The following is a 144,179-nucleotide window of genomic DNA, read 5'->3' as shown; positions in this document are numbered from 1 at the left end:
AACATGTGTTCAGTATCTGCAAGATCTCCCAGCCCAGGCCTCTTGGGTTTCTATGGAAGCTTCATTACAATGATGGGTTAAATCATTGGCCACTGTTGACCAACTGAACCTTCAGCCCCTCTCCCTCCCAGGAGCTTGGTGGTGGGACTAAAAGTCCCACTTTGGTCTTTCCTGTGACCAGGTCCCATCCCAAAGCTGCCTAGGGGCTGCCAGCCATCATTAGCATCCGAAATGACTCATCACTTTGGAGATTATAAGAATTTTAGGAATTGTATGTCAGGACACACAGATAAAAACCAAATATATGTTTTGACGATATCACAATAACCAAACAGTTTTTACTTGAAAATAGGATAGGATTGCCAGATAAAATACAGGACATTGTTTGATACTTGGGACATACTTTACAGGGTGCCATGCAATATTTGGGATACACTAAAAATTATTTGTTGTTTATCTGAAATTCTCATTTAATTTGAATTAGATTTTGGCATCTGTATTTTTATTTTCTAAATGTTGCCAACCTAAAACACAACTGCCTCTGTACTTCAGAGGCAAAACAATGTGCAAACGGGTTCCATACACAACTTCCAACCTGGGCCTCCCTTTTCTTTTCTGTCTTCAAAAACCAATGTCCTTTTACTGTTAAGAATATTGGGGGACAGGGAAGTAACAAGGTTAAGACCAAATGAATTCTTATACCGTTGGATTTACAATAAAATTTAATTGAAAAACTGATTTATTTTTCTTTTGGCTTAAAAGCAAAATGGAAAAAAAAAACAAAAAAAAACCAAAAAAGAAAACCACTGTAAGATCTGTGCACCGTGCACAAAGCCCACACATCAGGATGGCTCACCTCACAAAGACCATGAGACAGAGACCGATGCAATCAAGCAAGAGGAGTTTATTTCCAGCATGCTGGGGTCACTCAGCATTCAAGACAAAAGTGACCCCGAGCCTTTAACACAGAGCTTTTTATACAGTTTTTTAGACAGACTTTCACAGCAGGATGAGTTGTATACTGCTTACTTGTTTTCTGAGGCGCCTTACTTGTTTTCTGTGGGCTTTAGCGGGCTGGTACCCTGATAAGGAACAGTGCACTTCCCAATCGTTTACCTTCCAGGTGGCTTTTAGATAAGGAACTGGTCAGTCAGTTCCTGGAACCAGGTGGTGTTTTACTCCCTTCCTGGAATTTAATGTGTCTGGGCCTGCCTTACTTAAAATGACATTAGTTATGTTTTCTCGTTTTTAGCAAGCATTAAATACAGAAGCAAATTAAGCATGTTAAAGTTATATTTTTTTCTATACCACAAACTCAGGTGTTCTCTTTTGCTTTTCCTACTCACAGGCTAATGTTAACTGCTACTGAGTACCCCTTGAACGTCAACCCAAGTGCACGTGCTGGAGTCTCTGTAGACCATGAACAAACCATGGCTAGCATACACACACATCTTTTCAGTCTTGGGAGTCAAAAATCACCCACTAAGTCCTCACAGCTCTTGAGTTTAGGCTGAACTTGAGACATTTCCTTTGTATTAACACCTGAGATGGCCTGCCTAAAGGATAACCAAGTAACCTCGACATTCTGATCAGTGGCCATGAAAACATAGGCCAAATTCCTTTGTGGCAAAGACATCCTGTGAAAAATACCTTCAGGGGCTAGCCAATGATCCTTCTCTATAGAGCACTGCCTTTTCTTTTTTTTTTTTTTTTTTTTTTTTGGTGGCTGGCTGTATGTTGACTACTGCTTTCTAATAGATATCCTCTATGAGAAGGAAGTGTTCCTCCCCACAAAACTCTTAGGAATTGAACCATAATGGCTGAAGCATGATCTTATTCACTGTTAACTTACTTTCAGAACCTCAAGTGGTGACTAATTTATCAAGTGGCTAGCATATGTATAGAGGTGAAATGTTAAACTTCATGTAGTGTCACATTGCTTTTTCAGAATCCTGGTGGGTAGGTAATACAGATCAGAACCCCCCACCCCAGCCCTGACTCACTGAAACTTAAATCCTCACCGTAAATGTTGAGGGCAGGAAATCCTATTATGGTCATTGAAAGGTGGGGCCTTGAAGAGGTGATTAGATTGTAGGACTATGAAGTAGTGAATGGATTAAAAATGGTGGTCATAGGGCTGGCCAGTGGCTCACTTGGGAGAGTGCGGTGCTGATAACACCAAGGCCATGGGTTCGGATCCCTGTATAGATATGGCCGGTTTGCTCACTTGGGAGAGTGTGGTGCTGACAACACCAAGTCAAGGGTTAAGATCCCCTTACCAGTTATCTTAAAAAAAAAAAAAAAATTGGTGGTCATGGGCATGGTTCTGAGGGCTTTAAAAGGAGAGCATGTGAGTAGTTAATCTTTCTCTCTCTATGATCTGCTATTTTCTGCCATGTGAGGTTCCTGGGTCACTGTCACTACCACCAAGGTCTTCCCCAAATGCGTTCCCTGGACTTTGGACTTCCCAGCCTCTGAAACTTTAAGCAATGAATTTCATTTTCTTATAAATCACCCAGTTCTGTGTATTTTGTTATAAGCAACAGAAATGGACTAATACAGTAGGGTTGTGCAACAATCGCTGTCAAGTACTTCTAATCAAAATGGTCAGCCTTCCGTATCTTGAACTTCCAGAATCTGTTCACAAATAAGTGTGAGAAATGTGCCATCTGGGTTAGTACGGTATACCTGTCTCTAGAAAAACGACCCATGGGGAAATAATATTACCATCCCCATTTCTTGCCTTTTGGGACCACCACAAATCCTGACATTTGAGGTCCTAAGGTTAAATAATTCTGCCACAGAGGATGCACTGAACATGCAAGTTAAATAATCATAAAAGCGGGACCATCTGTCCAAGCAGACAGCATACACCTGGACGGAGACTGAGCACGTTAAGATAAATCATGTCCAGATTGCAAGGTGTGGAATGCATGGTGCTCTATCCAAGTTCCCCTGCAGACTTAAAGGCCTTCAACTGTCAGACCTCTCCAAAAATTGCCCTTGGCTGCAGAGAGCCCCTTGCCTAAGGCTGTGTCCTCTTCCTGAGGCAGCCTGTATCCAATGATTTTTCATTGCAGGGGTATAAAGACTCAGACTCTTTACCTCAAATCATGAAAACTTTGAAGAGCCTTTCCAGTATCAGAGCTTCCAGTGGGGTCCGCTGATGCCTTTGTTGAGATCACAGCACAGTCCACCTTCTCTTTCTGATCATTTTCTGCCCTTTCTCCAAGGGTGTTAATCCCAAGAGAGCTCTAACGAGCTTCCTGCATGCAAATCTCCACCTCAGAGTCTGTTTCCCAGGGAATCAACTTGAAACTGTTGCTACCAGGAATAGTCCAAGAAAGCAGACACTAAGATGGGATTCTGCAGTTGAAGCACTTGCTGTCTGGTTGGCAATGGTGACCTCATAACTGCTGATACGTGGGGCACAGCTTAGCCCTCTTAAAAGGTAGTAATGCACATGGTAAAACTTTTTCCGATAGTGGATTTGGATGGTATATGAGCGGAAGGAAACACACTAGCAGGTGAAATGTATTAGGTATTTGAGAAATATGAGGAAATAGGAATTAGAAGGATGACGGAATTGGATGACTGTGGCAGGGACAATTGATGCTTTGAAAAATGAAAGGCTGACAGTGATTGCACAAATTACAAGCTAGGTATGCAAGTCAGGGGCTTTCTTGGCAGCATATAAAGGGATCCCCAACCCTAATAGTCAGAGGACAGAAAAAGCTGAGGATCAGGCCTGGGATTTAATCATAAGAGAAGCAGATTCTAGAAAGAGTTGAACTCTCAACCTAGGTAAGTCTGCTCTGCCCAGGTCAGGGCTCTGATTAATGAAGAATAGAATCTGGAGATATGAGGAGGGGACATTTGGATTGACACACTTGAAAAATCCCAAATCCCCAGAACTCTCTGAGCCTGAAGAATTGGTTCCCTCCTCCACATTAAGGGCCAGCACCCCACTGGCTTGAAGACAGCACAGTGGTCATATCCATACAAGACAGCAGGAATCCTCGTCAGGGCCTGCCCGCACCTGTCCTCTTGGGCTTTAGGCCCACAGTTATATTCTATAACCCATCTGGGGAAGTGTCTGACCTGTAAAGGGAGAAAAGGAACTATATCCTGAAGAAGCTGCCCAAACCAGCCAAGCCAATGTGCACTGGCAGAAGACAGCAGAGTATGCACAGGGCTGGGTTCTGAGCGTGCTGTAGCAATCCAGGAGTGTGGGGTAAGGTGGGAGTTTGAAGGTCGTACTGTTTTTTTTTTTTTTCTTTTAATCTTCTGTATTCTTGATGCTCTGGCATTTGGAGACTTGATCCTGGAAAGATATCCAGGGCTAGCTAATTCTTAGAGATTGCAAATGGCTCCCCTGTGAGTATACCTTTGACATACAAACCAACTAATCCAGAGCCCACACCCCAAACCATCTCCTTTATTAAAATCTCACACACTGCTGTGGTCTGAATGTTTGTCCCCTCCAAAGCTCATGTGCAAGCTTGATTTCCAGTGTGCCAATGTTGAAAGGTGGGACCTTTAGAAGGTGATTGGATCATGAGGGCCCTGGATTAATGCACTCCTGGATGAATGGGCTATCTTGGTTGTGTACCGATGGCTTTATAAGGACAGCACATGAACACACTCTCCCTCCTCACCAATAAGAGGGCTCTTGCCAGATGCACCCCTCAACCTTGGATGTCCCAGCCTCCAAAACTGTAAGAAATAGATTTCATTTTCTTATAAATGACCAAGTTTCAGGTATTTTGTTATAAACAGTGGAAACTGAGTAATATACATACCTAGCCAATATTTGCCCTGCCCTCAATCACCCCAGACCAAGGTTAGTGGTACTCTGTGGCTTTGGGGGCCAGGTGGGGGTTGACAGAGGAAGAGTCAGGAAGCAGGAGAGAGAGGTTTATGGGTAGGAAATGAAAGGCCAATGGTCTGGAGAGAAAACAGGCCTCCTGTTCTTCTCTAGTCATGATCTTCCAAGTGCACTTGGGACGTATGGAATGGATCCTGGCAATAGAGTTCACCCTGCAGATAGCCAATTGTTATTTAAAAATTCTATGCAGGATAATATCCATATTGGCCAGTTTGTGTAGGACACACCCCAAATCCTTTTATAGCCTGCCCAGAAGAGAGGTGGCACAATGTGGCAGCAAACAGATTGGAAACAGATAGGAAATCGTCTTGCCATAGGCCTGGTGACTGTGCTTCTGCAGAGTTCCTACCCAAGGCTCAGGGCCGGACTGGTCAAGCAAGGCCAGGCCAGGCTGCTGTGACCTGCTTGACCACATCCACTGGCTTGTGACATATGATGTGTCACTGGTATGGTTTGCTAACAAAACTGGGTGGATATCGAAGACCACTGATTTTGAAATACAAAGGATTGGAATCCATGAGATGTAAACAATATTTCAGAGAGAATTATAGCCCTGGAACAGATGAAGTCTCCTAACACAGGGTGAGGATTCTAAGGAAACCCTTCAGTATGCTGGGAGCCACCGTGGGCACCCGACTGGTGACATGGAGACAGCCTGAGAAGCAAACCTCTTGTGTTGTCAGCTCTGAACTCCTAAAACCCCTGGGACCACACCCTTTTACATTCATTGTCAAAGCCAATCATTGTACGAGAGGAGGAAGGAAGGGACGGAAAGAAAATTAGGCTTTTAATAAAGGGACTATGGGAGTTTGAGGGAAGATGAGAGGTAAAAGTTAAGCATAAGAAAAATCAGATAAAAATGGAGTAAAATTTATAAAATACAATAAATAACCCACTAAATCTGAAAGTTAATGAAAAACAAAAGATAAAAATGTCTGAGATTTTTTTTTTTAATGTCTGAGATTTAAAGTAAAAGAGATAAAAGGTGAAACCCTTTTAGTAGCTAAATTAAAAGGTTAAAAATAAGGGGCGATAGATTTTAGATTTAGATTAGAAAGATGTGTCATGGGCAAAAACAAATTGCATTTTTCTTTTTTTGATAGAAAAAAAAGAAAAGCAAACCAGTGCTGTGGATTGATTGAATTGTGTCCCCCAAAGTTCATGTAATTAAAAGCTTAATCCCCACTGTGACTGTTGAGGGTGGGAAATCCTATTACGGTCATTGAAAGGTGAGGCCTTGAAGAGGTGATTAGATCGCAGGACCATGACGTAGTGAATGGGTTAATAATGGTGGTCAAGGGTGTGGTTCTGAGGGTTTTAAAAGAAGAGCACATGAGAGGTGAGTCTCTCTGCTTCCACCATCTTGCAACGTGAGACTCCTGGGTCATTGTCACATCACCAAGGGCTTCACCAGCTGCGTTCCCTGCTGTCTAGACTTCCCAGCCTCTGAAACTAGAAGCAATAGATTTCATTTTCTTACAAATTACCTAGTTCTGTGTATTTTGTTGTAAGCAACAGAAATGGACTAATGCAACCAGCAAAGACAAAGTAGGAGTGAAAAGACTAAACATAAGTCTTAAATCAAATTTAAATTAAAAAGTCAAGGTGTGCAGCACATACGGCGATGGGTAGTTGTCACGACTAGGCCTAAATGCCAATTTCCCCAGAGCCTGTGGCCCCAGCCCGGGAGTAGAACCCTGGGTTCTGGGCTCTGTGAACCACACAAGGCCACGTTCACATTTGGCTTGAACGAAACCTCACATGGACATGACCAAATTCTAAACCAGCTTCCTCTAAAGATGTATCTCATCCACCCCAAATGCACATTTAAAGCTACTGAAGAACCGAAGATGAGACAAGACAAGGCATCGAGATAAGAGGATCAAGTTCTCCTACTGCTTCCTACTCGGTCCAGGAGGGCTGCCCCAAACCTGTGGGGACACACGGATGAAGACGGAACGATGGCACAATCTGTGGAAGCTCAAATATTGGAAATCTTGTCTAATTCTCTCCTGAATGTTTCCTCCATGAAAACCTTCAAATAATTTAAAAAGCAGATTTCTTTTTAAAACAAATTAAATGATTTATTTTGAAATAATTTTAAGTGTATGGAATAGTTGCAAGAACAGTACACAAAGAACTCTTGAATCCCCCGTTATCATTTTCTGAACCATTTGAGAGCAGTCATATTGCCCCATCACCTCTAAGCATTTCAGTGTGTAGTTTTGGATACAACTCTGTAGTGAGCTGAATAGTCACACCCCAAATTAATTTCCACCTGGAGCCTTACAATGTGACCTTATTTTGTAATAGGGTCTTTGCAGATGTAGTTAAGGATCTTGGGTTGAGAGCATTCTGGATTTAGGGTGAGCCCTACATCCAATAGATGGGTATCCTCATAAGAAGAGGAGATAACAAAGAGAGACGGAGAGACATACAGAGAAAACCATGTGAAGACGGAGGCAGAAATATTGGAGTTATGCTATCACAGACAAAGACACCCCAAGGATTGCCAACAACCACCAGAAGCTAGGAAAGAGGCACGGTTTCTCCCTCAGAGTCTCCAGAAGGAACCAACCCTATTGACTGACACCTTGATTTTGGACTTTTAGTCTCCAGAACTGCAAGAGAATATATTTCTGTTGTTTTAAGCCACCCAGTGTGTGGCAATTTGAGGTGGCAGCACTAGATAACTAACATAAACCCTCCAAGAAGGAAATTAACATTGGCACAACTCTACCACCCAAACCATGGACTCTATTCAAATTTTGCCTGCTCAGCCAACCATGTCTCTCTTCCTTTTCTGGTCCAAGAGCCAATCTAGGAATGTGCATTGCATTTAGTTGCTATATATCTTCAATCTCTTTCGATATGGAGCAATTTCTGTCTTTCTTTGTTTTTACCATTCTTTAGTTTTATTTTATTTTATTTTATTTTATTTTATTTTATTTATTTATTTATTTTAAAAGATGACCGGTAAGGGGATCTTAACCCTTGTCTTGGTGTTGTCAGCACCACACTCAGCCAGTGAGCGAACTGGCCATCCCTATATAGGATCCGAACCCGTGGCCTTGGTGTTATCAGCACCACACTCTCCCGAGTGAGCCACAGGCCAGTCCTACCATTCTTTAGTTTTAAAGAGTGCAAAAATTTAATTCTGTAGGATGACCCTAGACCTGGTGTCATCTGATACTTCACTTCAGTTAGACTGCTGCATGCATTCTTGACAGGAACACTATGGGCAGGACGCTGGACTCTGCATACAAAGGCACACCTTGCTGACCTATCCCACTTCTGTTGATATTAACCTTGATGGCTTGGTCATGTTGGTGTCTTTCAAATTTCTCCCCCATCGAGTCACCATTTTGCCCTCAGTAGTTGATAAGCATTTTGGGGGGAGATTTTCTCAGATGATGCCAAAATCCTGTTCCTTGTTAACCTCCACCCATCAGCCTTATCATTCATTGATAATCCCTAGCTGAATAAATCATCATCATGATGATGCCATATGATGATTTTATATTTCCCTCAGTCCTTCTACATTGATAACTTGGCATTTTACTGTAAGAAAGGGCTTTCACTCTCTCTTTCATTTATTTACTTATTTATTCGTTTACTTAGCAATATGGATCCCAGTTTTATTTAATGGCTTGAAATCTGATATTATCATGTTTATTTTGATGTTAAGATTGTCCCAGATTTAGTCAGTGGGATGTTCTTCAAGGTGGCTGTATTAGTCTGTTTCTGTTGCTTATAGTAAAATACCTGGAACTGGGTGATTTGTAAGAAAACAAAACTTCTTGCTTATAATCTCAGAGGCTGGGAAATCCAAAGTCTAGGGAACACATCTGGTGAACGTCTTCCTTGGTGGTGACACAAGATATCACATTTCGAGAAAGGCAGAAGCAGAGAGAGAGAGGGATAGCTCCTCCTGCTCTCTCCTTTTAAAGCCCTTAGAAACATACCCATGACCATCATTAAACCATCAACTTAATTATCTCTTCAAGGCCCCACCTTTCAATTACCATAATAAGATTTCCCACCCCCAACAGTGATAGTGGGGATTAAGTTTGGGGGGGGGCAATCAATCCAAGACAGTGGCCCTTGTGTCCTTTTGACCTGTCCCCATAACTTTTTAAGCATCTCCTTGCTTTCTAGCACAAAAAGATATTCCAGGATCACCTTGTTCCTGTTCTATCCCTGAAATCAACAACTTCCTGGTTCCTTTTCATGAAGAATAGTGTTTAGAAACCATGATCTTTGTGCTCATTGCCATGGGGATGTTATTGCTTCTAGGCCTGCTCAGCTGATAAGGCTAGGATTTGTTTGTATGTATATACATAGACATTCCTCCACACACATATAGTTATATCTGTGTACTTATTTTTATATTTACATATTTAAAAATAATGGGTTCCTACTATGTGTCCAATTACAATTCAATAACTCGAGATCCCTTCTGTAAGACTTGTGCACCGTGCACAAATCCCACATGTCGGGATGGCTCAGCTCACAAAGACCACGAGACAGAGACCGTTGCAATCAATCAAGAGGAGTTTTATTCCAGCATGCTGGGGTCACTCAGTCTTCAAGACAAAAGTGGCCCCGAGCTCTTAATACAAGCACTTTTTATACAGTTTTTTTAGACAGACTTTGGCAATAGGATGAGTTGTATACTGCTTACAGGTTATCAGAGGTGACCTTTGGATTTATTGGTGGGCTTAAGCGGTCTGGCACACTGATAAGGAACAGTGTACCTCCTAATCGTTTATCTTCCTTGTGGCCAGGTGGCCTCTAGATAAGGAACTGGTCAGTTCCTGGGACCGGGTGGTGGTTAATCCCTTCCTGGATTTTAGCGTGCCTGGGCCCGCCTGGCCTCTGCTTATCCCCTTAGAAGCTGCCTTACTTAAAATGGCATTAGTTATGTTTTCTCGTTTTTAGCAAGCATTAATACAGAAGCAAATTGTGCATGTTAAAGTTATATTTTTCTCTACACTTCCATCCCGCCCCTTTCTCTTCTGGTCACTCCTACAGCCTGGCTCCTGTGATCTCCTTGACATTCACTCAGTTGCTCAATTTACTTATTTGCTCCATGTAACCAACCTCCAAGCTCATCACCTTCTCGGTAGGGACACCTCCCACCGCCGCCTCCAAGCTGCTCAGCCCCTAGACACATGGACACCTCTGAGAAGAGAGCAGAAGAAAAGAGAAAGCTCAAAAGCAATTTAAGAGGAAAAAAAATGGAAAAGATAGTATAGAATTGTCTCTGCTCTCTTGGAAGCTGATTGCAGAATGTGAACTTGTTACAGAGGCCACCTGACTCCTGGCTGAGGCTCCCCCAAATTTGGTACCAGCCATACAAGTCTGGCTGCCTACCCCCAGACAAAAATAAACAACCTAAAAGTCAAATGTTGGGAAAATGGAAGTTAGCTTTTGTTCAGGAATACTGGTGACCTGAGGAGAGATGTTAGGCTGACCCATCTCTCCAGTAAACCCGCAGGAGAATGGCCAGACTAAAGCCATCTCCAAGATTCAGTTTTACTGAGGGGTTTTAAAGAGGGGGATGAGGGAATGGAACATGGGAAATGGAAAGCAGGAGGGAGGGGACAGGAGCAGCGAGGGCTTCATGCAAGGAGCCAAGTGCAAGGTCTCGCCAAGACCCCATCTGGTCTCTGTTCCTGTTTTTATGTCAGGGTCCTGCTGGATAGGCGTGTGCCTCGTTTTCAGTCTTCAGCTTCAGGCTGGCTGGAAAACAACTTTCCATTCACGTAAATAATGTCATCTTGTCTCGTAACCAAGGTTCATAATATCAAATAACCACAGGAAAAGACAGAACTCAGAGAAATGCATGCAAAAAAAAAAAAAAAATCCAACAACTGTGTCCTTTTAACATTTACCTACAGCCCATGCAGTTTTAGGTCACAACATGGCTTCAGTCCTGCTCACTCCAACAAACTTTGATTTTATAGCACATACTTTGCCCTTCCTGGAAGGATGAAGCAAAAGGCATTACACAGTATTCAGTCAGGGGAGGAGAGGCTGGGATTTCCCCTGGTTCCTTAGGGTATCCACAATCAAGTAAAGCCAGATAGAAACAAAGTGGACTGGTACAGGAAGAAAAAAAGATAAGGCAAGAGGTGGTGGATACCAGAGATGTCAAGGATCATGGTGGCAGAGATAAGGCACCGGGACTGGCTTTTCTGAAAGTCCTTGAGGTGTGACTCCTTCCCAGGTCCTTCTCCTAACCATTTGACCTTGGGAAAAGTTTTTTTCCACACCTTAAATCTGAGTTCTATGTGGCCAAGTCCCTTCCAGGGCCCACTTTTTCCGTTTTCCCAGCCCTGTCTCCTACCTAACCTTTCCCTGCAGGCTTAGCACCTGATCCATTTTCCCTTTACCGTCAGGATTCCCACTGCCTTCTTGAACCCTTTGAGTCTCTTCTCTCTAGACTTATATGAATGAAACTCTGTTAGGTGCTGCAGGAAGCAAGGTGAAGCAGGAGTCAGACAACTATAGGATTTTAAATCCCAATTTTGGGGGCTGGCCGTTTGCTCAGTTGGTTAGAGAGGGGTGTTCTGACAATTCCCATACAGGCCAGCCACCAAAAACCAGACAACAAAATCTTAATTGTTCTACCTTCTAGCTGTGTGTGCTTGGGCAAATGATTCTTCAAGCATCTATTTCATGACCTTTAAAATGTACGTAATAATATAAACCTCACTGGGAAAAGTAATTCTCTCTTTCTTATGCAAATCGGGATGGCTGGTCTTGGACTACTTGTAAATTCGCACTCTTGCAGAAGCAAAAGTCCAGTGCAGATTTGGCAAAGACTCAGAGAAATGACCTTGTTTGTCTACACTGAAAAACTTTCTTAAGAAAACATTAGATATTAGGAAGGAGGTAGAGTTAATGGCAAGAGAAAACTTCGCCATAATAAACTTCCCATGACTTAGTGACCTGGCAAGAATTGATATGGAAGATAGTTAACCCCTTCTTTGAAAGAAGAGAGAAAGAAATTATGTAATAGAGGAATTACATACCTAAGTCTGTAATTAAGTGGACTCTGGCAGAAAGAATCTGGGATTTAAAGACTTAAATCTAGTCCTAATTCTCAAAACTGCTTCATTTGAATTTCGGGTTTTCCCTATTTGTTAATTCCTGGATTGTTTTGTAAATCACAAGGCAATGAGGGGAAAAGAAATTACTGGAAAAACCTGCACAGGCTAATGGGGGTAGGGTAGAGAGGTGGGTGGGGTTGGGGGCTCTAAGTGTCATCCTCACCTGTGACAACCTGTCTGTACCGTCTCTGTGCAGGACACTGTCCCTTTCCAATGTGATGTGTCACTTGAGGCAAGTACTAGCCCTCCCTCTGAGAAATGACAAAAAGATGGTCTCTCCAACCCATACTGGGAGTTTTCTTTCTTTCTTTTCTCTTCTTTTTTTGGTGGCTGGCCGGTGTGGGGTCATGACCCTTGACCTTGATGTTATAACACCATACCCTAAGCAGCTGAGCTAACTGGCCAGCTTATGGTAGATTTCCTTAAAGAAGTGATTCTAGAAACTTCTTATAAACCAGCCTCTCCTGAGGGGGGGCATGGACCCAGGCCAATCTTAGAGTCCCCAGCATAGCCACCCCCGTGAAGCTTTGTTCTTTTTGGCCCAGTCCAAATAAACAGGACTCTCACCAAAAAGTCCCTTGATGACTTCCTGTTTTTGCATATTTCGTTCCAGAGGTATCAGCACTCAATAAACTGCTTCTGTCATTGAGGCTCGCTGCCTCCAGGTGGCGCCCGCGTGCCACTGTCCCAAACCAAATCTGCTCTGGGAGAGAATCAAGACGTTTCCTCCTGTGCAGTTCATTTGTGGAACTACTGCCAAGATGGATCTTCCTAGTGATGAGGCTGCTTCTCTGCTCAGAGCCAGTCACAGGCTTTCGGTTGTCTGCTAAGTAAAGCCAGACTCTCCGTGGGCTCAGCCTGAGATCAAGCTGAGGTCTGGTCTGGTCTGAGTGAGCAGGATGGTGGGAGAGGCCTGGGGGGCTTTGGGTTGGAAAAGAGGGCGGAGGTTGTTGGAGTTCTGGGGGGAAGAACTGAAACAGCAAAAAGAACGAGGAGGAGAAGCTCTCCACGTCCATGTCTGAGATGGTCCTTCTGCACCAGCGCCGTGGACTTGTGTCTTTGCACAGAGTCGCTGCAGGCAGAAATGCATGGCCTGCTTTCGCTCAAAACCCATGACTCAAGCTTTGGTGACCAGCCAGGTAACAAAATGCAACACAGAGGGAGGGAGAGAGGGAGAGGGGCTTTCTCCTCTGCCCCTATATAAAGCACAGCTTGACTCTGGGCTCGACACACAGCTGTGACAGGGGCACATGGCAGCCCTCAGAGGGCTTCACGGGCACCCAACAGTGGAAAGGCCAGGGCCAAAGAACATAGGAAGACTCAATGCGAATGTTTAAAACAAACCCCAAGGACCCCACAAACTCTTGGAGAGGATTTGACAAAGTCAGATTTCCTCTATTAAGGATGTCGGAGGAAGAGATGATGAAATGGGGTTAGGACAGTTGCTGGGATCCCATCAGCATCTTCCTGCTAGAGAGACAGAGAGGCCATATACTTTGTCATCCTGGGAAGTTTTACTAAAATAACTCAAGACTTTATAAACCAGCCTTTCCTGGTCACTTGCTATTTTGCGATTAGAAAGCAACATTAGTATTATTATTTTCTAACACTGCCTTCAAATTTATATTTGGTCAGATATTCTTTCTCTGCTTCTGGACAGTCTCTTGGGCAGGTCCTATAACTTCTCCAATTACAACAGTCTCAAGCTTTCAGGTACTGGAATAGTCTTGCATTCAAATCTAATGACGGTGCTCCATCCTTTTGCTGATTCAAAGCTGCTTTTACATCCTTATTTGCCATCTGTATCAGTCCATTTCTGTTGTTTATAACATAAATACCTGAAACTGGGTGATTTATAACAGAGAATGTATTGCTTACAGTTTTGGAGGCTGGGAAGTCCAAAGTCCAGCAAATACATCTGGTGAGGGTCTTGGTGGTGGCTTTATAGCAATGCAGGGGTCTCACACGGCAGAAATGGCAGAGCAGAGAGACTAACCTCCTCTTTCACTCTCCTTTTAAAGCCCTCAGGACCACGCGCCTTGACCACAATTATTAATTGATGGTCCTACAATTTAATCCTCTCTTCAAGGCCCCACCTTGCAATGGCCGTAATAGGATTTCCCACCCTCAGCAGTTACAGTGCGGATTAAGCTTCTAAGACACCAACTTTAGGGGACACAATTCAATCAGTCCACAGCAGCATCCATTTCTGAGAGTGACGGTCCAGTCTTTGGGCCAAGATGAACTCTCTCCCTTGCCCCAGCTCCCAAAGCTTCCTTGTCTCCTTGGGAAACTGTGTGGTAAACTAGGAAGACCCAAACCAGGACCCTGGTGATCTGGGGGATCCACCCCTAGCTCTAGATCGTATCTGCTGTGTGATTGTGAGCAGATGATCTTGGCTTCTTTACCTACAGAAGGGAGATAATGCCCTTTAGTCAGCAGGGCTGTGAGATCCAGTGATGCAAAGTATGTGGAAGCGTGATGCAAACTTCACGTGTCCATTCAGATATTAGGATTTTTTTTTCTTGCCATTTTCCCCCACTCTCATCGATTAGCAGAGGAAAAGGAACCATGAAGGAAGTCATGGGGCATGTGGAGACAACGGAGCAAGTATCTGTATTTTTCTGTCTCTGACTTTCCCCAGAATGCATTGGATTCCTCACATCCCCATCAGCCAACGTGGGGAGGTTCACTTTCTGCAGAATGGGAGCGTCTGGAGAACTTTGCCACTGTGTTTGAGGCAGGATAGAGCAAGGACTTGCCCCAGGGAGGTTGCTCAAGCTGACACCAGCTAGCAACACCTTACCCACCCTGCCAATCAGCTCACCCTTTCTTCAGACCTTTGTGGTTTTCTTTTTTTTTTTTTTTTTTTTTTTTTTTTTTTAAAAGATGACCGGTAAGGGGATCTTAACCCTTGACTTGGTGTTGTGAGCACCACGCTCAGACAGTGAGCGAACCGGCCATCCGTATATGGGATCCGAACCCGGGGCCTTGGTGTTATCAGCACCGCACTCTCCCGAGTGAGCCACGGGCCGGCCCGACCTTTGTGGTTTTCTGAGCAGGAAACAAAACCACAAAGTACAAAAACCCTCTTTTTCTTGGATTCTCAGAAAAGAGCTTGGCCAAGCAAAAAGGCATCCAGACCCCTTTCACTTCCCCTTTTTCTTGAATATTCCTCCCCTTAGTTAAGATAGAGAAACACCCCATCCCAGAACAGCATATAAAACCTTCCCTAAGAGTTCATGGGCCTCGCCTCACTCTCAAGGACACACCCGTGCATGTGCTGTGTGTACTTTCGCTTGACAATACACTGTGCGTGTGACTGAGACTCTGCCGTGTGAGCTTGCAGTCATGGTGGGTTCTCAATGGGATTCCTCCCTTTGGAAATCCAGGAACCTGTGCCTCCAATGTCATGTTCAGCCTTAGCACCATGACAGTGCCTGGCCCTGGAGGAGCTCCATGCATATTTGCTGAGTGATGCAATTTGTAATACCATAATACTGAATATATTGATTACAGTGTTTCCAACCCCATCTCCCACTCCCCTGTCTCCATCTGAGATCCACTGTCTTGGGCTTCATTCAAAACATGTTTGTTAAGACTTGATTCTGTACTGGGTTCCAGTGGGGGAAAAGAAGACGGGCAGATACAAAGATGAAAAAGAAAACCCTTGACCTTTAAAAGTCTAAAGCCTAAAAGGAGAGAAAGATGCCGGTGTAAATAAATATAACCCTCTCTTTACCATCTCCAAACGAGAAAGTATCACAAGTGTCTCAGTGCTTAGGAAACAGAAAGCCCCATGTATTTATTGACTAAATTATGTATAAAAATGTATATTAAAAATTTTTTAAACCCTCTTTTTGAAAGCACTGAATGTTGCCTTTTTGTGTTTTCTTTTAAATTATCTGATAAAGCCCTGCTTGCAACATGTTTTTAGTTTCCTGACAGTGGTCATCCCTAACCATGATATCAGATGCAAGCTTCTTATATTCTCAACCTGGATATTAATTTGTACTCAAGATTCCTCAAAGTTTAAACAGCCATCGAACTAAAAAAATGGGAATTATGAACAGCCAATCACACTGGCTTCCCTAAGGGGTCCAGTGAATAGCTTCTTCTCTCTGACTGTAAAGACGGAATGGATAGCACCTTTCAGCTGAAGACAGAACCCGTTTTGTGTGATACATGTAAATGCAGACACTTGTACATGCAAATTCTTTTTTTTTTTAAAGATGACCAGTAAGGGGATCTTAACCCTTGACTTGGTGTTGTCAGCACCACGCTCACCCAAGTGAGCTAACCGGCCATCCCTATGTGGGATCCGAACCCGTGGCCTTGGTATTATCAGCACCGCACTCTCCCGAGTGAGCCAGGGGCCGGCCCGTACATGCAAATTCATGATGGGTAAGAAATTGACTGGAAGGAAACAGGACAAATGAGAGCAACACAGCAGCCCGCAGAATCAGTGGGAAGGATGAACAGCAGCAGAAAGGACTCAGTGGAAGTGCAAAGGAGCTAGCTGTGGGTGTAGAAGAGAAATATCGACAAGCAAGGCAGTTTGGATACTTTGGACAGAGACTGACTCAAGAGATGTCGTGGGGATCAGGGAAGCCGAGAGCAGGTCATCTGGGGTGTCGGGTGATAACTACTGCAGGAATTTTGGATTCAATTGTGGCACCGTACACAGAGGGGGGGCTGGAGATAGCCTGGTTTGGAAGTGTGGGTCTCAGTCCTGACTGCCAAATGACATTGAGAGTTACAGAAACCTTTCAGACCCCAGTGTCCTTCTCTGCCTGATTGATGGTTAGTCCAGGCCAGTGGTTCTCTGCCATAGATATAGATTAGAAACACCCAAGGAGCTTTTTAAAACCCACGGATGCCTGGGCCCCACCCTTCCCAGACATTCTGATTTAATTGGGGCACGGTGGGGCGCAGGCATTTTAATAGCTTTGCTGAGCTGTAATTCACATGCCATAAAATCCACCCTTTGAAAGTGTACAGTTCAATGGGTTTTTGGCTATTCACAGAGTTGTGCAACCATCACCTCTGTATAATTTTAGAATATTTTCACCACCCCCAAGAGAAACCAATGTACCTATTAGCAATCACTCCCTATTTCCTCCCCCACCAAGCCCTAGGCAACCACTTTCCATCTCTAAAGATGTGCCTACTCTGAACATTTCATATAAATAGAATCAGACAGTATGTGGTTCTCTGTGCCTGACTTCTTTCAGTTAGCATAATGGTTTCAAGTTTCATCCATGGCGCAGCATGGGTCAGTACCGTATTCCTTTTTATGGCCAAATAATATTTCATTCTATGGATATACCATATTTGAAGCATGGTTAGTTTAAAAGAATCCCAGGAAGTTCTAATGTGCATCCTGATTAAAAACCATTAGAGGGACATTAAGACCCTGCCGGGCTCCCTAGCACACCTGGGTAGGACAGGATAGAGCCAACCAGACAGAGCCTCTGTCTGGCAAAGCCAGTCTCCAACAACACTGCAGACGTGTCCTGATTTACAGGAGAGAAAAGAGTTTGCAGCTCTAGCCTCTAGCCCCTGTTTTGCAGTGAGGTTGGCATTGCACTCAGAGGAGGTGGTGGGTGCAAGACTGCAGGTGACTCGTGAGTGAAGGAAAGCAGACAGGCTGGAGGCACCAGCCGGTCAGAGCCTCAGCTGGTCTCTTTAGTGAAGTGCCATGAGGTCACAGGCAAGTCCTGGGAATATTCTTTTGGGCAGAGCAGAAAAAGTTGAGGAAGGTGCTTGTAAAAGCTGAAAAGTCTTTACTGGAGTTTAAGAAGCACCTCATTGTGCAAAGGACAGAAGCATCAGGAGAAAGTCACTGGTCAGGTGTTCTTGCTGCTGTGCTCTGTTCTTCTCCCAGAGCCTCTGCTCAGCCCTTTGACCATTCAGCAGAAGACCCGAACCAGGTCCTTGCCAATTAGACAGGATGGTGCCACCCCACCGAAATTGCCATTTGCTGGGTAAGAAAAGATGGTCACGCCTGTTCCCGTCCTGTTCAAAATCTTGATGGCATCCAGGGCTGCTTCAGCAGCTGTTCAGACCATCGATGGGAAGCGAGTTAACACTTCTGTGCCTGCTTACTTTTTAAAAACCTGCAAAGAAACTGAGTGCTTTTCAACACTATCACAAAGCAAGATAAAGACAGAAGAAGATGCAGAACTCACAAATGACTCCTCATATATTCTGGGGTTACAAGGAGGATCCCTGTTTTCCCTATTGCCCTTCCCTCTCAGCAGCCCCAGTGATCTTTGTAACATTTAAATCAGATCATGCTACTTCTCCTCTGCTTAACACCCCTCAATGGCTTTTCTACACTTAGGATAGAATCCAAAACACTCACCCTTGGGGACAAGCCCCACAGGGCTGGCACAGGCTGGCACAGCCTTCCACAGCACCAGCCATGCCAACCGCCCCTCTCTGCAGCTTTTTCTTATTTCAGGGCCCTTGCACCTGCCCTCTCTTTCCCCACCCGGCATATTTGTAAGCTTCTGTCTCAGCTGCTATGTCTTTTCCTCAGATACACCTCTTTCCTCTCCACCCACCATCTAAATTAGCCCCTGTCCTTACTTTTTCCCGTGGCATCCTGTGACTGTTCCAACAGAGCATCTCTGTTCATAATTCTGTGTGTACTGGGTTTGTCTCGCCTCTGTCCCTGCACCAGACGGTGAGCTCTGTGTTGGATTTATCCTTTCTCTACTCCCCTGCACAGTGCCTGGCTGTGGTCATGCACTCAAATGCAGAAGTGACTGGATACGTGGACATGGGGAGGGATTCCTCGGAGCCCAGAGTCCTGGGGCTGGGGCTGCTGTTAGGGGCTGTGACCACCTGGGAGAGCAGAGAGAGCTGTGGGAAGATCATAAGGAAAAGAGAGGGGTGGGGCCCAGGGATGTATTAGTTACCTTTACGCAGTGTGTAGAAACAAGAGGCCAAAACTGAGCAGGTGTTTAGGCCCAGAGGACGGACATCTGTGGTCAGATGGAGACGTGGTGCTAGAAGCAGAATCAGAAGGATGTAAGGCTGCTGGCTTTGAAGATGGAGGAAGGGGCCAGGAGCCAAGGAATGTGGGCAGCCTCTAGATGCTGGAAAAAGCAAAGGAATGGATCTTCCCTGAGCCCAAAGTATGAAGTCCACATCAGGAATTTATAGTTGATTCACAGCTTCTCCCAGGAAAATTGTCATTTACCAATCAGGGGACAATTTCAGCATAAGTGATATTGCCTGGCAACAGAGTTGGCATTACCATTTTATCTGGTTTCCAGGGTATGGTGGTCAGAAAAATGAATAGCCTCCCAAAGATATCTATGTCCTAATTCCTGGAACCTGTGAACATGTGACCTCACATGGCAAAGGGGAATTAAAGCGGCAGATGTTAATCAATTGACCTTAAAACAGGGAGACATCCTGGATCATCTGGGTGGGCCCAATGTATTCACAAGGACCTTGAAAGTGGAAGAAGGAGACAGAAGAGACAGTGTCAGAGTCATACAATGTGAGAAAGACTCTGCTGGCCCCTGCCGGCTTTGGAGATGGAGGGGTCCCTGAGCCAAGGGATGCAGGCAGCCTCAACAAGCCGGAAAAGCCAAAGAAGACTCTCTCCTAGAGCCTTCAGAAGGGAACACAGCCTGGCTGATGCTCTGGTTTTAGCCCAGGGAGACCGTGTTGGACTTGCCACCTACAGAACTGTAAGATGACACATTTATGTTCTTCACATCTGCAAAATTTGTGATAATTTGTTGCAGCAGCATTAGAAAACTAATACAAAGGCTCACTGGACTTAGACTGGGTTAATATCCCAGCTCAGGTGTTTATTCTCCATGCTACTGCAATAAAGTCACTTAAGTTCTGAATTAAAAACACAGGAGCAGAAATCCCTACTTTTGAAGGTTGTTGCAGGATCAAGTAGGTGTCATATATGAGAGGCCCAGCCTGGGGCCTGGTTCACGGGTGTGCAGTCTGTATTGCTAAGCCTGAAACTATGAAGCAGCCCCTCTCTTCCCTACCTTGTCAGAGAAATTAATGGTGGAATTAATTGGCATCACAACAGAGCATCTCTGTTCATAATTCTGTGTGTACTGGGTTTGTCTCGCCTCTGTCCCTGCACCAGACTGTGAGCTCTGTGTTGGATTTATCCCTTCTCTACTCCTGTCTGCTATTAAAAGCAGACAAAAAATGATACAAATAGCACATACGCTTCATAGGAAAAAAAGGAAGAAAATACAGATAAACAACAAAAAAAATCAAAGGGATTCTTTTTCTTTTCCTTTCTTTTGGCCTTTTTCCTCTGCATGTTCACATATCCAGCATTTATCAAGTGCCTGCAGAGTACCAGCATTCCTGGGTACTAAGATGCGAGACAGTCCTTAGACTCAGGAGCTTGTCATCTGATGGGGACAGAGAAATACAGGCAACCAGTCATTACACTGGAGATATCTGCAGGGGTGTGCATGGGGGGCGTGGGGAAAGAGACCCAGTGGGAGAGCCAGGGGGAAGCTCCAGAGGAGTCTGGGCTACCTGGAGGACAGGGGGCATTTGCCTGAAGACTGCGAGGTGAGGAGCAGAACTCTACCAGTGGGCCAGGGGTTCTGGGTCACCTGGACAGAGAGATGGCTGGGGACTTGCTCCACCCAGCAGGAGGGGTTGCACCCAAGCCTAACTTTCTGGGGGAGAAAGACTTCTTCCCTCCCACTTCCATACTTGGCAGGTGGTCTGCAACTTCTCCCAGACAGCTCCTGTAAAAGAGCAACTTGCACCCACATCTGGCTGCCTGGCCCCACCGACCTGTGCAGTCCTCCACCGACAGCTGCTTTCTCAGGCTCGCCCTGTACAAAGGCAGAAGAGCAGGGGTCAACGTCCCTTCCCCATGGGCCTTTTGGCACCCAGACCCTCCCATGCCTCTCTGTGGGAGGGTTGGGGGACCCATGCCTGTCTTTTCTCCAAAAAAGCCTATTTCTTTACCAATATCAGCATGGGAGGTGAGACCCCTGGGAGGTGGCAGTTAATTTCCAGATGATGCTGTCTGCTATGCTAAGGGGTTTAGATGTTTATGCCATAGGCCTTTAGTTTTCCATTCTGCAAATAAATACTTACTGCGAACTGTATAAGTTTTCTAGGGCTGCCCTAACAAATTACCACAAATTTGGTGGTACACAGTACCCGACATTTATTCTCTACAGTCTTGGGGATGAGAGGTTGGAATCAAGGTGTCAGCAGGGCCAGGCTCCCTCTGAGGCTCTAGGGCAGAATCTTCCACCTCTTCCAGCTTCTGGCAGACTCAGCTGTTCTTTGCCTTGTGGCAGCTTAACCCCAACCTCTGTCCCTTACATGGGTTTCTTATCTGTGTCTCTGTGTGTCCTTTTCTGTCTCTTATAAAGACACTGCAGTTGGATTTAAGGCCTTTCCCAATCTGGTATGATTTTATCTCAATTCTTACCATAATTACATCTGCAAAGACCCTATTTCCAAAAAAGGTCACATTCTGAAGTTCTGGGTGCATAAGAATTTGGAGGTGGGGGACAGCCCAGTCGCTGTGGGCAACCCCCACCTGCCAATAGTCTCTAGGACACTGATTTGAGGGACGTTTAGAATTATGGATAAAGTGACTTCAGGTACCATTGAGATTCTCTAGGAAAGCAGAAAGGGGACGCCTAAATGGTCATCATTCTTTGTGCAAAATCTCACTTATTTCTGCAGACAGCCCTTTCAGTTAGCTAGTGTGATCCCCATTCTGAGACCCGAGGAAATACACAAAGAAATTAAGCATCTTGCTCCAGGCTGCACAGCCGAGAGGTAGCAGAGCCAGGACTCGAGCTTATATTTCCTGATCTGGGCAACTCTGCTCTTTCCGTGACACTCTGTCACCAGAGAAGGCATTATGGAAACAGGTGTAACGAAAGTCCAGGAGGCACTTGGGTGTTCAAACAGGGGACAGGCCTGTTTTCATTGGGTAAATAGAATGCAAAAACATCAAAATCTGTCCCAGAGACCCCACTCCCTCCATGGGGATTGGTTTGGAGAGGGTTGAGTATAAAGAAGCTCATTCTGGAGTGTTCATTTAACCCTTAACCAAAGACCTTCATGCACTGCCCCCACCCACCCCTTTATTCTGCTCCCAGGCACAGAATCAAATTGATCATAATCATTAATTCATAGCATCCTATTATCATTGTCCTTACAAGATTCCTCTTCTATTTTTTAAAAAAAATTTTATTGAATCAAAATTGGTTATACATATTTTGGGGGGTTCAACATTGAGATATGTTGATCAAGTCAATATTACTAGCATATATATTGTTACAAATCATAATTATTCTTTATGCCCCTTGTCAAATCTCTCCCTATCCCCCTCTGTTTCTTAATTAATTATTATTTTCCCCCTTAGTCCCCCAGCTTCCCTGCCCCCAGCATACCCAGACATATATTTAATGCATCTCCTTCCAATCCACCTTGCACCACACAGATGCATGTGCATATCAATAATATGCAGTATTGCTTTGCATATTGCTTTAAAATTCATATAAATGTTATTATGCTATCAATAGTCTGTCTCTCACATTTTCGGCTTAACATTGTGATTTTGAGATTTATACACGTTTTACGTAGTCTAGCCAATCCCTTCCATCTATTGCAAAGCATTTCACCAATTTTGCTTGTCTGTTTTCCTAGGAAGGGCCCCTAGGCTGCCCCCACCTCTACTGTACATACAACGCTGCATGAATCTCTTTCTTTCCTTTGTTGTTGTTTTGTTTTTGGAGTTTTTGTTGTTGTTGTTTTGTTTTTTGGGCAGCTGGCCCATACAGGGATCCAAACTCTTGACCTTGGTGTTATAACACTGTGCTAATCAACTGAGCTGACTGGCCAGCCCCTGCACGAACCTCTTTGTGTATGTGTCCTTATGAACTTGCCTGAGAACTTCTCCAGGGTATATACCCAAGAATGGTTTTCCTGGGTCGTGGGGGAATACCCATTTGAAACCACACTGGCAAGCATTCCAACCAGCAATTCTCAAAGGCTCACAATTCCCCACTTCCTTATCAACCTTCGATTTAACCAGCTTTCTAATTTTTGCCAGCTTGATGCATGTAAAGTGGTATTTTGTTAACTCGGTATGATTCGCCAAAAATTTTGGTGTCCATAATTATCTTTTGCTAAGACTGAGGGGAACATAATTACTGTATCAAAGGCTGCACTAGCTGCATGTCTATGAGCTTCTCAGCCCCTCTTTCCCTGACTTAAAGAGTAGTTCATAAGTACATAACAAAAGTGCCTAGCTCATAGAGTGTGATCCAAGCACTGCCCCATAGTAATTGCTCAATAAAGATAAGTTATACTTATTATTATTGTCATCATTGCTGTCAATATTGCAGTGTTTGGCACATGACATGACACTGGAGTGTCAGCCCCACAAGAAAAGTCATTTTGTGTCTCTCTTGTTCCATATCCCCAGCTCCTGGAACCATGCTTTGCCAGTAATAGGTGCACAATACAAGTTAGTTGAATGAATGAATAACTGTAAGCTGCTATTATGATGGTCATGATGCATATAAAGTAGGTAGCATGGCAGACAGAACCTAGTAAATGCTCAATAAATGTTAGCTCATTGATGTTTGCTCTTGTTATTATTAACTCATGTCACAGAGGCCCCTCCAGCTCTGTGTCTTTGCTGATACTTAACTCACAGGAAGTAGTTAGGCTACTGGTTGTCAACATTGGTTGCACTTTGGAATCACCTGAACTTTGAAATCATCATGGAAAAATCACTGATGGCTGATCAATTCCCAGTCTATGACCCACCTCTTCCCTCTCACTGCAAAATACTAACTGATTTACAAAGGAAAAGGAGCAACTTTATTACAGTGGAGAAGCCTGGAAGATACTATCTTCATCAGGGAATCAAAGTGAATTATTATCTTATGGGACAAATCAAAATTGTAAGCCACCCAGTTGGGTACAATGAGAACATAGCATCATCTCTGTGATATTCTTGCCAAAGATGAATAACCTGAATCTAACTATAAGGAAATGTCAGACAAGCACAAACTGAGAGACGTTCTACAAAATAACCTTCAAATGTGTCAGGGGTTGACGAACTGTTTCATCCTGTAGGAGACTGAAGATATCTGACCAATAGCTGCAACTTTCTGAACTGGGTCCTTTTGCTATAAAAAATATTATTAGGATAGTTGGTGAAACTCAAATAGAGTCTGAGGATTAGTGAATAGAAATGTGACAATGTTAATTTTCTGATTTTGATGTTTGTATTGAGGTTGTATAGGAGAATGTCCCTGTTTGTAGAAAATAGAAGTTAACATGTTACTCTCCGTTGGTTCAGAAAAAAATTTTTGTATTGTGCAGGCAAATTTTCAATAAATTTGTGATCGTTTAAAAATATGGAATATTATTTAAGAATTCTGATGATTGGGTCCCAATTAAATGTTGATTTAATTGGTGTGGAGTGTGTCTTAGTCAGTTTGGGCTGCTACAACAAAAGTACCATAGACTGGGTGCGTTAAACAACAGAAATTTTTTCTCACAGTTCTGGAGGCTGGAAGTCCAAGATCATGGTGCCAATATGGTCAGTTTCTGGTGAGGGTTCTCTTCCTGGTTTACAGACGGCCGTCTTCTTGCAGAAGCAGACTCTCTCATGTCCCTCATAAGCGCACTAATCCCATCATGAAAGCTTCACTCTCATGACCTAAAGACAACATGCAAGCCTACAGAAAAGTTGAATGAAATGAGTAAAGCCCATCTCCAAACACCTTTACATTGGGGGCTATGGTCATAGATGTGTGCACCCTCACATTGGGGGTTATGGTCATAGACAGATGTATGCACCCTCACATTGGGGGTTATGCTCATAGACAGATGTGTGCACCCTCACATTGGGGGTTATGGTCATAGACAGATGTGTGCACCCTCACATTGGGGTTTATGGTCACAGACAGATGTGTGCACCCTCACACTGGGGGTTATGGTCATAGACAGATGTGTGCACCCTCACATTGGGGGTTATGGTCATAGACAGATATGTGCACCCTCACATTGGGGGTTATGGTCATAGACAGATGTGTGCACCCTCACATTGGGGGTTATGGTCATAGACAGATGTGTGCACCCTCACATTGGGGGTTATGGTCATAGACAGATGTGTGCACCCTCACATTGGGGGTTATGGTCATAGACAGATGTGTGCACCCTCACATTGGGGGTTATGGTCATAGACAGATGTGTGCACCCTCACATTGGGGGTTATGGTCATAGACAGATGTGTGCACCCTCACATTGGGGGTTATGGTCATAGATAGATCTGTGCGTACCCGAGTTTATATTCATACCTAGATTTTAAAACTCTGTCTGCTGAAAGGAACCAGAAGCAAGGACACCTTAGTGTCAATGAGCACACCTGGCACCCATATCTTGGTTTTAAAATACCATTCTTCAATAAGAGATACCAGGGCTTCTTGAGAAAAAAAAAAAAAGGATAGTTCTTGTTCTAGGGATAGAAAATACAAATTGAACCTGATTAAGGGCACTAAACCCACCATGAAAGACACCATCTCCAAAGGCACCATCTCCAAATACCATTCCACTAGGGGTTATGGTTTCAGCCTATGAATTTGGGGGACATATACATGCAATCCATAACAGAGTACAGCCTGGTCTTCAGGATTTTAAAAATCTCCCCAGTTGTCTAATGGGCAGGTAAATTTGAAAACCATGGGTTAGATAATTTCTGCAAGATGATCAGTTAGTTTTCTATGACCAGTTATTTCCCACCATCTGAAAACCCGACACTGGGCAGAGTTTTTAGAGGGTGACAGACTATTGCTGTTCCTCCCTGTAACCTCAGAAGGGTGAGTGTAAGCTTCCCTCTTGGGCGTGTAGGTGTCAAGGGGTGGCCAGGGCTCCTCATACATAGGCAGTGCTGTGACAGCTACAGGTGACCCCCCCAAAGCGTAGAGACTCTCTGACAACCCCTAGCAAACTCATCGGTCAGATAAGACTGGGTTTCAAGCCCTGGCTTTGCCACTTACTAGCTGTGTTTTTACTTCTGTTCTTAAGCCTCAAATTCACCCCCCACACTTCCTCATAGAATTTTTGTGAGGATTAAATGAGGTCATTAGTGCATGAAAATCACCTAGCACAGTGCCCAGAATGGAATAAAGATTCAATTCCTGGTAGCTATAGCATTATGAAAGTAGTGGGGGTAAGAAGCCCTAGGACAGGCCTTTTCCTCCAAAGGCTCTGAAGGGTAGAGAGTCCACTTTTGACATTGTGTCTCTGGGGTGGATATTGCTAGGAGAAAGCTGCAGAGAACAGTTGTTTGAAGGGGAAAGGAGGTTAATTGTTTTAACTTGAGCAGAGTGAACTTGGAAAGTGAGAAATCCTCCCTGTTGCAATAGGTCTCTGGTCCAAAACCACACCTGGCTTCGCATCCTTCTAATGATAATCCCCACAGAGTTCCAGGTGTTCAGCCTGGTGACGGATGGCAAGCCCTGCCGAGTTCAGAGGGACAAGATGAGGCTATATATAAACCCGACAAAGTTTCAAGAGGCAAAAAGATGCATGACCGATTAGGACAGCTCCCATCGCTCCGGGAACGTGCTGAAGCTTTTATTTCTGCCCTGGCTGACTTCTGGCCTTTGTTCCTTCTTGGGAGACAAGGAGGTCCTGTGGCCACTGTTCCCCATCTGTGAAATGGGGTGAGATTTTCAACCCTGTGGGAAGTCGTCTGTGCGATGCATCTCTGAAGGCTCTGGGTTGCCACAGCTCAGTGCCCTCTGAAGAGTTGCTGCCAGTACTCCCAGTGGCAATGGCACCAGGGCCAGATGATGCTTCAGGCGATGTCATAGAGGCCAGCGGGGGGAGCTGGTGGCAGCAGTGGTGGGGACAAGCCAGGAGGCAGCCCGGAGTCAGGCAGGATGGTGCTCCTGGAAGGTGGTGGCTGTCATCCGGCTCTGCTGCAGTCACTGAACCGCACGTATGGACAGAAGGAGGTGAGCTCTGCAAATGCCAGGGGAAAGCAAACTCAGACAAGTCGTGACAGGTGAGCGCAGAGTCACTCGACGAAATGCAATCTCTAGAATAGAAAGCCAACCATCTGGGGCAAACCGTGGACTTGCAACACGGAAGAGGTGTGAGAGGCCACCTCTCCTAATTCCTTTATTTGATAGAGGCAGGAACTCGGGCGCAGAGAGTGCTGGTGACTTGCCCAGGGTCCCACAGCTAAATAACGACAGAATGGCTCATTGTTTCCTCGTCAAGTGATCTTTTCAGTATGTGGCTAAGCATATGTCAGACTTTTGCAATTCACTGTCTCCCAAATAAGATTAGCGCAAGGAGGCCATGTGGCCTGGTGGACAGAACAAAGGAATGGTCTTTTGGGTCTTTGCCCTTCCTCTGCTCCTGTACCAGCAGTGAACTCTTAGAGTGGCATTTAGTGCAATCATTCAGAACTTGGCTTAGGCACAAAATCTTTCCCAACCCCTGGGGGGTGATGGGTGACAGGTATACTTTCCCTGGGGAAGCAGAGAACTGACCGTGAGCTGGAAGGCATGTGTCAGTCCCGGAACACAGGTATGGTGAGGGCTGTGGTCAGTGTAGTCCTGCAGTGTGACTTTCAGTTAACTCCCTTTCTGTCCAGTCTCTGGCGCACACACTTCACAGGTAAAACAAGGCTCCCTCAGGGGAGCCCGTGGGGCTGTGATCACGCTTCACCCCAACCTCAGGCTCCCATTGGCAGCGGTGGCAGTGCTGTGGGCATTGTCAGTAGTTGGGGTGACAAGCCTGGGGGCAGAAGTGGTGAGGTCTCGGCAGTGCTGCCTCACTGCCTAGAATGACCCCACCCCACAACACCAAGGGGCCCTCCCAAAGATGAGGGGTCCCCAAACCATCCTGTGCTGGGGAGCCCCAGCTTGGGAGCTGGACGATCTGGGTGCAGTTTCTTACCTGCAGCTCTTAAAGGCTGGGTGGGCTTGAGAAAGTCACTTGACACCTGAGCTCCCGTTTCCCAAGCTGCAAAATCATTGAGAAACTACAGTTGTTATAAGAATTAAATGAGGTAGCGTGATAAAAAATACGTAGAATAGTCCCAGAATCTCAGGAGTTGCTCAAAAGATGGATTTCTTTCCATATTCCCCTTAGGTTCAAATATCATTGAAATTGTTTCCCATTTCCCCAGTTATCTACCAGGTGGGCAAATAAGTATTAGATACACACACATGCACACACAGGCTCTTGTACATAAATTCTCCAGGCAAAGAATCATAGACCATCCGTGCTCAGAAGCACTGTGGAAGTCCCCTAGTCCTGAGCTCTTCTTCCCTAAGTGGGGGGTTGGGGGCTTGGAGATGGGCTGTGGCTTGGTCAGGTTTGTGCAGGCACAAGCGGCATGACTTGCACCCAATTCCAAGTCACATCGTGGTCTCCAAAATTAGCTGTGGGATGCTTTGGGAGTGTGATCCTATTCTTGGGTGGTCGATGTTAGGAAGATCGGCTGTGGCTTTGTGACTCTGAGACTGGAATGGGGCACGAGGCTGGATGCAGTATCTGGCTGACCCAGAACGTCTGATATCATTTCCTCCTCCAATATTTTGGGATCATAATAGTTCAAGTTAGGCCTCGTGCAACTAAGAACCTGGCAGCAGGTAATTCATGAAAGACATAAGAAGGAGACGTGGCCTCACTCCAGGCCACACGATTGCCAACACATCCACCTCTTTGACTTAGTGAAAAGGAACTAGGCACATGCAAAAGTGAAGGAAAGAAATCACCTGATATTTCAAAGCTCATTTCCAAAGAGAGCGTGAACATATTTTTTTCTGTTTTCTCTCTCTCCCCTCTGTTTTGCCTTTCTTTCTTTTTTTTCCTGGGAAGGTTGGAGATCCCCTAAAAATGATGACATCCCTTTCCATCTCTGTTAAACAAATGTTGTCGCATAAATAAATCACGACCAAACATCACTAAAGGGCAAATGCTCATCTCTCCTCTCGCTCATCTCTCCTGCGTCTCTGCCAAGTAAACCAACTAACACAAACTCTACTCCCACGCTTCCAAAGTCATGTTTATTTTTCCTGATTTTTCAAATGACTTTGCTCATTACAGAGAGTTTGGAAATCACGTGGAACAAAACAAAACAAAGCAAAAAGACAAGCCGCTTACAACCCCACAAACTCTGAAGTGATCCGTGTTAGAATTGGAGTCTTTTTTCTTCAAGAAAAGAGCACGTTTTTTTTTTTAATGGAGTTTTGGGAATGAATGAGGAGGCTTTTATGGGTTTTTTTTTTCTTCTATGCTTAAACAGCTTTATTGAGATATACTTCACATACCATAAAATTCACCCACTTAAAATGTGCAGTTCGGTGGTTTTTAGTATGATCACAGAGTTGTGTAACCACCACCCTTACCTAAATTTAGAACATTTCATGACCCCCCAAAAGAAACCCCTCTCAGCAATAGCTCCCCAATCTGCCCATGCCCACCTGCCCACCTGCCCACTCTAGGCAGCCACTAATCCACTTGCGGTCTCTTTAGATTTAAAACATATAGCATTTTACTCCTTTAGGTACTTTTCCTACAATTAAAGTATACTGTCATCATATGGTTCATGGACACAGCTTGGTTCCCTATCTCGGTTACTGTGCTGGTGCTGCAATAAACATGGGAGTGCAGATATCTCTTCAGTATCCTGCTTTCCTTTCCTTTGGATATCTCCCCAGTAGTGGGCCTGCTGGCTCATATGGTAGTTCTAGTTCTAGATTTTTTTGAGGAATCTTTGTACCACGTTCCATCATGGCTGTACTAATTTACTTTCCCACCAACGGTGTAGAAGGCTTCCCCTTTCTCCACATCCTCACCAGCATTTATTATTTTCTGTCTTTTTGATATTAGCTATTCTAACTAGAGTGCGATGGTATCTCATTGCGGTTTATTTGCATTTCCCTGATAATTAGTGGTGCTGAGCATTTTTGCATATACCCTTTGGTCATTTGCATGTTTTCCTTTGAAACCAGTATCTGCCTAAACCACACCCAATCCCCAAATCCCCTTCCCCTATTCCTTCTCAAACTTTTGTGAGATCTGATACAGAGGACAGGTGTTTTAACTTCTGGCTTATATTAATAAGTTTATCCTCAATAGATCTAAGAGATTACCCTAAAAATAAGTTTATTTCTCCAAATAAGTTAATTCATTGGTTTGTATTTCAAGCTGACAGTGTCCCCTCCTCTCTAGTTTGCTGTCAAATTTTCCAATCTTACAAGTGTCCCTTTGCCAATCGTGGTTGATTATGTGGATGTGAAGGTGTCCAGTCTCGCAGCACATCTGAGACCCCCCTGCTCCTGGCCCTCTGCAATCTCTCGACCACGTGGCTGGAACTCAAACGCATTGTCTGAATTACCTTCCTCCATACGTCACAGAAAACTCCAGTAACTCTGTCAGCATTTTACCGTGTTCGTAATGTGCCTCATCCACCCTTTGTGCTCAGAAGATTTGACCACCCTCCTTTTAATTCCCACTCCCACTTGGCTCATGAAGGTGGTTTATAAAGTATACAGAAAAGCTCTGAAAAAAAACCTCACCCTCGTGCACCTTCCTGAGGAAAGACCCTGACTGTCATACCTCTCCCAGTGACAAAAAAGAGGAAGGACCTTTTTTTCAGAGGTGGCCTGAGGAAGAGAAAATCCCAGAGTTCCATCCCCTGGTTGGTCTCTCTGGAAGATTCTGGGGCAGCCCAATAAGAGTTAGTGGGGAGAACGATTCTGGCGTTCTGGCGTGTCGCCTCCAGGGGGCTGAGGGAGACCTCATCTGTAGGGCAGGGGATGGCCGTTTGCTTCCATCCCTAAACCTTCTACAGGACCCTCCTGGAGACCCAGCCTGATTCCCTCTTCTGCATTCCTCACCCGCTCACGGGTCACTGGTGACTCATTCCGGATCCTAAAGGAGGCTTCCTGAGGATGGACCTATGTGGACCAAACATGGGGACAGAGGTGAGCATGCAGGTGCCAGAGCCAGCCTGGAGGAAAGAGAACTTGCAAACCTGAGTCCTATGTCCTCACCGTCCACCCAAGCAGTGATGTCCCTTGGGCTGGGACATGCTATTCCCCCTTTGCAAAACTATCGCTCTTGCTGCCAGATATGTACCCTAAGCCTCCCTCAGGCATCAGGGAGATGAATGGAAAATTCAGTAACCAGAGGACACAGAGACAGCCAGCCTGTGAGCAGGAAGCCTCTTTGAGCTCAGAGGAGCACCTTGGACATGTTGTCAGGCGCCCCAGCACCGACCCAAGCAGAATGGAAATTTAGCAAGAAGAGAGGACTGTGAAATTTGAGTGTGCTCACCCAGTCCCACGTTGGCACCAGAAATTTTTGGCATCCTCCAAACAGCTGCACAGAAGCAGTGGCCAGACCCATCTTGTGTTTGATGAATCGTCCTGCGTCAGCATCGTGTGGTGCCGACATCCTATGAGGACTCCATTAGTGGCTCTGCCTGGCCTGGGCTTTTTCCAAAAGATGAGCAGCCAAATACCCCATCCACAACAGTGATGGCACTTTGCGATTCTGGGTAAGCAAACTTATTGAAGTTCCAAAGATTCATCTGTGTCCTCAGTATTCATTCCGTGGCCTTATGAAGGAAGACCAAAGAAAGTGGCTTTACTTAAGTCAGAAAATGAAAGCTGAGAGAATTTGGCAGGACATGTATTTAGGAAAATAAATATTTTTTTCCTTATTGATATTTTTTCCTTATATAAAATAAATATCTTTCCTTATTCTGAGCCCAGGGCTTTACATCTCAGCAGGGTCAGGCATCAGAACAGGTTCTGAGTTTCTGAAGTTTCACCAAGTATGATTATAGAATCTACTTCTCTAGGGACTTTTCATATGCTTGCCTCTATATGTCTATAAAGTTTACAGATCACTTAATATACGCATCATCTTATCCAACTTCACCAAACTCTAGGAATCAAACATTCACTGTGACCTCCATTTTCTAGGTGATGAAAACAGGTTCATAAAAATGAAATGATTTGCTCAAACATGATGCCCCAAAGAGTGAATGGGCACCTCAACCAAAATTCTGACTCCAAATCTCATCTATGTTTTCCCCAAATAATGCAATATATCTTCCTGAGATGTGTTCAATGAAAGCCTGTTTAAATATTTTGAAGAAACCCTCAAACATCATACCTGTGTTTTATGACGCTCAGAAAATTGACTTGATCTGAACTTGCGCGTCCCCCGTGTGGCCACAAGATGGCAGGGTAGCCTCGGTGATGGAGAAAGTGGCTTCACTCTTCACACCAGTAGAGGGCGGTCGTCCCTTGTTTCAGAAAGTGAACCATGCAAACCAAAGGAAAAAAGAAAAAAAAAAAAAACCCTCAGTGTCGACACTGATGAAATAGGATGGTGGGAGGTTTGTTTTTCTTTTTTTCTTTTTCTTTTTTAAATTAGGCAGGGAGAGTTCAAACAAACAAGTCTCCATGTCCACCTCTGTGTTTGCTTTTGGAGGCACGGGGTCAGGACTGGGGCCAGCCGCCTCGCCTGCATTATTCATCTGTCCAGCTCTAGCCCTGGAACAAATGTGAAGAAATGAAGTCACTTCAGTCGAGGGAAAACAGTGTTGTTATTGTTGCTGGTGACAGTTCTGTTTGCCAACAAACATAAAAACATACTTTGGAACCCAAATGGGCTTGTCAGAGGGAACTTTTGTTCCATGTTTGGGCTGGGACGCTTCCAGATAGAAATCAGGCTGGCATTTGAACTTCAGGAGGCAGAGAGCTGTGCACAGCAGCTACTGACCCGAAAGGCTGGGTGTCAGCTGCAGTTCATATCTGGGTGGTGTAGGACCACAGCCTATGAGGCTCCTGGTTGCCAACTGGGGTCACTGCCTTGAATGGGTATCAGGGGGCAGGAGCATAGGCCATGAAGTCCAGGTTGATAAACTTGCCACGAAAAAGGGGGATTAACAGGCTTTGGATTCTGAGCTTTTGGAAGGTGGGCCTCACTTTGGGGCTTTGGGATAGTGAAAGCAGTCCTGATTTTGCAGAATTTATTCTCTGTCAATTATCCCAAGACTGTTGGCAGCACCTTCAGGATCTCTTTGCTACATGGATTAATTACTCAAGGGATAAAGCCATCCTTGCTGTGTCTGCTGCTGAGGATTTCGGGTATGGGAACTCACGTTAATGCCCCTGTAAGAAAGCATAATTCAGAAAGCCAATCTGCCTGTCCCTGCGACTGTTACATAATTCAAGTTGAAGGTCCTGTTCACAGCCGTCCGGGGGTTGCATCTTCCCTCTGCAGGTAGAAGCTCACTTGATAGACCAGACTTAACACTAACACGGAATCTATTTAGAAAGAAGAGATCATGATTAAATTACTACCATGGCCAGTGTCATTAAAACACTGTAGAACCAAAAGCATTCCCTGAATATCGTCCCTCTGCAAGACTACGCTCAGTGTCACTGAACGTTTTCTTTTCTTTCTTTTTTTTTTTGGATTTCATGTTGATATATTTTTCTTAACTTGTGATTTTTTTTTTAAAGCTTGCATAACATAACATTTTTCCTTTAACCGTTTTTCAGTGTACAATTCACTGGCATTAAGCACATTTATAATGTTGTGCAACCATCACACATATCCATTTCCAAAACTTTCTCAGCATCCCAAACAGAAACTCTGTACCCATTAAAATAACTCCATATTCCACCTCTACTCGCAGCCCCTAGTAACCTCTAGTCTTTCTGTTTTTATGAATTTGCCTGTTCTAGCTACAATGTCCATGTTGTCGCATGTGTCACAATTTCATTCATTTTTAAGGCTGAACATTATTCCATTATATTTCATTTGGCACTGAGCGTTTTCAACTGAGCTCTAAAGCTAGAAGACAACTCAGAGATGATCAGGTCCAGAATGGCCGTATTTGAGATGTCGAGCCCCCACAAGAGGATTCCAAGAGATGGTCACTGAGTGGATGAGCCCCTCATTAGACAAATAAAGTAACAGCTCCTGAGAAATGAAGTGATTGTGTAAGATCCGTGCTCCATGCACAAATCTCACACATACTCCAGGATGGCTCACCTCACAAAGACCATGAGACAGAGACCGTTGCAATCAGGCAAGAGGAGTTTTATTCCAGCATGATGGGGTCACTTAGTCTCCTGGACAGAAGCGACCCTGAGTTTACAGCACAAGCACCTTTTATACAGTTTTTCAGAACAGATCTTTGTGACAGGATGAGTTGTTGGTTATCTGTGGCACCTTTAGATTTATGGGTAGACTTTAGCAGGCTGGTACCCTGATAGATTTGTGGCGCCTTTAGATTTACAGGTGGGCTTTAGCAGACTGGTACCCCAATAAGGAACAGTGCATTTCTCAATTGTTTATCTTCCCTGGGGTCTGGCCAGGTGGCTTTTAGATAAGGAACTAGTCAGTTCCTGGAACTGGGTGGGGGTCATTCCCTCCTGGAATGTTTAGTGTGCTTGGGCCCGCCTGACCTTTGTATGGCCCCTTAGAAGCTGCTTTACTTAAAATGTTTTTAGCAAGCATTTGTTACAAAACTGCGTATATTAAAGTTATAGTTTTCTACAATTCCCCTACAATTTCCTACAATTGCCCCAATCATACACCTAATTGGTGGCTGACCAGGGACTAGAGTGGAGCTAAACAGTTTAATTTCTAGTATTCAGCCTCAGGTTTATGAGCACTTATAGCAGAGGAGCAGAAAGTATTCAACAGAGTGAGATTTGACAAGCTTTTTCTGTGAAGGGCCAGAGAGTCGGTATTTGAGCTTTAGTGGTTCCAGCCTGAAAGCAGCCACAAGGACTACAGAGGAATGAACGTGGCTGAGTTCTGATGGAACTTTGCTTAGGAAAACAGGCAGGAAGGAGGGAATGGATCTGGCCCTTGGACTGACCTCTGCAATAGAAGACTTAGTCTCTGACTTTCTATTCTTTAGCATATTCTAGAACTAAGCAAAGGGATAGTATTCATCTTTGTAGAGTATATTGACATTCCCAGCCAGTTGTTTCCATCCACATTAATAAATAGAATTCTTCAGTTTTTTCAATCAGGGACTTGACAGTGCTAATAAGGAGATTTATTTGCATGGTGCTCTTGTGTTCATGTTTTGTGTAGTCAGAGCTTGTGAGATAGTATCCTAGATGGCTTCAGCTGCTGGGACAGAATAGCATAGACTGTGTGGCTTAAACATTGGATGTTCATGTCTCACAATTCTGGAGGCTGGGAATTCCAAGATCAAGGTGCTGGCAAATCTGGGGTGTCTGGTGAGGGCCCTCTTCCTGGTTTGCAGGTGGCCCTTTTCTCCTTGTCTCCTCACATGGTGGAGAGAGAAAGAGAAAGCAAACTCTCTGGTGTCTCTTCTTATAAGGGCACTAAACCCATTCATGAGGGCTCCCCCCTCATGACCTCATCTGTGGAGCTAAGACTGGGTCTGGAGCTCACAGACCCCTCGAGCCCATTCACTAACCTTCACATGCAGGTCTACGAGCTAGGTAACAGGAAAAGGTCCTTGGAGCCTTGGTTGAAGGAAGAATAGTCTTTATTCAGCACGCACACATCTAGAAGCTAGGCAGTCCAAAGCGAAACTCGGAAACTCAACTGCTACTGGCAAAGTCCAAAGAAAAACTGAGAAGCTGTCAGCAAAGTAAACATGTTCTATTTTTAGATGCAAGCTCTCTGCTGACCAGCAGTTCAGGCTGCTGTTCCACAAACTCTGAAGAACACACAATAGCAACAAACTAAAAAGATACATTGGCAGGCATGCACACTAACTCCACCCACACACAGCTTGTTTACAAAGAATGTGCTGCACCACCCCCAACTGGACCTGAGGCAAGGGGGCCTGACTAAACTATTCTATTTTCCCCACATCATCTAACCTTAAATGCCTCCCAAAGGCCCATCTCCAAATACCCTCACATTGAGCATAAGAGCTTCAACATATGAACATGTGAATTTGGAGGGGATACGCACATCTGTCCATACTGTATAGGGAGATAAAGCAGCATGATAACACACTTCCATGATGTGGAAACTGGAGGAGGAACGGTAGAGATTGGAACCTGACACCTTCCTGTCTGACGTGTGCCTGACACTGTGTTATGTTACATAGTGTACTACTCATCTCATTTAATCCTCACAAGACCTAGCAGAGATTTTCATTATGATGCCAACTCTACCAGGGTGAGTACTGAGAGAGACTGAATGGCATGCTCAAATCTTATTCTAGTAAGCTGCAGAGCTGTCTAGAACTCTAGTTGTGTCTGACTCTCACTCCTGCACCACAGTGAATGGAAAATTCTAAGGAATCGTCACCTGTCCTGGGGAAAGGATGGCATTTGAATAATCTGTCTGTGCTTAACTCCTGCAGGCTCCTCAGGTGCCTAATAAATGTTCATTGAATCTCAAGTAAGTACTTGAAGGGATGACAAGATCTTTTTATTGTACATGTTTATTTAATGTTCTCTTTAAAAATAACTGTACTCTCCTGTCCCTAATCAGCTGGACGCACAGATTTGAGTTATAACAGGCAGGATTTCCCCCTTTGCTGTGCATGATGTAGGCGTAGGAGCCCTCTCCACACCCAGGCTGCAGCCACTGCCACAGGCAGGGCCGCTGGGCTCTGGGCAGAGCCTGGAGAGAGCTCCTGACTTCCTGTAGTTCTCCACTTTCCACTCTGGCTGGGTGGGGGGAAGCCACTTGCTGGGAACACAAAGGCACCATTTAGACTTCAGAGACATATCGTTTCTCAAAATTGGCGGCCAGTGTAGCCATTCTCTGATAAACACATGAGGCTTCAGGCCAGCACTCTGCCATGTGGCTTGGCTGTGTGCATGTGACTTTGGAGAAGACCTTTCCCTTCTCTCAGTTTCAGTTTCCTCCCAGGGCTGGACCAGGCAATCCCCGATGCCCCTTCCAGTTAGAGGAACAGAGAGCAGCCAGTGACATGCTGCGGGCTCTCCATGTGAGGTCTGAGGGGTAATGAAATCATTTTAGATAAAAATGTGACAAAGACCGGGCTTCCCCAGTGACCCAGAGGCCATTCTGTGCGTGGCAAACTCTGGAGACATCTCATACCTGGACTTCTCCTTTTGTGGGGGGCAGACCTCAGTGCATCCTCAAAGAGGAATCTGAAATAGCAGAAAGAATTTCAAACAGGATAGGAATTTGGGTTCTGCCAAGATACAGGAAAGATCTGGATTAGGGAGGGGGGCTGGCGGGGAACTGCTGACTTCCCTCAGGAGGCCTGGCTGTGACAGGAGACTTCGGCTGAAGTCCCCCCTCCTCACCCACGGTGTGTTTAAGTTGGGCACGTGACCCCCCCATCTTTGTGTCTGTTTCTAGTCTGTAAAATAAGGGTATACGGGGGATCATTTTGACTGCATATTCCACTCCAAAGAGTCAGGCTGAATGGAAAGTCAGGGCTTTTTTCTAAAATCAGTTTCGAGCACTTTCTAATATAAAGGGTTTGATCCTTTGTCATATTTGGTGCTAAATTATTATCCCATGTTTGTTCACTTTTTAATTTTGTTTATGTTTTGACATGCAGAGCATTTGATGTAGTTCATTCTAGAAATGCTTTATTTAAATGAATTTTTTCCATTGTTTTTATGCTTATAAAATCTTTTCTTTTTCATGAGGAGATCAGGTATCCATGCACAATTTTTAATAGTTTTGTTCTTTACATTTCACTTTCAAATATTTTTGTTTTTAATGTTTGAAATTAATACATACCCATTTGAAAAATTCAACTAGCATGTGTGTGTGTGTGTGTGTGTGATTTTTCATGAAAAAATAAAATGCCACATTCACATCCAATTTAATTACCTTCCCCCAAGGCAACTACTGTTAACAATTGATGTATGAATTGTTCAGACTTTCTCTAAATTTGTAGGGGGTGTGTGTGTGCACACTCATGTATGTGGCATTTATTTTTACATAAGTAAAATACAGTACATATACATGAAGTGCATATTATTCTCTGGCTTGGTTTACTTCACATCACACTAGTTCTTGGAAATCTGTCCCCCGGTGTGCATAGATCTACTTTATTCTTCTTAATTGTGTAATATTACATATTATTCATGTTCTGTAATTTACCCTTAACTTTTAACTTCACCTAAAATTTGTGTCAGTGAATGGTGTGCGATAAGGATCCAAATGGATTTCCCTCCCCCAAATAGCCAATTTCCCAACAGCAACCCTTTCCCACGTGTTAGGGGTGGGGGGGGGATGTTTCATTTTACTGTCTGCTTTAAAAGGTCAGCAGAGTGGATAATATATTTTAGAAATAAGGATATCCAAATTTATACGCCGCTCTCCTGTGTAGAAAGTGTTTTTCCATATGCAATCTCATTATGTTTCCTATTTTACACCTGAGCAGGTGAGGTGTAAGGTAAGAGGTGAGAAATCAAGGGTCTTCTCAGGTTATACAACCAAATGTGGAGCTGGGGCTTGAATTCAGGTCTCCTGACTGCCAAGTCCAAGCTTTTCCTGCACCACGGCCAGGAACTTAAGCAACATCCACAACCAAGAGGCAGGGCGTCCCTTCCTGCCTCCTCACATCCTGCTCTCTCTCCCTTCTTTCAACAATTTTTCATTGAGCTTCTACTCTGTGGCAGGCACTATGCTAGGGTTTGCCATTAAAAAGCCTCACAACTCTCAGAAGGGAATTATTATTTCAGTTTCCTTGTCTGTATAATGATCTGTGAGGTACATTTAAGCTCTAAGATCCATCCAGTTAACCAGGAAATTAAACTCACCAACTCACCAGTTTCCTTGAGCATTTTGTTTAAAATCAAAGATTTACTGTATTACTTTGAGAGCTTCATAGGAACCTCGCCCTGGAAAAGATTCTGTACAGTCAGTTGGTCTGTCCGGCCTCTTGCCTTGGACGGGTGAACAATACATTTTTTAGGAGTAACATTGCCGAGTCTTTCTGTTCCTTTTGATGTGGTTGTAGGTTTAAAACAAGAAACACGTATTAGTCCTATCTCACAGTCTCGGTGGGTCAGGAATTCAGGCATGGCTTAGCTCTCTGGCTCCGGGTCTCTCACCAGGCTACAATCAAGTCTGGGCATGGGCTGGAGTCATTTCCAAGCTTGCCTGGGGTAGGACCCAATTCCAGGATCACTCAGTGGCTGTGGGCAGGATTGGTTGGCAGGATTCAGTTTCTCGCTGGCTGCTGGTTGGAGACATTAGTTCCTTGCTATGTGGGCCTCTCCATTGGGCAGCTCACAACATGGGAACTGATTCCCTCCACAGAAGGTGACCCAAGATGGAAGCCAGGGTCCTTTGACACCTCATCCTGGAAGTGAGGTCCCATCACCTCTGCCACAGGAGGTGGGGATCATAGGGGACCATTGCTGGACTTGCCAATTGGAGTGCAGAAGAATACAGAGAAAAGTGTATCTCCCACACCTCCTTCTTTCTTGGCATTTCTCTTCTCCTCTTCAGCAGCAGCCTCCGGCACTATTTTCTTGTGTGTGCTCCAGGAGATATTCTATGCATGTACAAGTTTGTGGGAACGGTCTTTTTTGGTTTTTAAAATATACACATAAGAGTGAAAAAGGCAATCCACAGAGAAGGAGAAGGTAGGGACTTATCTAGTATCCATTAAGAACAAACAAAAATCCTACAGATCAAAAAGAAAAAGCTAGATGACCCAATAATAAAGTGGACAAAAGACATTTTACCCAGGAAGAAAGCCAATGGCCACTGGACACATCAAGTGGCGCCAGACCTCAGTAGTCATCAGGAAAATGCACAAAACAGCAAGACACCACCACAACACGTGGGGACAGGGAAACATATGGGGTGGCAAACAGCAAGATCTGGTGCCCACCTGCAGCGCATGAGCGAGCAGGTCTTTCCAGGCATCTTCAGCATGTGGGGTTACCACTGTGTTCCAGGTCAGCCACTGTCATGGTTGTGCGGTGACACCCCATGGTGGCTCCAATGTGTCTTTCTCTAATATCTCGTCACATACTCACGTGCCATCTGTAGATCCTCCTCTGTGAAATGTCCGTGTATGTCTTTTTTAGCATTGTTTAACTGGATTATGTTCTTCTACTGTTAAGTTTTGAGAGTTCTTTATATATTCTAGGTTGTTCCTTTTTTTTTTCAGTTTCATTGATAACACTTTTTGAGAAGCAATGAATATAAATTATGGGAAGTTCCTGTTTATGTGTGAGAGCACTTTGATTTCAACACTAACCTAAAAGCAGTATTATTTACCTCTTTACTATGAAATATTTCAAATATTCATAAAAATATAGAGAATCATATGTAAGCTTACATACCGATTTATCAGATCTTACCATTTGCCATTATAATTTCCAATCTTTTTTTAAAAAAGAAAATGCAAAATCGGTGGAAGCCCTTTGTATATTCTTTTATATTTTGTTCCAGTCCAGGAGGTGACTGCTATTCTGAATTTATTGTTTGTCATTTCCATAGGTGTTTTAATGTTATTTCTATTCATAATGTATAGTACTGGTTTTCATATTTTTTGTTTTTTGTTTTTTTTTTTAAAGATGACCGGTAAGGGGATCTTAACCCTTGACTTGGTGTTGTCAGCACCACGCTCACCCAGTGAGCAAACCAGCCATCCCTGTATAGGGATCTGATCCCGTGGCCTTAGAGTTATCAGAACCACACTCACCCGAGTGAGCCACTGGCCAGCCCGTGGTTTTCATGTTTTAAGCTCTATCTACATGTTATACTGTACAGACCATGTCAGCATGTTTTTATTTCTAAATTCAACATTATGTTTTTGAGCGTTCTCTGTATTTATATATAGCTCTAGTTTATTCATTTCAATTGCTGTATAGAACTCTGTTGTATCACAGTCCATTCATCCATTATCTCACTGATGGATTTTAGCAGTTTCCACTTTTTCTTGCCATTAGAAACAGTGCTGTCATGAATCTTTTTGTGCACATCTGTGCATAACTGGGAACAGGATTACTGAACCAGTGGCATCTCTAACACATCAGACACGCTGTTCAAGGGGCTGGCACCAGGGTTCACTCCCCTGGCAACATACAAGAGTTCCCATTTTTCCTTTCCACCTCTTCACCAACACTTAGTATTGCTAGTTTTCTTCTGTTTTCCCACCTACTGGGTGGGAAATGGTATTTCAGAGGTGATTTAATTTGCAATTTCCTGTTTACCAGCTTGGTGAAGCGTCTTTTCATATGTATGTTAGTCACAGCTCTGTCCTCTTGTTCATGTCCTTTGCTCTTTTTTTTTTTTTTTTTTCAGTTTGGTTATTTCTTTTTCTTACAGATTTATAAGTGTTTTTAACATATTCTGGGTTCTCACCCTTTGTTACAAGTATCTTCTCTCAGTCTGCACAGTCTGTAGTTGTCTTTTTTCCTAAGCTGCCTTTTTTGAATGAAAGTTATTAATGACAACAAAGTCAAATGTACCAATCTTTTTCTTTGGGATTTGTTCTTTTTCTTTTTTTTTTTGAGATTTAAGGTAGAAGTGAAGAAACTTCTGAATTTAGCAAATAATAGCAAAGTTGTCTTCTAAGTAAGTTTTTAAAAATTGTTTATTATTGATGATTAGCATATTGTGATTTGTTCTTTTGTATCTAGTTTTAAAATCCTTCCCGGCTCTGAAAATGTAAAAATAGTACCTTCCATTTCTTCTAGAAGTTTTGACTTTTTAATTTAGGTATTTAATCTATATTAATTCCTTTTTGTTGTTGATTATGTTAAGAATCTACTTTTATTTTGCTTTTCTAAATGAGATAAGCGATTGCACCAGTACCATTTATTAAATAGTTTATTTTTCCCCCCACAGGCACAAAATGCTATTTGTATCATACATCATTTATACATACATATATATATGCACCTGGGTCTGTTTCTCAGCCTCTATTCTGTTCTTTTTCTCTTTGTCAATCCCTGTGCTGATCCCACACTCTCTTTAAGTACAGTAGGTTAATAACCATCTAAAACATTTGGTAGGCCTGTTATTCTTCCTTCGTCTTCAAAATTGACTTTAGCTATTCATGGCCTTGTGTTCTTCCTTATGAATTTTGGGGGCCTCTAACCAACCAAGCTAACCAGCCAGACCCATATGAATTGTTTTTTTGGTTTTGGGGGGGGGGTTGGCAGCTGGCTGGTATGGGGATCCAAACCCTTGACCTTGGTGTTACAAGGCTGTGCTCTAACCAGTTGAGCTTACCAGCCAGCCCCCGACATGAATTTTTTTGACTAGTGTGTCAAGTTTTATCTTGTAGGGGTGGAAAGGGGGTGATGCATTTCCTCCCCATCATAAGGGTCACGGCCAACACGCCTATAACGAAAGACAGACCAACAAGAGAAAAGCATACCACATTTATTTGATCATAGTTTTACTGTGACATAGAATCATTCAGAATGAAGACCCAAAATTACAAGGAAAACTACCCATTTTTATGCTTAGATTCAAGGAAGTATGTACAGCTGTTGGAAATATGATTGGACAAAAAAGATGGGATCTAATGCTAATAGATTGTGTGGGGAAACCCAGCAAGGCCTGTGTGTTCAGATTTTTTTTTTTTTTTTTTTGGCCTCTCTGTGCAGCATTCCCTCCTCCTGGGTATAGGGTAGAATCCTTCTGGAATGAGGGTCTTAATTTCTTTATGGCCAGCTGTTATCCAGAAAGGCAGGGGAAGGTTAGAGTAATATTTTTAGGCTTTATGGCTGGTTTGGGAGAAAAAGGGTGCTGGTTTCTATGGTCCATGTTAGGGAAGAGGAATTCTGGTTTCTATGGCTTGCCTCAAAAGAGATTGAGGGACCAGAGACAGGAGGGCAGGAGAAGGTCAAAGAGAGACTTTGTTTCTGAAGCTGCTTATTAGACCTTCACTTTGGGGTCTCATTTTCTGAGCCCCAACAACCTAAACTCATCAGATACAGAGAACTATGAAGAGTTTGTGGTGAAGTGGTATCTTTATAACATGCTGTCCTTTCATCTATGAATGAGGTCTAATTCTCCATTTATTCAAGATTTCTTTTATGCCTTTTGCTAATATTCTGTAACTTTCTTCAAAGGGTCTTGAATATGGTTAGAAGAGAAGCTTATCCTTTGATCTTGGTTTCTATCAGGAAGAATTTTCCCCGAGCACACTTCTCCACCAACATCACTCTTGGAGAGATGTAATGACTCAGCTAATGTCCAATTTGCAAAGACCAACGCACCTTAACTCTATCCTTTTTGTGGGGAGATGGGGGCTAAGAAACCTGCACCAAGCAGGCACTTGGCTTCTTTCTTTAGGTGCTGTGGATTGATTGAATTGTGTCCCCAAATTTCATATATTAGAAGGTTAATTCCCACCATTACTGTTGAGAAATGTGGGAAATCTTATCACAGTAGTCAAAGGTGGGGGGCCTTGAAGAGGTGATTAGATTGTGGGACCATGATGTAGTGAGTGGATTAATAACAGTGGTCGGGGGTGTGTGGTTCTGAGGACTTTCAAAGGAGAGTGAATGAAAGGTTAGTCTCCTCCTGCTCTGCCATTATCTGCCATGTGAGACCCCTGGGTCACTGTCACCACCACCAAGACCCTCACCGGATGTGTTCCCTGGACTTTGGACTTCCCAATCTCTGAAACTGTAAGCAATACATTTCATTTTCTCTGTAAATTACCCAGTTTCAGGAATTTATGTTATAAGCAACACAAACAGACTAATACACGAGGGTAGGCTGTTTATTCCTGGAGGTTCTGTTGACTATAACCTGTGATAGTAGGATCCTTAACTCACTCCTGATCTCAGAGAAAAAAATTTCAACATTTTTTCATGAAGTACGATGTTTCCTGTGTCAAATGACTTTCTACACTTATTGAAATGGTCATATGACCTTTTTCTTCTCTACTCTGTTTACAAGGTGAATTGCACTGATTTTTTTTCTTGTAACTATTAATTTTGAAACAATTTAAAACTTACATAACACTTCACCCAGATTTACCAGTTGTTTACATTTTGCCTCCTGTACTTTATCATCGTTTCCCTATATGCATATAGTATACGAGGGGTCTTCTAAAAGCTCACAGAGAGATTTGTACTATCTTTTCACTCCATTTTCCACAGACTTTCCAGAGTACCCTTGTATGTGTGTGTTACTTATTTTTCTGAATCATTTTAGACTAAATTGAGGATATTATGCCCCTTTACCCCTGAGTACTTCATTGTGCATTTACTAAGAACAAAGACATTCTCTTATATGACTGGAATTCAATAAAGCCAGAAAATTAAACACTGATGCATACTATCCATATGCGTGAATATTAGATCAATCTTGCATTCTTAGAAGAAACCCCACTGTGACATGTTGTTTTATCCTTATTATACCTTATTGGATTTGGACTCAATTGGCTCATTCTGTCTTCCTTCCTGTCTTCCCACCTCTTCTCCTCCCTCCTTTCTCTGTCTCTTTTTCTTTTTCATTCTTTCCTCTGTTTATGAGAGAGCTGGACGTTATAATTTTCTTCTTGGAATCACCTTGCTCAGTCTTACACTGTCCGCTGTGAAGAATCCTCTCTTTTTCCATTCCCTGGAAGAGTTATGTAAAATTAGTACTATTTCTTCCTTAAATATTGTAAAGAATTCATTTATGTCTTTGTGCACTATAAACATGCTTTCTTTTTTTAAAGGTTTGTTCATAAAATTGACTTCATCAGAGATTAGTTCACATTCAGATTCTTGATTTTATTCTCATTGGATTTCTTTATGTTTTGGGATTTTGGTTTGTACATTACTGTTCCCCCCAAGCTCACTGAAGCTTAAATTGTGTCCCCCAAAGTTCCAGGTATTGGAAACTTGGCTCCCACTATGACAGTGCCGGGAGAGTGGGAAATCCTGTTGTGATGATTGACAGGTGGGGCCTTGGGGAGATGATTGGATTATAAGGGCCACACCCTAGTTCATGCGTGTGGTCCTGAGGGCTTTAAAAGGAAAGCACATGAGGAACTATCTCTCTCTCTCTCTCCTCTGCCATTTCTGCCATGTGATACCCCTGCATTGCTGTAAAGCCACCACCAAAGAAAACCCTCACCAGATGTGTTCCCTGGACTTTGGACTTCCCAGCCTCCGAAACTGTGAACAATAAAATTTGTTTTCTTTATAAATCACCCGGTTTCAGGTATTAATGTTATAAGCAACAGACATGGACTAATTCATACACCTATTGTGAGTGGGAGGTTTTTGTTTATGTGTTCTCTCTCTACCTTGCCCCCCTGATGTTTTCCTCTGCATCCTTATGTTTCAGGTGTTCTGAGTATAGCCTTGACCCTGGGCGGGGATGAAAATACAGGGCTCCTATTTCCACTCTCAGCTCCCAAAAAGATGCCCTGAGTTCTATCTCAGGGACCTTTGCCTAGGAAAGCAACAGGACAGTGTAAAAAGATATCAGCTGCAAAGACCATAAGCCTTCACTGTAAGGGTGGTGCTGAGAAGAGGCGATGGGAGTTGGGGGCTACCCTGCTCCCCTCTGCCAAACTTCCCAGAGAAAAGCAAATTTTTAACTGCCAGAGACTGATAGGGAGAGATTGAAAGAAAAAGAAATTAGTTTCCCTAATTGTGTCACTTTTTTATATTTTTATGACATTCTGAACAATCTCAAAAATACCTAATTAGGTAGAAAATAAAAAGGAAGAAAAATAATGACCATTTTCAATGTAATTGACTATAATAATATGGAATAGAATTAGAATTTAAAATTTCTACTGCAGTCATTTTATATTATTTTTTAAAATACATTTTCCCTAAGTAATGTTTGAAAATAATTAGCGTATTCAAGTGGTCTAACCTTGTACATTAGTTAGTTCCTGATATTTCTTAAATAAAAGATTCCTAGTGAGTTTGAATGGTAACTAAATCTGTACATTGTGTAAAACTCTTAAATTAGAACAAATGTAGAAGATGAAATTTTTTCCAGGATAAAGCTGAATGTAACAGCTTCTGCAGTGTGAATTTACTCTTTAATCAATAACACAACTAAAGAGGCACATTCAGTCTTGTGTGCATGTGTATGTGAGTGTAAGGGGTTAAAATCTTATGTTTTCTTTATTCTGTGAGCATGTGGTGGCCAGCCCAGAGCCAGATTGAGCCATGTTAATTTCCCAAAAGATTTCAAAGAATTATCTTTTGAAAAGGGGAAGTTTGGGCTAATAAAAACCAGGATAACCTCCGGCAGTCACATGGAAAAGAATAGAACAAATTACTCCTGGCTTGTCCAACATTGTTGCCGGGGGCTTTCTGTAGCCAAACCAGACTGCTCTGTTTTTCTTTATTCCAAAGAGAGAAGTTGTTTCAGTAACGTCCTGGGAAAGGTAAGAGTAGCAAAGCTGTGCCAAGTGCTCATCTGTTCCCTTTCTTAGGTTCAGATCTTCAAGAGAGGCATTGTTAAGGATTACAAGGGCTTTGGCATCGTAGGCCCTGGGTTTGGATTCCTGTTTTGCCACTTATAGCCAGGGAGGACTTGGGAAATTTATGTTTCCACCCTAAGCGTCGATTTCTGCAACTATTACAGAAGATAATTAATGCCTACCTCATGGCCACTATTATGAAGATTTGGATTATGATAAAGTCTGTAATCCACCTGGCACATCCTGAGAACTAAAAAACTGCACGGGAATGCCTGAATTATCCTTATCAGATCAGATCCTCTCTTCAATCTCTGACAGTCACTGAAACATGACCTCTTTTATAAGTAGCTTCTTACAAGTTGTGGGCCAGATGATTGATTTGGGTTTTGGGTAAAAATTAAGGAGTTTTAAAAATAAAATATATCAGTTATCTATTGGCTGTGTAACAAATGACCACCAAAATTAGCAGCTTAAAACAACCATTTTATTTTGCTCCCAGATTCTGTAGGTCAGGAATTCAAAAACAGCACAGCTCCATGATGTGTTTGGCCTCAACTAGGAGAGTGGAGGGGCTGGGGGTGACTCACCAGCTGGGAGAGGAAATCATTTGGAGGTATATTTATGCACATCCCTAGCTGTCAGTTGAGAGCTCACATTAGGAGCACCTATACATGGCCTCTCCATGTGGCTTGGGCTTCCTGACAGTATGACAGCCTTGTACTTACAATACAACCAACGATCTGAATGCAAGGTTCCCAAGAACACCAGGCAAGAGCAGGATCACTTTTTAGGCCACAACCTTGCAAAAAGTCACATAGCATCACGTCTGCTGAATCTCAAGCCCTTCCAGGTTCAAGGAGAGGGAACATAGCCTCGACCTCTTGCTGGAAGGAACGTCAATGTCACATCGTGAGAACATATAGAAATAGGAGATACTGTTGTTGCATATTTGGAAAATACAGCGTGTCCCAGGGATGAGTCAATAGTAAGTCCTCAAAATGTTTGACTGGATCTGGCAGGAGGGTGAAAAATAGATTTGAGTAAAATAGCTACAAGGCCATTGTCACAGTGATGCAGGTGGAAATAAGGAAAGCTTGAAAAAAGCAGTGACAGAGGCAATGGAGAGAAGGAGATGGATGTCCAGGATGGAACCAATTTCATGTAGGCAACAAGGAAAGAAAAGAAAAAGTGAAATAAGAGTCCAGAGGTGTTGGGGTTTGGGACCTGCGTGCCCAGAGGGGTGGAGCCATTATCTGAAATACGACAGTCGCAGAGAAGAGCAGGAAACTTCCCTTTCCTCTTTACTCACCACGAGCTTGCCCCCTTTCCAACAACTCAACGTTATGTACAGTCTCCTCCTATCTTGCATGCATGTCCTTTGCTTTTCACAAAGCTGCGTGTTAGCTCAGATCCCAAAGCCTCGGTAAGTCCCTAAATGGCTGGGATGACGTCAAGGGCTGTGAGTGGAAATGAAGCCATATATGGATCTGATTTTGAGTCAAGATACTGTGCGAACTTGAAGCTTTACCTATATAAAACTCCAGGAAGAAACAGGTAGACAGGTGGAGCTTCTGCAAAATGTTTTAATACCACCCTGAAAAGGTAGGATGCAACCACTGCCTGGTGCAGGATCTCAAGTTCCTTTTTTATGGCATTTTCCATCCTTGGAGGTCAGGCCCTTAGGACTCTTAGGACTGCATAAATGATCATGTTTTCTTGACTTAAAGGGCAATGTCCTCTTCTACACTGGTCTGCTGTCAAGGGCACAGAGGTGGCTTAAGTACAAGGCCTCGCTTTACTTCACTGCAGAGAATTTTGGGTTCACAAGAGATATTGCAATAAAGTTATGAGATCTTTTAAAAACATTCCCGGTGAATGCCACCTTTCTCCTGGTGTTACCTAGAGAGAGCTAAGCAATTATTCCGATGAAACCATCGTTGCTCGGACACTTCAGGAACTGGCCTTTAGGAATTGCATTTATAGTCACTTTGTGAATTGGCATCACTATCTACCTTGTCCTCCACCCCAGATTGCCTTACCCACTATGTAAGTCAGAGCTTTTTTATTTGTAAGTGATGGGGATTAACTCAATTTCAGTGAAAAAGCAAATTTATTGGCTCACATAACTGGAAGGTTGAAGCAATCTTGCATCAGGTATCAGTGAATCTGGGATGTCTTTGGGGCACCTCCCCTTTTACTTGTCTTTGCAAATTCAGCTCATTCTCTGTCACAGCAGATGGGCTTCCTGTATGTGCCAAGAGAAATGGCAACCCCAAGAATGTGGCATCCCGGTTTGGTAACGTCAGGGAAAAGAGAACCTGTTCCCACCTACCTCCAATTCCCCCTCCGCACACCCCACCATCCATATATATTTATGGGCAAGACTGATTGTCCTAGACTGAGTTATATGCTCATTGCTGTGGCTAGAAGAGAAGTATTTGTTACTGGGGGGGGGGGGGGAAATAGGAAAAAAGCACATGTTCTGGGTGGACAAAAAATAGTGGTGGCCAATGGTTACTTCACCTGCTTTGATCTTCATCCTTGACACTGATTAACTTTATTTCCAAAACCTGCCCTGGCAGTTTGTTAGAAATGCCAATTCTCAAGCCCCGCCCCAGCCCTGCTGAATCAGAGCTTCACAAGATCTTCAGGTGATTCTTATGTACACTGAAGTGTGGAGAAAAGCTGAGCTAAAGGGGAAAGGATCGGAGCTTTCCAAAGAGGAGTCTGAGAAGGTTCTGCATATGGCAGCATGATCGTAGCAGGGAAGCAGCCTTCCCAGGTTAACACCAAGGATGGCAGCGGCCTGGGTATGACATGAATGCCTAGGTAGGCACTCAGAGACCAGAACTGGGGCACAAAGTCACAGCCAGGGTAAGTGACGGTGACGATGCTGGTTCTGCTCAACTTTTGAACTGTGCAGCTGCTGCTGGAGCTTGGGTGGGCTGAGCCTGCAGGAGGTGTCTTCGGGGGTGTCCACAGCAAAGAGAAGAAATCTTCCAGCCCAGGAGAGTCCATTTCCAGAGTTATTATAATCCAGGCAGAATAGAAAAAGTCTTCTCTATTTTTTTTTAATGAAGCTTTACTACAGTCAGGCATTAGAGTGATCCTGAAACTTGAATCCTACCTAGTTGCAAACAGAGTCAATTCAAAAAATTTATTTATTGTTATAATTATTATTTTAATTTAGAGTCACAGTCATACCTAGGGAGATCTTACCCTTTCCCAAGTGAAATAGTTGCAGGAGTTAGATAAACTCTCAGTTGACTCAATCAGTTCTTGTCTCTCTATTTATTTTAAATAGAGTATTCCTATAAGGAGAGCTGCAGAAATGAAAGCCTATGGAAGTTTAACTACATGGAAAGGTGTAGAGGACAAGAGGTCTGGACCCAAGACAGAGCACTTCCTGCTGCTTGACTCAATGCTCCGAGGCCTTTGCAAACACCACACTGGTACATGACATAGGCTATAATCCAGAGTGATGGGAGCAGACTTGCCCTGGATCTCAAGACTGCCCTGTCCTTCCTATGAGCCTCATGCACGGTGTTCTTCACATGCTTGTGTCTTTCCAGGACTGCCACATGGTTCTGGGAGCTTGGGAGGTGCTTTTGCTTCCAACAGACTCCCTAGTCCTAGAGTGTGGTGGGGGTTAAGGGCACCGCTGTTCAAATCAGACCCATTGGGTTTGAATCCTTTTTTTTGCCACTTATTAGATGCATGATGTTGCGCAACTTACATATCTTGCGTCTCCTCAACTGTGAAATAGGGTTACTGGTAAGATCGGTGTGAGCATTAGATGAGAAAATAAGTAAAGTGAGGAAGTAGAGGTTGTGTTTTCCCTAATTCCATTCTGAGCACTTGGCACAGCATTGAACTGAATGTCAAAGCTCTCAGCTCCATGCTCAGAACACGGTAAGCACTCGGTCAGGAGCAACTTTTATTACCCCCTAACCCTTATTCAATTTTGTGTGACTCTTTCCCTCAAGACGCTGCTTGGTAAAATACTCACATTCCATTCACAGATGGCAAATAGGAATTGACATTAATTTAGTCTTGAGAATTGTATGACATCCCATTCTTGAGATATTGGAGACATCCCGAGGTTTTAGAAAAATGTGGAGTCCTGAAAGAATTTAGAGCTCACAATATGCATTCACTGGTCTTGATCACATTAACGAGAAGGGACAGTCAACCCCTACCAGATCTTTCAGGTCCCACAGCTCCTCTTGTAAGTGATCGCTTCCCACGTGCAACCAAACAGGTTGCAGGCGACTTGAGTTAGAGATTCTCCAAGAAAGACCAGGTTATTGTCTTTTGTCATTTTTAGGACTAGACCCACGCTCACACACAACAAGTATTGAGTCCTGGCTCAGGTTCGGTTTTTCTTTATTCATTCGGCACAGTTATGGGGAACCTCGTCTGTGGAAGGTGGGGTGCCATGCACTGGAAGGGAGATAAAAATGCTGGTTTTACATCTTGCTTTCTCCTCCATGCCTCTGACTTCCTCGCTCCCTTGGACAGACTTGGGAGCTAGCATTTGGTATTCCACCCATCTGCCCTGGACTCTGCACAATCTCACCCTTTAAGGCTTCCCCAACCACTTGAAAGCCAATAATTTTACAGTCGGTATCTTCAGTCCTGGACTCTTTTCCAAATTCAGGACTCCAATGTTCAAGTCTCTTGGACAAATTCACAAAATGTGAGCTAAGCCTTCATTTCAGGGGCCTTTTGTATATCTTCTGTGTGAACTCCAACCAGTTTGGGTCCACCAGAATTTTTGAAAGGCTGTGAAGATCTAAGTTTGGGTTTGTTTGTTTATTTGCTTCTTCTTTGGCAATTTTTTTCTGGAGCATGCCCTGGACCTGTCTTCTTTACTGACTTGCCCAAGCAGATCTCTCCTTCTAGAATGTTCTGCGTCTCACGGTTCCCTGCACTCATCAACAGATTAACAATGTGATCCATCCTAAAAGATTCTATTCAAATGTTTCTCCAAGAAGTCCTTTTAGCCCAGCCCGCACCACTGTAATCTGTTCCTGTCTAACAACTCTCTGGCGTGCACGTTGCCTGAGTCACTTGGGGTCCAGGGCTCTGGGCTTTTGTGTTAGGTTTACTTTGCCTTTTTGTCCCCTCTACAGATGGGGAGCTCCAAGAGGGCAGCACTGATTCTGCATCTTCTGTCTCACACAGCCTCTGGCAAAGTGTCCATCAGCCAGGTGACCTCAGGCAAATTTCATACGCTTTGTTCATCTGCAAAAAGGGGCTCTTGTCACCCAACTCACAGAATAATTAATCTAACCACCTGACTCAATGTCCCACACATACTCAGCACTGGATATATTTTTACTTCTTTGCTGTTTGTGCTTCTTAGATGTTCCATAAATATTTCCTGAATGAATGAGTTAATTAATAATGACATACATGGAATGATTTTCCATTCCAAAGTGCCTGTCGATGTTTATCTTTATCGATGCTGTTGACGTGATTATTAGGTAAAAGACAACAATGCCTATGAACTGTTTCCCTCTCTTGGGTATTGCTTAGGGCTTTGAGGTAGGATAAAAGAGTAACCCAACCTATGTAAACACTGCTTGTTATTCTTTGAAACTTTTGCAAGCCTGATAGAAGAATAAGATGATTCCCTTGTTTTTTTAATTTTATTTCTTGGATTACCAGTGATTTGAATCACTTACAAAGAAACCCAATAGAAATATGCTTTTTAAACCACTTGCAGGGCACTGAGTACTTCTGTGAGCCACTAGGCACAGGACTCAGAATGGCTGCATATGCAGGCTAATGCAACAAAATCCCCAGGACTTCCCAGGTTGTGAGGTCACACAGAGTGTCACAGACCAATTGCATGGCCAAAGAAGAATGGTGTTTCAGCAAGGGCAGATCCCTGGGAAGCCTCTGAAGTGCTTGCAGGATCCTCTTGACCTGCTCAGGCTTTGCCCCGTCTCAGCAGCCATAGCCCTCTGCAGAGACTCCCCCTGTAGAAATCTCATTCCTGACTCCTCCTCCTATGGCCAAGTGTCTGGAGTCGTCTTACCTCAACTCACCAGGAGAGCTCTTGGGTAGGTCTCTCCCACCCAGAGTCAGATCTGAACTCCTCAGGATCCAGGAATGAGTGGTCTCCTAGCCTCAGTGCAGGGCCCAGCTTCCAGGAGCTCCCTTCCTATGCCAGGACAGACCTCTTCCCAAGAAGTATGACAGCAAGAGCAAATACACTCTTCCACGGAGGGGACTCACCTGCTCCCTGCAGAGTCTGGCCTTAGCTTCGGGCTTCCCCTGGAACAGCCTTCGAGCACAGCGAATGCTTTGCTATTCAGTCCTGGAGAATACTGGGCTTTTGCAGACCTGTTCAGATGGGCTGTGGCAACTCTTGACTGGTCAGTTTTAGGGAGTCCTGCCTGCCTGAAGGGGTGATCGGCTCCCTGCATTCCCCCCCCCCCCCCAGTCTCTGCTCCTGATCTCCTGTGAGCCAGCACTTGGAAAATAAATGAAAAAGCATATCAACCAAGGACTGAAAATCATTTTCAGAGACTGTATAATCTAAATCCACTTTCAGAAAAGTAAAAACGGAGGGTGCCAGGAGTCACCTTTCATGTGATTATGTACAGCAAATTGAACAAGTGAGCCTGAAACTTCCTGTACTGGAGTTGGAGCTTTGCTAAGTCTTTGCCCAACCAAAAAGTCCCCTGAAGTGAATGTTTCTAACATAAGGGAGCAGAGATGAATTCAAAATTCTATGTCTCTAAGTAAACTAGTTCACGATAAAAGATGCTAGCTTTCCCCTGTCTTCTAACCATCAAAATACACACATGGCGATAGTTGGATAGATAGAAAGAAAGAAAGATCAGATAGATGGATGGATGGATGGATGGATGGATGGATGGACGGATGGATGCTGTGTTTCAGCCAAAGTTCCACAGATCCACATATAAATGTGCATCACGTTCTTTGTTGTCATTTCTGGCAGTGATTCAGTCAAGCAGGAAGAAAGCAAAGCCAGCATCAGAACTGGATTCACAATATCTCCAAAGATGGTTATCACCGCCGAGTGAGGTCTATACCTGCTCACACTTGAGTAGCCAAAGGCTAGGGCTTCAAGGACTGCCATCAGCTTGGCACTACACTTGAGTTTCTCTTTCAGGGGCTTGCCATGTGGCAGATCCGTCAATAAACATTTATCAAGTGTCTGTGAAGAGACAGGCACGGAGAGAAATACAAAAAGAAGGAATCACGGAAACTTACCTGCATCTCACGCAGCAAGGGACCTGCTAGAATGTGATCAATATCGTGTTGGCTACACCTTAAAACACCTTCATAAGAGAAGCACCGAGGCCTCAGATCACCAATTGGTTGAGGCGGTTTAATGTAGTAATTAACTGCCAGAGTGAAATTCTGGATGTGCCACTTACTAGCTGAGTGATCTTGGGCACGTTAACACCTCTGGGTCTCAGTTTCCACCTCAAAAAAATGGGGATAATAGTAGCTATGTTAGCTACTGCCTAGGGCTGTTGTGAAGATGGAGTGATGTCATTCATGTAAAGCTCCTCGAATGCTAGTTATGATGACCGTTAACCTCTCTTCCGGCTGTGAATGTCCAGGTCCCTGGCCACATGGACTAAGAGCTTCAGTGTAGAGGGCCAGTACAGGGTGGCTGCAGGCTGCCAGGAAAGAGTGGCCCCTCTGATGCAAGAGACCCAAAACCTTTCAGGCAAGGTCCATCTTGGAGTTTTTGTTCTTTTGTTATAAAAATGCTCAAACACACAAAACAATAAGAGAAAAAAACATCAAGGATAGTTACCAATCCACTTCCTGGATATATCCATTAGTAACATTTTACCATATTTATTTTATCTATTTAAAAAATGTTGCTAGTGTATTTTAAGTGAATTACAAATATCATTACGCTTTATCCCTAAATGCTTCATTGTGCATTTCCAAACCATAAGGACATTTTCTTCCAGAACCACAGCATCATTACCTCACCTAACAAATCAGCAATGCCTTAATCCAACACGCAGGCATGTTGGAGTATTTCAAATGACCCTTTTGATTTCAAGATAGATTGCACTGCAGAGGAGACTGTTTGATAGACGAGATATGAGTTGCCACATGTAGGAAGGGAAGTTCCAGGTGTTAGGATCGATAGGGGAATGCGTTGGTTTGTCAATGTCCCACTTGTGCAAGACCACCCTTCGTATACCCACGGAGAGGAGAGATCCTTTGTGTAAATGAGCTCATTACAATTTGCTTCTTTTGAAAAGAGGAAAACATGTTTTTGCAGGCTGCTTGACAGACAAGGAGGATATTAATAAATGACATGCAAATTTTTAAATTTCACTTTGGCTGGCTATGTGATTGCTGCTTCTGAAATACAGGCTGGTGATGGAGCCTCTTTTTTTAAAAAAATGATTTCTTGAGCTCTCAGTATATGATGGGTTGTCTAGCTGAACTTAGCCAGTCGTGAGGGGGCAGGGTCATTCTGACCTGAGAGGGGTAAGATCAGGAAACATCCCAATGAAAAATTGGCCTCACTAAAAAGTTGAGAGTTTAATTTTGAGGCTGTTTCCTGGGTGGATGTACTGCAAAGGTTTGACTGAAAATCTGCTTGGAGTTCTTTTTATAGCTCTGTGGCTCACACATGAAGAAGCGATTTCATTGATCGGTCTTTTTACACTAAACTTTTGTGTTGTTGTTCTATTTCTCCCTTTAATTCCATGCGTTGATTGGTGAGATCCACTCCCCACTGCCCCAGCTTGGGGGCTCTGGGCTGCCCAATTCACACAACTCTTCCCCCCTCTCCCGAGAGCAGGGGTGAGGGCCTCTCCATGTCATTCCGTAGAGCGATGCATTCACCACTTACAGCTGGCTCCCCTTTTTCCAAGGACAGGGAGGATCCAGTTTCTCAAATATGCCATTCTCTTATATTTACCCCATTGAGAAGATAGTTTCATTTGTTCTGGAAAAGATCACCCTTCCCCAAGAATGAGTGACTCATCTTCTTATGTAATGAAGAAAAATATCAGCTACAAATTGAGGGTGAGTGGTACCATAAGATGATCATTTGCATCCTGCTAGGTGTTCTTAACAGCCTGGCTTACTTAGTTATTTTTGGTAGTAGGAACTCAACTTCTATCTCCTTTTCTTTTAATATGTTTTCTCTTGCCTGTGGATGTTGTATACTTAGAATGGAAACCACATTATCTCAGTGTCAAGATGGACAGATGACTAGTTACGTAGAGGAGCATTTTTATAAGACCTGGAGGTCATAACCAAGTATAAGCCAAATATAACTTGATTGGGTAAAGCTATTATTTAAAAAGTAGCCCAGTACTTATAAATCCCACTTATGATTTACAAGTCATACTGTGCAATCTTCCATAAGTTTAAAATAATACCACCACCTAGAAGCAAGTCATGACTTTGAATAATTTGTAAAATAGCATTTGTAGATGCCAAAACTGACTTTGAAATATGTGGATACTAAACCTTAACCTTAGCTTTAATGATATGGTACAGAAAAGTCTACAGAGCCAACTGGTCCTAGGCAGAAAGCTCCCCAAATAGGAGTATGACAAGCAATGCTGGGGTACAGTTCTAGATAGTTCTTTAAGCAGGTCAGGTGGTAAGATTGAGAGCTAAGAAGGTCAGGCGGTAAGATTGACAGGTATAGTTGATTGTGTAAATCATGGGAAAAAAGGAATTTAAGTAGCCTTGTGTAACACTCAGGATGGGAAAAATGAAAAGTAAATGATTGGGAAAAGGAATCTCTTCCCCACTTAGCCATAAATGAAAGCTGTGTGTTCAAACATGAGCCACCTTGTAGGTAATGCATGCTAATGATTTCATTAAGCACTATTAGCATGGAATAAGAAGATACAGCTGCAATCTCTTTCTTTCCTTCATTCAAGGCCACAGGCATCATTGACCTTGGGACTGGGTTGCCCTTGTTCAGATGCCACGTTACTGTAGCCACAGGTTGGCCGTGAACCCAATGAAAAACCAGTCAAATTGTGTTTGGTAGGATGGATCCTGACTTTTATGTAGGTATCAAAATTCCTCGCCAGGTCCGAGCATCTGTGGCAGGTACTACTCATTGTTTGCCCCAAATCTTGGGCTTCCTTCCTTAGAGAGCCCCAGATTCCTATGGGATAGCAATACAGCTGACTAACAATACTCCTTTTCTCCACTTTACATACAGCTGGTGGGATCTGTTTAGCACTATTCTGCTCAGTGGGGTGTGGGAAGAAGTCCTTGGAGAGCATGTACCTTTTAAGTACAAGGCAAAGCTTTATCAGGAGCAAACTCTCTTGTTACTCTTTGCTCTTCCTCCTAGAATGCCAATGTCGAAAGATACAGGTGACATTCAGTAAATGGGCGTACCTGACCACATTAAGAATGGAGTGAGAAGTAGAAAGATGCAAAGAGTCTGTGTCCCCGAGATCATCACTGAGTAACTGCACCTGCCCTGCTGCAACCACCATGCCTCTTGTCATGGGAGAGAAAGCAAGCCCGATTGCTTTCAGCCACTGTAGCAATGTCTTCTGTTACTTGCAGCCAAATGCATTCTGAACTGATATTGATCCTACGAACGGTTATTCCAGAAAACCTGAGCCAAAGTCACTAAGCAGTTTATTAGCTGCTTCTAGAAAAGAGTACATGTCCAGCCTTCATGCTGTTATACGCCAAGGTCAAGGGTTCAGACCCTGAACTTGCCAGCTGCCAAACAAACAACCAAAAATATCCAGTTCAAAGAAAACTTTTTCTGTTTCCTTTTTCTTTCTTTTCAAACCAGGTGATTCCAGATAGTAATAAAATTTCAAGCGTGTGAGGAGCAACATTCTGTGCCTTTGACAATGTTGCTTCCATGCTTCTATTCTCACCATCATAAAGAAAAGAACAAGTCAACTATAATATTCCTACTTAGCATCTCTGCTCTCTCCCTCACGGCCGAAGCCCTTTTGTATTGATTGCTGAACAATCCAGCACCCCCAGAAAGGTCATATTACTTTAGTTTATATAGCATGACCTTGACCACATGTCAGACAGAGGAAAAACATATGGACCAGCATCCAATGTCCCAGTGTCTGTTTTATTTATTTATTTTTACCTTTATTTATTTAAAACAGAAATTGACCACGTACATTTTAATAGTCTTCATGGAAGTTGAACCAATTACGAAGGAAGTTTGCTTGTTCTTAGGCGCCCCAAAACATCTTAAGCTATGGGGGGGGGGGAGAAGGGAGGGAGGTTTTGGTGATGGGGAGCAATAATCAGCCACAATGTGTATCAACAAAATAAAATTAAAAAAAAAAAAAAATTAAAAAAAAAGCTGATTTCCATTTTCACCAAAAAAAAAAAAAAAAAAAAAATCTTAAGCTACACTCCAAGGTAATGATTATTTGTGTTCAAGTCTGTGATTATGTGCCAGTGCAGATGAGCCAAAGCCAGAATAATTTTATGGGCACCCAGTAAACTTTTTTTTTTATCTGTATTAACCATCAGATAGCCCCAAAGTGGGACAAAAATCGCCTGAAAATACAGTATAGTTGACTGTTCCTGAAATCACACACCATAAGAGACAGTGCTGTACACTGACCATAGTTTGACCAAGGCTAAGTTCTCGCACCAGCCTGTGCTATGTCTTGGCCATGTCAGTGGTGTCAGCTGTCAGTCTCAAGGTAGCTCATCTGGGTCATAAAGGCTTAAAGACTAGGGTCATGTGACTGGTCAAACAGGCTTTGCAGGTCCTGAAAAAACAGAAAATAGAACAAAGGCCAAGAAGTATAAATCCTCAATCCAAGGAGCCAAAGGCATATGCAAGATATCTATAGGACTTCATCGAGGATTGGAGCATAATTCTTAATGCAGCAGGTTTTTTACGAGGAATCTTAGTGAAGGATTCTGATGCCTTCAAAGTTAGCCCATTTCAAGATTCCGTGTCTCACACTTCCAGATTTAAAGAGCCCTGCATCCTTCTCCAGGGAACCTCCCACAACTGGAGGAGGGGATTAGCAGAGAACCTGACAGTTCACAGAGCCATGATTAGGACCCACTGTTCCCTCCTCGCTGCTCAGAGAAGCTTGAGTCCTAGAAATCCTGACCATCTACAATGGGGGCTTGAATAGCCACAGAATAAACCTGGAGCATTTTCATGGAGCATTAATTTTGCTCGAGAATAAATCACCAAGGACACTTCTTTACTTAAACAATATTTTGTAGAGTATAAAATCTGCATGACTTTTAAGGATTAACCTAAGCCTTCAAAGAAATCTGCCTTTTTGGTGGGTTAAGTTAGTACTCAGATTCCCACTTCTTTGTGCCAGAAGGAGTGCTCTGGTGGAAGAGCTCTGAAAGCAGTGAACAGGTGACAGTGCTTTAGAGGTGCTGTTTCTAGATAGCAGCTCCTTGAGGACAGGGCCCTGTGTTATCTTTCTCTGCCTAGTCCTTTCCCAAACAATACAAGAGAGAACAAGGAAAGAAAAAACAGATCACCCCAGATCTCATCCTCTAAAGACAGTCACCGATGACATTATTGTGGGTGTCTTTCAGGATACCTCCCAATGCATGTATACAATATCGATACGTGTGTTCTTTTTTACATGAAGGGGATTATATTTGTCTGTGTGCTTCTATAAGACTCAGGAAACTTTTTAAATGTTCACATCAGCTTGATTTAAGCTGACTCAAATAAATTAAGATTTTCAGATACCCACCCATAGCAACAAGGTCGCACACCAATGTGAACAGACAAGGCCTTTTAGATTCATTAACATGGAATAAATATCATCTCTCTCCCTTGCTTTTATTTTTAACCACAACAGCAAGAACAAATAAAACTTGTAGCTCTATAAAGGACTGCTGGATGTGTTTCCAGTGTCTTGGTGGTTTCGCCCTCACCGACAGTCTCCTGCAAGCCTCCAGTGGTGGGATGAACCCAGAGAGCCGAACCCATCGGCCAGTACTGGTGCTCCTAGACATGACACGGGACTGCTGGGCTGGATGCATGCCAGGAGTGGCCAGTAGCAGGCGGCTCACACACGGTGGAGTGGCCGGCAGGCAGAAGAGGCCTCCGTGGAGGTCCTGGCTATAGCTTCCACCCCATGGCAGGGCAGCTGGGCAGGGAAACCAGCCTCAGACCCACCTGCTCAGCCCAAGAGTGTGGGCCGCTGTCAGCACAACCTTTGTTCTGACAGTGACTTTACAAGGTGGTTCCATAAGCAGTGGCAGGACTTCGGATGGGGCAATAGCCCCAAACTCCTCTTCTCTGTGTGCACTGCTAGAGGGGGCGAAGGCTGAGCCTGCAGGGTCTGCCTGGACTTTCAGCACCTGCTAGACTGTGCTCTCTCTTTCTCTCTCTGTCTCTCTCTCTCACACACATGTAAGCCCTGAGTATGCTCCAAGTGCCTGGAAATTACGAAGTATACATCAGATTAAGACACTGGCTTTTGAAACAACCTGGTTAAGGCCATAGCTTTCACATTGATAAGCCATAAGACCTTGACCACCTTACTTAACTCATCTGTAGAGTGGAGATGCTACCCCTTGGGGTAGAAAGGATTAGATACCCTAATATATGGCAAGTGCCTAGCAGACTGCCTGGGTCAGAGTAACTGCTCAATAGGTGGCAGCTGCTAAAATAACCTGACCAATCCCAGACTTCTTGGAGCTGGGAACTCAGTTGCTGTTAGGTGTCCAAATGCACTTTCTGTTCCAGTGGAGAAGGTCTTATCCTCGTTGGCCCATGTTGAGTGTAAACAGGACACAGACACACATGCATGCACAATTCTCGAAGGCTCACAGCTCTGCGCACGGCTTATGGCAACAGTGGATAAGTATATGACTCGGGACAACGTCGCCTATGCTGCACCTGCACCGCAAAGCCCTGCTTCTAGGGTCCAGCCTCTCCTGCGTTTTCAGTCCAGGCTCCTCTCCCCCAGCACGTCATTCTCCCCTTTCTGTTCTCTGTGTCGGTCTTGGCTCCCAGTAGCCTTTAAACTCTCCAGCAACTGGGAGTTATACTTGGATATCCCTGTTGGAATCCAACACGGTGCATTGATCAGAAAACAATGCTGTATGAGGAGCAGCATAGCCTCTCAACTAAGAACCCAGGATTTACATTCAGACAGAAATGGGTTTACACTCCAGCCCTGTTACTAACCAGGCCTGAAACCAGATGAGTGCTTTTAGACCTTTTGGATCTCTGTTCCCTAAATGATAAAATAGGGGTGATAAAAGCATCTAAGGATTTTTATAAGAATTAAATTAGTAACATTTATAAACATTTGTCAAGCACATAGACATCTAAAAAATATTAGCTCCTGTACATTTTATTAGCAGTTTTATTATCAATCATTAAAAAACGAATTTAGTGCTAAAAATAACACATGATACTTTAGCCCAAGGACCCTGAGAGGAAAAAAAATACATGACAGGACTGGAGGTTTTGGACTTCCATAAAGAAGTCTGAAGCTCATTATCCTACCCACAACCCCGTGTGAACCACGGGCACTTTCTTATCTTTAAGGTGGGTACAGAGAGAGGGGAGGGAAATACCCTCAATCTGGCAAAGACGGGGGGACAGTTTCCTTATTACTCACAGGGACTTACCGTTTTGCTCAAAGCTGCTGTTGTTGCTTTGTGGCAAGTTCTGCTTTTCAAGACTACTGGCTGAATAAACACCGCTTAGGATGCTTTTTGGGAAAAGACAGATTCCTACAAGGTAAATAGAATTACTTTTACGCAAAAGGGGAAAGCCACATCAGTGCTGACAGTCCTTTTGGACGGTGTTTGTTTCTCTTTTAAAACGATGTCTCTAACTTTTATTTGGTATCTTTTCTTTTCTCCTGTTTTCAGACAAAAAAGTGCAACCTCCACTGTATTTTAAGCAGAGATCAAGTAAATCTCTCCCAGGGTTTCCCATCCCACTCAGAATGCACTGAGTCCTTACACTAGTCCACAGAGCCCTGCAGGACCCGGCCTCTCCACCCCTCACTGGCCTCCTTTCCTCCCATTCTGCCCGATTGCTCTGGTCTGGCCATGATGATTCGCCTGTCGTTGCTGGAATGCACTGAGCAAATTCTGCCACAGAGCCTTTGCACGTACTTCTCCCCTGCCTGAAAAGCTCTTCCCTCAGCTGTCTTTTGCCTTGATCCTCCCTCACTTCTCTCAGGCCTGTGCTCAGAGGTCATCGTTCTCAGAGAGGACTTTTCTGACAACCCCAACTTAGATTGCACCAGCCCCTCTATTGCTCTGTTTCCTTTACCCTGTTTTGTCTTTCTGCATAGCACTGTTATTTCCCAAAATGTGTGTGCACATGTGTGTGTTTGACTGTCTGAATTCTCCCACTATAGTAAAACCTGCCCAAGGGCAGAGATTTTTTTGTCCACTTTTGTAGACCCAGCACCTAGTACCATCCTGACACATAGTGGGCACTCAATAAATACTGAAGGTATGAATACCGAGAAAGCGATGACTCCATAGCCCTTGAGACTGTGAGTGGGTGCATGGAGGACAGGCTGCTTTTGCAAACGCACTTCACCGTGAGAGATGTCAGATGAGCTAAGTCAGTGTCCATTCACCTCACGGAGGACTGGCTGGATGGGTGGCTGGTCACCTTCCTTCCCCATGACCTTGGCCTCCATGACTATTTTGGGTAATGAGTCTGAAACAAAGCAGAGCCAGCAGATGGGGTGCTGACTTTCCGACAGAAGGTCTTGCATATCCCCCACGCTCAATACATGTTTGAATGAAAAGTACTAAAGAAAAAAGGGGAAGACTTGGCTATGTAAAGACAGACTTTAAGACATACGTGTTCGTTTTCTTTGCAAGAGGGCTGAGAAAGAGGATTCGAGTCAAGGGAGGTATTTTTCATGGCGTCTTACTTTGTGTCCTTTCTCTCCAGTATTTTATGTGATATTAGGAAGTCAGAGAGGGCTTTATTCTTCACTAATCATGGTATATCTTGGAAGATCAGGAAGATGTTCAATGCTCTTCTCACTACTTAGTTACACATTTTCTAAAAAGATGAAATTTTACTTCTTACGGAGATAGATGTTTTTATAGTGCTTTTTTTTTTAAAAGTTAGTGCTCTTTGTAAGAAAAGGAAAAGTCAAACAATACAGAAGAGCACAAGGATAAAGAAAAATGATCACTCCAGATGTCTTCCTCTGAAGAAACCACAGATGACATTTTGGTGAACATCTTTCAGGACACTTCTCAAAGCGTGCACTCATATGCAAGGCAGATGTACGGATTCCCTGTCACCTGAATGCATATCGTACATTTTATATAAACTGCTTTCTTCACCCGATATTATATCTGGAGGGCATCTTTCTATGCAAAAATACGTAAATCTTTAGCACATTTTTTTCTTTTCTTTTTAACCACATTTTTTATTTTTTAACATGTATTTGTTTAATTGACATATAATAGGGCCTCCCCCTATCGGGGCCTCCCGCTATCATTTTAGGCCTCTGGTAACTAATATTCTACTTTCTACTTCTATGAGATCTACTTTTTTAGAGTCTGCTTATGACTGAGATCATGCAGTACTTGTCTTTCTGTGCTTCCTTTACCACCTTTTTAACAGCCTTTAATGGTGCAGTGTTACAACATCAAGGTCAAGTGTTCAGATCCTTGTACCAGCCAGCCACTTAAAAGAAAAAAACAAAAAAGGCTTTTATGAAATAATGGTATTCTATTGTATGTATAGCCTAGCCAGTTTTCTATTGATAGACATTTAGATTTTCCCAACTTCCTGCTATGAGATAAGTTTGCAAACACAGGCTGCTCCATGGCATGTTTAGGCATCTCTCTTCTCGGCTGAACTGTCAGCCACCCGTGGCATTGTCACTCAGAAAATCCCAAACCACCATTGGCCAACGCTTCCCCTCCCCGTGCCCAGCCAGAAAACACTGTCTGTCTCAAAGGCCCCCCAGTTCTTAACGTCAACCAAATAGGCTCTAGTCATTCCACCTACCACGTGGGGAGGAGGGATTTTTTACCTATTTTAATTCTCCTAGAAAAATTCAGCAGTGCTTTTATATTGTACTTGGCATCAACAGTCTGTGCCTCTCTAGAATCCACCCCTCATTTCTGTAACAGCAGTTCATGGGGAGTTACCCCTCTCCTGCTGGACGTAGTCCTGTTGGACCTGGAGGTGGGGCTGGTGGGAGAGTTATTCAAATCCTACTGGTTTCCTGAAACAGCAGACTCTGCTTCCATTCCTTCCCTGTCCCCTGCCCTCCCGGCCCCCACAGCCTCCAGGTCACAGATTTGGAAGCTGCTGGGCTTGGCATGAAAGCCCCTCAGGACTGGGCAGTCTTCAGCAGAGAATACGAGGGACCCTGAGTAGGTGGTATGAGTTATCTCAGCAGCCTTAAATATCTCCTTTCCTTTGTTGAGGCATTGGGAGGAATATAAGCTTGAAACAATAAACTTCAATGCTATGTAGGGTTTTTGTTTTTTTTTTTTAATTTCCTCTCATTTGTTCCAACATTGAACTTGTTAGGGTGACTTCTCTACTAAACCCTCTGTGCTGGGTCAAAGTGTGCCCCACTAATATTAATCTGTTCAACAGCTGATAAACACTGAAGCACCCAGAAGCTATGTGACCCACCCAGGATCATGTGGCAGTGGTGGAGAGTCCTAGGACTGGCACTTCTAACTGCCCTTGACTTAGGTGGTGCTGCCTGCAGGACACACAGCGGTGAGGGAGCCCAGCTCAAGTGCGAGAGGAGGTCTGAGGTCGTTCAATGTCAAAGCAGCCATGGAAGGAGGTGGCGAGGAACCCTTGGTTTTGTTTGGGAGTGTTTCTAGTTGCAGAGTCTGGAGATTGGTGGTGACATTTTCAATAAGTCTGACACCATCATGGGTGGATTAGGAGGTCCCAGAGTAGGTAACCAAATAGTTCACTGTGGCCCTCTGACAACACTCTGTACCAAAGTCTGTCAGCTGTTCAGCCTAAGTTATAGGGACAGAGGGGGCGGAGGTGGGCAGGAAGGAAGCCAGCCCTATTGAAAGTCAACTCTGAGCCAGGCATTGTGCTGGGCGCCTTCACGTAGGGTTTCATTTACTGCTCAAAGCAGCTCTGAGAATCCATCAACAATCCACTCTTTTCTCCACCTGCTCCTCCTTTGGGTTGAGAAAATAAGATGATCAGAGCTGCTAGGTGGAAAGTAGCCATTACATGACGGACACAGGACTTTAACCTGTGTGTGTCTTGATTGCAAAGTGAAGCTTTCCCGTTACCACCTTGCCTGGCAGGAGCATCCCAGGACAGGCTGGATTTTGCACACAATTTCTTTGGCACTTAAGATCTCCCTTAAGTGAAAGAGCACTGTGGTATCCCATACAGATTCCACGTGCTCTCTCTCCCACCTGATATGTCATCTGAGGGGAACAATGTCAAAAGTTGGTGCTTTTCACTGAAACTCTTGGTAAGTCTCCCTCCAGACTGCAGTTGGCTCAGGGGCACCATTTTGCCTGCAATCCTGCAGAGTTTCATTTTCAATTTTTTATTGAAAAATCGAAATCTGGGGAATTAGAACCTTTCTCTATTGATTTGCCAGGGACAAGTGAAAATTACATTCTGTACAGGACCACAAAAGTGCCACCTTCGGTGGTGACAGGGCTGACGTTGGAGGTGACGCACGGCCAGGGGATGACGGGGCAAAGAGATGTCGTCTCTGTGCAATGTTTCAAAGTGACAAATGCAAAAACTAATTTTTGATCCACGTAAAACAATTTCTGGAATTAAAATTTTGTGGTTTTGTTTTTGTTTTTAGTTGAAAGTTGAGGAGAGAAAAGTGAGAACTTTGGGAAATGTGGATCTGACGTTTCTCCTTTAAGGGTGGCAAGGGTGGGGGGTCACTCGGCACCACTCCCCCACCCAAGTCTGGTATTTTAGGATCATGTGGAGAGACACCAGAGTTCTGGCTTATTCATTCATTTTGAAGCCCAGACCTCAGTTCTGGGCTCAGATCTTTCTCTGCCAACTTGCTATCTGGATGACGACCTTTGGCAAATTACTCAATTTCCTGAACTTCAGTTTTTTCATCTGTAAATTTAGGATAGTAGTAGAAACTACGGCATCAGGCTATAGTGAGGATTGATTGAATAAATATGAGTTGATTGACCATATGAATAAACAAGATAATCCATGTCAGGCATTTGTGTCTAGTCTGTGCCGTGACAATCTCCTGTTTCTCGGTTGGGCCAAACCCCCAAGAAGTTTGAAATATCAGGGAGCTCATGGCATTCAAGGCAGGTGAACATTTTTGAGGTATGCATTCCCATTATGGACTTTACTTCTTTTTTTCTCTCCCGTCAGGAAAATGTCCTATAGCTCCCCTTTTCCATATGCAGGCTAATTGTGAACATCAGCCAAAGCCCTGAAAGTGATGCTGGCAGAAAATGAACGTGTCTCTGCAAAGCAGGTGAAGAGATGGGGACTCCGGAGCAGTGGGCCTCGGCAGCCACGGGGATGACAAGATCCCACCAGGCGGGAGATCCGGAGCCAAACTGCAGGACGCCTCTAGGTGTCCCCCAGGCTCCCCAGCTTTGAAGGTAACCCACCCACTTGGGACTCACAAACATTTCAGCCAGATGTGCAGCCCTTGGAGCAAGTCGTTGAACAAGTGCTTTGAAGATGAAAAGCCCTCGGAGCACGCTAAGTGTCTTTATGATTACGGTGTAGCATGTGTCACTCTGCAGAAGCATCAGCCCCCAGCACTGTCCCTGCTCGGGAGTTAGTAAAAGGCAAACAGCCGGAAATGCTGAGTGCCAAAGAAGAGGAGCAAATAAAATGCTGGGGGTGGGAGGAAGGTGGGTGGGGGGGAGTGTCCTGCTTTGAAATTCTGCCATGGAAAGTCCTCTTCAATGGATCCTCTTCCAACCTGCTCCGACTATAACAACTGGACGTGGCATGTGACAGGCGCTGCAGACAGATCACGTTTCACACATGCAGCTGTAAGATCTGGCTCACAGGTGTTTGGTTCTGGGCTTGCCAGCTGCTCCGCAGTGCCCTGCTTCTGCAGATGGGGCAGGGGGAGAGGACCCCTCACATGTGTTACTGCTGAAAAGGAGGAGGGGGCTGGAAATTCCTGGCCCCAGCCAAGTGCTCAGCATTTGAGTCAGTGCTCGGGTTCCCCCGTGCCTGCCTCTGTGGGTCTCTGCACATGGGCTCATCCACGACAGGGCTGTAGCTAGATGGCAGGGGGAGGGAAGGACCCCAGGAAGCCCTATCGGGAGACAGTGTGTCCAGGGAAACGAGGCCACTGGGCTCTACAGTCAGACCCCTATTTTGTTTCCGAGCAATTGTGAAGCCTGGTTCGGGCCTCAGTTTCCTAATCTAGAAAGTGGTGTTTCTGGTCCACAGGCCCCTCATGAGGACTCCATGAGACAGTGTGGAAAGCTCTTGGGAGGCTGTGTTACTCTGGCTGTTCCCACCCAAGGAAACAGGAACAGGGTGGGACTCTCCGGCTCCTGGGTCATAGCCCTGGGCCTGTCATTCAATCCTGGCTGTGCAGCTCTGGATCTCAGGCCCAGATATAGCCAAAGTCCAGACAAAGATCATTGGTTTTCTGCTCTTTTTCCTAGGAAGAGGGCTGGCTAGAGTCACTGAGGAAAGGGAAACAGGGGAGTTTGGGCTGGGACTCCCCAGCCAGCCTGTTGGTCGTGACCTCTGGGGGGTGATCCTCTCTACCTTCCCTGTCCAGCATGTGCCTAGAGTTTGAGAGCTTGAGATTCTACGTGGTGGTTGTGACCATTACATGAGGTCCTCCTGCCCCACCCTGGGGCTCTCTGGAAGTGGGGATCGCCTGCTTTGCCCACCACTGTGTCCCCAGCATGTTGTCTGCCCACAATGAAGACTTGCTAAAACTCTGCTAAAGGAATGAAGGATGGAGTGCCTGAGCAAGCAGAGGGTTTTCTCACTGCCTAGACTGCTCCCAGCCCTATTTTAAGGAGAGGGAATACGCATGTCCCAAGGATGGATGCACGGTCACATGTCCCATGTCACTCCATGGTCCTCAGGACTGTCCCCTGCGTCCCCTCCTCTTTCTCCCCAGCTCTCCCCTCCCTTCCCACCAGGATTCCTGCCGTGTGCTCAGCTTGACTCCCCTTCTACCTCCACCCCCTGCTCCTTGTCTCTCCTGAGACTGGGGAATGGAAGTGCCCAGCCCAGAGTGGAGCTTATAGGAGGAAGAGAGCCATGGGCACCCCAGGGTCGGGCCGTGCCAAGCCTGTGCTTTGGACGTGGAGATTAGCTGATGTCTTTCCAGGTTTGCTTCTGGGACACTGCAAACTTGGTTGATTGAACTTCCTCTGCACCACCCCCCTCCCGTGCATTTTGTTAAAGAAATCGCCACAGTCCCATCCCTTGCAAGGGGCTTAGGTGGGCCGGGCAGATGGGGAATGCTCCTGCCACAGTCCTTCCCGTGCTGGGCCTCGTTCATGCTCGACCCATACGTGCTAAGTTGGTGTCTCCCCCAGAAGATCTCCCCTCTAACTAAAACCCTCTCAACCACCCTTCCATGGTTACTACCAACATCCAATTTATTTTCCCTGTCGGATTGTCCAAGGAAACGGATGTATATTTAGCACCTGTTAGGTGCCAGACGCGTGCTAAACATCCTGTAACCAGCCAGTCATCGAAGCGGGTGCTATTACTCGCCCCACTTTACAGATGAGAACACTGAGGAAGAGAGACATTAAAACTTTCCCAACATCGCACAGTCAGTAAAAAGCAGAACTAGGATTTGAATCCTAATCTGTAGGATTCCTAAGCCTTTGCCCTTTCCATGCCATCCAGCATCGCTAACCAGCTTTGGGGATGAAAATAATAGCCAGGGGGCATGAGCCTGCCTCCTTTCCTTCCAGGTAACTGAGTCCTCGTGGGGGATAATGCCATCCATTCATTCAGTCAGCCGTTCATCCATCAGGTAGGTATTAGACACCTACTGTGTACCAGGCTCTGTACTAGCATCTGGAGAGAAACTAGAAAGACATAGCCTGCCCCCTTGAAAAGCTTATAATACAGTGGACAAGACAACATTAAATGGATAAATGCAGTTTAATTGATTGGTTGATTGCAATTGTATTAAGTGCCATGAAGGAAAAGTGTGCTGTGTTGGGGGAAGCTTGTCTGGAGGAATCAAGGAAGGCTTCCCTGAAGAAGTGATCACATTTGCATCTTTGCTGCCCACCAGGTGAGTGTCTTGAAGGGCAGTAACTTCAGGAGAGGACAGTGTCCAGATTGTCCCATTTCAGACAGATGGTTGGTCGGGCATCGTCCAGGTCCTTCTGTTCAGCTCTGAAAGGAGTAACAAGCATGTTTTAAAATACCTAAGGGAGGATTGGGGGGTGGCCATCAGTTGGTTAGAGCACAGCCTTGTAACATCAAGGTCAAGGGTTCGGATCCCCATAGCAGCCAGCCACCAAAAATAAAAAATAAAAAAAAACCCAAAGGAGGAAAAGCCCACCCCAGAACAGAACCAGCAATATCTTGACACTAGCTGGTCAGAAGGGAGACGCTGCTTCTGTTTGAGCCCGTATTTTTCCCGATGGCTCAGGGACAGTCTCAGTGACCCTCCCAAGACACTCCATCAGGAATGGAAAATCACTTGTTGAAAACATAAACAGTGCATATAATAAGTGGCAAGACACAGGCCGTAATCACCGTTCTCTCTCCTCCTGCCCTTCCTCTGATCCTGTTTATGAGACAAAATCTCCATGTTTTCTATCACGTGTTTGCTTTTCTCAAAAACAGACAGAATGGCTCCTGTAAGCTCGGGACTCTGTCCAGGTAGAATGTCCCTGAGGACTAGACTGTAGCCCGGGCAGGCCTCAGTTGAATCCCCAGACCTCGGGTGCTGAGACCACCCACAGTGCAGAGGTAGGCAGAGGGGTTTGCCCAGAATTCTCCAGCCTGTACCTCCTTCCCTGAAAGCTTTGGTTTCTGATGGGATAGAATGAGCCTCCCCCATCCCCACCCGATTCCTCCTCCTCTTCATCCAAGCAAACCTGCAAAGATTCCTTCACTGCTTTATTCCAAAACTCCCCCCAGAGTTGTTTTGGGCACACTGGACATCAGATCTCTATTGATTTTCATTATTTGCAAGATATGAGCTAGCCAGAGGACACGTGAGATGCTTAACCCACCTTTCTGACTAATGAAGGATTTGGGGTGTTCTGGGCTACATCAGAGGAAACAGTGAGGCATTTCCTATGCAACCCCAGAAAGAAACAGTAGCCTTCAATTTCATCCTTATTCAGCTGGGCACACAGCCAGGCCTGGCACCTATTGGTAGATACACTGTCTCCCCAGACCACTCCAGGCAAGGGTGCAGGATAATGAAAGCCACTCCTTCCCACAAAGAGTCTGGGACCCCTGGTTTATAGTCTTGACGTCTAAGCAGCAGCCCTCCAGCTGAATTACAATTCAGTCCCTGGAAAGAAACAGGGAAACTCAGACTGAGACGCGGGCTCTCAGTTGCTAGAAGACCATGTGGTGAGCTTAGGTTGTCCCCATACAAGGCTTCTCTACCTGGTTGAAAAACAGAAGGTTAATCCACTGACCAGTTGTGTGCACAGAACACAACACAACGGGTTGAATTGTTTTGGGGTCCTATGCCTTGAGGAGGTGTTTTGACTCTTGAACACAGCCTTATTCAGAGCACCTGTCTTTTCTTTCTGTCCACTCCTCAACTTCCAGCAATCTTCCTACTCCTAAGCCCCAACATCCATATCTATAAATTGGGGCTTCTTCTGAAGATGATTGAGTTTCCAGATGTGTTGACTTCTGAACTGAAAAGCCAAAAGGCCATCTGGTCATCTGTCACAGCGGTTACATTGTGCTGACTCCAGTTTTCCTTGGGACCATTTCTCTATGACTCAAGGGGCTTTTTTCCCTCTTGATGACTCTGCAGATGGGGGGTGGGGACGGGACAGGGGGAGTGTCATGAAATCTTAAGACTCGAAGTGTTCATGGGAGGTTGTCTAACCCATGTCCCCTGCATACTCTCAAATCACTCCAAGTTTTAAGCAACCATCTCATGTGGATTATCTCAGCCCACATGATCTGGAGGTTTGCAAACTAAATTGCTTTATTTGGGGGGTGGGTGGTAGCCAGGAAGAGCTCTAGAAATCTCTTTACAGATCCTTCTTTCCTTTAAAAAGCGATTGTGTGTGTGTATGTGTGTGTGTATGTGTGTGTGTGTATGTGTGTGTGTATGTGTGTGTGTATGTGTGTGTGTGTATGTGTGTGTGTGTGTGTGTGTTCATATCTATTTGACTAAGTAATCAGTGTGGCAATTGATTATCCCAAACCACAGTTGAATATCCTTGAACTGACTTGTGAAGCCCCCATCCCCCCAGGGAACTTTCCAGCTCCCAAAGAGAAGAGCTGTGCAAAGATCAGATTTTTGGTTTCTCCCAGTCCCTTTGAATATAAAGATTTAGAATTTGGAAATTGAGCCCAAGTCTATCACTTTTTAACAGACTTTATTTTTTTTAGAGCAGTTGTAGGTTTGCAGCAAAATTAAGCAGAAGGTACAGAGATTTCCCTCTTCCTGCCCCCATATCCCTCACCAGAGTGGCACGTTTGTTTCAGTTGATGGTCCTGCATCGACACGTCATTGTCACCCAAAGCCCATAGTATGTCAGCTTGACCTTTTGTTCTAGGTCCACTCTTCTGAGCTGCAGGGAATTTGCCCCCTTCCTTTTTCCCATGACTGCCCCTGGGTATTGGAGACAGTCATCGCGTCTTCAAAACCCACGTGCTCTTCTCTAGGAAGGTTGTCACCCACAGAACCCAAACCATTTGGAAGGGGCTCCTGCTAGTTTCCATCCTGACCTGGACCTGTCACTGCTGGCAGGGTGTGCACCTGGCCCCTCGTCTGTGACGCCAGCCCCACTGAGCAGACTTCCTGCAGTCCTCCTGTACCAACTCTCAGGCTGCCTTTCCTTGTGAATAATTGAGAATTGATTATACCACCTTTGTGACGGGTCTATTTGGAGGCCTGGGGTTTTCAGCTGCATCTCTGGATTTCTGTGACAAAGTGCAATTAGGGTGAAAGTATGATGCAGACATGTGTATTCAGGGAGACAGAAGGGAACGAAGACTTTCATGAATCATGACTCTGTGCCTAAGCAAGGAGAAAAGGAAATTCTGGGGTGACCTTGGTTCATAGGGTTTGTAGAGTCAGGAGAATAGAGCAGTAATAGTTTTATTGAGGGATGTGGAGAAAGTTCTATTTGACACAAAATCTCCCAAATGGAGGCCCTTGACCAAGGAGATTCTTGAGAAAAAAGCAGCTCTGTGTTAACAAGACACCAATGGCTGGCCTATTAACTGCCCTGCAAAGCATACTCCACACGATCCTAATTCCCCTTTAATAACATATCATTGCAGTTATTAAAATCTGCAGTTTTCTCATTGATACTCCTATTTCTGACCTATACAAGCCCCAGGGAGAAAGAGTTGCATGTACTTAACAGGCAAATTTCAGTCGACTTCTGGGCCCCGTCCACTATTTGGGTAGTGGATAGTATTTTCTGAGTGTCTCAAATAAGAATTCCAATAAAATGAAATGGCAGAGGCTCCATTCTTGCTGGAGGCAGCAGTAGCTGTCCAGCCCCACGGGGACTGCTGGAGCAAGTTCATGGTCCCGCCTGCCCACTGCTATGACCCAATTCACATCTTCACGTGAGACAATTACTGATCTCCCTGATCCTTTTCTTCCCAATGCATCCTTCCCAGTGGTCTCAAGGGACCATTAGTTTATAGCAGCATTCCTCACACTCTGTTAGGATTAGTAAGTATTCCAGGAAAACGAATTTTGTAGACCAAACAAACAGAGTTTCTCTGCTGCAGGACTTTTTGGAGCCTTAAGATGCTAATAAACATTGCAAATTTTCAAGCATGTTCCCCCAATTTACTTGACTGGGATCCTGGCAGGAAACAGATGGCTCATTCAAAGGAGTCATTGCGGGGACGATTAACAAAAGTGTGAACAGATTAAGGGAATCATCAAGGGGATGATGGAGCACCCGGGGACTAGCAACAGGGGGAAGCTGCTCCCACCTGAGCTTTTGAGATAAGGGAAGAGAACAGAGCCCAGGACAGGTACGAGCTTGGAAGAGGCTGAAACCTCCCATCAAGGGACGTGCCACCAGCAGACATGGCGTGGCAGGAGGAACCCAAGGAATAAGCACCCTGGGCCTCTTCCTCATCCCACATTCCAGTTGCCTGTCAATCCCTCACCCCAACTGAGCCCAACCCAAAACTAGAGGACGTGGGAGTCCAGATCATACAGGTCATACGGAACCACATCTGTTAACATCTGGAAGAACACTGTGCATTTCAGAACACCATCTGGGCAATGTGACATAAAACAGACTCCACCCCCATAGGCTGGGCATTCCAGTCCCTCTCGGTCTGTCACACCACCCTCTCCGCCCTCACAATTCCCACCGCTCTGGCACAGCCCTGCCTCCACGTGGCCTCAGGACATGTTCTTGGCTTTCAGGCCTCAGCCTTGGGCTCATGTCATTCTCTCTGTCAAGAGACCCCATCGCCTGCCACTCCTCAGCTCAAGCCTCATTCTCTCTTCCCTCCTGCTCTAGGGGACTTCTCTGGCCACTTCAGATAAAAGCTCACTCTTGCTGCCCTCCGTGACAGGGACCACAGTTTCCAAATTAGAATAGACCCTGTCTGCAAAAATGATTTCATGTGGCTTCCAGCACTGAGAGGCAATCTGAGAGATGGTATTTAGGGGCCCCTACATATCAGAAGACATGGTGCATTTTAGTGGCTTATGGGGACAGAATATTGAGATCAGGGCTGTCCTGGGGGGCTCAGAAGGTTTGGCCATGGGGCTTTTCTCTGCACTTTTGATCCAGGCTAGTGAATTTGCACTTATACTAGGATTCCATCTCATCATAATCAATGTTCCATCTTTTCTCTCTCTGAGAAGCTCTGGGATCCTTGAGTCCACAGATGATTGTCATTTCTCTCCTTGCCCTGAGCTGTCACAGTGGCATGATCATATAGTGAGTGCCCCAGTGGTGCTGGGGGTGGCTGGTGCAAAGGAGCAAGCGGTGAACCACTGCTTAGAAAAGAGATGCCATTTCTGTTTGGGGGATTCATTTTCCTGGAGACCAGGATGAAAGAGTGTCCTGGATCTCCCCAGCCACAGGCAGGCACACCACGTGTGCTGGAGGGACCGTGCTCCAAGTGCAGCAGGAGGGGTCAGGCCAGCCTTGACCCACATCCCAATCCTCTCACCTTCCTCCTGGCTCGGTTTGGGAGCTGGAACAACAGCTCACTTTCATGGCCAAATGACTCCTCCACACTGTGCCATTCTCTTGTCTGAGTTTCAGTGTAGCTGGACGGCAGGCGACAGAACCTCTGGACGCAGCCTCCCTATGCAGCAAGAGGTTATTTGGAGGAGAGTGTGACATTTCGTGGGAACTGAGGGTCCAAGAATGTTAATCTCCCTTTCCCTGCACCTCTGTAATCACACTGGCTTCAATATTCCAATAATTCCCACGTTATCTGAGCTCTTCCTAAGGATCTGATTGGCGGGTGTGCAAGGCACCGCTGATCTGCTGCCGAGGGCTCCCACCCCGTGGAGGTGAGGCCTGGTCACAGATTCTAGAATTTAAGGGAATCAATGAAAAAAAATTGCATCCCAGCATGAGGTGTCATTGAGGCAGGACCTCACCTTTTCCTGGCTGTTTAGGAAACTTTTGCCTAAACCTCGATCTTTTTTTTTTTAATTTAAAAAAGTTTATTCTTTTGTTGTCGTTGTTGAAACATAGTGGATTGTACATATCTGTGAGGTACAGAGTGGAATATCAATACTTGTGTGCCATGCGTGATGCTCAAATCAGGATAATTAGTAAATTCAACATTGTACAATGTGATCGTTTTTCGTGACCTTTTACAGATCCCTCTGTCCCCCTTTCCCTCCTGTGGTAACCTCAGTTCTGTTCTTTCCCTGTAAAAGTTCAATGTATATTGTGTCTTTCTTTTTTATTCATTCATTCATTCATTCATTCATTCATTCATTAGCTCCCACTTATGGGTGAGGACATGTGGTATTTCTCTGTCTGTGCCTGGCTTATTTCACTTAACATGATTTTCTCTAAGTTCATCCACGTTACTGTGAATGGCAGAATTTCATCCTTGTTTATGGCAGAGTAATATGCCACTGTGTATATATATCATATTTTCCTTATCCAGTCGTCTGATGATGGACTTTTAGGTTGATTCCAACTCTTGGCTGTTGTAAACAGAGCTGTGATAAACACAGGAGGGCAGGTATCCCTTCCACGTGATGGTTTCCATTCCTATGGGCATTTACGCCAGCAGTGGGATTGCTGGATCACATGGCAGTTCTACCTGCAGTTGTCTGAGGAACCTCCATACTGTTTTCCATCGTGGCTGGACTAATTTACAGTCCCACCAACAGTGCAGGAGGGCTTCCCTTTCTCTGCATCCTCACCAGCATTTCTAAACCTCAATCTTGATGTGTCTGAGGGAAGACATTTGCTTTGCAGTGAACTGTGTGTGCATGTGTGTGACGTTGTGTGTCACCACCACCCAGGCCAGGAGTCACCACAGCTCCCTGCTTAAAGACAGGAGCCCTGGATCCCAGACACCTGGTGAACTCTTCCTCCTGGCACCCCGAGTAGTGGAGCTATTTCTCTTGGAGGTGGTGCTGGCCCCTCTTGTCCCCATTGCCTGGGGGATGTGTCTTCACCCTGGAGGGCCCCTTCCCTTCCTCTGCTCCTTCCACCTCCCCCATCTCCCCAGCACTGGGCTGCCACCCCAACCCCTTCCCTTTTAACTTTGCATGTTCACGTTGCAGCATTAGTTCTTTAATCCAGGGGAAAACCTACGAACCTCTCCCCACTGGGGACTAGTTAAAGGACTCCAGACTCTCTCTGTTAACTATTTCTCAGTGTCCTATTTATTTTTCACATACTCAGTTACATCATGGTACGGTGCAGGATGGGGCAGGAGAGCAGCAAGGAGGCTTTTTCTGAAATATATTTCTATTCCTTTTCAATTTAATATGGGTTTTGAATGTCTGCCATTTACAAGGCTCTGAGCTCAGAACTTCGGGGAATCCAAAAGTGCTCAAGACATGGCTCCTGCCCTCCAGGAGCTGGACATTTAGAAGGGCTAATAAAATAAACATACTAGTACACCCCAGGCAAGGCAGACCAGGGTAAGTGGCCCCAGAAAGGGTCAGTCCCAGCTCCAGGGATGAGAGCCTGAGCCATCCGGGCAGGGTCTTGGTGAGCTCCTAGAGGAGCTCTACAAGCCAGCCCTAGGAATTGCAAACTTGAGTGCCCTTGAACTCTGCAGCTCCCCAACCCCAAGCCTGTTCCTGCTCTTTATAATCCAACTCAGTGGGATGGGGACATGTTTGACTGCGGAGCCTAGGAGAACATTCTGGATCTGAGATGCAGCTGCATGCAGACTTTCTTCCTTAAAGCTGGACTGGTTGGGAATATTTCACTCCATGCATTGTATGAATTCAGAATTCCTGTTTTCCTGGGAAATGCCACTGCTAACACAGACACCCTTTTGCTAATGGCAGGTGAGCAAGTTAAGAAAGAAAAGCTCATTTTTCTTTTTGCTGGTATCTTCTCTCTCTGCCCAATGGTACAACGATGCAGGTGGGACAGCATTTCATTTTTTTTTTTTTTTTTCTAGAGCAATGCTAGTTCAACCCTCCCTCTGGCCTCCCTCTTTAATTTGACAAAGAATCCCAACGAAGCAAATTACCTGATGCGGGGCAGGTTGAGAGACAGCTCTTATGTAGTACATTCTCCAGCCACCCAGTCCCCGAGGCTGGAGAGATTTCGTCCCCTGACTCTACCCCGCCCCTGTCACATTCAGCCTCCAGATCACAAAGGCACACACTGTAGTCCCCTAACAGATCGGCGTGGCCTGATAGCACGTCTCACAGTTAGTACTTTGTGCTTCTCCTGCCAGACAGTTGGCAGGTGGAGGCAAAAGCCACATGGTCTCCTGGGATTGGTCCCTTGGTTCATTCCAGCCACACCGGAGCCTCCCCACCCCTCACTGCCAAGGGCTTCTCCTTGGAGGAGAGGGTCAGCCAGCCCTGGGGGGAGGATGGGACAGGCAGGAGAGCAAGAGGAAGGGTTCTGAAGTCACAGCAGTGACAGAAGGCGATGGGTCCATTGCTCCAATCTTTGTGACTGGAAAACAAGGAAAGTAAAAGAAGTCCATGGATGTGAAACAGGACTTCAATTTATTTTATTTTGACTATTTGGCTAAGAACTATTGACCAGAGAGAGATTAACCTTCTCCCTGTGAAGTATCTACTAACTGTACACGAAGGAGGGCCATTGAGAAGGCCCTGATGTCTCAGCGTGCGCAGGTGCCATCCCGTGCAGTTTCCCTGGCACAGCGACATTCTATGTCACTTCCCAAACTTCTCTCCCACCTGCACCTGCCCACATGCACCTGAAAGAGCCACATGGCATGTACTAATACATTATGTAAGAACATGCATTATTGGACAGTCTGGCTACCAACATCCAGCCCACATTTAGACTCCAGATCATTTTGAAATCATTCATATTTAAAACTCGAAGTGAAACGAAGTTGATTTTGAAAACTTTTTGAGAAGGTGGTACTCACTCATCCCATAACTAGATCCTCCTGCTTTCTGGTATCATAGCTCGAAGGCTGGGAATCCCCCTTCCAGGAGGGCACTGAACACACCAGCCTGCTGCCCCTGCATTCTTAGCCTGACTGTCACAGGTCTGAGATGCACAGCTTTCATGCATTTTAATGTCACTCTTGTGTTAGTGGCAAAATTATGAGCCAATTTGTTGAAGTCCTTGTGGTTTGCAAATCCCCCAAAAGATGCCCATGCATAATGCTGCATTGATTTCCAAAGCTCCACCACATACGCACACGATCACACTGGGTCCTCACAAGAGTCCCAGGAGCTCTGCAGAGCTGGTACACTTGTCCTTTTCAAATGAGGAAACTGAGGATTGCTGGAGCTAAGGGGTCTAAAGTCTCTTCCTGAGAGCACAGTTGCCATGAGAACTCTGATCTCCCCCTGACTCGAGTCCCTTTTTACGAAGCATCATGCTTCCAGAGCCTTCTCTCTAGATGGGAGTCCAGGACAAGGGAAAAAGAGAGTAAAAACACAATGGAGAAGCCACTGAAAATAGTTGCACCAAGAAACAGGCCATATATTGTGTGGTAGGACACGATTGCTAGTGGCGGAGTTGGGGTGGGGTTGTTTGCTAGGAAAAAAGCTCGCTCTTGCTTCCTTCAACTGCCTGGACTTGAGTGGCCCCCCTCCTCAGGGCCTGGAAACATAGCTCCCCAGGACAGCGACAGGAAGGACCAAAAAAGCAGGTGTCTATCGTGGTGGAATTCCCCAGCTCATGGCAGGTCCCCAGGCCCGCACATGGATGCCTGATCCTTCCTTTTGACCTCTGGCTCAGGGGACACAGGCATGACTTACTGACGCTGTTCCTCGTGGCACGTTAGCCACTGGTTCCCTGGTGGATTCTCCCCTTTAAAAATATTGGCAGCAGTTATAGCCTCTAGTTTCTGTTTTTAAAAACAGCAAAAACAACATGAAAGGACAGCCCTTCTCTGATAAGCAGCTCACCTTGGTCACCAGCCAGGCAGGCTTGGGCGCTTGGGGTCATATCCCTTCCTCTGCCATCAGCTTCCTTTGCACTGTGTCCCCTCTGCCAACCCTGCCTAGGCTCTCTGTAACCTTGTGGCCCTATATATATGTAAAGGCTGATATCTATAGATATATGGATATAAATATATACACACATATGTATATATACACTTATCTATACATGCATACACCTATATGTGTATATGCATAGGTGTATATATAGGTACCTGTACATATATGTGTACGTATACGTGCATATATGTGTGAGCACATACATGCACACATACATAGCCATGTATATTCCTATCTTTGCATGCACCCCCGCTACGGACTATGCTAAACCTTTTAGTTATTTTATCCTCTTGTCAACTCTATGAAATAAGGATGGGGCCATTCTACAGAGGAGGAAACTGAGGCTGGGAGACATTAGTGAGCTACCCAGGGTTACACGGCTAGTGAACAGCAGAGCAGGGATTGAATCCAGGGCCTCCTTGCTTCAGGGAGCGTGTTCTCATCTGTGCTGTTCCTTAGCCTTTCGTGCTCGGTGTGCCCCTGGGATGAAACCCTCGGCCCTCCAGGCCACCAGGCAAGTGCCAGCTTGGATTCCCTTCAGGGTACACCGAGTGGCTGCATTCTTGCTCTTTTCCCAGACCTGAACTTTTTCCTTCCTATTCTCTAAGGTTATCAAAACAAACAGAGGGCATGGTTTATGGTGCATGGGGCCTAATGTGACTTAATCTATAGACTGCACATACTCCTCAGGAATCCATTAAGTTTAATTGAGTGCAGGCTGTAGACCACGTCTGAGGAAGGGCCCGGGGTCACCCACAGTTCACGTGGCAGAAATGAGTGAGTCACTCGTCCATGGCACAGCCAGGGCTGGATTACCCTGAGGCTTCCTTCCTTAAATGGACAGAGATCCCAACTGCTGCGTGAATGACAAAGGCCTTAATGTCCCACTGGCCAGTGGAGACCAGGCCAGCAAGCAAAGGAACCACAGCAGCTGTTTTTTTCCAGAGTGCTGAAACCTGCAATCCTAGCCCCGCTCAGCTGTCATGGTGAAACCTGGTCCTGCCGAGCAAGCGTAGATGGCCCAGGGCCATCGGTCCCACCCCTGGAAACCCACAGTCAGAATTCATGTCCTGCGGACAGGGGTCCCCCAGTAGGCTCTGTGGGCTGCTCTCTGTCCAGGCCAACAGTGTTATCTGGTAATGCCTTGGGCATGGAAAAGAAATGTTGAAGATAAACCTTATCTTCTCTTCAAACCTTTAATGTCTTATCTAACCCTCACTTTCTCTTTCCTCACGTTTTGTTCTTGAGTCTCCATTTGTGTCTGTTTTCTGGAGTTCTGGTGAGGTAGTAGATAAATATTACATGATGTTAAATAGTCATGATGCAATGTGCTTCCTTGATTGTTACACTAAAGCAGAGGGATCTAGAAGGTCTATGTGAAGGTCACCCCCACCCCAACCTCCGGTTCTTTCCCGCAGGAAGTGCAAGTCTATGAAAAACGAAGAGTTCGCATTCATTATAATCACCTACCCAAATTCACCATTCTTCTCACAAAAAGAAGAAAAGAATCAACCCTAAAAAAGGGATCAGTTGGGACCAGAATAGCATAAAGGTTGAGAACATGAGCTCTGGAACCAGCACACAGGGCTTCGAATGCTAATTCTGATGCTTTCTTGGGGAACCCTGGGCAAGTCCCTTAAGCGATCTGAACCTCAGCTTTCTTATCTGTGAAATGGAGCAATAATACTGAGCTACCATGAAGATTAAGTGAGGTAACAGGAATGCTCTGTAGTTAGCAAGAGCTCAGGAGATGTGAGCTCCACTTCTCTCCCTTTTACCCCCCCCCCCCAAAGTATTGATATTTTCTAGCTGGAGTGCAAACATCATTCACATGGGCTTTGGCAGATCATTTAAGGCAAGTTGGCTGCCCAGAGGAATTTGCTCCAGTCCTAAGGCCTCTCCATATTAATAGGACTGATTGTGTCAAAGCTGATGGTGCCTTTGGTTCCCAGCCAGGTTGCAGAGGCTTGAGGGCCTCTTTCATGCTCGTGAATGACTGCATTTCGTGAGCTGCTTTGATGAGCTCTTTGTCCACATTCAAGGGAATGGGGTCAGTGTCCCTTCCCTAGAAGCACTGCACCCACATTTCTGCCCCTTAAAGAGGCTGCTTTGTTGCTGCTGCTGTTGTTTTATCTAAACTTTCTTTAAATTGACCTCCTTTCCCCACGGTATAGGCTAACATAATTGGCCCCTGATCAAACGTTTCTGAAAGGAGCCCTAACGCCTTTGGTTCAATGCCAAATAAACAACTCTCCCCCTGGGAGAGAGCCCTCTTCTGACAGACCCAAAGCCTTGCAGAGCACAGGGCACTGACCACTGCACCCTCTGCAGATGGGAGAGCCAGCCAGGAGCCTGCCCTTCCTATTGGAGCAATATCTGCCCACGCTTTGTCTGTCTTCCCTGCAAGGTGCCCATGTTCTCAAGCTTAGCTCCTGGTCCAGGATCAACTAACATGTTGACTTGCAGTGTCCTCTTGGATCCCCCATCCCTTGCCCCCACCCAGTGCCCAGAGCTATGACATGGAATTAAAATGTGGCCAAGCACCCAATGAAACTATTGTGGTTTGAACCCAAATGAGCATGACCTGCCACTCCACAAGGCCGGTTGGGTTTCAGCAGCTAAAACTGTCCAGTGTGCTCAGAGTTATTTCTTGACACAGATCTCACCCTCTAAAATGGCCTCACAAATGACAATCATGAGCACTATGATCCCATTTTGAAGATGAACTTGAAAAAGAAAGAGAGAGTGATCTGGAAAAATACAAACCAGAATATTAGCACAAGTTACATCTCTACTGTGCGATGATAGTTTAGTTTACTTTATTTTATATTGTCGCTCAGCTGTATCTGCTAAATTTTCCCTAATGGTCGTGTTTCATTCTTGTAATAAAAAAAGATAAAAATTCATGTTTTAAAATAAAGATTACTAAAACGGCAGCCCATAAATACGTCATTCATTCCTCCAGGAGGAGCCAAATGCTGACAATTTTCCTTTTTTCCAGGTACAAATCATTATTTGCTCCCTGTGAGTTGGAGAGTGCTATTTACAAGGCTATTTTAAACTAACAAGCTTATTTTGGAAGGTTATGATAGACTTAGAGGGAATTATAGGATTTGAGTTGGGCAATGTCTTGGATGTGTTGCCTGTTTTGATGGACAAGAGAAAAAATGACTAAGAGACTTTTTGGCTGAAAGGAAGTAGGAGCGACCCACTTCAGGTTTCAAAGGATTCAAGTAATTACCTTTCTTATGTGTCGGTTAAAAATTCAGCACCCCCTAAAGAGGCTAAGCAGGGATTGTGTCTCTCTTTACACCTATTTTCCTAAGAACATTTGGTTCAGGAAGGAGTTTGGCTGGATCAGGACCCTTAGTACTTGCAAGCGTGTGTGCAGAGGTGTTCTTTGGTGAGGGGGTAACCCATATTTCAGAACAGCAAGACAGCATTTGTGACTTGAAAGAGACATTCAAGGTGACTTTGGCGATGTGGAAGCTTTGGGCTCAGGTATTCCGATTGCACCTGCTGGATCTGCAGAGGTGCTTCCTGACCTGCACCAAAGCCTGCAGACGTTAGAAGGCGCTGCGGCTGGAATCACCACCCTTGTCCCCTGTCAGGACGATGCCTATTCATTCAGTTCCATTGCTTCCTCTCCGTCCCTGAGTAATGAGACTTGCTGATCCAGTGTTTCATTGAGTGTTTTCTTTCCACCTTGCTGTGCCCCCGAGAGATGCAGACGAGCCAGGGCCCAGGGCCTGTGTGCACAGACTCTGGGTGCTGGAAGCCGCTGCTGAGCGCTGGCACTGCCGGCTGGACCTCAGCATCCGAGCCCAGGCGTGCCAAGTCTCGACAGAGCAGATCAGGGTTGATGGACTCTGGCTCCGGGCAGGCAGGGCAAGCCCTTCATTTTGGAAAGCCTCAGGCCTGCTACAGAGAATCGGGGCTTCTCCACCCACTTGGATTTTGTAAAGACTTCATAGACTTCAGTGATGTTTTCGTAAGAAATGATTGTTTCCTCTGTGCAAAAAGCATGCTTTCAATCACGTTACTGTTACATGTTGCAAATGGCTTTGTGTGCAGTCCCAATGGATCACCTCGGGATCTAGTGTTGAGAAGAATCAAAACCCTGATACTAAAGAGAAAATTTAGTATTAAGTACCGAGATCAAACATAGTTCCAGTAAATGGCCCAGTGTGGCACACTGGTGGAACTTTGCTTTATGTGATAGGAATTCCCATCAAAGTTGTCTATACGTTGTTTCATGGTGCTGTGGGCAAACCCAGTTGGTAATGCAAACCTTGTTTTCATATTGACTTACATTGCAGGTTCACCGACTGCCAAAATTACAAAAATAAATCTTAATTTGGGCCATTGTAAGTTCAGAGCTGTTTCTTCTTAGAGAATACAAATTAATAGGACAAAAAAGAGACTGATGAACAGTGTTTAAAATCATTGATGGAAGGAACTATTTCAAAGCACCCGCAAATATTTTAGAAGAGCCAATTACAGACAAATTAGCATTGTCTTAAGTAAACACACATGCATTGAACACTCTGTGGTTACCATGGGGTGGGAATGGGTAAGGATATAAACAAGACAGTTTCTGCTCTCAGCATTTAAAAGCAACACTAGGGGCTCAAATAAATTAAATACAAGACAGACTGCTTTAAATATATGCCTTTCATTTCCAACCTATTTTAAAGGAGAAATTATTTTTCTTGCTGTCTCTCCTGTACTTTATGTTCAAATCTCAAACCTGTGAAGCCTAATTTCTAATCCTGCCAATAGACTGAAATATTTAGCATTCACAAATCAATTGCAATCAATAGCCCATCTTCAGTTCTCTTCTTGCTTAAAATTGTAGCAGCATTCGATGCTATTGACTGTTTTCAATGCCTTGTTGCACGACCATCTCTGTATTCTTTCTCCTTTCTGGTTTCCATCCCACCTCTTTGAATATTCTTTCTGAAACTCTAAGCAGCTCTTCTGCCAGTTGCACGAGACCGTTGTTTCCCCAGGTTCCTTCTCACATTTTCTTTTCTTGCTCTGGATGCTTTCTCCGAACAAACTCATAAGCTCCCCTCACTGCAACCACGAGTTACTCAGAAACCTGCTCTTTTCTTTCTTTCTTTTTCTTTTTCTTTTTCTTTTTTTTTTTTTTTTTTTTTGTCTTTTTCGTGACCAGCACTCAGCCAGTGAGCGCACCGGCCATTCCTATATAGGATCCGAACCCACGGCGGGAGTGTCACTGCGCTCCCAGCGCCGCACTCTCCCGAGTGCGCCACGGGCTCGGCCCAGAAACCTGCTCTTAAACACTAACGTCTCCATAGACAAATGTGAGCCACTGAAAGCTCCTGAGCACTAAGTGACATAAAAAGAGAAAGACTGCTCTGGGAGCAGTGTGGGGAATGGATTGGATGGGGTACCACCAGGGAGGCTCTTGGGTTAGGAGACTTGTGGGTGTAGGTGAGAGGTTACAAGGTGCTTTATACATCTTGCTCTATTTCACATTTATTTTACTTCCATGATGCTTCTTGCTGCAACATCTTGGGTTATGGGTTTATGCACCTGCCTCCTTTGCCAGGCTGTGAGCTCTTTGAGGGGATGATTTCAACTTTATATCTTTAGTCCATCATAAATATTGTAACATGGGCTACTTTACCAATAAGACAGTAGTGGGATTGGAAAAGAGGGAAGACATTTCAGATGTTGATAGTGCTTGTCGATGGTACTTGTTGACCTGTTGGATGTGGAGCCTGAGCAGGGGGTAGGAGTCGAAGAGGACTCAATTCAGGGTGACTGGGGATGGTGAGACCATTAACTGAGAGAAGGCACACAGAGAAAAGAGGACAGTGGAGCCAGCATGGTGGGTTTTGGATGCAGTGAGATAGAGGCACAGTGGAATTTGGATGTGGAAATGCTCAGGAGGCAGATGGAAACACAAAACTGTGCTGATCTACTGTGAGTTATTCCATGAGACTGAAAGCATTAAAACTGGGAATTTAAAAAATCATATTACTCATTGGATAATGGCATTTCAGGGTTTAGAAAGATTCTTAAGAATCATCTAGACCAGTTGTTTATTGAATGCCTGAATCCTCTGCACAACTTTCACACTGATCTTCCTGCACTTTGGCCTCAGTTGGCAAGCTTTCCCTGTATTTACAACATTTTTCCTTTTTGATTCACCTTCAAAGACTTTAAAGTCTTTTACTTCCAGTTTTAAGATTCTCTTGCCTTTTTATCAGTCATCTGTTTAGAGAAATCTGGTATTGAACATTAATGTACCTGGCTTGGGTATCCATCGTTTTTACCATTGGGCTAGCTAAAAATAAGGTTGTTCTAGACTCTGTACGAAAAGCTTGGGTTAACTGGGATATAAAAGGTAAGAACTGACTTAGCTCATAGCAACTGCCTCTACATATCTCCAAGGTTTCTGCTCTTGGATTTGTTAACTCTTAGGGAGGATAGAAGTGAGCTGCCTGGGTGTGGATCTTGGCTGCACTGCCCACCAGCTGGGAGACAGTGAGCAGGTTACTTTACCACCTAGAATGTTGGTTCCTTCCAGTAAATGGAGATATTGCTGGTATTCATCTCACAGGTTGTTAGGAGGATTGAATGTGAAATGCTTAAGCAGTCTTTGCCATGGAGCAAGCCTTAAAAATAAACATTAGCTCTTATAATTACTATCCCAGGCACACCCATCTCTACAAAGAACAATCACCACCAGGGGATACATGGCAGAGTAAGGAAAGATGGCAGAAGTAGTCCTCGCCTCATCTAGTGACAAAGAAAGGAAATGAGGAGGTTCAGCAAGGTCCAAATGTCACAGAGGAAGCTTCAGCCATGAGGCAAGAGTCCCTCCGCTCACAGTTTTCCAAGGGAGAGAATCACAGGAAGACGCAGCTTCCGGCATTTAGAAGTGAGAATGTTTTCATCATCATTGTGAGGTCTATTTAAAATAGTATGGCTAATTAGGTGATGATTAAATTGCATTGCTCCCATACGTTTGTACTTTCTCCTATGAAGAATTTATCTGCCTGAAAAATTGTAGGTAAATTATGTGTTCTGAAAAGTTGTGGGTAAAGTATGTGTTTGTGAAGGAATTCCTGGATACTTTGTACATAGTAAGCACTCAAATGTATTGAAGAGTAAATTATTTTATAAAACTAATAATAATAATAACAATAGCTAACATGTTTGAGCACTTACTCTATGCTCCACATAATGATCCGATTTAATTCTATGCGGTTGGTATTATTATTATTTCCAATTCACTCCAGAAGAGACTGAAGTCTACAGAGCAATGAATCCTTGGTCTATGTCAAGATCTCTCTGTCATTTCTTTGTTTGCATGTTTGTATTTTTGTTGTTGGGTATTCTTAGAACAGAACGCACCTGCAGGAGAAATGATAGAAGTGATTTTCAATGGTTCTGTAAAGAGACATGGCTGCTAAGCTGAAGATAGGAACCATGGAGATGCCCAGAGTGTGATGGGCAGAGAAGGGGTGAGGAGGAGGAAGAGCTTGCAGGAGTCGTGCCAGCAGACTGGCAGAGAGCCAGCAGGCAGAGCAGTTTCGGGGGAGCCTGACTGATGCCAGCCTTCTATTCACCCAAGACATTACTGGCCCATTATACCTGCCCCCAGCCCACCTGTCCAGCCTCATGTCCTGTTATTCCCACCTCTCAGAGCCTACCTTCCCAACCCAGCAAACTACATTCCTTTGCCCAAACACACTATTTCTTTTCCCATGTCTCTGTTTTTATACATGGTGCATCATCTATCTAAAACTCCCTTCTTCACAGTCCCAGCTGGTAGATTGAATAAAGCCACCACCTATGTGGTGCCCATTCCTTTGCCAAATATTTAACGTAAATTATCTCTAATGCTTCCAACAATTTTGCAAGATAGGCATTATTATTCCCATTTTGCAGATGTGGAAACAGAGGCCCACCAAGGCTAAATAGTGAGCTCAAGGTTATGTAGGTCTGTCTGGTTTTCAAAGCTGTCACTGCCTCCTTTTCTCATCCCTTTTGAAATTCCCATATACCCTTCAAGACACAGCTCTAATGCCATTTCCCCTGTGAAGCCCTAATGGAATTCCTCAGATAACTGCATATGCCTGTAATGCTCTGTATGCACCTACAAAAACAGTACTTATTAATGTTGTATTCTAATTAGATGGCTGCATGGCTCCCCCAGTACAGATTTTACAAAGATGATATAATAATATCTGTCCTCCATCTTCCAACCAAGCTTTCCACATTGCTTGTCATATAATATGCCCTTAATAAATGATTGTTGAATTAATGAATAAATTAATTAATGCTAAGAAGCTCATTTGTAAAGCTGTGAACTTCCTTCTCTTTGCCAGATTATTGATTCTGCCTCTAAGTATGTTCTCTGTCTGCAGCCCACACTAGAGTGACGTGCATGAGCCAGATGGCCAGCCATAGTGACATCCGTCCTTGGAACCCAAAGCCTGCTTCCCAAGCCAGTGTGCTGGAAATGATTGGAGACAGTAGCAGGTCCTTGGCTACCTTCTCTGTGGCCCCAACAACAGCATCAATGACAACAGCAGCACCCAATCTAAGGACCATGTGAAACTCTGAATTAACTCTTCAGGATCTGACCTGGCAGCAGAAGTCCTTGGCTTTCCCAATCCAAACCCATCTTATAACATTGCTGAGTCATCTCATATCCACATGACTCAGCACAGACATGTGTTAAGTGCTCCCTCAGTGACCGCTCTAGCTGATGCTTTTTCCAAATGTAACCAAATGTCCAGGCCCCAGCACTAATCTGCAGTTTATGCTTTAATATAAGCAGAATCACTTAATCTCTGAAAGGTTTGCCCACATTTCTCATCCATCATTTCCCGGCCTCTGTCGGTCTTTGGCCTACCTTATTTCAGATTCCATCCATCTCTCCTCCTTCAGAATATGAGGTGGCTTGTTTCCAGAGGAGTCGTCTAGAAATTGGGATGGTTAAATAGTGGACTGAGCTAGTCTCTGTCACTGAAAGGGTTAACACAACTTCCCCAGTGATTGACAGAAGCCAAGTTGCCTCCCAATGGACAACGACTTGTCTATGCAATCAAAACAGTACAACAATGTGCAGACAGTGTGATGTCTCTACAATCAAAACAGTGTGACAATGGGCATTCTGAGTCCTAAAGAGGCATTTTCACTAATGTCTTGGCCCTAATGGGCAGCAGCAATGAGTCATTTAACTTTGATTCTCAGAGTTGCTCTACCAGGAACACAGGCATCACGTCTTGCATGCTCCTTGCTAGAATGGCCATCCATCCTGGTTTATGCCAATTGTCCAAGTATCATGCTGTCCAGGAGTGCATTTGTCACAGACAGAAATGTCCAGGTTTGCCAGATAAAAGGTTTCTCTACCTCTTACTGTCTCCTCATCCTGCCCCAGCCCAAGTCTAGCTATGCATTAACTGTCGTAGGGGAGTATATCGAGCTGTGCATCTGGGTATGGGAAGAAACCCAGCCAAAGAAGGGCAGACAACTAGGCAGGTATGTGCAAATTCATGGTGATCTCATGCAGTCAAGCAAGCCCAGGCCCAGACAACACAGGCAGGACTGCCTGCTGTTGGGACATTAGATCCATCTGAAGGTAGCCCTTGTCACTAGACACGGCAGGCTCACCCGAGAGGCACTTCCTAGGAGTCTTTGGGAGATTGTGAATTTTTTCTGGCTAAAGACATTATGCAAATGCTTAGGAAAGAGCCATTAACTGATTAACAGATGAGCATGAATTAGCTTGTATGATTAAATGATTAATACCTATGGTGAACGAGCAGAGCCCAAAGAGAATAGAGTCTGATGAAATGAGACTCAATGTTTTGCCTGTGCCATTACAAGGTTTTTAGGTAGATATGTAGCATCTTCTTTTTTTTTTTTTTTTTAAGCCGACTGGTTTACCAGGTCTTTTATGCAGTTAACATACAAAGTGACACCAAAATAAAATAAGTGCAGTTCCAGTTTGGGTGCCTCCATCTGCCTCCCCTGAATTCTGGTTCAGTGGTTGCCAAAGCCATTGCTTGGTCGTGGGGAAAACTGCTGTGGTTGGCCCAGCAGATGGGAAAAGGGGAAGGTTTCGCTCCTTCACAATCTGAATGACATCCTAGTCCTCCAACGTATGGTCCTTACCCACTTTCTGGTGGGTAAGGACCAGAGCATATTTAAATTCTTTGATAAGATTTTTGTGCATCTTCATGCAGAAATCCTCCACTGTGGTCCTGGAGTGAGGCAGTACCACTGGGATGTATGATCTAGTAACGGGCCTTTGAGTTTGGTGTGAATTCTCACTAGCCTTAGATAGTCCCAGATCCTTCCAGCAGTCATCAAAATTCCAGCAGTGATGGGCAGCGATGGCTACACAATGATGCACCTCATAGATGATATCCAGTTCCTCAATGGAGATCTGGTCAACCTTATTTAATACACAGATACAGGGGATATATACTCTGTTTCCTTCCACCACATCAGTGAGGTCATCAGCAATGGCACTGCTGTTGGAGGTAGGGTCTAGGGGGCCCCAGTAGTCAGCCTCAACCCACCGTGTCCTCTTACCTGGTTCTTGACTCTGCCACAGGAAAGAATTCAAGGGCAGAGTCACAGTAGAAAACCAGAACAGGTTTAATGAAGTGAATAAGAGATACAGATTTCACAGAGAGAGTTTGGCCTAGCTCCAGAGACTGAGCAGGGCCCTCGCCAAGTTTAACACAAAAGTAAGAAATGCGCACTTGAAGTTCAGTACAGAGTGCAGGCTGGAAGAGAGAGTGAGCAGGCTTGCTGAGAGTAAGTTTGGTACAAAAAGAAAGAAATACACACTCCACACGCAGAGTGAGGGCTGGCTCCAGCCTTCTGCTGGGTTTCAGCTTTTACAGTCTCACTATCTAATGAATATTCAATAAATGGGGTGGTTTCCAGTTATGTAACATAGTCTTGCACATGCTCAGTTGGTCTCTTTATGGAGCATGTTCATTGGTCAAATCCTATCACATGCACCAGGCATATTCAAGAATATTCTGTGCTCGCTAGCTCCTGTAGTGGAAGGTCATTCAGCTACCAGGGTTACATGACCCCTCTCTACTGAGCGTGTCCAACCACTGGATTTGCATAAGCCAGGCCCTTGTGGTCTCATTTTCCCTGTGTTGGTGCTGAAAATAGGTCTAACCTGCAATAGTAACTTTCCTCTTGCAGAGGGTCTAGAGGAGGGGCCTGAGACATTGAGAATGGCTTGAAACCCAGAGGTATGTCCTCAAACCTGAGCCCAGGTAAACTGAGCACCTCCTCTCTCAGCATCGCTGCATGGAGTCCCATCGACATGATGAATTTTGTATTCAGCCCGAATGCTCTTCACAATTTCAGCTTCCAGCACCCTCTGAAGGCAAGTGGCTGTGAGATGAATGCCTCCCTTGTCAATTTTCTTAAAACCAATGTTGGGGGCAGGGGGAGTTGCTGTTCAAGTGAATCCCAAAGGCTTCCAGCTCATTTTCCAGTATGTTTTTACATCCCAAGGGTTTCAGGACATCCAGAACAATCAGGATCAAGTCATGGGTTTGGGCCACCACGATGACTTGAAGGTCTCTACCTTCCCTATCTTTGGCATCATCAATGAGACCTGGGAGACCCAGGAGCTGGGTCTTGGCACCTTTGTGTCTGATGACACCTGGCACAGTGGACAGAGTAGTGAGCTCACAGGCTGCCACCTCGGAATATACTCCTGCCAGGTTACTGAGAAGTGTTGACGTCCCCACAGAGGGAAAACCTGCAAACCCAATTCAAGCGTCACCTGCCCTGGCCACATCAAAACCTCCTCCTGGCCCATCACCCCCACCCCCACCTTTTGGAGTAATGAGTTCTCGACGAAGCTTAGCAGTGTGAGCCTTCAGCCCTCAGTGGTGTGCTGTGGCCTTTTTCTTTTGAGTCTCAGCTGTGCTGGCTTCAATCTCCATGATCTTTGCTAAGGGGCTATTCATAGCATCAAGACCCGGGGGTGCCCCCCCCAACACTGACGGTCTCCCCTCACTGTGGCATCTCATTTTGATGTCATTTCTTCTGTTTTGTCACAGGGAAAGAAGAAATGGTGAAGGGTGGGGAAACCAATCTTTAGTGAGCCCAGACCCATTGTTTACACCAATCCCATTGATCCTCCAGCAGCCCCAGGAGGAAACGGTTGTCACCCCTACTTTACAGCTGAGGAGATGGGGCTTGGAGCAGCCAGCCAGGAAAGGTGGCAGAGCCAGGACTGAGAGCTGGGATGGACCCCACATCTCCTCACCCTCCCACAAGGCCAGCCTTCCACTGGTGATGAGAAAGCATGAGTTGTAAGGATAAATGATGCTTGAGAAAAGGATAAGGGGAAAAGGTGAAATTGGTGATGACGATTTCAGATACTGACAGCCAGGCACCCTGTTAAACTGTTCATGTTTATTATTTTACGGAATCCATACAAAATGCTGGTGAAGGAGGTGTCATGAACCTCATTTTTGCACATGAGAAAATCGAGGTTCACAGACAGTAATTGAATGGTTGTTCCAGAGTTCGAGCCCAGCTCTTTCTCGTGACAAAGCCTGTACCCCGGGCCCTCCCTTGGTCTGCTGGAGCTGGACCCAGGGGGTGGGTTAAAAACTCCCAATTAGACCCTGATGCCAAGAATCCCTGAAGCTCCAAACTCTGGTTCAGAGCTAAGGTAGAACTTAAAAAAAAAAAAAAAAAAAAATCTGAGTAATTTAACACCAAAAAAAAAAAAAAAAAAAAAAAGTCTAGCATTAAGTGTTTAAAATAATTAAATATTAGCTGGAAAGGTATAGAAATGTTCTCTGTATTTTTGTAAGTGCAGATTGGCAGTCGTACTTATCAAATTTAATTGATTACTATTGAGATAGGGAAAAGATTTAACCCTATCAAGGTCTATTACAGGAAGAAATTGAGTATCCAATGGATAAAAGAAGACCTCTCGGTTCTTAGGATGAGGATTCATGAAAAGAAATCCAGGGTGAGACTGGGGTGCTGAAATACAATCTGGTTCTTTCCAAAATTGCCAAAACCAAATCAAAGGTATTTTACCTGGGAAAAGCAATTTAAGTGCGTGACTACAAAATGGTGCAGCGTTCACTTTGCTTAAATAATGACAAAAGTTGATCTAGAGATCTTAGGCGTTAAGTACATCAGTGTTAACAAAATTAGAGAGTAGGGAAACTTTTCCTTCCATTCTTCCCTATTTCGGTTTTCAGGATCCCATTTCCTGAGGTTTCAGGGGGGCTAGGACTGCTTCTGGAGACCCTAAAATTCTCAGGGTGGAAAGATGTGGTCCTTGCTACAGATTTCTTCCTCCCCCATCAGACACGGATCCTTTGTCTTGGGGACAAAGTTTTCACATCAGTTCGTCAGATCAACAAATCCATGCAGACACTTAGCAAGTTGTCATTAAACTTTAAAATAGGGCTTGCTTTAAACATTGCGTGTGCTCCTGATGCTGACTATTTTGGGAACTAGGGCTGTTGCCATGTAGGCTTAGACAGGTCCTCAGGGAGGGAATGTGCAGCCCGACCTGAGCGGGGACAAATGGGCACAGGCCACTAGGAAGGATAATAGAGGAGACCACAGAACAGATGACCAGGAAGAAAGTCACTCACCATCCGGATTCCTCCCTGTATCCGGCCTCTGACCTCAGACAAGTCACATGGCTGTCCCCAGCCTTCTTTTTTCCAAAGTAATTTGTATCAGTTCCCATTTGGATAAGGGCCCAAAGGAGAAATTTCTCTTGTTTGCTTCAAACCCCTGAGCTTCTTGAAGGCAGGAGAGCATCCAGCCTCAGGTGAAGCCAGCAAGGTATTGACTAGTGTCACCAACACTAGAGAGGAAGAGAGAGTTCAGAAATCATCCAGCCCCTGCCAGTTTAAACATTCATATTCTTTGTGGCTCAACTGTATCCTCTGAGTTACCCCATGATCCATATATCTGATGCCAGATTTTCCCTCCCATTTTACATGTGCTGTCTCTGACTTTGCACGTATCTCCATATATCTTTGCATTTTATCACATATATTCTTGTAATCCACTTATGAAATGGATTAGACCATGTGCAAATAGACCAATAACTGAAGTACTCAGATTTGTAGAAACATCACAAGCTATTACCTGGCTGTACTCAAAATCCCCTTTTAAGAAATAAGGCAATATTATGTCAGAGCATTTGTTGCCCAGGGCCTCTGAGTGATCTTTTTCTGGACCTTGTCTTTTTCACATTATATCAGAAGAGACCATCCAGATGTTCACGTGGTGTGCATGCTTTCCTCTGACATTCCCTGTATCCAATACTTATTTTCTACACTTAATGCATTAGGATATCTCTACTGGAGTCCTCTGACAAATGTTAGTGCTCTGAATGCTGCAGATGCATTCAAGCTTTGGGTTTTTTTTAACATTTGTAAGTCAGGTTGAACGATCGCTTACCCCAAGAGACAGGGGCATCAATTCTATGGAAAACTGGGGCACGACAGCATTAGGGGACCTGGTCGCAGAACCCCCAGAGCAGGAAAGCAGGTAAATCAGAGCTCAATCTGTGCCCAGGGTTGGCCAGGCAGTCCCTGTCACTGGGGTTGGGAGCAGCTGAAGCCAGGTGGGCGAGGAGCAAAGCACTGTGATCTCTCTAAGGTGGCCAGATGGCAGGGAGCGGCCTGCTGAGCATTGTAATGGCCAACTAGGCATGGGCACTTTTGCTGGAATTTGCTCTCTGTTATCAGGGCGCCAGGTGACATGGGTCATCTTCCGCTTCAAGCCAAGTTACAGGACAACAGGAGAGATCTACCACCTGGCCGAGACACCTCAGTGAACAGCTCTCACATGGGCTGAGCTGCACGTCGATCCTCAGCAAACAAAACTCTTCCTTGTTTGGTCCTAAAGGGCTCCTCCTGCCCATTCCTATGCAGGAACTTGGCCGCCTTCAGGTCTTTTCAGGCTGAACTTGAAGTTTGTTCACCTGCTGAACTTCTTGTCTGACCCTGAGGGGTCTCACTGCTGTCCTGCAGACCATAACTCCATCCCCACCCCATGCCCAATTCTCTGTCCCCTCTCCCCTGTTTTCTTGCCTGCTGCTTATTTAGGAATGTTTGTAGCAAAAGATTTCACAAGAGTTGAACAAAATGACTTTACAAAGATGATTTTATATAAAAACAGTAGCCTAGAAAAGAGAAGGTTGGGTGAGAGGTTGGAGCGAATGGGCTGTTTAATAACAGAAGCATTCAACAGCAGCTGCGAAACCAGTCTAGCCAGGAAATAGGGCTCGTGGTTTGAACCAGAAAGGGAAGGATTTTATTACAATCAGCCATACAGCTAAATCACCCTTCAAGATTAAAGACCTGCAGCCCCTTTTCCATTCCTCAATGGCCATGTTACTTCCCGGTGACTGGCAGATGCTGTAAATAGCATCAGAATCATGAACGTGGAAGACCATCTTTTGGTGGCTTTGGCTAACCCCCTCCTTTTAGGAACTAAGATGCAGCATGAGTGGCAGGTGTTTCCAATGGGATTCCCCACCCCCTGATTTTATTAACATTTATTAATGTTTGCATGTTTGGGGGCTCCCCCTCCCTTCCCACCCCTGCCAATAATTTGAGAAAGCCCCTGTCATATGCAAATCACAGCAGAGTAGAAGGGTGGTCAATTCTGCATAAGGGGGGTTTTGAATTTCATGTGAACTGGACTCCAAGTTGTAAGCAACAAGCCATCAAGAATGAGACTGGGAACTCTGGCTTAGGTGAGGGTCTTGATTCTTGGTCCATGAGATCAGTGGTTTGTTTTCCACAAACACGCCTTTGGGTATCTGGAGGATAAATGCTGGCTGGGGACCTAAGGTGAAGAATATTTATACATGTTAATCAATCTAGGAATACTACAAATGGGGATACTCTGAGATCTCCCGTGGGAATGAGTGGGGTAATGAGTGTTACAAAGCACGGGAAAGAGACAGGATCCTAGAGACAAGAGATCTCCCGAGGAAGGTCAGGGTGCCAAAGCCAGCCCCTGTGGCACCAGCAGGGCACAAGCCCTGCATGCCCACACCTGAGCCTTCCCATGTGTGTGCGCTGACGGGAGGGTGGCCAGTCTCGGACCCCAGGCAGGTGCCCAGCCATGTGGGAGAGAATGGGCAAAGCAGCCCTGCATCAGAAAAGAAGAGCACCACAAAACGGGCTAAGCCATGGGACAAAAGTCATGTGGGGCCACGGAAGAAATACTGGATGACAGTCAGAACACCTCCCTCTCAAGTGTTTCCATTCTCCATTGTAAAGCGAGTGCTTTGGCCCAGGTAGATGACATTTAAGAACTTTCCAGTTCTCGAAGTCAACAATTCACCTCCTCACATAGGAATCCACCATCATGAATCACAAGAAGCCTGGATGCTAGATCAGGTGCCACCTAGACAGTAATTCCCACCAGAACAGACCACAGAGGAATTGGAGACTTTCACAGTAACACCGACATGATCTTCACACCTGGCCATCAGGCCACCTGGTGGCCTCTTTTCAAGGGAAGGGGGGAGCAAAGGAGGGGAACCACCAAGAGAGGGGTCATCTCCTCTGTGGTTCCAGCACGGATGCCAGGCCAAGACCAGCCTGTAAGGGTTGGTGTCAGTGAAACTTGAAACTGCAGCCTTTCCCAGGGAACAGAATGGGGGTGCGGTTCCTGAGAAACCAGACTGAACAGAAATTAGCCTTCCCCAGCTGCTCCTGTAATTACATGTAAATTCAGTTAGACTAATTTCTTACACTTGATAAAAGCAGTTGTCTTTCCGAATTATTTTCCGACTCTTCTATTCCGACACGATATAAACATGTGATGGCCAGGTGAGAAGGGTCTTTCTCTCTGCATCTCCCTCTTGCCTATGTTCCTGGTTGTTTGCTGGGAAGCAGTGTATTGTTCAGATCTCAGAAAGCTGAACTGTCCCATTAGCATAAAATTCTGTGACTCATTGACTCACAGATTGTAAATCAGACTAACATTGGATTTTAATTAATTATATTAATTGCAGGAGAAACAACAAAACTGAAAAGTCTGCAGGGCTTGCTTCATTTACTGAGAAACTCTGAAATGTCTTTTATTTTTAGCAAGAGCCATAAAAACATCTCCTACTGAAATAATGTAAAAAAAAAATCAAGGAAGGGTTGTATTACTCAGCGTGATCGCGCCCTTTAAAAGGCTTTGACATTTACTTTATTTTTATAATTTTTTCAGAAAGAAAAAAATATATGATCTATTACATACACATCCACACATGCGTACGCTACACCAGACCCTCTCTGCAACACTCTTCACTAGTGACTGTAATTCAGTATAAGGTGTTTCTATCTTAGACACTCTCAAAGAGAGACTAATTGCTGAATTATCACAAGGAACTTGCAAATAGTTAGCTTCATGTAGAAGACTGCCCCATGGTAAGAAGCTATCGAATGCTCACTGTACACACACACACAATTCGTTTTTTGTTTATTTCCCATTTACACTCAGGCTAACATATATTACTGCCTACTATGTGCCTGGCACCTGTGCAGGTGCTGAGAGCATACAGGTGACCTGTGCTTTAGGAGACCGCAGTCTAAAAAGGGCAGTAAACAGGGTTCAGCAGGTTAAATGTCATCAGAAAATTAAGGACAGAGGGCTGTGGAGCGTGGGGGGAGAACCTAGGAGAAATGGGAAAGACTTCCCAGAGATGGTGACGCAAAGGAAAACTAATAGTGAAGATCCAGAGTTTTTAGTTCAGGGTATAACTATCACTGCACCTTCTAGGCACTGGGGAATCCAGCAGTGCACAAGCTAGACCCTGCTTTTGGAGCTTACAATCTAAGGAGAGATTACTATTAACCAAATAATAACACAGGAATTAAATTGCTATTGTGGTAAGAGCTTTTAAGGAGATGTGCAAGTACTTTAACAGTATACTTCCTGGGGAGCTAAGTGGTATGGTGAACATGAGGATAGGTTTCCCTGAGAGTGATGTTTGAGCAGAGACTTGACCTACAAGTTGGAGAGGGCAGCTGAGAACGAGCATTCCAGGTGGATGGAACAGATATGCAAATCACTAATAAGAGAGGAACCTTGGAGTTTTCTGGAAACTGGAAAGAAGCCAGACTGGACATAGCAAGGCAGGTAAGAGTGTCTTAAGACCAAGGCTGGACAGTGAGCAGGAGCTACATCATATAAGATTTAGGCTTGAAGACAAGGGCAATAGTCGCATAATAGCACTCACTCACACACACACACACACACACACACACACACACACACACACACACACACAGAATAAATAAAAAATAGAAAGCAACTAATATAAATATTTTAAATGATATGCAAGGCCTCTACGGACAAAATTGAAAACTGTATTGAGAGATATTAAAGAAAATCTAAGTAAATTGTAAAGTATACCATATTCATGGATGGCAAGACTCGATATCATATTTATTTCCCCAAGTTGACTTGTAGATTTGTAGATCCCAGGTATCCTAATCGAAATCTCAGCAAGTTTTTTTTTCATAGAATTTGACAAGCTGATTATAAAATTTATATGTAAATACAAAGACTATCTCATACTCTCCTGAAGATAATAAAGTAGGAGGTTTAGCTCTACCAGATATGAAAATTTGTCTAAGTTGTAGCACAGGTGATGTGGTATTAGCCTGGAGATAAGACAAACAGACAAATGGAGCACACTACAGAGGACAGAAAAAGGAGGAGCATATGTGTGGACACGATTATTATGATAAAGGTCCATGGCAGGTCAGTGGGGAAACTCATAAGTGGGGAAACTTATCTCAGTGATAAAGTCCAGGCAGACTAAAGAGCTAAACATGAAAGGTAAAACTATAAGCTTTTAGATGATAATATAGAATATATCTTTACATAAGAAATATATGCAATATCTTAAGATTCAAAAATGAAAGATGCATGAATTTGACTACATTAAATTAAGAACTTGTGTTCATCGAAGGATACAATAAAAATAATAAGAAGTCAAATCACAGGATGGGATAAGATATAAATGTTATATGTTACAAAAACTTTAATAAATTGAGAATATATAAAGAACTACTCAAGAATTATGGTTACTAGAAGCTGAAAGGGGGATAGGGAGAGGTTGTTTAATGGATACAAAATTACAGCTAGATAGGAAAAAATAAGTTCTACTGGTCTACAGTGCTAGGCATCTGTAATTAATAATAACTTACTATATGTTCTCAAATGGCTAGAAGAGAGGAATTCGAATGTTCTGATCACAAAAAAATGATAAATTTTTGCAAGGATCAATATGCTAACTACCCTGATTTGACCATCACACTTTGTATACACGTACTGAAATATAACCCTGTACCCCTTAAATATATACAATCAATACATTTTAATTAAAAAATTAATAAATTCCTTTTAAAAAATGACTCAAAATGAACAAGAAAAATTCAATAGAAAAATATGCAAAACCCAGCACACCCAAGAAGAAATCCAAATGGCCATTAAATATATGTAAAAGCACTTTATTAGTAATGAGGGAAATGCAAATCAAAACCACAAAGAGATAACATGAAAAGGCAGCACAGAGAGATACCATAAAGAGACAATACCCATCAGATTTGCAAGAATTTCTTTGACAATGCTATTTCACCAAAATCTATTGGCAAAATGCTATTTCACCAAAATCTATTGTGTAATAATGGGAAGTTTCATACACTGTTGGTGAAGGGAGGGTGCAAATTGGTATCACTGCTATGGCATTATCCACTACCATTGAAGATGTACATAGCTTACAACTCAGTGCTTCTACTATTACTTACATCTTAGAGAAACTCATGCATGTGTATGCGAGGTTATATGCACCAGAACATTTCAGGCAGAACTGTTTATAAGAACCCCAAACTGGAACCAAGAGAAACATCTTTCTACAAAGAATGGATAAGTAAACTGGGTATTCTTGCAAAGGAACACCAATTGTTGATAAAAATAGGTGCAGCTATCCGCAACACGAAGGACTCTCGAACAGTGTCCAACAAACAAAAGATATAAGACAAAAGAATGCATGCAATGTGATTTACAGTCATATAAAGTTTAAAAACAGGTAAAACCAAACCACATTGTTTATGAAGACATATCAAAATGGTAAAACTATAAAGTAAAGCCAGAAGATGATTAGCACAAAATTCAGAACAGTAGTTTCTTCGAGGGTAGAGAGGGAGGGAGATTCCACAGCTTCTAATTCTTGACCTAGATGGTGGGTACAATAGTTCATTTTACTATTATTTGTTAAGCTGTACATTGAACATATGCACTTTTTAATTTTTCTGAGTGAATATTGTATGTGACTTCAAAGATCAAACAAACAAACGTTGCATGTTTAATTTGAGAGCTCCCAAGGATTTCTAGTCTTCTGGAATTGACTCTTCTCTTTAGCATCCTAATAAGAATAATGAATCCCCATCATATGTGACTGTGAGGAGTCTATTCCTCGTCACCATGAAATGCTAGGTGCCTTCTGACTCCAGACTGCCACCCCAGCCTGCATCGGGGCCACCAGACCTGTGCCCTCCCTTGCAATGATGCTGTTGCAACCATGTGGCCTCAGAGCAGAGGCTGGATGCTCGCCACTCCCTCCATGCCAAGCAGGAAGGAACTCAGCAGTCATCAAACATTTTTGATCACACCACCCATTAGTGAGCTATTTTTGAACATGCACAAATCTATATTTAGTAATTAAAATTTTTGTACATGTACTACCATTATCAGCTAACATTTCAAGTGGTTATAAATCCATATTTCAAAAATGTGTAGTTTTTTGGTCACCATCTTGACAGATCTGAATAGTCATCAGTATTTTTTTTCCTTAAAATGGATTTACATGAAGAGCCATTTTCTTGGAGTTCAGTTTGTTTGCATTATCAACATTAACTTCAATCTCCAGTTTCTTTGCAGGAATCTTTTATTTTATTTTATTTTATTTTTTTAAATTTATCTATTTATTAATATTATTTTTTTTTTTTACATTCTAAGATGTTGCAGAGCAGTTGGGGGGGAGGGGAAGAGGAGAAGGGGCAAGGAAATAGGGTGGGAGAAGGAGGAAATGGGGGGCAGGGTTGAGGCCCATGGCACCCCCCTCATTCCTGCAGGAGAGACCAGGGAGGTTCCAGCGGTGGCTCAGTCATTGCTGGGCTGGTTGTGGGTGTTGGGAGGGTGTTGGCCAAGGCCTCAGCCCCCCCACTGCCCTGGCTCAGGAGCCCAGGCACTTCTAAACTTTGCAGAAATCTTTTAAAACCACTTGTCCATTTTTTGTGAGGGTGACTTTGGTTAAAACTAGATGATATAATCCACAAACTGACTCAACTGCTCATGTGTAAATTATAATACATCTCAATGAATAACACTGTATTAGTTATTAATTGCATGGCAAGAAATTACCCTCAAAAACTTTAAACAGCAAACATTAATTATCTCAGTTTCTGTGCATCAGGAATCCAAGCATGGATTAGCTGGATGCCTGTGAATCAAGGTCTCTCATGAGGTTGAAAGTATCACCCAGGGCTGCAGCGTCACCTGAAAGCTGTCAGGTGTGCGATGGGACAGGGAAAAGAGTATGTCTGCTTCCAAATTCACTCATGTGGTGGTTGGCAAGCCTCAGTCCCTTGCCACATGGCCTCTCCATTACATTTCTAGATGAGCGGTTCAAAAGAATAAGCTAGAGAACCCAAGATAGCAGTTACAATTGGACTACAGGAATGAGCGCCCAACCAGGGCCAGCTTCATGGACTTTGACCTGTGCTTAGAAGGACTCTCTGCAGTTGGTTTAATGCTCTGCTGAACCATCCTAAAATTCTTAATACTTTTTGAACAAGGGGTCCCACATTTTCATTTTGCATTGAGCCCTAAAAATTGTGTAGCAGGTCTTGCCCCAAGAAGTCATGGTTTTGCTAAATGTGACTGACCTCAGTTTAGAGCTGAATTTCACCAAGTGAGGACAACTAATTTGGCAGCAATCAGATTCTCTCTCAGGAATTTCCACTAGAGCTATAGACTGGGAACAGGAGTCAAGTCACAAAAATGGTGAAACTCTGGAGAGAAGGTCCAGAGAGAGGACCTATGCTGCTTTTGAGGTTGCCAGAGCAATGTTGGTGCTTCCCAAGTCCTGGTCATTCGGTTCTTCCTTGGATTCCATGGTATGTCCTAGGCTCTCACCAATAAAGTTTTTTTTTTGTTTAATCTGTTTGAGTTCTGTTCTTGTAACCAGAGCATCTTAATGAATTCAACCAAATCTGTTGGTTGATGGTGCTTTGGCTAGGACCATACTACACGGGTCCCAACCTAGCCAGTGGTGTGCTGGTGGTGGCTTGCATACACCTTTGAGGGTCGATTTTGTGCACCTCTTCCCAACTCCAAGTGCAATGACACCACATAGATAGTTTGAAATCTACAATAGTGGGAACATTTACAGCACAGAAGTCAACAAATGCTGCAAATCAAGAATCCTGCCCTGCCCTGCAGAGAGCCTGTTGTTAGACACCAGCTGACCACTGGACCTCATCCTGCTTTAGGAGACATCAAGGGAGTTACATGGGACTGGGCTCTGTCGGAATGAGGAGGGGAAAAAGATACAGATCACAAACATAACAGCAAAAATCCAAGTCCTTAAAACTCATGCTGAGGGCTGGCTGGTTAACTTGGTTGGTTAGGGGCATGGTGTCCGTAAAACCAATGTCAAGGGTTCAGATCTCCATACTGGCTAGCCACAAAAAACACAAAAACAAAACAAAAAACCTCATGCTGCAGTGCCTTGCTTTAGAGAAGTTTCTCCAGCTCACAATGACCTCCTCTTGCTGAGAATTGCTCCTACCACATGGTTGCCTTTAGCAACCATAAGTCCCTCCCATCCCCAGTTTATTGGACCAGGGGTGAATACATCATCCAAAGGCAGACCAATCAGATTCTCTCTCTTGGGATTTGAAATTAGGATTCAGTAATTTCCTGTTCAAGATGGCAGAATGAACACAAGTATTAATCTCTCCTCCTTCCTGAGACTCCTATAGAATGGAGAGGAATAAATTCACAAATATGAAAATAATCTTTAGCAAGCAAGATATTTTCATAAAGTTTTGGACTATAAAGATAGAGTCTGGAAGCCTAATGACAGAAAAAAACAGAGTGGGGAAACACCAACCCATGCAACCTCAGAGGCTTCTACAACAGAAAGACCAACTTACCCAACTTTGGAAGCTGGAAAGTCTCCAAGCTCAGTTGGTAGTGAGGGAATTCTACTGACTGAATTTGCATCAATTATTTCTCTCTGCTTCCCTCCCCTCTTCTCTCCACCTTCCCTAGGAAGGCAGCCCAGTTCTTTATCCACAGGCAAAACAAATGGCAGCCCAGCCTAAAGAGAATTAGGATTGCTAGGGTAGATGTCAGTGTTCGTTCCAGAGTGAAGAACTTTCCATTACTGCATTTAGAGGCCCTCCCAGCCCCAAATCTGGCACCCCATTTGGCCAGTTCCTCCTTTGCTCCTTCTGAAATGAAGCCTCTGTTTGTTGAGCCCTGCTCACATCTACAAATTTCCCAGTCATACATTCTATTGAAGAAAGAGCAGAAAAACAGACATATACATACAACAGCAGGCAAAACCCACGCAGGTACCTAGAAACAAATCAGGCCACTCTCCTATCCTTTACTATAAACAGACAAGCAAAGTGAACCAGACCTCAGAATAAAATCAGTAGCATGAAAATAAGACAAAACAGAATGAAACACAATAAACTAACCTTGAAAAAAAAAAAAAAAAGACTGGTTTTAATCTTTAATTAAGGGAATGCAAAAGAGAATTGAAAACCAAATAAATAAACAACACAAATATCTAATTGGTATCCTAAGCACGAGATGGAAAGTATCGGATTCCTAAAACAAGAACAGGATGCTTTGAGAAAGGAACAAGAAAAACAGACAAACTGTGTAGACGAGGAAACAAGGAAAAGCCCAGGGATGTTAAATGCATGATTGTCAAAGCAAATTCTAAATCAGAGGCTGCGATTTTCTCCCCGCGGGATGGAATTAAGGGACGTTTTAAGGCTCAGGAGCTGGGTTTACCATCTTCTCCCATGTCTAAGCATCAACAGAGAAAGCCAACCCTCAGAGAAAAGCAAAAGAGCAAATGGTAAACCCAGAGAACAAGTAGGTTAAGACAGTAAGCCTGGTTTCCTGACATCCTTCCAGCTCCAACTTTGTGCTCCTGGAGAGGCCCCATTGCCTGTGGGTTCTGCAAGCTACCCCCGCGATTCTTTCATCTATTCCCTTCTTGGTTCAATCGAGGTCAAGCTGGTTTTTGTTAGACAGAAGACAAAAGAGACTTAACTCAGACAAAAGCGTCAGGACACTGGAAGGTGATTAAGTCTCAAGTCCCTTAGGATCCAACGTGACTAAATGGAGGAGCAGAAGAAGAATCAGCTCCAGCGAGAGTCTTGTGTCCTTGTTCTTGTGGCTAACTTTTCCTAAATATGGCACTGACATTGGGATTATAAAGTTGGACAGCAGATGCCCCACATGCGGTGTTTCCTGCATTTACATTTATTTTCTTAACATCTTGAAAGAAATATGGGGCTTAGCCTGCCAAATCTCTAAGCACCTTATAATAACCTATTCAGACATCACATGGAAGGATTCATTTAGCCATTTCACACATGAATACAGTAGCAAACAAACTCACCTACCTTTTCATGTATCCAAGGAAGCCCGGGAAATTTAAATGCCACTGTGGATTTACCCGAAAATAATATAATTTTATCCCTAAAGTGAGACTTGAGAAAAGCAAAACAAAACAAAACAAAACAACAATGAGAGACAGAGAGAGACTGTGAAATTAGCAATTTGAATGGGAGACCATTACATCAGCCCCTAGTTCTTTTTCCTTCCTCCTGAAAACGTTTCCCCAAAATGTCCTTCCTTCACGCTGCCCTTGGGAATGCATTGGAATTGAAACAAATGAGAAGGAACCTTGGCGTGCTCTGACATGAGAAGAACAAATGTGCCCCTGGTATGATTTCGCTAAAGAAGAGAAATACAGCTTTGGTGGGAGTAAAAGACAAAGAAAAGTTATCCAGAAAATGGAGATCTCCCAAAAGGAAGGATGCAGGTGTTGGGGGAGATGGAATTCCTTATCCTAAACTCAGCTTTGCCTTTTTCAGACACACACGAGCTTTATTTTTCTTTGTTGACTTTAGTCCTATTTGTTTGTTTGTCCGTATTCCAGTCTTGAGACAAGTTGCTTTCTCAACCCAGGCATGGTCCATGAATTTGCTGTTTAACCCAAATCCAATTGAGTGCTGCAGGAGAGAGAAGAGGAAACATCTCACACCCAAGTGGCCCACACCATAAACAAAGGGGAGACTGGCTGTGCCAGCTCTTGGCTTCTGCTAGGCCCAGCGGGAAGCTGATGTCCCCGTGCCAGGGTGAGGGCGTCTGCCGAGGCAGATGCTGGGCAACTGAGAACTACTGATTTCAGAAGCTCAGATTCCTCAGGGTGGCCGCCCTGCTCCCCCTCTCAATGGGAGGGTGGAAGTAGCTGGGAGCTGTGTTGTTCACCACTTGGGAGAGTCACCAGGCTCTGTCCCCAAGCAGAGGATATGTTAGCGATCATCATTGTCTAGTTATGAAGATTTATGGAAAAGCCAACAACCATTAGGCTCAAAGCAGAAGTCAGGTGAGCTCTGTCCCCTGCACAGAGGACTCAGGAAGGCAGTTTGGATGATCAGGAATGATTTCCTCTCCCGTCTGGTTCCCGTTGGTATTCCAACCCTGGGCCTGGCCCAGGAGGAGAAGCAAGAACGAGTCATGGCTTTCTGGCTACGTTCATTCTTTTTCAGAGAGAAAGAGAGAGACTGGCACTTTTTGTGGCATCTCACACGGAGGGGGAAAGGCCAAGATAAATGGATAGTTTCAAGGTCATTAGCTTCCTGAGCTCACAGTTTGCTTTTCCCTGCCAGAGGACTGCTTGGAGAGGTTATAAATGTTTTGTGGCTGGACCAGAAGAATCCATTGTTGGATCTGGGGCCCTGAGGCCTGCTGCCAATGGCAAATCTGGACTCTGGGGCTGTGGAGTGTGACTTTTATCCCTTCACACACTTGCCCTGAAAGAGCTCAGGACACAAAAGGTGGAGTCAGATCTCTTGGAAAGTTCCAGAGGCCCCATCATAGGCAACTGGCTTTTGTAGAAGGGATCTGGGAAAGAAAACCCAGGGAAGAATTCAGAGATGTTCCATTGGCAGTCAGTCTTTCTAAACTAAGAGAAAAAAGACATAAATTAGAAATGCAAACTTTTAGAGAGGAGGTGGAGTTGGTGGCCTGACAGTGAGCAAGGTGGAGGCTGGGAAGGCAGGACAAGTGGAGACGGGGTGAGAACAGAAATCCTGTTCTTACTCCGTAGTGATGGGATTTCTGGTTTGTTTCTTGTAATCGCTTTCTGGACCCTCCAAGTTCTCTTTAACGATACCCCATCCTCACTTCTCTTTTGAAATTCTAAATTTGTATTGTGCCCTTAAATATTTGCCAGGAAAAAAAAGTGAACTAATTGTATCATTTCAAATTTTTCTTCGAGCCTTAAAATTGCACACATGCACATGTTTACATCAGTGTGTGCATGCTATGTGGTGTTCTGCTTTGTCCATGTAAAGCAATTTATATAGTCCGTATATTAGCAAGACCCCATTCTTAAGTCTTTAACTGGTGGTAGACTAGGTCCCTATAGTGATGTCTTAGGGGGCTGGTCATCCCACTGTGCTGGAGAGTTGGGTTGAACAACTGTGTGTATACATCCATATCTGTAATTTCATCCCAAGGTGTCTCCGTCCCCCACCAGAGTGGTGCATTTGTTGCAATTGACGAACCTACATTGACACATTATTATCACCCCAAATCCATAGTTTACATTAGAGTTTACTCTTGGTGTCGCACATTCTAGCGGTCTGGACAAATGTATAAAAACACATATCTACCATTATAGTATAATACGGAGTATTTTCACTGCCCTGAAAATCCTCTGTGTATTTGGGTTGAATATTTTTATCTATAATTTCGCCCCAAGATGAAAATTTTAAATAAATAAATAGACACAGACGCATAAATATTTATGGTTCTTTTTAAATTTTGTCTTTGGTTAGAGTCCATTCTTTTCTCTTTTTCTTTTGTATTACTTCTGTAAGTTATATTCTTAGAGGTTCAATTACCAGGTTAAAAATACAAATCTTTTATAGTTTTTATTACATGCTACCTCTTGGTTCTCCAGGAAACAGAAATCAAGCCCTGATATACAGTGTCGGTAGCAGTGAACCAGTGGAGGGATTTCCTGTCATCACAGTCAACACTGCATTTTTAAATTTTTTATTCACTATTGCAAAGGCTACCTTCTTCCTTTCCTTTTTTCTTTTCATTGCCTTTTTTCCCAGATATGCATTTTTTTTTTCTGAGTCCATGTATATTCTCTTTTCTCTCCTCCCAACTTGGCATCTAGTGAAGCATCTAGCACAATGTGTGGTTGGCAAATGACCAGCCCCCACACACCTGCCACCTGGTAGAATAGCCTAGAGAGGTGCTTGCTACCGGCCAGTCAGATAGGAGCTTTGGAGGCTTGACCTCCACACACACGAGGCAGGAAAGCCCCTTCACTTCTGTTGTGTGCTGAGCCTGGGTGTTTTCCAAACTCATCTTCAGGGTACCCTTAATGGTTTGGGCTGAGGGGATGGAAGGTGAGATACCAACCACAGCCTGTGCTTTCCACCTGGATCAGCTTTTTGGATGTGGGCAGGCAGAGGAGCAAGTATGGCTTGATTTCCAGAGGGTTCTGCCTTCTCCCAGGGTTTGCTGCTCAGAAAAGCCTCCAGGGGCCAGATAACCCCTGCAGGTGATTATCCTTCCCCTCTACCCAAGATGCAGGTACACTGCTTTCATTGAGATGAACGGGAATGTGCAGGACTGAAAAAGTGCACCAGTGTGGATTTTCTTGAGGGGGAAGGGGCTTGGAGAGAGCACTCAAACCGAAGCAGAGATTTCTCATTATGTGATGGCTTCCCAGGATTCTGGGTCTCCTAGGGACACCCGTCACTCACAGAGTTGATCAATTTAAGATTTACCCAATGAGCAGGTACTGATAAAGTTTTAAAAGCCTAGAAAGGATGTTTTCAGGTCCTTGGTATCTGTTGGTACCTGTGTGTGGTCTGGATTTGTCTGTAATTATGGGTCTACGATGTCCATACATGTGCTATCTGAACAACCTAATGTGTGGGTGCTTCAGGAAAAAGCAGCTGAGACTTCTAAATAATGTGCGTAGCGTTTAAAGGACCTGCAGAATTTCATCTGGAGCAGACCCTGTCCCCTGCCTCTGTGAGCATCTCATCCGATCTGTCCGTCTGTCCACCTCTGTGCACCACGCAGGGCAGACAGCAGAGGAGGCTGCTGTACACAAGTGCTGAACAAAGGAATGAGCAATGATGTGCTTATTGTCCTCACTTCGGTGATGGGGACACCCCCAGCAAGAAAAAGTCCAGTGGCTTGCAAGGGGGACATAGGTACTTCCCTGAAAACCTGGACCAGAGTCAGGCCTGCTGCCCCCTTTCCTGTCTTACCAGGTGGTGATGACTAATTTTTGCTCATGCTTTCATAGGACCAAATTTGAGAAATTAAGTCAAAGCAACATAAAAAAGAACATATTCGTCATCCGGGTAGCAGAGCATCTGCCTGCAGCAGGGGCAAATTCTGGAATCCCTCTTCCAGTAGAGATCTTTGAAAGAAAGAACAAACCAGTCGTCTGTTCCAGACAGCATGGCCTGGTCACTGAGCATTCGTGTAGCTCTATGCCGTTCACAGAGCGTTTTCATTTTCATGACCTCAGTTGATTCCTGTAACAACTTTGTAGCGATAGGCATTGTTGTTGCATTTACAGATGAGGAAACCGGGAGGCAGAGCTGCTGCGTTCTCTCCACGATCACACAGCTGGTGAGAGGCACAGTCAAGATCAGGATAGCCAGTATTTCCCATAAGCAGTCAGCACTGAGCATCAGGGCCAGATCCCCGAGACCACAGTGACCTGGGATCATCACAATTGCTAATGCAGCTTAAGTGCTGATTTCTCATATGCAACTCACCTGCGTCCCACAGCAACCCTACGGACTGGGTCCTATCCGCATCTCCGTTTTCCAGATGAGAAAACTGAGATACAGAGAAAATAATACTTTGTCCAAGGTCACCCGGCTGGTAAGTTGCAGAGCAGGAGGGTCTGACTTGAGAACGTCACCACTAACCACACGTCTCCGAGAAGAGGTGTTGCTGCTGTGATCACGGCCAGCACGTGGCCTCTGGAAGGTCTGCTTGCTTTATTCAAGGATAGGTGCTAGAACAGGCCTTGAAAAGCAGGGGACATCTTGCCACCACGCCCAGAGGAACTGGTCTCACATATCAGAAGCCTTTGTGACCTTAAGTCCTGAGCTCCCCAGAACAGAGAGGAGCAGCAGTATTTAAAGCCAAAGCAACGTTAAGTGAGAGTGGATTGGGAAGTGTGCTCTCTGCTCAGCCCTGGACAAGAATCAGGGTCTCTCAAAGGGTAAGGAGCCTTCTGAGCAGTACTCCAGAAATGCACACTGGGGCTTGGCATTATGGGGTTTTCCTATGCTGCTCAGGGCACGTCCTGGGGCAAGGTGTGGCCTGTGTGGTGTCCCTAAAAGAGAAGAGGCAGCCATACAAAACTACAGAAAGACAAACAGAAACTTCATAAGCAATGTGTCAATAGCCCACTAGTAACCCTGACACAATAGGGGGCTCCCTTTGCCAGCAATAAAGGAATGGCTTTTGCATTTTTCTTTGAAAGTATTCGCCATGGGCTAAGCTGCCATCCCCCAAGTGACAGAGAGGGGACGGGGACCTGGAGAGTTGCTGGATGAAGCAACTTGGCCCTTGTAGTGGAGGGTAAATTGGCCCAGCTCAGAGAGGCCTGGGCTGCCATGGTACACGCATGACTGCTCCCTGCAGCAGTGTGGCCTTTGACACCAAGTCCGAGAGACCTGATGGCTCCCTGACTGGGGACTGGCACTCAGAGCCCCAGAAGTGGACAACTGGATGGCTCACAGTGGGGCCGGTTGGGACTGCTACTAGTTCTGGCTTTTGCTAGATGCCGATTTTCCTTTTCAGAATCCTCTCCATTCCAGGTCCCCTTATCTTCTCTCCTGTTTCCATCCTGTTCCTATGCAAAAAATGAGGCCTAATATTCAAGCCCCCCTCTCCAATATCCAGTCAATTAACGCATTCTTTTTTAGATTCATCTATTAACCAGTCATGATTTCTTGGCCCTGACTCTGTACCAGGCACTGTCTGTGCAGCACAGAGATAAGTAAAACACATCACCTTCTCTCCAGGAGTTTCTAGACTTAATCTGGGAGGTTAAAAGCAAGACTTAGTGTCAGAAAGAAAATAATTAAGCAAGGGTCTGTGAACAATTATAACTATTAGAGCCAGAAGAGAGGGCTAATTCTAGTTATTTAATAGTCTCTAGGAAGATTGTCCCTGGTTGCTGTGCCCATGATGTGACCATCTCATACTTCCCTGTGTCTTCAGAGTGGTGACAGGGGTTGAGACTGGAGTCTCATCCCCTGGCTGTCCTAGTCTATCTAAGGCATTTCCAGCTTTCCTAATCCACCTAAGGCCCTCAGAGAGAAGCAAGGTCTGGAAGGCCAGCCCACCCAGGTGTCACCAGTAAGGAGGAATGCAGGCAGGAGACAGTAGCACATGCCTGGGTGAAGCGTTCTTTGAAAAGAAAGCTCTTTACCAATTCCTTCCTTGTATACTGTTGGATATACTAATGATCCTGATTTGAGCATCACATGTTGCACACAAGTATTGATATTCACCTCTGTACCCCACAGGTATTTACAATCAACTATGCTTCAATAAAAATAAAGAAATAAAATACATATTAAATGGAAAAAAATAAAATGCATATTAAATGGAAAAGCAAAATACATATTAAATGGAAAAAATTAAAAAATAAAAAGAAATCTCTGTGATGAGAATACTCTAAGAGGGATTTTCTATCCATCATCTGTAATCTTGGAAAGAGCCCTCAAGGTGTGCACTATTATCTCCACTCTGCACACGCAGTAACTTTAGGCCCAGAAAGGTTAGGTAATCCACACCCAGTCCCCCAGCTAGTTAGAGACCCAGCAAGTATTAGAACTCATATAGCAGAGATTCTCCAAAAATACAGGAGATTCTGATCAGCTGTTCTTTTGATGATCATGTAAATGGACCACCGAGACTGAGCAGAAACATTCAACCATTTCCATGGAGGGATCAGCCAGTTGAACTGAGATTCCTTTTGTGTTTGTATTGTATTTTGTTTTTGTTTGTTTGTTTTGGTGGCTGGCAATACAGGGATCTGAACCTGTGACCTTGATGTTATAAGGCTGTGCTCTAACCAACGAGCTAACCAGCCAGTCTAAAACGGAGATTCCTGATGAAAGATGATGTTGGGGTTGTTATCATTGGGTTTCTGGTTTTTGTTCATTTATTTAAGGAGAGTAAATGGAGAAACCAGAGCTTTGTCTTACATTCCTGGACGGGGACAGTAACTTGAAGCTGTGTCAAGCCTGCACAGCTATAGCTGAGCGGCCATGGCTGGGGTTAGTTTGTTGCATTTGTCTGATCAGTCACAGAGCAGGTTCCTGAAGAAAGGACACATGCACAATGACGGGGATGGGGACGGGCCTGCCGGAGAGTGCACGCCCGATGGAAGGGGCTTTCTGAATGGTGGTGAGGGATGTAGCTGACACACAGTGAGAGGACAGTGCCCAGTGGAAACTTTTGGCAGCCTCACCGTTGGCTTAGAGCTGGTCCTGGAGGGAAGGCAATGGAAGGAATGTCCCACTCACAGAACACGAAATTTTAGTCCTTGAGAGAAACTTTGAGAACCTGAAGGCCACCTCTCTTGTTTTACAAATGAAGAAACAGGTAGGTAAAGTGACTTGTCCAAAGCCACAGAGGTAATTAGAGAGAAAGCTGGGTCTTGGCTGCTGATTTTTCAACTCCACATTCTGAGCTATCTCTATCATATGGTCCTCTAGACCAGAGGTCAGCAGACTCTGTACAGGCCCAAATGGCAAATATTTTGGACTTGGTGGGCCATATGGCCTCTGTGACCACTACTCAACTCTGCTGTTCTAGTCCCAAAGCAGCCACTGACAGTATAGACAAATGCACATGACCATGTTCCAATAACACTTTATTTAAAAAAATAGGTGCCAGGCCCATTTGGTCCATAGTTGACTGATCCCTGCTCTAGATATTTCTCTTCTTTAAACATACCCCCCATGGTGAGGAAATGGTCACAGTTTAGAGCTAGTGACTAGTGGTTTGGAGATTTTGAATCTTCCGAAATCCAGAGCATTAGAGCAGCCAAGGCTCTGCACTGTATCCTTAAAAGAGGGAAAAAAAGGTTGGATGCCAATTTTGTGAATTTTTTTCCAGCTCAGATAAAATCACTAATGAGGAGTGATGTCCAATTTTGAGGTGAAAGTAATGCATATCAACTTTCTGATTACCTCCAGCAAGTCTCTTCTTGGTTTTAGAAGGGTTTTGATTGTAGTTGATTGAAGAACTAAAACAGATAAATAATTGTTCCCCAGAATCATCCCCCTTACCCCCTCAAGGACAAATTTATTTTTATTTTTATTTTATTAAAAGATGACCTGTAAGGGGATCTTAACCCCTGACTTGGTGTTGTCAGCACCATGCTCTCCCAAGTGAGCAAACCGGCCATCCCCATATGGGATCTGAACCCATGGCCTTAGTGTTATCAGCACCACACTCTCCCGAGTGAGTCACAGGCCGGCCCGGACAAATGTGTTTTAAAAAATTCAGTCAACAGCTTGAAGGTGTCTGGCCTTATTACAACTTAGTCCAAGAATACAGGGAAGGAAGAGCATTCAGAGAGAAGTAGTGTGAGCCCAAGAAGCCCTGTTCTCAACACAGTTGTAAAAAGCGAAAGATTTATATGATCTAAAGAGAAACCAGAGAGTGTCAACATGGTTGTATTTTAAATAGAAAGAAAAGGACTCTGTAAGACCCTGCAATGATGGGTTTACATAAATTTTTAAGTTTGGAATCTCAAGATCGTTGATCGGCATAAATCTCCAAAGCAGTCCTTTGTTTTAACAGCATCTTCGTATCTTTCTGGTAGATGATACACTCTCTCCTTCATAAGAAGAATGACCCTCAAAACCATCCAGACTCAAGATTTCCTAATGAAAATACTCCCGAGGGTCTTCTAGTCTTGTGATGTCTGGCTCACTTGGAAATATCTAGAATTTACGTAAATGGTAATAGAGATAAACTTTACTCCTCTCTTCCAGTTCTGAAAGTGAAGTCTATACAGTTCTGGTCCCTCTCAACCTCCACCTCTCCCACTGTGGACGTTGTTCAGAGTTTTTGGAGCCTGGAGGACGCACAGCCTGCTTTGCACCTTCTAGCCCTTGTCACTACATCCAGGAGCAGAAAGGCGAGTGGTGACAGCAGTCGTGGCTTTGGATATTTTGGAATTGATTATCAGACTCTTCAGATGAGCCACTTAATGGCACACAAGTATAACTTTGTAGATAATTCAAAACAAATAATCTTGTGTGAGTCTATCTGCCCTTGTGAACACCTCAGGCACTCACTTGCTTATTTATTTTTTGTTTTGTGCAGCTGGACACTATGGGGATCCGAACCCATGACATTGGTGTTAATGAGGCTGCGTTCTAACCAACAGAGCTAACTGGTCGACCCTCCCAGGCACTCACTTGATCTGTTCCCTTTCTCCTCCCTTTTGGAATGTTTTTTGACTACTCTGAGAGGCAATTAAAACTGGTTGATCATCCCCAGAAGATCCTCTCAACTTAATTTTGGATTCTGTGAAGTGAATTTTAATTGCTAGGAGCTGATTCCTTTTTATCCAAGTGGAAAGAATATGAAAACGTTTCTGCCTTGCTGTTCATATTTGATTGATACTTTTCACTTGGAAAGCTAATTATATCTGAAAGTGAAGGAAAAATGGAATTCAGAAATATGGGGTGTTCTTTTCATGAATTTTTACTCTGAAAATTTGGGTCATCTGTTTGGTTTTCTTGTGCCTCAGTTTACATATCTACCAGCTAAGGTGATATTCCTGGTCATCTGAGAAGAGCAAACTGTGGGAACTGTGTCATTGTCATGCATGGTCCCACAGAATCTCAGCCTGGAAAGGACCTCCAAGGTCACCCTGTCTGACCCTTCGCTCATTCCAGAAATGCTCTCCACAGTTTCCCTGACAGGTGGAGTTCACCCCACGAGGAATCTGTTCCAGAGACCGAAGCCTTCCGTATTAAAGGCAACCATTTCATTTCTGAATAGGCCCAATCGTTAGAACATTCTTTTTCACACTCAAACATCTTCCCACAATCTCTACCTATTGGTTTTAGTTCTGCCTCTTGAAGCAAAGCAAAACAGATGGAATCTTTCCTACATTTCAGCTGTTCAGGTTTGACTCCCCTTTTATAGGCAGATTTGTAATTCGTTCAAGGCACACTGTAGAAGAGAATGTTGAGAAAAATAAATGTATCATGACATTTGTCGTGGTTGCCCCTGTTACTAATGAACTCCCAATTAAACAAAGACGTGTTTTGGTGACGTGGGAAACTTACTGGGGATGCTTTTTCAATACATTAGGCTTCTGAGACACAGGTAACCCCGTTTCTGTACCACACATCACTAAACCCTGCCTGAATAATGACTTTTCTCTCATCTGCAATATTTACACTGCTAGTGTGATGGCTGCATTTTAAGGGTCTGATCAGGAAGTAAAGGACCAAAGAGTTTATGTAAGACTGTCAGATGAGATACCTTGGATATGTTTATAAATGTTAGCACTTAACATCAAGAGACTACAGCATCAGTTAGGAGAGGTTTTTATTTAAGCCTCTACCTTAGGGATTGGAAGAAGTATTATTCATGTATTTGTTCAACAAATATTTGCTGAGTATCTATTACTTGCCTTAGAATGTTCTAGATGTTTTTGTTACATCAGAGAACAGACAAAAATCCCTGTTCTTGTAAAGTTTGCTTTCTGGTGAGGGATTTTAAAAATGTGCATGACACCATTATAATAAATAAGTAAATTACATTGTAAGTCAAAAGGTGGTAAGCTCTTTAAAGAAAAAAATCAGAACAAAGTTAGGGGCAGGAATACTAGGAGAGTGGGGGAGAAGGTTACAATTGTAAATTGGGGGTCAGTGTGGGCCTCCCAGAGAGACTTAATAGGAGTGACGAGGGAAGTGGGAAGAAAGCCAAGAGAGTAAAATATAAAACTATTGTCTTGAGTCTTTTAAAAGTCATAGTGGAAATCACGGAGGTTGTGTTTAAAGTGCTAAATGTGATTTGGTCATTGTGAACCGTAGCTTTGTGATAGGAGATCTTGTCTTGATGTGAGTGTGGGATTCCTGCTGAGAGGGGAAAGGTGAGATTTCTGCTGGGCTGCACATCTGCAATGTCCAGAGGTTAGAGCGCTACAAAGCCCAAAGGGAATTTGTGAAACTCTGGAAGGAATGAGGGGTGAACCTGCAGGGTCAGTCACAGCCAAAATGAGCTGCTTAAGGCATGAAAGACGGGGTCTATCCAAGATGATGCCTCCACAGCACAAGAGGGGAGAAAAGACCCCACCAGCCTAACCAAAGACAAGAAAAAGGCAGAAGGAAGGAATGCTAGTTCTGCCTCCTTAACTGAGGGCATGCTAACTATATACCTCACAGGCTGTATCTCTCTGCACTGCTCTGAAAGCAATTAAATCAGAGAGACACCCCCACACGCCCTCCCCGAATTGTGCTGAAAAGGGGCGTTTGCACATTCTCTCAGTTTCTACCACAGTTAGAAATGTTGGAAAGGTAATGCCTAGGGCCTAAATCCTAAGGAAACCTACTGTGAGCCAGTAGACAAGACATGGATTCAAGAGCATGCCTTGGATCTAGAAAGACAAAGGACAGAGCCTTTGTCAGAAGGAAGCTTCAACTTGAGGGTTAAAGGTCTGTTGAAAAGGAGGTCACATACAAGGGACTGTCCTGTTCTTTGAGCCTTGGGAGCCATCCTTGTGACAGACCTCTATCATAGACTAAGAGGACTGACCTGATGTTCCTCCACGACAGGACAGCTTCCTTGGGCACCTAAATGAGTTTCGTGTGTCCTGTTGTGAGGGCTACAGAGAAATCAGAGAACTGGAGGAACTTAGGTCAGAAGAATGCAGGGTTTAATGCATGCAATCTACATGCCCCCACCCATGATGCTTTTAATTTTGAGGCCGGGGGACAGTTCATTCCAGCCATTAGGCACAAGGTATTTAGGGGCCTATGAAAATATTTGAGAATTGAAAGATGTATTGGCCTCAAAAGAAAACTATGAAATTGAAATTAATAATATTTAATTTACAGAATATGATATGATGATGACTTCTTTTGTTGCTGAATTTAGTATTAATAAAAATGACATGGCACTTAAAAGCAATGTATAGATTTTATCTTTTTATAAGAATTCTCAAGTAGGTACAATAACTGCCAGGAAAACACTGCCAATCATGATGTAAATTACTCATAGCCAAAAAAATTTCAAAAGCAAAATTACAACTTTAAAATGTATTTTTATGGCCAAAAAAAGAAAAAAGAAAAAAAAAATACCCTGTATGTTTAATAATACCTTTTTTTTTTTTTTTTTTTTTTTGGTGGCTGGCTGGTATGGGGATCTGAACCCATGGCCTTGGGGTTATAACACCATGCTCTCAACAACTGAGCTAACTGGCCAGCCCCAACCCTCTACATTTCATGCGGGATGTGGGTACATTTTAATATGGGTGCTATGAAGTGGGGTCAGGACCTCCAAAAGTAAGAGGGTCTAGGGCTGAGAAGGTGTCAACATAGCCCTGATCTGAGGTCATATGTTGGATATCAGGGAAATGCACACCCATTTAATCGGTATAGTTGGGAAGCCAAATATATATAAAGATAAAATGCAGTATCATTTTAGGCTGTAGAGAAAAGGCCTCCAGTTCAGGCGCTGGGGTTCTGGGTTAGGAAAGCCACTTTGCTCCAGCTTCCTGGGGGCTCACTCTGCCCAGCCTCCCACTGTCACCCTTACCCCCCTCCTCTTTGCATAACAGGGCCTCATTCATTTACTTCAGTAGCTCCTTTCTGGAACAAATTCTCACATAGCAATCCTTTCCAGAATGCTACAGTATAACAGAGTCCTCAAAGGCTTTGATTGATGGGGTTTGAAACACTCTTTCTTTTTGGAAATATTTATATTTGATCCCTTTTGGACAGACTGCACATAACTGCAGCTTATCACATTGTTGGAAATTATGGGCAGACTGTAAGACAGAGGAACCCTGAGTCGGCCGAACCCGGGGAGAGCAAAGATTAATATCCATTTGTGCTTTGCCGTCCCCAGCCCCTGATAACTGTAAATAACGTTTGGAAAAGATCGGGGTGCATCATGATCTATTACGTGGTGGCGACAATTCTGGTTGTTATGTCTTCAACGGTGATTTATCATTCTCTGCAGTGACACAAATCATGGTCCTTGCCTGACACTCTGGAATGTACGATCTGCTGACTGTAACGGTGATGAATTTGTGTTTATATCATAACATTTCTAACCTGAGCTAGATCTGACCTCCTACTCCGATTTGGAAATGTACTGAAAATGCATTTTTTGTGATCGCCTTTGGTTTTGTTGGTGTTGTAAAAAGAAATTCTTTCCCACATTTTGGGGGGACTATTGTGAAGTGGTACAGATAATGTGAACGTCTAATTTTGGATCAAAAAATTTTTTCTTAATTTTTTTTTCTTACCTGCATCTTTTTAGCAGCAATAATATACTGAGTAAGAGCTCAGTGCTGTCTTGCCTTGTTCCAGCAATCAACATCTTCAGAGCTATTAAGTGGATGAAGGTCTTGGTAGTTTGCTTTCAGGATCTGAAAACCAAGAAGAGTTTACTCATCTCTCCGTGGCTCTTTATTTGAAGGGTGTGTGCATTTTGGGGGACTAGTGTCTGGGTCTATGCGGTTATATACTTGTCTCATGAGCACGGCAGGTAAGCGAATCCAGGCCTTTTCAGTCTGCTCTTTAATTACAATAATTTTCTCTGAAACCAGGATCTGGGACTTAAAAAGATCTTTGGGAGGTTCTACAGGAAAGTGCTATGTTTCTTTGGACCATGATCCTTTCTGCGAAGTGTGGAAGCTGTATGAAATACAAAAATAAAAATAAAAAATAATTGAGAATCTCATTAATCCTCTCTGAAACGATCTTTGTGTTCTAGTCACATCGGTTGCCTTTTCCATTCATATGAGGAATCCACGGATCTTTGGTTAAGAAATAATATTTGAGTTGCAATTATTCACCTTTAAATGGATAACTTAGAAATGGAACAACTGCATTTTAGACCAAAAGCTTTTTTTTTTTTTTTTTAAGGATTTGTCCCAAATTCTCAATTTTCAGAGAGAAAATGCTCCAATCTGGCAAAGCAGGAAGGAGGGTGGATGTTTTCCCCAGTGTTCCCCCTTGATGGGGACATTGCCCCTCTGACCTCGTTGGTCACAGGTTCCAGGCTCGTCATATCTGAGACCCTCCCGGTCTTCCTGCTCACTCACAGATTGTCCCTATTTTCAAATGCCTGTCAACGAGCTCAGATGACAAATTTGCCTGTGATAATGTGCTGCAGCAATATGCGTTTTAGCTGAAGCCTCCTGGAATCAATTTCTGTGGCCTTGCCGTAAGCCTGCAGCGACTTCGAGGGCGGAATTTCAGGAGAACCTGAATCCAGGCAAAAGTAAAAGCACATTGGGATCGGTCCTACCCTCATCTCACCTGACAAAGAAGATGAAATCTCTTATCCTGACTTATGTTTTGAATTTTTAGAGGTAGAATTCTGAGTCACTCTCAGACAATAGGAATAGAAATATCACAAGCATGATCCAAAGTAACATTAATTTGCTTGTGTCAATCCCAGAGGAAAAGAAATGGTGATGAATTTTCAGTACATACCAGTACTTTGCACAGTATTTCTCACATATAGGTGGGTTATTAATACCACCCCGGAGCCTTGGCAAACATCAGTCTTCATGATGTTCTACTGTCTCGTAAACATCTTATCTCATCCAACTTAACATAACTCCTCATACCTCCTAGAACCATAAAATGCAATACTTCACCTTCATTGGATAGTTCTTCTTTTCCAAAACCCAATCTTTCTTAAATTCACTTTATATGACATCAACATTAATTGCTATTTTATGCACACACACAGACAGACTTCACAACTTTACTTCTTGGGAACTTACAAGTATACTGGTTGACAGCACCCTCAATTAGCAGAGTCATTTCCATATCCTGGACATATACATTGATCAGAAAAGATGACAATTTATTTTTAGACAGACGCAGACTGCATAATTTAAATATATTTCCCATTTGGCAAAAATGGTGTTGTAGCTAATGTATGTACAATATTTCCAAAAACATTGGTACTTTCCCATAAATATCTTCCATATTTTTTTCAGTGAGTAATAAAAAAGGTTGAGGTGGGATGTGTTTTATCCCACCACATTATATCATTCCTATTTTTCCTCTTTGTTGGATGGCAATCAGGGGCCCTGATGCCAAGCTTTGGAAGCAACAGCATCTGGCTCCTTGGCAGATCCTGCAGGCAGACTTGTTGCCAGCCTCTAAGCTGTGTCTGGGTCTGTTGCATAGTTTGGCTGCAGATGGACTCTCTGGGTTGCCTCGTGCTTCTGGAAGCCAGTCCTGGCTTTCCTTTGATTCTGAGGACTTTACTCATTTTTATTCATTTGCGAAGAAGGGCCCATCCAAATGCTTTATGAAACCAACACTGGAGAACATTAATGGATCAAATTTTGCCTTTGAAAAGGCAGAGGTCAGTGTGTATTTGGGCAGGAGACATGGCATTCTGAAGCTGGGTATACACATGTGCATGCTTTTTCCCATGAAGTTCTAGTAAGGAGCTTGGAAGGAAGCCAATTACGTGTTACCATCTCTCCCTCCCCCAGGATGAGGTTGTGTGCTTACCTGGAAAGACAGAACCACGGAAGAGCTCAGACATGCTCAGATCAGTAAAACCTCCAACTTCTTTTGTCTTTTCAATGAACCAGACCCTGAGGAAATGAACACGCCTGACCGAGATCCTCTCATCTTCTCTTCTGCACCATCTTATTGTCCACATGAGTGTGGGATTACACCGTGGCTAGAAAGAAGGGTAGTTATCAAGTCTTAATTTAGTCTGAACTAAGCACACACATCAAAGCCAGATCACTTCCATTACTGCTCCCTAAGACTCTGACCTCTAGGGAAAGGCTTTCCAATTTTCTTAGAACAGTGAAACCCTATCACCATTGATTTTGTTTACCACTCTGATCCACTGAAAATCTCTATGTCCTGCACACACATACATACCCGTACTTAATTAAAACATAACCTATTTTTGTTGTGAGAATTATTATAAGAATTTCATGGAATTCTTGAGTGCATTCACTTTCATTGATTCATTTGTCAGCAGCTATTTATTGAATACCTATCATGTGCTAAGTGCAAAATCCTGCTCTCATAGAGTTTACTTTCTACCAGGGGATGCTGGGAAATAAAACAATGATCCAATCAATTAATAAGATACTTTTAGATAATGATAGTGCTTTTAGGAAAACAAAACTAATTTGATGAAGAGCATTTGTAGGGTAAAAGGAGAGCTGTTTAAGATCGATTGGTCCCACTTCTGGGTATGTATCCAAAGGAAATAAAATCACTATTTTGAAGGGATATTTGCATTCCCATGTCCGTTGCAGCATTATTCACAATAGCCAAGATGCAGAAACAACCTAAGCATCCACTGATGGATGAATGGGTAAAGAAAATGTGATGCGTGCATACATGTATGTGGAGAGAGAGAGAGATCTATCTATCTACACAGAATGGAATATTATTCAGCCTTAAAAAAGAAGGAAAAAGGAATTCCTGCCATTTGCAACAACACAAACAAACCTGGAAGACATTACACTAAGTGAAATAAGCCAGATACAGAAAGACAAATACTGTATTATCTTGTACGTAGAATCTAAAAAAGTCAAACTTCTAGGAACAGAGAGTAACAGGGTGATTACCAGGGGTTGGGGGTTGGCAGTTGGAGGAAACAGGGAGACGTTGGTCAAAGAGGACAAACTCACAGATATGAAATGAGTAAGTTCTGGAGATCTAATGTGCAGCAAGGTGACTATAGTTAATCAAAATACAACAAGCATACTTGAAACTTGCTAAGAGAGTAGATCTTAGGTTTTCTCATCCTACGTGAAAAGGTAACTACGTGAGGTGATGAATATGTTAATTCGTCTGATTGTGGCAATCATTTCACAATGTACAACGAAGCATGACCTTACACACCTTGAATATATACAATTTGTATTTGTCAACTATACCTTGACAAAGCTGGGGGTGGGGAGAGATTGATTGGGAAGGGTTATCCAAGAAAGTGACATTATATCTAAGACCTAAACTACAAAAAGGAGCCAGCTGTGATCTGGGAGGACAGTGTTCCTGGAAGAGCAATTAACAAAGTCAAGGGCACTATTGTGGAATGACCCTGGCACACTGGAGGCACAGAAAGTGTTAGATATTGTATCAGAGCACAAAGACTGGCAAGGGTCCTGTTGGAGAGGGAGGCAGGGGCTAGATCTCAAAGAGTGGCTGTATCATCATGGGTCACGGCAAACGCTTGGAGCTCATTCTAAGAGCAGTGGGAAGCCATTGGTAGTTTTAGGGGAATGACATGATTAATTTATATCTTTTATAAAGGTTACTCTTGCTGCTCTGCAGAGTAAGAACAGAAACAAAGAACCAGTTGGAAGGTCATTACCATAGTGCAAGAGATGGTTTCAGATAATAATGATAATAACACCTACAGTCATTGAGCACCTGCTGTGTGTTAGGAACTGGGCATGCTTTATCTCAGGTGATCTTCACAAAAACTTCTGATTTAGGGATTACCCTCCCCACGTAATAGGTGGAGAAACCATAATTTCACCCTACATATGTCTAATTCAGGTAGGTCTGCTGCCTCTTTGTGGTATGAAACCAAGCCAGGGTAGAAAAACATTACTTATTTTTTTCTGTACGCCTTCAGATAAGAGACAAAGTTGAAAGGGACATCAGGTATCAAAGTCTTATATGGCAATGAAATGAACAAAATTCTTTCACAGAGCTCTACCTGGGATTGAAAAAAAAGTACCATGGCAGATTGCTCTCAGAAAATAGGAAGAAAGACATGGATCTCTGGTGATCAAGGCTTAGAATACCTGCAATTTAAGAATGGTGCATGCATTCTTTTTTCTGATCCAGAAAAGCTGCGTTTTCCCAGAACAGCTCACAGAAGCTTTTCCTTCACCCCCAAATTCCAAAGGCTCTTTGAATGCCCTTAGGTTTGAAATATACCCGTGGGTCGTGGAAAAAAAGTTTCTTCCTCTGAATTCCTCAGGTGATCTATTTTACTACTCTTTTAGCCCGCAAACTTATCTCTTTATTTGAACTGAAAACATCTGGAGATATTGAGAAAATTATGTTCCAATATACCCAGAAGTACGAAAGGGCCTTATCAGCAGATATGATTATTTACTTTTCTTTACTGTTCCTTACGTGACCAGAGACACAAACGAACTAGAGGATGCCATTGCAACTGCAGACACATGACTAATGCGGGGAAATAACACAGCATCTGTGTTGTTAGTTGGGCTCCTACAGCTTTTCCTATCTATGGTAACCTTGGGCAAAAGGTTCTAGTCTCAGATCATCGCTACATAGTTAACTTCACCAATTTTTTTTTTTTTAATCATTGCAAACGTCAAGTGCCCATTACTTTTATACTGGTCCCCAATTCTGGTATCCTATCACTTTCTATAACAGCAGGAGTTTGAGCTAGTAACTGAAATTAAACATCATCACACCCCCCCAATGAGTCTCATCTAATTCACGTAAACTAAAGTTTTTATCTGTATTGAGCACGCAGATGCCTCTATCAAGGTGATGTCTTCACTTGAACTCAAGGGACCAAACCCTTAGAATCAAACAACCAGAAATTTCTTTCTTTCTTATTTTTTTTCTCATTAGACAAATATTTGACTGAATTGCCTGGTCATTTGCCTGAATGTATTCATCAATTTAATTAAGAAAACAGAAACAATTATATATATAATCATAGTATTGAAATCACTTTCATCTGAATCCAATTTTTTATGAATATGATTGGAGAAAATATATTTCCCTACATTAAACTTTGAGTGCCCCACCTAGGAGTGAATACTTTCTCAAAATTCTTTTTTTATTTTATTTTATTTTATTTTATTATTTTATTATTTTTTAAATTTTATTTTGTCGATATACATTGTGGCTGATTATTGCTCCCCATCACCAAAACCTCCCTCCCTCCTCCCTCCCCCCTCCCCCAACAATGTCCTTTCTGTTTGCTTGTCGTATCAACTTCAAGGAATTGTAGTTGTTATATCTTCTTCCCCCATCACCCCCCCGGGTTTTTTTTTGTGTGTGTGTGTGTGTGTGAATTTATATATTAATTTTTAGCTCCCACCAATAAGTGAGAACATGTGGTATTTCTCTTTCTGTGCCTGACTTGTTTCACTTAATATAATTCTCTCAAGGTCCATCCATGTTGTTGCAAATGGCAGTATTTCATTCGTTTTTATAGCTGAGTAGTATTCCATTGTGTAGATGTACCACGTTTTCCGTATCCACTCATCCGATGTCAAAATTCTGCCACTTGCTTTCTGTTCATTGAAAATATTAGGTCAGTTTAAAATGTATGAAATCATCACTACAACTGATTATTGGAATGTAGTTAATTTCCCATCTTTATTATCACAGACATTGGGATATGAACATATTGACCTTGAGACAACTCATTTAGATATGAGCAGTGACTATGACTACTCTAACAAAAATACTGCTAAACAAAAAAGGGTGACGATTTTGCAGAATGAAGTGTCCCCTTTGCTAAACAGGCTCAGAATCTTTCTAGAACATGTAACTTTCTGGCCTCAAACCTAATAGCTTCTGGGTTTCTTCTTTTTCATATGGAGTTCTTTGAAAACATGATATTTGAGTGACTGTGATTAGGATCAGTTCCAAGAGAAGGATCTGGTCAGAGAGGTGGCAGTCAGGGTCCCCAGCATCTCAGTAGACATTTCCCTTCCTTGGTGGCAGCCTTCGGTTGGGTTGAGTGCACTGAGTCCCGCAGTCTAGCATTTCGTAGCAGCCTTGTGGCACAGTTTGCAGTGATAACTCTTTCAGAGCCATGTGATCTCCTGATATTTCATCTTGATGATATGTTGAGGGGTTGACCGTGCTGGACCCAGGACTCACCTAACACAAGGCAGAGTCTGTGGAATGAGGTGTCAAACATCCTTGATGAGACTGGAGCAAAAGGTTGGAGTATGTCCCAACTATCCCACCAAAATGGCCTCAGTACACACCTCGTTTAATCTCTCCCTTTCCCCATTTGAAATTTCCCATCCACTTCCTGCTCTCCTGGCCCCTGGTGGGGTTCTGAGGATCTGCTCTCCCTGCAGCTCTCTCAGGTGGAAGCTGCACCGACACACTCACGCGCTAGAGGTACAATGGGTGTCCTGGCTCCCTTGGCTACTTCTTCCTTTCTTATTGAAAACCCTCCTTGGAAACAAATATCAACAGCCTGCTTCATGACTCATTCATTACTCCTCCTTGTTCCCTGAGCCTATGGACCCCCAGTTTCTCTAGTCTCTGACATCTTTTGATTAGGCCTAAAATAAAATTCAAAATGACCTGGGTCCTACCCTCCCCTCTGGCCTTCCAGGGACCCCTCTCCCCTTTGCTCAGTCTTCTCCAGCCTCACTGTCCTTTCGGCCCAACCCGTTCTCATCCCCAGACCATGGCACCTGCTACTCCAGCGAGTGGAGCTGCATCTTCATGTGCTTTCTTCTTATTCAGGCCTCCGAGGGGCCACCCTTGTCCCTTGCTCAAGCAGTGCCCTGCCCCTCCCCAGCCCCCAGGTTCTCTCTCTGATAGTGCCCTATTTTATCTCCTCAAGGTATTGAGAAATACCCATATAGTCTCTATTTGTTTATTGTCTATGTTTGCTCCTAGTCTCCCTCAATTAGAACGTAAGATGGTGATATCTCACAGACCAGAAACTAAGATGATGTTTCTTTCTATCCACCACAGAAAAAAAATATTGTCGGGTGTAATAAAGTAAATGTACCTATTTAATGGAATCGGTATTGTCAGGAATACTCATGCTCATGAAAACATCAAAAAACACCCAGTGCACTACCATACCATGCTCAGGGTGAAATAGTAATCAATCTACCTACAATGCATGATTGATACCTTTTGTATTTCACAATGATTAATTGGCAAGAACAGGTGTTTGAAGAGTCTCGACTACCTCTTCGAGGGGCTTTAGTGGGGTCTAAAGTTTCACTCGGCAGTGATCTGTGAGAACACTTCATCAAAGGAGGTAATTAGGGTGGGTAGAGTTTCGTGAACTCAGAAATTTCGTTTGCTCACTTTCCAAAGTCTAGCTTTTGTGCAGATTGATGCTAGATGTCTTTGATGCCTCCTGAAGGTACAGGAGCCCACCCTGCTCTTGGGGATGTGGGAGGGAGGGTGGGGGGCACGTGTTCTGACGAGGGAGCTCCCCTGGGCCTGAGACAAACAAACCCAGGCCCAGGGATGCCTGTGTAAGATGCTGGGTGACTTCCCCAGGGGCTGGTCACTATGGGTAACGCCAAAAGCTAGAGGACAGTGTCATGTGACTAGAAACACCTTCAGCAAGGCCTAAGACTATTTAGAGATACAAGCTGAAGAAACGGTAGTCACGGCAAAGGCATTCAAGGAATCCCTCTGCACTGGGAACACACTCAGGAGGAAATCCTATCTGGGACGGGAAGTGAGTCAGGGCTTGCTTACAACTCTGGAGCAGGAGGACAATTGGATTTTAGAAGAGACTTAGTCATTTATACCCTTGGGTTTCAAAAAATTCTTGGATTTTTTTTCACGTTCCATTGTTGAATCCTAGAAAAGGTGCCTGAGGAAGGGTCTTTAGGCAAACCCGTCTGTGGGGAGGGGCACAGGTCTGGGGCAGACTCTGAAGGACACAAGATCTGGACAGCACTAGCAGGGCCTCTGGAAGGCATTTCCGACGTACCAGGGCCTTTCTGGGGAGTTGGCAGCCGTTCAAAACTATGCCTTATCCCATCTTGTTAGAATCTAAAACCAAGGCTGGAGATGGAGCGTTTAGGCAGGTGGTCTGTAGTTTACACACTACTTAAAATTCCTGAAGCCACCTACAGGAAAGGCTTGAAATAAATTGTGGGAAATCACTTGAATAATCTTGCAAACACCCATGGAATGCTTGAACAAAGGCCACCTAAAGACCAGGGAAAGGCTGCCCAGAGCCAGTGCTCAGTTTACCTGGGAAGCCCCAGGGAGCAGTGAGAGGAAAACACGGGGTAAATATCTCACCTGGGCTTCAAGCAGGCTCCGTTCATTGTATTCTCTTTTAACAGAGTATTTTGCCCAGCCTAATCTCAGACTCACTCTCAGAAACTGGGGAAGAACACACTTTTTGTTTTCCATAAATTAACCAATTAATTAATGAATTGATCATGAATGATGGGCCCTATTAGAAGGATAAACCCTAAAGATACATCCCATCCCGGCCTGTGGAGGGCCCCGTTGTGACCCGTCCTGCCATTTGGTATGATATGCTCATGTGAACCATGGGTGGCCTTGGGGGAGGGAAGGCTCCCCATGTCACCGCTCATTTCCTTACAAGAAAAATGGCAAACTAACTATAAAAGCAAACCAACCAACCAACATGTGCCTGGCAACCAGCGATCGGCAATCAGAAGCAGGAACGTGCCCCTCTGCCCCCAGAGGAACGTGACAACTGCCCAGCAAGGCTCTTCCCAGTGCCACCTCTCAGGGCCTCCTGGTTAGAATTTCAGTTATTCCTCATATAATTTCAAGGGATAACAGGAAGCTATTCATTACTCTAACGGGTTCAGGTTATTTCAAGTGTGATTTAGCAGTATTTGCTTGATACGTATTCAACAGTCACTTGTCCATTGTGTGTGGGTCAGCCTTGTGGAATCTCTAGGGATCCATAGACAGAAAAAAAAAGACAGCTCCTGCTCTCAGGGTGCTCATGGCCAGGGAGAAACATAAGCCAGGAAATCGACAATGACAGCTCCGTGGACCATGCCAGGTCTGAGGCATGCAGATCACGTCAGGGGTTACAGACCAGGGTAAAGAAGAGGCATCTAATTCAGTCCCAAGGGACTCCAAAGGGAAATGCTTTGGTCAAAAAAAATGTGCTTAAGGTGTGTTTTCAAGGAGAAATAGAAGTTAGCCAAGCCATGGACACTTGGCTTGTAGGGCACCTGGGGGAAACTGAGGAAGTCAGAGACCAAGCAATGAAGATTCTTCTAGGCTGTGCTAATGATGCTGTCGTTTGCTCTGAAGGCTGTGAGGAGCCTGGCAGGATCAGGCTTACAGTGTAGAAAGTGTATCCCAGCAGCAGTGTAAAGGACAGAAGGTAGAAGACCAAGACTAGAGGTTTAGAATAAGGATGAATCTGTGGAACAGCACTGATGAGCCACTGCATATGGAGAAAGTAGAGAAAAGGAGCTGGACGTGGTGCCCACGTGTCTGATTCAAACAAGCCCACCTTCGCTTATACATGCAACACCGAAGGGATATGTTGAAAAGATGACAAAACTTTAAAAGTTTCCAAAGTAGACATTTTAAGGTTTCTAAGGTAAACTCAAATGATCTTAATTCCACACGCTTATTCTAGGTTTCACTTTGGCTTTGAATCAAGGGGCAGAGCTTTAAGTACCCGAGAGGTGTCTGGATTGCAGAGTTGAGTTATGATGGCTTGATGTTCTCAGGGTCTATTACAATTCCCACTTCAATGGGCTGTGACCTTGAATACACAAAGGATGAGGATCCCGAGAATAGAGATTCTGCTGCCATGCAAGCAAGATATATAAATATGAATGTCAAACCACTCCAATGCATGAAAGGCTTTTAAAATGCCTAAGAGTTCCAAAGTGCACCGGGCTTCACAGAAGCATAATGAAATGGTAATGAAGACAACCAGTAGCAGAGACCACCCACCAGCGGTTTTATAGCTGTGACTAGGAATGAAGGGCCTCCCTGGAACTATTGACAGTGGATGGCATTGTCATTTTTAGCACACACTAAAGCTGTGATTGTGAGAGGAATTGTCTCTGTTAAACTGGAGCCAGAGTATTTATGGACATCCCCACTCCCACCACATTCTTGTGCCATGGCCATAGGTAAGAAAGATGGAAAATGGCTACTTGGTTGCCACACGTTTTCCCATAAATTTCCTGCCCATGCTTAATTAACTGAAGAAAAAATACGCTTCAGAGGCCCCTTTTTGGAGGGCCTCAAGCTTAAGTTCAGCACAGGCCCCTACCTTCCCATTTATTCCTTGTCTTCTGGCAAACCTCGGGTCACAATCCCCACTCAGGCCACCCACAATGCTATAGGTCAAAGGACTGCACTTAACCCTGGAGGGAGTTTCTTTCTTGAGCTATAAGAAGAGACAAAATCATTTGCTTTGGTACATGGAATGCAAATATCAGACAATAATATCTTCATTGACCCTGCTTTCGAAACACACCACACATGTGTGCACACACGCACACATACACACACGTGTGCAAAATGCCTCCACAATCTATGCTCTAGGAAGTGAGTGCAAAGAAAAAAAACTCTCGCTCATCTTTTCATTATTTTGTAGTTAAGAATACTCAGTGCACCAAGAGTGTGGTGAGGCTTTAGAGATTCTCAAGTCCTTCCTAGTGGATTTTCAACTCTGCAGTCCAAGACGGGCAGGCAGGAAGACTGAGTGGTGGGCTCGAAGTGGCCAGTTTTTTTCTCTTTCAGAGGTCAGCACAGCCTTGGGACAGGCCAAGGAAAAGGACCCTGGGGCCAAGAAAGTTTACGTGTTTGCCTTTTCTGTAAGGTGTACGGTTTCTCTCGTCCCAAATGCTCCATTCAGCTGGACATTGACTTTTTTTTTTTCTGCTGTCTCTTGGGTGGCCTCTAGAATGAGGGATTCATTTGTACCATAAATGTTATGCGCCAGGCACTGCAGAGAGGATTCCCTTCCCAGCCCTAGCTGGGTGCCTGACACGGCCCATACTCTGTCAGGGTTGACAGACCCATAGGGAGTCATTAGAACCAGAAAACTTGCAAAGACAGAAACCCAGCTGACAAGAATAGAGACCAGGAATGTGTTGGTATAAAACAAAAATGAGCAGAGTCTCTGTTGAGTAGGTTGAGAATTTCATCAGGCCTCGAGGGCTACCCGCATGAGGGATGAAGGCATTGGGGAAAGTCACAGGATAGCTGAAGCTTGCATCTGAAGCTTGCATCTGATGGCGTCTGATGAATGTTCCACAGTTTCAAAGACACCCACAGAGCCATTGCTAATGACCCTTAAACTATAAAGATGGTGTCCCAACCTCATTAGGCTCTGGAGACAGACACACCTGGCTTGGATTTCACCTCTGCCCTTCCTAGCTGGGTAACCTCAGGTATGTCAGTCCTGCTGAGATTTGCTTTCCTCATTGGCAAAATTGGGTATGAGAATAATATAACTTGCCCATGGAATTATTATGAAATGAAGGGAAATACTGCCTGAAACATCCCAGCATTCAATAATGGTAGCTCTTAGGGTCTGACTAGACTACACAGGAGCAGATTCAGGAGTGTGGGTAGGAGACGGCCCAGAGTCTGGGCACGGAGTAGGGAACATGTACTTCTGACCCTGATTTGTGACCACAATGGTGACTTCCAAATTAGACATAGCTTTGGAATAAGGTGTCTATTCTGGACATCTCTATTCTGTGCTCATCTCCAAGTCCTACCATGCCATGCTGCCCACCTGCCTCAATGCCAACCCCAGAGCATAGGCGTGCACAGCAGGGTGCCAGCCTCTGTCCTCACCAGGGAGATGATGTGTGACATGCTTGGTCTCCAGCCCTCTAGACATGCCTGGAACCCACTACCCTGAGTTCACCATTTTCAGCAAGTTTGTACATTGCAACACAGATTTTGCTGCATTCCAAGCAACAGCCGTATATCCAACGAGTCCGAGGGTACAGACTGCTGAAAAAAAGCCTCTCCGTTTCCTTAGTCAGGGAAACTTGCCTTTGATGGAAGCCCAGGGAAAAGCTCCCCAGATTGCAGTTCTTACTTTGAATGACTCTCAGGTGTGTCTACGTAACTTGAACAAAGAGAGTCACAGCTAGGTAAGAGAATCCTGGCAAACACTCATAGCTTCTTATTTGCTGGGAGGGCAAGACTGGAGGAAAAGGAGAGAGAAAGGAGGTAGATAAAAAGGGCAGCGAGGGAATGTGACAGAATTACTTATAAACTCATTACAGATGGAGTCTGAAGCGACCTTAAGGACGAAAATCCCTGAATTGACAAACAATAACTTTTCTTATCTAATGACTCCAGCTGAAAGACGTATAATTTCTCTTGGTAAATTTGATTAATTCTGATTCCTGTAATTTAAAAAAAGAATATGTATTTATCTCTGATGTGCTATTACAACTATCACAGGATGCAAAATTAAGGGTACATGTGGCAAATCGTAATTCATGAAAAAAATTGGTTATTTGTGCTAAAACCACAGTTTCCTCCTATCTTCTGTCATGTAAAACACTCTGAGCTATGTCTAATATCTGTATATTACTTGTTACAATATTAGGTGCATCTAAGAGTCATGAGGTTATGAGATTGTAACTAACAGTTCTTGATATGAATTTTATGGTGTTCTCTGATATTTTTAGTGGTTTTTGAAATTTAATGTACAAAGTTGAGTTAATAGGCACTTACATACACCCAACAACTCTGAATGCTTTGAGTTATGTTAAAAACTTCTCAGAGACTTGCATATAGCCACTCCAAAAATATGGACAAATTTGAAGTTCTGCTATCAAAGAAGAAAGTGTAGCTTAGAGACCACCTGCAATTTCTTAAGTGTTTACTATATTCCAGACAATCTGAAGTGGTTTAAGTATATTATGTCTCTGAATCCCCATAGCAACTCCATTAGGTATGTTCAATTATTATCCTCGTTTAATAGAGTTGTAAAATATGTATTTATAAACTCTGCTAGTCCACCCCAAAATGCTGGTGTATGACCAGCACTCTACAATTATTCACCTCCTAGCTTTCTATGTAACACAGAAGTTATTGTGGAAAAAAATTATAACCGATAAATAAGTTCTACTAGGTTAACGGGCACAAAGAATGATTATGTGCTGTAATGATGAATAAGCTAATTATCCTGATCTAACCATCACACACACATATATAATAAATTACATTAAAAAAAATAAGTCCTACTAGGAATAACAATTGCAGAGAGGTACAACTTTGTATGCAAGGTATGTTGGTGAGTTTTTGTTAAAGAAAAAGAGCAGTTTTGTTCTAAATTAAATTGACTGGTTGTTCCAGAATTAGAAAGAGTTTAAAGTGTAGAACAAAACTTAAATAAATATAGAAAGCTGTAGAATATTCTCGAAAAGGGAATTTTATTTGTAACGTTCAGAGCTGGCCAAGGTGTGATGGATTTATCTCTAAGATTTTCAAAAGTAGTCAGTATCGAATAGTGTACTGTTAATATCACAAAATTTTCTTCTTTTATGGGTCTACTATGAATAAAATTTTATAAACTGTTTAAAAAATGTTCTCAGAAAACCCTCTTTATCCTAAACAGATACCTTTTTTGCCAGTTAGATATAAACTGTTTATCCTCACAAAGCAACTAGATATAGCAGCATTATTCACAATAGTCAAAGGTGGAAACAACTGAATTGTCCATCAACAGATGAATGAATAAACAAAATGTGGTCTATATCTACAGTGGAGTATTATTCAACTATAAAAAGGAGTGAAATTCCGACACATGCTACAATGTGAATGAACCTTGAAAGCATTATGCCAAGAGAAATAAGCCAGTCACAAAAGGACAAATATTGTATAATTCCACTTCTCTGAGATACCTAGAATAGGCAAATTCAGAGACAGAAAAAAAAAATAGAGATTATCAGGGGCTGGGGGTCAGGGAGTTACTGTTTAGTGGGTACAGAGTTTCTATTTAGGATGATGAAAAAGTTCTGGATATAGACAGCGATGGTTACACAACATTATGAATGCACTTAATACCGCTGAAATGTACACTTAAAAATGGTTGAAATAGTAACTTTTATGTTATGGATAATTTACTACAATTTTTTAAAAAGCAAGCAAGAAAGCCACCAGAGCAGTACCACTTAGCTCTCACCATTGGGGCCTGCTGTTTGGTATCTAAGACTTCTGAGGAACAAAAGTGTGTTTTGCATCTCTCTGGGTGTTAACAATAGACTGTTAACCCACTCCTCACAAAATCGTATCAGGTCCCCAGAGAGTGAACCAAGTATAGGCATAGAGGAAAAGAAAGATGTTCCTGAAACTTTTAGATTGTTGCATAGGGGGTGGAGGGGCTAAAATAAAGAGAATAAAAAAAAAAAATTCAGAGTTTTAAAAGAGAAAAGGATCCACAGTGAGAGTGACAATGACCAAAAAATGAATAAAGACATTAGTTGTGGAATAATATTAGGAACTCTATAAGTGATACTCGACACCTCTGTCCCATACATTTTTTTTCAATCCCTTGGAGAGAAGTTGTAAATCTTTTTTCCTTTTGAATGTCTAATGCTGTTTTTCGTTCATACCACTAAGCAATGAGTAGTATATCAGCCTATCCTAACATTCACTCCTAGCGACCCAATTATGTATACAAGGGAGCCAACCTGATGTTTTGTAAGACTTCATCACAGATAAGTCCTCTAATTTGAGTGACATTGCTATGGAGTTGCTTAAGATGGTCAGTGTGGTCAAACACTGCTATAACGTAGAAACAAAATTCTTCAACCTGAGAAATCAGCCCCAAACTAGAGTTGCTCTTGGTACCATCTGAACGACTGAGAGAAATTGTCCAATGGGCTTTCAAAATAATAGTGAGCCCCCACCTAAGTGACATGTTAACAACCAAGATGCAGGGTGGGTACCAATTTAGAGAAAACTGATAACATTCAGTCAAAGTCAGTTTTCAGCAGTGGAGCATCTATGTTCCTTATTCCTATAAACTTCCAGCATCCCCCGTAAGATAGGAAGGGGTCGATAAATACTGATCTGTCTATCATGCCCATTCCTCCTGGAGATGTCAGCATTGGGGAAAGCAACAAAAATGCAGATGAGCATAGTTACACGATAGCAGAGGTCCAGGAGGGTCTCTACACTTAGACACCAGGCTGTCTATACTTAGGTTGCCAACTGCATAGCTGGAGTCCTAGCAGTGATCCTTAATGGTGAAATAGGACCATGCAGGCTTAGAAAGCACTCAAGTGGAGTCGGGTAGAAGAGGAACATAGAAAAATTGCCTGTACACCTTTTGCAGATACAATCTGGTAGGATTTTAGAGATGTCCCTTACTCTGACTTTGCAGAGAAAATGAGTGTGAGTCCAGAAGCCCCTGTCCAAGTGATTCCCATGTGAAGATACTTTGGGCTGGCAGTTGCAGCTGCTGGAGCAGAGCTGTGCCACACTGCCTGCTGGCCTGCTCTGCACAGTAGGGAGTCATTCTGTCCTCCCCAGCATTGCTGCTGCTGCTGCTGCTGCTGCTGCTGTCCGCGGCAAGACCATGTGTTTGAAGTTGGGCACAGTATGCCTTTGAGGTGGCCCGTTCATTGCAGCTGTCCCACTTGTGCTGGCACAGAGCAGCTGCCGGGGCCCCCCTGCACACATCCTGCCCACAAAGCCTACATGGGCCGCGTGCCCTTGGGGTCTGAGAGGCGCCTAAGCCACGCCTTGCTGTCTACTGTGAATTGCACCGTATGTCTGGCTCTGGTGGTTACCCTTCTGCCAGTTGTTTAGCATTGCCAGGGCCAACGTCACCAGTCTGAGTCCACATGGGCTGGTTAGTTGTGCACACTTGTTTTGTGACTTCAGAAGGTTCATCTAAACGGGAACCCCATGAATGTGAGCCTCTGATCAAGCACAGGGGAGACTAGACAAAAAAGCACGGTCAAACCAATGGAAAGGTGTCACTCCTGCTAGAAAAGCAATTCAGAATTTGCTCTCTGTGAACAGCAGGTTGGTAGGAACCTCAATATTTCCTAGGGAGCACAGTCTCCTCACTACCTCCCTTCTGACACTCAGTGGCCAGATGAGGTCTGACGATTGTCTTTAAATGCAATATGCCTCAATTAAATGTCCTGCCTCTCAGCCAGCAACTTTTTGACTTGCACAACAAAATGTATTAATAGCTTAAAGTCTGATATAATTTCTGTGAATCATTGGCTATGGGGGCATTTCTTTGAAGAGGGCTGAAAAATGAACACAGGGCTTTTTTTTTTTTTTTCCCCAATCCAACTTTTATACTGGGCTGAATCTATAAAGTAGATAAAAATAATGTCCTGGACTCTATGTCTATTATAGATTTTAGGGCATACACTGTTTTTACAGGATTGTCTCAAGGACTAAGAATTATATTTATAGTATATTGAGTTGAAAGTATTTCCCACAGGTTCTGAGCCAAATTTTTAAAACAAGCTAGTTTCTAGACAACTTGTGTCTTACAGTCTGCCTAAATGAAATAAGAAAAAGTATATTAATCTAGTATTCAAGCCTGCTCTATATAAATGCGGAATAAAACCAGAAGTCAGCCAATTAATGAAAAAGGTGAAACAGTTGATGAAAAAGCCATATTAATAAAAAATTTATCATTTTGGTGAGATTTAACCCTTATCTTCAAGATATTCACAGTATAAAGGAGAAGGTTGATAAATCACTGATAATTGTAATTCTCAATTTCAATTTTTCTGGTCCTTGAGGGAATTTCAGGGGCTTAAAGACTAACACTTACCAAAATTAAAAATTCACAAGCTCAAGACCCTCATTTTTCCTTAAGTTTTAGGTTCAAATGACAAATCTTATCCTTTTTTAAATTTTTTAAATTTTTATTTATTTATTTATTTTTATTTTAACTTCTCAGTATACATCGTAGTTGATTTTCATGTCCCTTTACCCAATTCCTCTTTCTGCCTCTCTCTCTCCCCCCACTACATCACATCTGTTCACTTGTCTTAACGAGTTCAAGGAATCATCGTGATTGTTGTGTCTCCTTCCCTTCCCTTTATTTGTTTGTATATTTATTTATTTTTAGCTTCCACAAATAAGTGAGAGCATGTGGTATTTCTCTTTCTGTGTCTGGCTTGTTTCACTTAATATAATTTTCTCTAAGTCCATCCATGTTGTTGCAAATGGCAGTATTTCATTCTTTTTTATAGCAGAGTAGTATTCCATTGTGTAGATATACCACAGTTTCCTATTATTCTATTTATACATCTAATAAAGTTTTAAACCACTTTAAAAAATCTTTTACTTCTTAATAACATTTCTTTAAATATTTGAAACTGTATCTGTAAAAGGGATACACTCAATTTCTTTTTTAAATGCTTCAATTGAGTGATTAATAAATAAAACTTTTTCAAGTATCTACATTGTTCCCTTAAATCTACTAGGAAGGAAGTTTATTCATATAGTGAATGTTAAGCTGTTTAAACTCTTTCCCTATTATTTACAACCTTAGTAATATTCTCATACTTTTCAACTTAGAATCATAAGTCAAATCAATCAACTCAATTTCACATTTTAAATTAAAATGTGAGGTTAGAATGATATTGTGTTACACATTGAAATATGCCCATTTCTCTTAAGCATTTCAAATATTCAATACAGTGAATATACATATACTATTCTCAAATTTAACCTAAAATCCTAATATATTGGTTTGATTTATTTTAAAATTTAAATGTGCAATGCTATATATTCCAAAAGTTCTAAAAAATAAAAAAACCTATCCACTAAAGAAACAACTTTGTCCCAACCCAGTTAAGTATTTTGAAGTTTCTTAAAACCTAGACATATCCCAAAGACTTGACTCTTACTGCAACCATGATGAGAGACAATGAATTATCTTTATTGTTACCCATAACAGGTACTCCAAAACTTGATAAAGGGATCGGTTTCTTGTCCTTACCCCAAGACTTAAATCCTATCATTACTTAATTTTCTGTCCACTCCCTGAAATCTGCAATCCCCACCAATATGTAACTAACTTCCTCCAGTGACTCAGTTGGATTTGTCTCTCTTTGACTCTTGAGATATGTGAATATCATCTTATTGGATTCTGAATATTTCCCAAGTTTTTGCTTGCCTGACCCTGTGTGTACAACCAACACAATGCTGATGGCACTGGTACACTCCATTAAAAGCAATGAAAGAAATATGCAGAGACGCTACGAATGAGGGGTACTTAACCCAACCCAATGAATAGGAGCTAGCAAAGTAAGAATGGAAACCTCTTGGTTAAGTCCAGGTTTTACAGAGGAAGCAGTGGGGACAATTTATTTGACAAGACTGAAGACAAGGAGGTGGTTGTAAAAATCCTGGTAAGAGATGAAATTAGGCAATCAGAAGTTACACACAAAGGAGGGGGGGTGAATGTTGATAGAAGCGTATAGAAAAGGAGTCTATATTTTTCAAAATCCAATGTCTTAAGCAAGCTTCAAAAACAGTTGAGTTTTGGCTGAATTTTTTAACAAGTATCTGTAGGTAGATATTCCATGTTGTTGCTTGAAGCGAGAACAGAAATTTCTGAATGACAGCTGTATTAGGGTGGGGTAGGAGGAACAAAGCTGTCACTTAGTTAGGAGTATTCAAGATCCAGACCTGTGTTCACACTCCTTCTGAGGGTCAGTCACCTCCTTTAGCTTAAAGATCACTTCTTCAGGAAGGACTTCCCTGATCTCTCATACACTCTCACAGCTCTCTGTACCTCTTCCTTGAATCTCGCATCCAGATTTGTAGTTAGGTAATTATTTGTGTAATTACTTGGATAATATCTGTCTCTTGCACTCTGCGAGAACTGGAACCGTGTCTGTCTTGTTCACTGATAAGTCCCCAGCACCTAGCACAGTCCAGCTTCTAAAGGCTGTTCAATAACGACTCGTGTGTACTCAACGATGAAAAAATGGGTTCATGAGAGACTATAGGAATGACTGAATGAATGAGTGAGTAAGTGAATTAAAGTAAAATACAGTACAGGTCTCTGCTGGTACAGACAATTCAATATGTTCTTTGCAAGGGATGGTGCTCTGGATTTTTTTCAAGTGCATGTGGAGCACTGTTTGAGAGTGGTTAAGAACGTTGATTTCAGTGTCATTTAGATACTGGGAGATCTCAAAAAATTCACTTAGCTCCTTAAGGCTTTACTTTTCTCATTTGTAAATCAGGAAGAATTATAGTACAGCATGTATGTGTTTTAAGTTTTATTTCAAATATCGTAAGATTCTATATGAAATAATTTTAAACAAAGCAAATGCCTCAAAATCAGCTACTCAGTATTCTTTTTTATCTTATTTTGCCTCATATAGAGAGATATAGAACCTTCCAGAAGGTAGGCCAGGGCATCAGTTTAAAAACTATAAATGGAAAATTCTATTTGTAGATCCTAGGCAACTCTTAGAATATTCTGTACAGTTCTCAAAACAATAAGACAAATAATTTCTTTATGAATTATGTTAACCAAATGATTAAAAGTAATACTAAATTTGAAACGTTTTATTTATTTTAATTTTTTTAAGTTTTTAAAAAATTTATTAATACACAATGTAGTTGAATTTCATGTCCCTTTACCAATTTAAATTTGAAACATTTTAAATGGGGTTATAATGTAGGGCCTATGAGTAATGTAACTCTAACATTCCATGTAAACATTTGTCACACATATTCAGCATAACTATTACTTTGGATATTATATTTTAAAAATACAAATTGTAAAAGATATAATTTTTTTATTACTTCAGAATTCTGACTCCAAGTCTTACATGAAAGGTGGCTTCTCAAGATTATTACCAGGTTTATGATACTCTGATTTATAGTAACATTTTAAAAATACAAATTATAGAGGTGTTTGATGTCACTAGGGACTTCTGGCTCCTAATCTTAGAGTGATTGTGGCCTCGTAAGTTTATTCCCAGATTTATGATTTTGTGATACATTAATTTATAGTAAATGCAGAAGTAAGGCATTCTTGTTTTTATCATAATCATCACTGAATGTTTATGATCACGTTAATACTGTACCTTAGTATTTTTGTGCTTCTGACAATTTTGTGGCTCGCAAGGAAAGAATCCATGGGGCATCCATTCTTCCAATAATCCCTGGCCTTCTAAAAGTAACTGATTGCATCAGAATTTATTGAAACAGTGCCATTCATTCACAGAAGACAATAATGAGGGGCTGTGGGTTTTGTTGTTCTTGTTATTTTTTAAGTTTATTTATTTATTAATATTATCTTTTTACATTCTATGATGTTGTTGCAGAGCAGTTGGGGGGGAGATTGGGAGAGGAGGGTGGAAAGAAATAGGGTGGGAGAAGGAGGAAGGAGGGGGGCATGGTTGAGGCCCTTGGCACCCCCCCTCATTCCTGTAGGGGAGTCCAGGGTGCTTGTAGCAGTGTCTTGGTCTTTGCTAGGTTGGGTGCAAGTATTGGGGGAGTGTGGCTGAGGCCCAAGGCCCCCCCCACCGCCCTAGCTCAGGGGAGCCCAGGGCACTTCCTACAGTGGCTCAGTGGTTGTCACTGGGCTGGTTGTGGTTGTGGGTGTTGGTGGGAGGCTGTGGGTTTTGTAAAATTAATTTGATATAAGCCAGTGACTCATTCCAGAAAACATATTCTGACATTATTACAAATATTAAGAGTAAATTGGAATCTGAAATCAATGGCTGCATCAGGTGTTGAACTAAGAAGGTCATCAAATGGTGACCAAGGGCCCTGGGTGAACAAGGGATCCCAGGGCCCCTTTATACCTTCAGTTTGGTGCTTGTGGAGTGCTATTTTTGTTGCAGCAGGAACCGTCCACATGGAAGCCATTTGCAGGTACACAGAGAGGGCCTGGCCACTGGAAAGCACCTACCCAATGTGGAAGTTCTAGAAAGTTCTCCATGTACTCTACACAGAGGAAATATTTATTTGGGCCAAGATGTGAATTAAAACCCATGGTCATCCCCACTTGCCTTGCAGAAAAAAGCAAACAAAACTCACAATTTGTAATGTTCCCTTGCTCTGCATTCTCAGTTAAAGGAGAAAGGAGGCCTATTTGCCATTTTCTCACAAGTGTGGGCTTTCCTAAAACATGCTGCTTGGTTCATTTCCACATAGATATACACATTTATATATATATACATATATACACTTATATATATACATATATATATCTTTGTTTAGTCATACTGAAGAGGAGTTGGGTTTTGAAATGTCAAAGCACTGGCCTCAAGTGGGTGGGCGTGGTTCCCATTTGCATAACACAGAATTTTGGGAGCCAGGGTTAGATATGAGATGCATGTGTTAAGCTGGGGTCCCTGTGTGATGGCTTTAGCTCTCTTGGGGACCTCGGTGGTTCTGTAGATAATTTGCTAAGTAAGCAAAGCACAGAAAACCTGCTATGTCTGTAAGGGAGGTGTGACCACGATCTTACAGTGAGATTTGGAGTCTGCCATCTTCACATGAGGCTTCCCACATGTGCCTTGGAGGGAAAAGTCCAGTCAACCTCTTTCCACCATCGCCTCTGAGAATGGCAACTCAGAGCATGATGTTAAGTATATTCACCTTCAATCAAATGAAGCAGCCAGCCAGCCATTCATGCCGGCATGCACGGTGGGTTGACAGGTTAAGGGATAGACTAGAAATTCCAGGTCTGTGGGCTCCAATCCCTGCTGTGCTGTGTGTGACCTGAGGTGAGCCTCTCAGTTTTCATTGCATTTCAGCATCCACATCTGTAAAAAGGCAGGACTGGTCACACAGCTGGTAAATATTAGTAGCGTGTTGCTGTTGAACTGGTGGATGGGGGCCCCTCAGAGCTCTGTCACCTTCTCCTTGGAGGATGGGAGGTTTTTCAGGCATGAATCTGTCTAATGTTTTGTTAGATCCTCCACATAAATGTCTCTTCCCATTTCTAGATAAAACCTTATCTTATTCTTCCACTCTTGGGCATCTCTGGTTGGGCAGCATTCTGGGTGCAGTTGCTGTTGGATGCCAGGGATAGGAAGTGGAGAAGATGGGAAGGTTGGAGACAGAAGACAGGCAAAAAAATAAAGCTGTGCCTAGGCTAGCAGAGCTCAATGTCTTAGGGACGCTGGGGGACTAAGAGTCCAACAGACCTGGGTTCAAACCCCCTATGCAGATTTGATTTAACTGCCCTACACCTCATCTTCTTCATCCGTAAAATAAGGGTGACAGTGATGACTACATCCGAACGTCACTGCAAAGAGGAAGCTCAGAAATGCCCGCAGAGCCCATCGCACATCGATTGCGATAGGCTGGCATTCAATAGCATTGTGCTCAACCCAGTGCTACTGCTAAAATGCACAGGAACTTTATTTCTTATTTATCATCCTACCCTTTTCTATATGTGTCATGGCCTAAATCAAGATCTAGCTGGGAGAGGGCAATCTGGATTTATGGCACATTCTTCATGGCACCTTGGGAAGTCGTCTACCCTCTAAGTGTTTCAGCATGGCCCTGTTCACAATAAATCATTGGCTCCTGCTCTAACATGGGAGCTGATACCCTCTGCAGAAGAGGCTCTGAGTGTAACCCAAGCTGCCAGTAGGAGCAGCAGGGTGTAAGTTCAGTGCATGACGATGGGAGAACGTGGGCCTGGAGAGCCTACAGGAGACAGCCCATCACATGACATGATGGTCACTTGCCTGTTTCCCACTCCTTAGAGGCAGGGATCTTCCTTCCCAGGTTTCAAAAAGGTAAAGTGTGGAAAGCACTTAGCACAGAGACTGGCATGTGGTGCTCACAAAATGGCATCTAATCAAAATGCAAATGCTAATTATGATCTTTATGACCTTTATGACACTTATATTCTTAGTGTTTGGCTTTTGGGAGACACTCAGTAAATGTTTGTCAAACTTGATCATTTACTGAGCGTATTCCTGTACTGCCTAGGCAGTTTGACGTTCTTGAGCCTACAAAGTAAAGGATAGTAAAAACTTCTAATCTAGGGGGATGGTTTCCCAGCATTCAAGACTGAAGGGCAAACGCAGGAAAGTTCTCACAACTTTCCCTAAGTCACCTAGTTTCTGAAACATCTAGGAGCATTCACTCTCAGCAACGTGGAAGGTTAAAAGTTGCTTGTTTCCAATGAAGGTTGTGCTATATCCATTAATGTCACATTGAACTATTTCAACCTTCCAGTTTTCTGTAGGTCAAAATGGTTGGATATTGACATCGTAATAGTAGAGGTGACTTTCACAAACATTTATTGCATTGACATTAAAGAAGAAATTGATTGTCTAACAGAGATAGGTTTCGATGTCCATTTTGTCACATGAGAACCTTGCAAGAGGTCAAGAGTTCCCATCCGAAATGCACAAAGTCATGACCAAAATCAACTACATGTCCCTTTCTTCAACAGCCTGTACACATGTTTCAAAGATTTCAGCTTTAGTTTTATAATTTATTTATTTTTCCTCACGCTTACTCTGGGAATTCCATTATCACTGAACAATAACAAAAATTTTAATTCAAGAAAGACCCAGACCGAGCTCGTACGTATGTGCCAGGCACTGTTCTAAACACTTTATACACATTAATTAACTCGTTTTATCCCCTTAACAAAGCTAATGAGATAGGTACTGTTATTACCCATGTTTTGCAAAGGAGGAAAAAGAGATATAGAGCTGTGAAAGAAGTTTGCCCAAAGCCACACAACTACTAAATAACAGAGGGAAGCCACACTTCTCAGTGATCTACTGTCACTCTATGTCAGAGATGGGCACTGAAATAATGACTAAAAAGCTTTTTTTGACAGTATTTCTTGACCTAATCTTCCTCTTCTTTTTGGCTGTAATTTATTATGGGTTTTTTCCTTAATCTTTTGTTCATGGTTTGGGGGCATTATTGTACCTATGCTTTTATTACAAGCTGCTGAAACTACCCCTACCGCCTTTTAAAGATGCTCTTGGTATATAAATAATTGATAAGAAATTTCAACTCTTACTATAGATTAGCTTAAGAGACATTGTGCACTTCAGGCCTTTGTGTTTATTCATCTCTTCTCTTCCTTCCCTGAGTGCTGGTCATCAGAATGCTCATACAGAACTCACATTTCACGATGCATATGCTTGTTTGACTGGTTACACATTCAGTGGTTTCTGCCTGCATTTGTAGTCCAGGTTTTTCAATAGTGCTATTGAGTATTTAAGTGAATTATTTGTGAATACATTTAGATATGCTTATATTTGCATTTGATACCGACGCACATCATGGTTTGGAAGGTTTGCATTTTAGCCTGTGGTGAGTTATATAGACTCGTAATGAATATCAGTAATAGCATGAAAGAAAAAACTTCCCAATTTATGTCCAGGTAGCAAATGCTGAAATCACAAATTAAGAGACAAGAAGCAACCAAAGCAGTCATCAAAACTCTCTGCTCACCTTCAACTCAAACCTTCATCTATAGCCAGGTAAAGAGTATATCAAATCAAGTCATGAAGCTTTCTAGAGAACCAGCCCCTGCATCTATCAAGACACCAATTTCTGAACAGCTTCATTGAATTAACGAGAAGATTATTCACTTGGCAGGATGTTGCGTGTATGTGGTGGGGGGTGGTAGCTGTAGATCACAGAACAGCCAGATTAGGGCACAATTGGCTACTGCTGTCCATTTAATTGGTAGTATAGATCCTGTGTCAAACAGTTCTTCATTCCAGTTTTTGGTGTTAAAACAAGTATGAATCATCCTTGGTCTGTTTGGTTAAGTGCACAAGTTACTGCTCTGCTTCCCAAAGACACCATGTCTTTTCTCTCCTATTCATTCATTAACTCGTTCAACAATGAACACCTGCTAAGTAGCTAGGTAATGGGGGTACAAGATGATAGAGAATCTTAAAAAGTGGAAACATTTGAAGACATTCAGGTGGACTTCAAAAAGACCTCCTTACTTTGCCTCCAAAGAGGTTTCCTTTATGGATAATTTCAGGTTTTATTTTGAAAATGTGTGAATTTAGACTTGTTAAAAAGTTCATGTGAGAATCCCAGGATTTGAAAAACAGTTGTTTAAATCTCTGGTTTGTGGTATTTAAAATTATGGTTCCTGTAATGCTGGGAGTTCTGTTTTTTCTGGGCTGTCCTCATGCAGTAGATGATAGAATTGGTACCTCTCATTGGGATAGTCCGCAAACAGGCTGGCCTCACAGGACACTGAGCTGGTGACAGCCAGGCTGGCCTGATTTGAAAAGATTCTAGGCAGAGCTCTCTAGTCCCCAAATCCCCAATTCTCACCTGGCTTTTTACCACTATAGCATTATAATTTGGGATCTCAGAAGCTGAGGTGACATCAGGATTCCCCTTTTAAGTAAGAGATCTATAGGACAGTAAGACTGAGACAGGGACCCCTGGGGTGGGGGACAGGGAGAAGGAGTCTGGAGAGAGGAGCCAGAAGGGGCACGTGGGTCATACTCTGCCACTTCTACCACCTGGCCAGTGTTGGATCTTCTCATCCAGAGCTGTTTAGAGAGGAGGACAGAAGGAAGGCACGTGGCTTTCCCCTCTTCTTTTTGCAGGAGAGGGGCTGCCCTTCCTGATTCTGGTGAGGTGTTTGAGGGTTGCTAACGCCCCTTGAGTGAAGACCCCCTGATGACCTGCTGTTTCATAACCTTCACACACCTGAGCATCTACTCCAGGAATGAGCCTTTTCCTTGGGTGGTAAACTGAGCAAGTTTGTCTCCAGGGCCAGCCTCTGTTCGGCTAGAGGTCTTGTTAATAGCAGAAACAGATTGATCAGTGGGACCCAAAGCCACAGGGACCATTCTTAATGAGAGTGAACACCTGCTTGAGTGGGTACAGGGCTTACCTCCCTCTCGTTAAACCCAGATACAAACCGTGCCCCTCTGTGCTGCTTTCCCGAGGCTACTACAATAGCCTCTTACAAGGCTGCAAAAATAACTTGGTAAATGTCCCTATAGGTAGGAGCCCAATCAGTGTTTGCCCCATAACGTTAACGTCTTCAAGCAGACAAGTTCTCTTATACAATTGTCCTTAGCTAAGTGAACATGGTCAAAATGAACATCTTTATTTGTATAACTGATGAGAGTCATTTTCTTCAAAATAGAAGTCATGGTTTACAGGACATTCTATGTGCTTATAACTTTCCAGAAATGTCATAATTAAGCTGTTGAAAGGACATGCTATGGGATAATGCCTTAAATGTGAGAAGGTCTAACATTCTCCATATACATACAATTCTATTAAATGTTTAAGGTGTAAGTATTAGCAGGTAAAAGTGATTTATGCAGTAATGCCCGTCCCTTAAACAGAGGGGCTCTGGTTATCTATTGCTGTAACAAACCAGCCATTGGTGGCATAACACAACAACAACAACAATCGTTTATTATTGTCATTATTGTCTGCCCTGGGTTTGGGAGGTCGACAGGACTCAGGGAGGTGGTTCTCACTCAGGGTCTCCCATGTGGCTGTAGTCATATGACAGTGGCTGGGGCTGGCATCACCTTGAAGGCTTCTGTACTCACACATCTCATGCTGATGATCAGTGGGTATATTCAGCATATCTTTTTACCCAGTGGTTTGACATCTGGGAACTTGCTGACACCAAAACACCTGCCCCTCCCAGAGCTAGCAAATTCCTAGAGGCAATGAATGACTTTCTTAAGCAAACCAGTCAATCCAGAGCCTGAACCCCAACCATCTCCTCTCTTGGGCTCTCCAGAGCTCTGACAGTCAGGACCACCATCTACCTGCTCTAAGAACCACAGGACCAGGTACCAGCCAGCTAGAGACAACTCCTTTATCCTAGAGCCCACTGAAGTGACTCAAGCCAATGCTAAACTGGCTTCCCCTGCTCCCCTGGTTCCTGCCCATGGAAACTACAATAAAGACTCTTACACATGCTCTCTCCTCCCTTTCTCTGCCTCCTGACCAACCCTGGCGCTTCCCCTGTGGCCCCCCACAGTGTGGTGTGCCTTCTGTTTCCGGGGATCTCTGAGTATAAAAACATCTTCCTTCATGAGAGTCATTTCTGTGTGTGTGTCTTATCATACCTCATTAACAATTCCCAGGTGCATTTTAAAACAGCTGGGACCTCAGCTATTGGCCAGGTCACCTCCAGGTGGCATCTCCGGGTGATTAGGGCTTCCTTACATTATGGCTGCCGGGATCCCAGGGCGAGCATCCCAGAAGATGGAGAGCTAGGTAGAAGCCAGATCACCTTTCTAACTGAGCCTCAGAAGTCACTCAGCATTCCTTCTGTCACCTTCTCCTTGTTAGAAGCTAGATGGGATGGCCAACCCACATTCAAGGCAAAGGTAATTAGACTCCAGCCCTCAATGGGAGGAGAGCCAAAGAATTTGCAGCCATGTTTTAAATGGATTTTATTCATGATCTATGCATGGGTCCTTAAATAACTAAGGAGCTGAGTTTAAGAAGAGTTTAGCTCAATTCAGATATTTCTACATGTGGAGGTCAGGTTCAATTTTCTAAATGCTGTTTTATCACTCGTCTTTCACTATTTTATCATGGCAACGTGCATATTCAAAAAATTGTACCTCTTTTGATATTTTTCAACTCCTGACTCTGTGATCTTTAATGCCTTAAATAATGTTAAATTATTCAAAATAATTCTAAGTT

The 144,179-nt window shown here is 43.6% G+C and overlaps 1 pseudogene; it reads right to left on the bottom strand.

The window, feature by feature from the left end:
- Positions 1–26,866: 26,866 nt before the first annotated feature.
- Positions 26,867–90,185, bottom strand: LOC134366501 (developmentally-regulated GTP-binding protein 1-like; annotated as a pseudogene).
- Positions 90,186–144,179: the final 53,994 nt, after the last annotated feature.

The sequence above is a fragment of the Cynocephalus volans genome, chromosome 18 (assembly GCF_027409185.1).
Source record: "Cynocephalus volans isolate mCynVol1 chromosome 18, mCynVol1.pri, whole genome shotgun sequence".
NCBI classification, from domain to species: domain Eukaryota; kingdom Metazoa; phylum Chordata; class Mammalia; order Dermoptera; family Cynocephalidae; genus Cynocephalus; species Cynocephalus volans.
This window is presented reverse-complemented; position numbering and strand designations above follow the sequence as displayed.